Here is a 144,179-nt window from a genome sequence, read left to right on the forward strand (position 1 = left end):
CAGTCCCCGCTGTTCCATAAGGTGTATTTTTATCTGTTTTTTAAAATCTGATTCTACTGCTTGCATCAGTTACCTGATGTGGAATAGAGTTCCATGTAGTCATGGCTCTATGTAGTACTGTGCGCCTCCCATAGTCTGTTCTGGACTTGGGGACTGTGAAGAGACCTCTGGTGGCATGTGGGGTATACATGGGTGTCTGAGCTGTGTGCCAGTCGTTCAAACAGACAGCTCGGTGCTTTCAACATGTCAACACCTCTCACATGGATGCAAGGATTGACAGTCCATGATATCAAAATGATAGTTTTAACCATGTTGAGGCTATATAGTTTGTTTACATTCTCTTTGTTTACAAACATTGGAGTAAAACAAGCTTCTATTTTGGGTTCTGATGGGGTATGACAGTTGAACTATGCACAAGGCATTTATGTATAAGTTATATTCTTAAAGAATCAATGGGTACATATAATTAATTTAGTCCACAAATTGATATAGCAACTGCTGATTGCCCCTTTAATTGTATTTATTTTGTAATTGATCTACACAAAATACTCCATAATGTCAAAGTGAAAATAACATTTTTACAAATTTTTACATATTAATACAAATTGTATAACTAAAATGTAGTCATTGCATAAGTATTCACCCCCATTGTTTAGGCAAGCCTACATTTTGTTCAGACATGACCCCCCCCTTTCTGAAATTGAATTTTTGTCCCCCACAGTTTTATCATTGTACTGTGATACAAAAAGCGGCATCAGTGTGCTTTAGGACCATTACATTTACATTTTAGTCATTTAGCAGACGCTCTTATCCAGAGCGACTTACAGTTAGTGAGTGCATACATTTTTTTCATACTGGCCCCCCGTGGGAATCGAACCCACAACCCTGGCGTTGCAAACGCCATGCTCTATCAACTGAGCTACCTTTGGTTGGGTAGGCTGTTTGGCGGTATCAGCCGGCTGGATTTAGGACCACACGGACGCCACAGAGCGCGCAAACAGAGGCAGCTGTTGTTTGTATGTGTTGTGCTTTTTCTCCAAGTTGTAAAAGCAAGCAGAGCAGAAACTGGCTACTCTTTATTTGACTGATACAAGCTGGCAAGGTAACTGCTGTTTGACTTAACAACAACAAAAAAGTATTTATTCCCAGTGCTGAGTTAGTGTAATGTAATGTAAGCTAATGCATTACATGTTTCATCCCCTCTGTCTGAAGTGAATGAACTAGCTAGCAAGCTAGTAGCTACCACAGCCAGTTCAGCTCTAGATATCTGTCAGTAGCAGTCTTTAACAGCTGTTGTGTGTGTGGAAATGTTTTGTAGTCTTAGTTTTTTGTCTAGTTTCAACAGAAGTAAATTAACTTGGCTATTTTTCGCCAGTTGATGTACCATTTGGATCTAGCCAAAAGTTGGCTAATGTTAGCTAGCTCACTGACTTTAGCTATTATTTTTGCCTCAATCACACTAAACCTGAATCAAATGATGAAACCAGCAGCCAAATGATTGAAGACTGATATTCTGACGTTTTTTGACAGCACAATGTGAATTTTTATTAGTCAGTATAGCAATGTAACATTATTGATCTATCGGTTTCCCTAGCTAATTCCCTACTTCTTTAATACTGACACGGTATAAACAGCTGTACAGGCTTCACTGTCATGGTGCACAGTCAGTACACAACACTATGCTCATCATATCTTCGCAGGATCAGATGGTGACAGGTGTCCCAGCAGGGTAAGACAGCCACGGAAGACCAGTCTATGGAGCTCAGGTGAATTGTTATATTATATCAACCTGTGAATGGATACAAAGTTCCATCTTAAGTTGATGGTCATTTCAATTATTGAACTATTGATTCTATTCTTGGATAATATAATGTATAAATGTACACCAAGGTAACTTTGTCATGCCTCATCTGAGCAGGATCAGATGGTGACAGGGGTCTCAGCAGTTAGGGAAGACCAGTCTGTGACGGTGCTGAGGTGATCTTTTGCAGATTCAACACTTTATTCTCTCAGTGCAGCAAACACTGGACAAGCCAGAAGCTTATAAGATTTAAACTATTTTAAGGCAGTCTGACAAACCTCTAAAGTTGATTTCCAAACTGTATCAAGGGTTGATAGAGGCTTTTCCCGATGACACAAAACATGTAAAACAAAGATGTGAGGAAGAACTGGGAGACACTATTATGTTAGAATGCCCAGTCGTGTTCATATAATCTCAGTCTTACATTACTGCAGTTTAAGACCATCCATATAATGTACTACATGCCAGTGAAACTGAATATCATGCACTCAGAAATGGATGGCAGAAATGTCAAGTTATGTATCACTAGATTTGATTTATTACAAGATTAAGGGTATACTGTGCAACTTTCATAAGGTCTGGATTCCTTATATGGAATACTGTACGACAAAAGGAGTCTGTATTGAAAACATGACCACGTCAGCGAAGATACCTATACTGCACAAAAATATAAACGCAACATGTAAAGTGTTGGTCCCATGTTTCATGAGCTGAAATAAAAGATCCCAGAAATTTTCCATATGCACAAAAAGCTTATTTCTCTCAAATGTTGTGCACAAATTTGTTTACATCCCTGTTAGTGAGCATTTATCCTTTGCCAAAATAATCCATCCACCTGACAGGTGTGGCATATCAAGAAGCTGATTAAACAGGTGCATCTTGTGCTGGAAACAAAAGGCAGCTCTAAAATGTGCAGTTTTGTCACAACACAATGCCACAGATGTCTGAGGTTTTGAGGGAGCGTGAAATTGGCATGCTGACTGCAGGAATGTCCACCAGAGCGGTTGCCAGAGATTTCAATGTTTATTTCTCTACCATAAGCCACTTCCAACATTGTTTTAGAGAATTTGGCAGGACGTCCAACCAGCCTCACAACTGCAGACCACGTGTAATCACGCCAGCCCAGGACCTCCACATCTGGCTTCTTCACCTGCAGGATCGTCTAAGACCAGCCACCTGGACAGCTGATGAAACTGAGGAGTATTTATATCTGTAATAAAACCCTTTTGTGGGCCTATGCCCTCCCAGGCCACCCATGGCTGTGAAATCCATAGATTAGGGCCTCATTTATTTATTTCAATTAACTGATTTCCTTATAGGAACTGTAACTCCGGTAAAATCGTTGGAATTGTTGCATCTATTTTTGTTCAGTGTGTGTGTGTGTATATATATATATATATATATATATATATGAGTGAGATGATGAAACATTGAATTTGGCCTTACTGCTATTAGCCCATAGAAACGCATTAAGGAACAGATTCATACATGGAAAAACAGGTAGTCACAAAATAAATCAAAAGGAAATTTGTTTTAAAGTTTCTGTCCTATATCTGAGATATAATAAAGATCAGGAATTTAAAAAAAACATTTGGGACCCATATTTAACACATTTTCCATAGAGGGGTAAACCCAGTGCTTGACTTTGGCCGGAGCTGTTTTGAAGGAATTGCGTTCCAGCTCTATAAAAACAAAGTAGCCTGTCACTGGCCCAGATTCACTCACCAAGGCAAAAAAGGTTGATCAAAGCTGAATGAAGGCGGGATATTCATTGAATAGCAATGGGGAGTGGGCATTCATTTTCTGATTCCGCTTTGTTCAAATGTATTTGCCGCTAGTCTGTGAATCTGTGCGTGAAAGTTGGATGTTCGAGATTGCGCAGATTTAAAATGCGCCAACCTGAATGGCATGATGCGCTGTTCCAAGTTGTTAAATTAGGGTTTGTTAGGGCATGAAAATTATTTTCATAATTGTTAATGTAATTCATGTGTAGTATCTGAAGATTCTATGACTTTGGCTGAGGTTTGCATATTCTGCTTTGCGGAAACATCTGGAAAACATTACTATAGGGGCCCCCTAAGACAGAGGACATTCGGATGTGTAAAGGCCAGGGATTGGTCTATAAAAAACCACCCATATTATGTTACATATTATAAATACCATGGTTGGAACAAAGGAGGGGGAGGAATAACATATTAGAGATTGGGTCAGTTGTTCTCCAGATGTCTGCAGGAGTCTGTAAATTGATACTGTAATCTTTGACGTAATAAACCATTATAATCAAGGACAGTGTCGGCGGATTTCTTGTCATCACAGCATGTCAGCATCGTTGTCTCGACACTACACATGAAAGCACACTTTTAAATATGATCAATCAATAAAAAAAAGTACATATCAGCCATTATCGGAATGACCCTTCAGTGCATGTCTGTGTGTGTGTGCCAGTGCAAGTGGGCCATTGCCCGAGGAGAGGCGGCAGGTTTAAAATAATCACAGACAAACTAGATCACCAATTCAGTTAGCTATAGTTAACCAGGGAGATAACTAAGGATTAATTTCGCTGTCGCCTTTCCACCGGAACTGTAGAGCCTAGATAAATCTGCACCGTTGGAAAACTGGGATTCCCCTCTATTAAACAGTAGCCATGTAATTGCGACAACGTAAAACATATTCTAATAGCCTAATTGACAAATAACTTGCTGTGCATATCTCACCCCTGAAACATGAACATTTGAGTCTAATAAACACGCCTAGTTGTACCTTGCTTTGAAGTAGCCTACCTTATCAATTTGATCCCTGATTTATTGAATGAGGTAATCATTTTATAAAGAGAAAAGTATTTGGTTGGAATATTTTATATCAAGGGTGGCAACCATCCTCCAGGATAGCTACTGGGTGTGCAGGCTTTTGTTCAAGCCCTGGTCTAACCACATTGTAGCCTAAACATCAGCTGCTCAACAGGACCTTGATAAGCAGACTTGGGTGTTTCAGGGCTGGATCAAAAGCCAAGCCTGCACACCCAGAAGCGCTCCAGATGGAGGGTTGACCACGTGAGTAACAGTGCAGTTCTATGTGGGGGGCTAAGTGCCTTGATCAAGGGCACAATGGCAGAAGGTGGTAAGTCTACATGGGATCAGACACAGCAGCTTTCCAGTGTCAATAACGCTTTACTTTTTCATGTAGGCAATAATAATAGTCATGAACATTTGGTTAAAAGTAATGGAGAAGTCATGGAAAATGTGTATCAACCAGTAAGTCTCTAGCATAATGTCATTTATGAATTTCGGTGAACATAGTCTAATGGACCGACTTGAAAAAAGACAGCTCCTGCACTTATCCATCAATCACTGGGTAAACCGTTTGGATGCTACAGACTTTTGTGAGAAGACCGATTTTTGGGATGTCTCATGGTCTGCCAAACACCGCTGTAGCTCTGCCACCTTCCACCGCAGACGTGGAAGGCCGGCATTGGTGAATGCGGTGGATTGAGACGCAGCCCATGCAAAAAAACAGATCTTTATCTTAAACAGATGGATTTTGATGGGGACTTTTGTATTATGCTAATTCGATTCAGTGGGTGCGCAGACATCAACTCTAGGGTGTTAAAAAAAGTTTGCATGTTTCTTCCACTTTGACATTAAGAGTAATTATTTTTGTAGATTATTGACCAAAAAAAAGAGACAATTTAATCAATTTTAATCCCATTTAACACAAAATGTGAAGAAATAGACTTTTCCTCACCCCAAACACAAACAATTTACACACACAAACGACTACATCTCCTCTGCTCAGACCAGCACGTCCCCATCCCTAGTGCCTGCATTGTTTGCCACCATTTTGTTTCTCTCTGTTGAACACTCCCTTTCAATATTTAAATAATAAATCATTAGTATGTATCATTATCATGTTGCTCAGTTGGTAGAGCATGGCGCTTGCAACGCCAGGGTTGTGGGTTCAATTACCACGGGGGCCAGTATGAAAAATGTATGCACTCACTAACTGTAAGTCGCTCTGGATAAGAGCGTCTGCTAAATGACTAAAATGTAAATTAGTCCCCCTCATTGTGTTAATGACATAGCAAAACAATCACAAAATTAGTGCACTGGGTCTTTACTCCTCCTGTATTTAGTGGACCGATATAGCAGTAGGCAGCTCAATCTCATCCCAAAGATGCTCTATTAGGTTGAGGTCTGGGGACTGTGCAGGCAACTCATGTAAACTGAACTCGCTGTCATGTTCCAGGCAATGTTTTTCCACTCAGTTGTCCAGTGTTGGTGATCGAGTGTCCACTGGAGCCGAGTTGTGCGTTCCGAGATGCCGTTCTGCACACCACTGTTGTACTGCGCCGTTATGTCAGTTTGTGGCCCGCCTGTTAGCTGGCATGATTCTTGCCATTCTCCTTTGACCTCTCATCAACGAGCTGTTTTCGCCCACAGCACTGCCGCTGACTGGAAGTTGTTTGTTTGTCGCACCATTCTCGGTAAACCCTAAACACTATCGTGTGTGAAAAGCCCAGGAGGGCAGCAGTTTGAGATTCTGGATCCGGCGCGCCTGGCACCGATGACCATACCACGCTCAGGTCACTCGTTTAGCCCATTCTAACATTATATAGAACAGTTACTAAATGCCTCAATGCCTGCTTTATATAGCAAGCCACGCGACTCACTGGAGTGATCCATTTTTCATGAACTGGCCAGTGAGTGTACGTACTAGTTTAGTGTTAAGACTGATCTGACTCACGGTCCTGGTTTCTGAGAGCCTTGATGATCCCACTCAGGCATGCAGATAAGTTGTGTATGAGATATGGATTGTTGTGTGAAGAGAATGAAGGAGTCGTCACACCGCAGTGTCGAGCGTTCAGGCAGGGTGTGGCTCCCAAAGCCATATAGGCCCCTGCAGGGACAGGGCTTCATCTTGGCTCAAACCCAGCCAGTTTCACTCAGTCATTGAACCTCAGCTGAGCCCTGAACACTGGTGATATCTGCAGTGCATTGCATTGCCTCAGTTGTAACTTGCCGTGTACTCCCGGTCTGGGCACTGGGCCAAAGACTAGAAGGACAGGAAGCAGTGGAATACGTGTACTTCACTGGGTATCAGGGCCCAGTTTTTCAAACATTATCTGGATAGGATGCATAGAACTTAATTAATAGAACGGCAGTCCCCATTCAAGTCAATGATTTGTCCGTTCTATTCATTCCATTTCTATGCATGTAATCCTATAAAACAACTTGTGAAAAACAGGTATCAAACCCAGGCTGTACAAGTGCTTCAAGACTGCTGTAGCAAACTGCCCTTAAGGCTAGGAGTCAAGCACTGATTGAGTGCAGCGGCTTCCTCTCCTTTTCAGACTTCCACCATTCTGCTTTCATCTGACCCATTTTCAGACCATTGCAGAAGGAGCTGAAGCCATGTTACAGATGTGCCAGTTGCCATCGATCAAACTGATATACTATGCAAGTATGAATGTACAGAGTAGCATACCCTATGGTCCCAGGCAACTTGGACAGTGTAGAGTTCACAACCAAAGCTGAAACCCATCCATTCCTGTCATTATTTTACGTCAAAAGAATCAGGCATTGATTGGACAGTGAAACATTCTAGTGTGAAGACAAACACAGAACCACCACCACAACCAAGAAAGCTATTTTCTATTTGTTTTAACTTTATTATTTTTTGCCATCTCCAGTCAGGTGACAAAGGCCTCGAGTGAACAAAATAAGTTTGCAACTCCACCCGCCCCCCCCTCCCCCCGCCCCAGCCCCTCACACACACACACACCTCACTGCAAAATGCCTTCCAGAACATTCCACGCTGCCACACCAACGCCTCACTCTTTCCGACTATTATGAGATGCCCAAGGCGGGGCCAGGTTGCCATGGTGACCGAGGCAAGCGCGCAGGGCCCTCCGGCTTTCTAAACAGACAGAGCGGCATTGACAAGAGAAATCACTGAAGTTTGGTTCCATATTTAGCATCTTTTCTCTAATGTTCTCTTTTTCTTCATATCGAAGTGTTTTGAAATGCTGGGGTGGGACTGTTAAGACTGCTTGTTAAGTGCTAGCCACCGGCATTCCCACGGTTTGGGAGAAAAGCGTCAGAGTTGTCTGATCAGCCAGAGCAGAGAGGCCATGCTGGGAAGCAGCAATATGGCAGCCAGAGAGGGACAACCCTAATGGAGTTCAATGTCAGTAAAAGGGGCCACAAGCCCCCTCCTCCCACCATTCAAACAGCTCCCCCCTCCCTCTAAAAAGGCGTCAGACGAGCTCAATTATAAGGAATATAAAAAAATGATCATACAAAAAGCTGGATCCCATCATTATTTTAAACATTCAGGAATGTATGTGGCAAGACCAAAACATCTCGAAGGCAAAAATAAACAGGAATGAGGAAGAAGTCAAAAAAAGAATCTATATTTCACCAATAAGTACTTTTCTTTATATAGTAGATTATGTATAACTAAACAAAACCTCAGTGATCCGGCAGAATGCCACCCAACACAGCGAGCGTGCCGTGGTAACGGTGGGACAGCCCGACAGCGTCAGGAGAGAGAAACCAAAAAACGAGAGGGGAAAAAACAAAGGAGTAATCACAACAGAATGATTGAGGTGGTCTGAAGGCCGTCGCTTTGGTGACAGAAGAACCAATAAGAATGTTAGAGACTGGTTGTGGGTGGAGTTTGTTGCCTGGGCAGGCCAGTCCTGTCTTTCTATTTGCCACCGGTCATCTGCTTAATGGCCACAGCACACTCCTCCCCCATAGCAGACAGCACAGAGACCTGCAGACAGAGATATGATTGGTTAAGGCTAAGACCAACAAACCCGTCAAGCTTCACACACCACCCAAAACGCGCACACACCCAGTTCCAGACTCACCAGGATATCCTCCGAGGCGGCAAACTTCTGCTCTATCTCCTTGCCCAGGTCTGAATCAGGCACACGCAGGTCCTCCCTCACGTCTCCATTGTCACCCATGAGGGACATGAACCCATCAGTGATGTTCAACAGCTGGAAACACAAAACATGTTACATCCACAGTCGGACACATGAAGGCACATTCCAGGTAGTCTTTATTTTAGACACCCTGTGCAGATCAGAAAGCAATATGCAAAAAAATAAATCAGGCGATGATGTGAGAGATGAGCATGTTAGAAAGTGTGTGTGTTCATTTGTTTTGTTAGCCATCACATCAGGTGTGTGATCTGGTCACTGTGGTGTAACGGCCATCTCCAAGGAGATCTCTGTAGCAAGAACCATTCACACTCACACCACGGGTATTGGGCGCAGTGCTGGGTGATCGTCTTGCATTAGAAAGAGTGCATTAACACAGGGGAAGGCTCCAATGCCAACCAGTGTGAGCAAATATACAATTTACAGTTACATTTAAAGTGGAACTGACAGCGTTTTAACTACTTTGCAGATATGAGACAAACAGACAATCATAAATCAGTCAAATATTACATTCCCAGTTTATGCTACAAAACCAACTTTGAGGTTTTAAAAATAGATTATATTTCACTCAACATTCCATGATGTACACTAAGGCATTGTTGGCAGAATAGATGGATGCAGTTCAATGCATGATTAATATAATTCACCAACACATTTCTTGGTAGTCCAAAAAAATATTGCTATCAGGTTGTAAATCACAGCTGGCCTGGTACATTGTTTGCTGCCGCCATTCAGGATGCACTGTCAGTTTCCATGACTCAATAATTTGGACAAAAACGGATGAATGTAACTAAGGCTGGGAATGTCAATACAATAAAACTAGCAAGTGCAATGATCACAATTCAGTCATAACGTGGCTAATAGGCTAGCATATCTATTTATGTAGCAAGCTAAAAACACAGAGCCTAACGTTAGCTAGCTGGTAGGAGGATATCATTGGAGTGGGTGAGTAACTGACTTTTCCCTCTCATTGTTTTTCGGTGGCTATACACAGCTAGATATACAGGTATCATTTGATTAGCTAGCAAGAACTTGAACAACTGTTATCCAGTTAGCATACAGTACCAGTCAAAAGTTCAGACACCTACTCATTCAAGAGTTTGTCTTAATTTTATTTACATTGTAGAATAATAGTGAAGACATCAAAACTATGAAATAACACATATGGAATAATGTAGTAACCAAAAAAGTGTTAAAACAAATCTTGTCAGATTAAGTGTCATTCTTCCTGGGGGTTTACGTGAACCAATTTTTTAAAAATATTTAATTTAGCTAAAATGCTGTCAGTTTCACTTTAATATGTGATCAAATGTGTTTAAATGAAGTACAGAGAATGAGTGAGAAGCACTATGAGGCACCCAATTGACCACGCCTTAAAGGCGCTGCATGGTCAATCCGACATCTGCATTACGTAGCATTTACGGTGATACGGCCTCTGCAGAAGTCAGGGCATTCATACTTCTTGCGCTTCGTGGAGCAGCGCAGAGCTGTTGAGCAGAGCGTGTTTGTGTTTATACAGGACCTCCCCCCCCCCCTACCGTCAACCAATCATGTCAATGCAGAGCTCTACGATGCCCTCCGCATTGTTAAAACATGTGGGAGGCGCACGGCGATGAGGTACGGTGCTCGATTTGGTCTATGCATGCCTCCGGAGGACCGGAATTGCACCACACCCGCCATACTGAGCCTCTGACCACATTATTGGACCAAGCATAAATTGGCTCGAAGTCCTACCAAACACGTCAACGTATTTGATCCTGCTTTGTGACAGGTCTACCCCCCAGGTAATGTAACCAACCGGTAAACAAAGGGTTGTGGACAGTAACTTCCCAATGCCTCAGCAGCTACTTCCTCAGAGCAGTACAGCTCCCTGAATGCATCTCTGGACAAGGATGACAGCAGTTCTCACTAGTCCCCATACACACCAACTGACAGGCTAAAAACCATGTGACCTGCACAACTACAGAACTACACAGGCAGTCTTCTGGGAGTTTCTAGCCTTATTATCCCAGACTGTGGTTGGATTGACACCAGACAGTGACTGCAGTGTTAAGTGGATTTGCTAGTCTCTTGGAAAGTAGTGTCCTGATAGAATTAGTCAAGTCATTATTGAATTAGTACACAAGAGGTTAACTGGTATTATAAATCTGTGGGACATGTTGGATAAGAGAACCCTTGTGGCATAGGAAAATCTTCACTGGGCAGGAAGGGAGCTCAGACTGACCTGGAACTCATTCCTCTTGATGTGGGGCACGTCCATGTTGTGGGTGGAGGGGCACATGTCCTCATACTTCTTGTTGGTGAAGATGTCAATGCCCACCATGTTAACCTAAAGAGAGGAAGGAGAGTTTTACTACACCACTAATAGCATTGTCATAACAAGTTAAGTAAAACCTAATTTGATGAGTCAAAAGTTATGATTAGTGAATTCAGAAAAAGCATTTATTGGTCAATTACTACAGATGTGGACAATGCATGTACACCCAATGCCTGTTCACCAGAATTCCCCAATACTGCTGTAAATGTCCACCCTCTAGCAGGGGCATCCCTAGAGTGTAGTATTTGTATGCATGTCCAGTCAATCCCCTACCTTGGCGTGTCCGTGCTTTCCTGTCTTGGAGGTGGACATTTCCACGATCTTGCAAGGGCGTCCCTTCAGAACCACGTAACCATTCTTTCGCAGGGCAGAGCACTGCATAGGAATGGTGGCGGAGGCGCCAGACTCTCCGGTGGTGAAGTCAAGATCGGTGTCTGCCATGGTGCGATGGATTTGGGGCACTGCATGGGAAGAGGGAAAGATGCATAGGTTAGAACAGGCAATTACAGCTACAGCAGTGCCAGTTGAATTCAATGATGTATGAATACTGATCAGAAAAGTCCAGAAACCCTGATTTAAAAATCAGGAAAAACGTCCCCGATTGAGCTACCGCACTGGCAATACAGCCACTGGTCTGTACTGAATACATTTTTACTTTCGACTATATAGTCCCAAAACTCAGTCCACTCTTAACATTCTGAGAGACATCACAACACTTAAAATACCAGAGAAATGACTCACACATTGCTCAGATCAAGAACAGCAAGTTCTAAAAGGTGTAAAGAGCCAATGAGTGTCTACACTAATAATTTGATATTAAAACTGATTATGGCAGTAGGCCGAATATGGCAATAGTGATGTAAACATCTTACTCTGCTCATCTTAAATCGGCATACGGTCAGAATCTAAGTAAGCATACGCCGATTAAAACACCTGGTTTTCTGAGCAATCTCCCAAATTATTAGGACATGTAAACAGCTTAATCAAGAGTTCCAGCAGTGTATTTGATCTGCGCATGTGCCAGCATCGATCAGACTGACAGCGTCATTACATTTTGTTACACCAGAAGTATACTGTTACAGTTCATGAGGAAATCAGTCAATTGAAATAAATGCATTAGGTCCTAATCTATGCTTTTCACGTGACTGGAAATACAGATATGAATCTCTTGGTCAAAGATAGCTATAAAAATAATGGGCCTCAGGATCTCATCACGGTATTTCTGCGCATTAAAATTGCCATCGACAAAATGCAATCGTGTTTGTTGCCTGCAGCTTATGCCTGCCCATACCATAACCCCACCGCCACCATGGGGCACTCTGTTCACAACGTTGACATCAGCAAACCGCTCCCACGTGGTCTGTGGTTGTGAGGCCAGTTGGATGTACTGCCAAATTCTTCTCTAAAAACGACGTTGGAGGCATTTTACGGTAGAGAAATGAACATTCAATTATCTGGCAATAGCTCTGGTGGACATTCCTGCAGTCAGCATGCCAACTGCACGCTCCCTCAAAACTTGAGACATCTGTGGCCACCTTTAATGATCATGCTGTTTAATCAGCTTCTTGCTTGATATGCCACACGTCAGGTGGATGGATTATCTTGGCAAAGGAGAAATGCTCACTAACGGGGATTTAAACAAATTTGTGGAGTGTGTTCTGTGTGGTGCATACATTGGATTTATCCAAAACGTAGGCAATCAAATTGTATGCGTAGACTAAACAGAAATAGTAGCAAAAGGTGAATGTTGTACTTTTGTTGCACACATATCCACTAAAAATGTTGGGTTACATAATGAGAAAAGTTGGACAAGTTATTACAAAGCATTGATGCAATGACACTTTCGGTCTACTCAACGTGTTATGCGCAAGTGAAGTGAGTTCGGAAAAACTGGAAGCATGCATCTTAGAAATAGTTCACATACAAACTTTATATGGCCGAACTCCGAATCAAATAGGGTTCCCATAAATAACATGGCCGCTGTGGTAGAACATTTATTTTGATTGCCGATTTTCTGCATTTATCAAAGTTGATTGATTTCAGACATGTCCATGTAAACAGGATTATTAGTTATTGCAACGCATGTTAAAGTTGAAATGAAACTATTATATTAATCTGAGAATGTAACCATACTCAAATCAGGAAATTACTGAGCATTTGGCTTCTGACCATTTGAAATCGCATCCTCCTAAGTATCATAGACTTCCTGATTAAACTTTACAAAACCATCCTTCCATGCTCGTGGGGAATACGTCATAGCCAACATGTGGAGCTGGCGTGTCAAACTCATCCCATGGAGGGCCTAGTGTCTGCTGGATTTCCATTAAATTAAGACCTCGACAACCAGGTGAGGGGAGTTCCTTACTAATCAGTGACCTTAATCAATCAATCAAGTACAAGGGAGGAGCGAAAACCCGCAAACACTCGACCCTCCGTGGAATTAATTTGACACACGTGATGTGGAGGATGATAACGTGGGCATGCTGGACGTCCCAGCACGCGTGGAAAGATTGCAAACAACCTTAACGGCGACTGCTAACAAATTTATTTCACAGATCAGACGAAAAGAGTGGACCAGGGCCCGACCTCGTCTGGTTAACCATTCCCACGCCCTGTCCACGTGTCCCAGTTTGGCCTGCGCCTTCGCTCGGGAGGCAGAACCGGAGTTCGCCGCGCAATAAACCTGCCGCATCATGGTGCCCCGGTAAATAACGGGTAGGCCTGGCCCGGGACGTTCGGAACTGACCCGACAACATTTATAGCCAATGTTGGCTAGACAGCTTCCTCTGCGCTAACGTCAACTAACTACTGATATAAACACAAGTACCAGCGATACCGTTCAGCCAATAAGTTTGGCTAGTTAGTAAAAAAAAAGGCTAACAATAAGATTCTGCCAGGCCCGGCTACAACACGTAACTAGCTAACCTTAACTATGCCTATGGATGAACAAATTGGGACAATACATACACTAACACCGATTACGGATTATAAAGACATACATACCAAATAGTTGTTAAATTAATAAACGACTCGTTGGTTTATAAATAGAAGCGATAACGTGTTAGCCAGATGGCTAGATTGAAAGCAGTGTTCGCTTGCTACTGTTACTTAGCTAGCTAGAATGACAATTCCATGCTGTTGGTGGAAAACTAATTATTAATTTTAGAGGTTTGGCATTTAATCCATGCCAATGGAGATAACGTTCCCGTATTTGTACAAAGATAACATTCATTAAATGTAGCTACGACATGCTAGCAAGTGTTAGTTATTTACAAACACATTGTATTACCTAGCCAATTAGCTAATGTTATCTAGCGATTACCTAAAATGTCTCAACAAATGGTCATTTTCAGAAAGTTAATTGTATGTATGGTTTGTTAACAAATAGTCTCATGTCAAAGTACATTACAACATGGTTAGCTTTCCTAGCGGAGTTGTCAACATTCGGCTAGGCTAGTATGTCTAGCAAGACATGACTAACAACTTCCAACAAGCGCGCGGAAGGCCTCATGCCTCTTTTTCAGTAGAGCCGTGGCTACAGAAACGTGAAACATGGGACCCACACCCTATCGCTGAGAGCACCTACACTCAGCAAACAAACTTCATTTCGACCTTTTCACTTCTCTTTCGACTACCAAAACCTAAAATGAATCTGACCAGTCAAAAATAAACTGACATTAAACTACTAAAAGTTGTATGTTTCCCCCCGTGAACAGAAGCACGCGCCATGCAACGCTTACCTTCCAGGAAAAAGAGGAACGGGACTGCGCAAGCGCGACCAATTTTACTGCGGCATCCGTAGGGTCGTCACTAGTTACCACAGCCACAAGTTCATAAACCCCGCCTATTTCTACAATTTATCTTAAAATGTTATTTTAAACCTAACACTAACCTTCCAATTGGCTCATTCCTTCCCCCTCCTCTGCCCTGGAACTATTCCCTACGTCGTTGCTGTAAATGAGTGTGTTCTCAGTCATATTATCTGGTAAAATAACCACACTGCTAACGTTATGCCTAACCTCAAGACCGAAAAGCAAATATTTGTTTTCATGAATTTTTACGATAGTCAGTTGACTGTGCTATCAAGTGGAAACGCATCCCTATAGGTTTCCATTAAAGTGGACCTTACATGTTCTGTTTAGAGAAGAATTGTCTCTGACAGCCAAATACTCTATCTATACGTTAATCGATTTTCAATTGCGGTACAATTGTAAAAACATAAAGCCCTCTACTTTCATATCACATCCAAATAATTTCACAAAAGCTAAATATACACTTACTGTACACTTTTTTTAACGCAGTTGCAGCCGACAGTATTTTTCAGTGACAACCCGTTTGTGGCGTCCTTCCGTTCACACACAGGTGTTCGGAGACCCAGATAGCTAATTAGCACAGTTATGCCTTTAGTCCATGAGCCAAGGGGGTCGGTCGGGCTCACTTGGGCCGACGATGTCTCATAGTGATTTTTTTGAAGGTATATGTCCCTAGAGTTGGAAAATGTCTGATAGCAGTGCAGCAATTGTAGCTTTCTGTATGTTATCACTCTTTATTTCATTTCTCCCATAGGAATTTTAGCCTATGACAAACGTCAGTACATAACATGTTATTGCTCACTTATACCCTTTAATCATATATAATTGGAAAGCTTAGATTCACAGCTATCCATCAGACACGTTTTCAGGTCAACAGGACTTTGACCTCTAGGATACATATAAATATTACCTGTATAAATGGCTTTAAAAAATGAACCTGATACATTTTAAACTTTGTTTGATAAGTGGTTCTGAAAGTCGTGAAATTACCTTTCAAATTATATATAATATAACCAACTTTGAAAGCATCAGCTACAACTACTATTTACAAAATCACCTATATTGTACCATTGATATTGTCTGATGATTGAGGCACCACATTGCACACACACAGCTAGAACAGGGGTTTAAAAAGAGTAGTAGATACTGGGCCCTCACAGAATTCACGCATTAACCCCATTGAAGTATTTTTCCAATTTGGCTATAATTCTGTATTCCTTTGTGATTGGTTGAGTTCGTCTTGCAAGGCCTGGTGCCCCTGGTGGGCAGAGTTTGTTCATTTTAGTCCATTCCATTGGTCCTTAAGTGAAATCTCCACCCACCCGGGGCACCAAGCCATAACTCGTATACAGGTAGACCAGAGAAGCCACATCCCTGACCCTGATTAGAAGCACCTGCTGCTCACTTGTTCCCTATCAATGCTGTTTTGAATGAAAAAGATGTGTACCTACACACTGAAGAAGGCTGCAAAGCTGTGTATGCTATCCTTGATGCAGTGAAAGTAAAAAATTAGGTAAGCTTTATGCAACATCCTTTTGCTTAGGGTACCTACACGGCCGTATATCCATGTTACAGCGCTTGTTTACGGAAACAGACGGAAGACCGAGGCGCACCTAATTGGCTATTTGTGTCTCCGAACACCTGTTTGTAAACGGAAGACTGACGCCACCAACGTGGTTTAAAACAGTGTACAGCAGTGGAGGCTGGTGGGAGGAGCTATAGGAGGACAGGCTCATTGGAATGGTATCAAAGGAACGCAGTCAAACATGATTTCTATATGTTTGATACCGTTCCATTTATTCCATTCCAGCCATTACAATGAGCCCATCCTCCTATAGCTCCTCCCACCAGCCTCCACTGGTGTACAGTAAGTGTATATTTTGCATTTGTGAAATTGTTTTGATGTGATATGATAGTAGAGGGTGTTGTGTTTCTTGAACTGCAACGCAATTGAGAATCGATTCACATTTAGATGGAGTATTTGGCTGTTTTGGCTGCCAGAGCCAATTCACCTCTAAACAGAACATGTAAAGTCCTTGGACTACAAGGAGTAACGATAGGCTCTTTTAGTCCAATATTGGGCTATGTTTGCTGAAGATAGTACACTGGATGAGAGGGAATATAGGCTCATAACCCAATAATTTAATGAGAGAGGAGAAATGAGTCATTCACACACAACACATCTTTAATGCATGTTGACATTTGGAAACATGAAGTGTGTGAGTAGGTTACATGGAAGTGTAAAACAAAAAGCATCCAGAATCACATGTATCCATGTTCATCAGCCATACACCCTACCTCCCTCTGTGTGTCGTGTTGACACAGGGAAGCAGAACACTAAATAAGTCAGTATTAACTTCTTTATTGCTAAACTGGAAGGAAGCTAGGATCCAGTGTACAAATACCATCCCAACATTGTGTTCCCTCATCATCAATGTTTAATAAAATTATCCTCACTAATTAAAAACAAATATTTGTGACGTGAGCTTGGAGGCCAAAAAAGTATGAAGAAGCTGTGAGTAGGCCTACTGCAGTCAGTCCTGATCTGCTCTCCCCACACCTCTACATGCAGACAACCAGAACAGAACACCGGAGAACTGCTCTCAGACCAGTGGTTGAAGTGGGCTGGTGATGACCGGTACTGGTACAGAGATCAGGCTCTTCTGATTTGCTACAGCTTGAGTACCGGCACCTCTGATAGAATAATGGCTGTAAAATATGGACCCCTTTTACTATAGTCTTTTGTGACAGCCTTAACAGCTGAGATTACATGTAGTGTAACATTTTAAATGAATACTGGCAACTTTTTCATTCCACTTCAAGCACTGTCACACAAGACACAGATCATGGAGGTGAAGCACCTTGGGTAATCTGCCATACACACACATGACACAGATCATGGAGGTGAAGCACCTTGGGTAATCTGCCATACACACACATGACACAGATCATGGAGGTGAAGCACCTTGGGTAATCTGCCATACACACACATGACACAGATCATGGAGGTGAAGCACCTTGGGTAATCTGCCATACACACACATGACACAGATCATGGAGGTGAAGCACCTTGGGTAATCTGCCATACACACACATGACACAGATCATGGAGGTGAAGCACCTTGGGTAATCTGCCATACACACATGACACAGATCATGGAGGTGAAGCACCTTGGGTAATCTGCCATACACACACATGACACAGATAAACCCATGGAGCCAGAGCCCTCTGTGGCTTCAGATCTACATACAGCAGTATTGACATTGGTTTTAATCACAAAAAGAACATGAAAATCACAACTGAGATTAGCACTCAAACAAGGAAATCATAGGGACCCTCTGCAGAGCAGGACTTCATTTTATGTCTAGTGTTACGTGTGTGTGTGTTAAGGAGCTCAACATGGTGGACAAAGCTGGCGGGAAGGGAATTACGTGGCCAACAGTGTGTGATGGTGCTGCTGTGCATTTTAGATTTTAGAAGAAGACATCCAGACAGAGAGAAGTAAAGCAGTAGAGGATGTCTCCGTGATCACGTCTGTACAAGGAAGGACAGTTACGTTTCAACATCATAGTGGAGTACCAGTCTGGGGGCGGGTTATTGATCCCAGTGATTCAGACGAGTTGAAAGCACACACACACACACGCTCAGTCACACAATGCACAGACGATCTTAACAGTGGCAGAGTTTAATCCTCATATGCACACACACTCTGATACTTACAAAAAATGTAAATACAAATTATACCACGATAAAAACACATTTTAGAAATCCCTTAAACCATTTTCTCTATTCTGTAGAAAGCCTTCTAGTATGAACATGATGACTGTCTTTTTCTAAATGATCAGTCAGATATCATAATGAAATGCTTAAATCACATTTCCCCTACGGTTTCTTGGAATCAACCCCCTTCTCTCTAACCTATACCCCTGCAGTGTTCACAGATCTGACAGGACTAGATATGAGAAAGCAAGATGGCTGCCAACCCAGGTTCATACACCAGTCGGTCACACTTATATTTATCCATACAACCCCACATCAGTAGTCTATCAACATTGGTTCAGTACACACAGACACCCTCCTCCACTTTCACCAACTACCTTGGCAGATCTTATGTTACAGAGTCAGACACAGTATCCTAAAAAACGATATGTGATTCAAGTGAATATAGTGGAGATTCATAGTGTGGTCATTCTACCTGGCCGTCTAAAACTAGTTTAAGTACATTTAAACCACAGCAGTCTAAGGTCCTGACTGACGCTAACATGGTGAATCTCATTTTGGAAAGTTAATAGTCCCAACCACGCATCTCTCCAGTTAGACCTGTGTATTGCCTTAGTTTAGAAGTCAGAATTGATGACAAGTAGAATAGGTGTCACTATGCACATGTACAGAAGCAGGTGAACCAACGGAGGCAGGGGAAGAGATGGAGAGAAGAGGTGGAGTGTAGGAAGAAGTCTGACCATTAACCAACCCATACGTTTGTCCAACGCAGCCATTTTTATCTCCATATCAAATCATTTCTGGTAACAATTAAGTACCTTACCGTGATTATTTACAATTAAAATGGTAAAAAAGAAACAGCTTCTTAGCAAAGAGCAATTTCTTAAGCAATAATTTTGCTAGTACTATCTGGGAGTGGTTTGAGTGGGGAGGGGAAAACAGAAAATTAGCTGCTATTGGCAGAGAGGATTGGAACTCTTTCTTATTGGTCTAACTCATTTACAAAAATAGTGATGTCACCATGGAAGCCCAAAACCCCCACCAAAACAGGAGGAAGATAAAGGAAACAAACTCAGACTGCTCTCGTTCTCTCATCATCCTGTCTTCCTTTTCTCTGTTGTTCCGTCTCAGTGTAAGAGTGTCCAATAGGAAAGCAGGTCTGTTTCAGATCATAGAATGTGGCATTTACAGATGTGTAACGATAGAAATATGGCAAATAGATCGACTGTCAAATAGAACATTCGCAGAGAAAGTGGGGAGCACAGGTGAACTAGAACAAGAATGGCATCTATGCCAAGAATATCATATTTTTGGTGACAATATTGGTATTTTTTCAACTGCTCCAGCAGTCAGGAATCTACACTCACCCCCACCATATATACACACAAAGGTCAGGGGTCATGACAATACGCTTGGTCCCTGACCCCATTAGGGAGACTACACTAGCACATCCTGTCACCACCTCTCAAAAACAACAACACCTGGGATAAACACGGAGGCTACGTCCAAAATGGCTACTCTGACCAAAAGTATTGCACTATATAGGAAATTGGGGGCCATCTCGGACGAAGCCTGAGAGAAACTAACACAACAGAGAGAAAGAGTTGTCTGAGTGTGATCTGCAGAGTTGCTGTTCCTCTCTGGTTCCTCTTGTGGAGGTAGGTTGGTACTGCAAACGTCTGCCTGGCTGGGAGACTCTCTCCTCCTCCCGTCTCTGTGTTCACTCGTCTGTCTCAGTTCTCCCTCTTCATCCCTCCATCCTGTCCTCTGGTTAGGGATGTACAGTATGGAGGGAGGATGTAAGGAGGAGGGGTTACCAGGGTTACCAGTTCATCATAGAGCTCCGGTTCAGGGTCATGAAGAAGACTTGGCTGCTGCCGCCGGAACGCACAGAGGCGAAAAACACCTGCACAAAGCATCATGAGGAGGGTTAGCATGTGTGTTGGCTTATATTTTTAGGCTTTCTTACAGCTGGTGTGCTCTTAGCTTGTATACGTGTGTTTGTGCTTACACACACCTTGTCGTTCTTCTCCGACAGGAACTTCAGTCGCTGAGCTCGCTTGTGCATGAAAACTCCATCGAGGTGTCCCGTCTCCACGGAGCGGATCTCAATGGCCTTCTCTCCCCAGCCCATGATCTGGTTGGAGTGGATGTAGGCTGGGGGAGGGACAGGGACACACAGACAGGGGATTGGACAGGAGAGCACTCACTCAAACCAGTCACCCAATCACAGATCACACCCCTAGGCCACGCCTCCGGGAGGAAATCATTGCAGCAGTTTCTGTTTCTAAATCTGAACGGCGGATAAAAACTCAAAACACCTGAGCTATCCACCCGGAGGGGGATGGGGCAGCTTCATACGGACCCAGGGGGCAACGCTAATAGGAGAGATTCCCAGTGGTATGGGGGGATAGTCAAAGTCAACCGTAGAGAGCTACTAGGAGAAACGGCCATCTGAGGGTCTACTCACTGGGATGACTCTTGTATGGTGGTTTGACAGGATGGTAACCCTGCCCTGGGTTGTTATACTGTAGCAGGGATTGTGCAGGTGACTGATGACTGAGGATGGTTACAGCAGTAGCAGCATAAGGATAGTCGGGCGATTTTACCTCCCAGTTCTGTCATCCAGCTCCTGTGTACTCAGGAAGTGGGCTGGCCAACGGACTGGAGTGTGAGTGTCGGTGTGGGTCTGTCTCTGTGTGTGTACTGGTTTGAATTGGTCATGGTGGCTTGGGGCTGTATGTGTTTCTATAGTGTGTGTGTGTGTTGGGGCCGGGGTTGAGAGGCCTTTAAAAGGAAGGAGATATAAACTCAGGGGTGGAAGCTCCAAGGACTGAGTACAGTCTCAAAACACAACAACACAAACCCACAGTGTTTCAGACAGAGACAGAATGAGCCAAATGAAAACAGAACCAGTCAATCAGACAGACAAGATAAACCGATGTTTGGTATTAGTGGAGAAACAGAAGAAAAGCATAGAAGGGCAGAGCAGATCTATAGTCATCATAGAAGGGCAGAGCAGATCTATAGTCATCATAGAAGGGCAGAGCAGATCTATAGTCATCATAGAAGGGCAGAGCAGATCTATAGTCATCATAGAAGGGCAGAGCAGATCTATAGTCATCATAGAAGGGCAGAGCAGATCTATAGTCATCATAGAAGGGCAGAGCAGATCGATAGTCATCTATCAAGACCCATTTTAGATCTACTGAGATTAAAGCAATAGGATACTTGTTTCCCCATCACTAATTAAACCTAACCCTGAGCTTTGTAATTAGTTAAAGATGTGATGGGCATCGTTGGGTCAAATACTTGAGGTGCGCTTGATTTAGCTTGGACCGTACACTTTTGGTACTATTCCATGGCATAGAGGTAACTTAATCAAGCACAGCTAAAGTACTTGAAAGTATTTGACGTACGTAAAGACAATGTATTTGACATGTACATAAAGACAAACAGAAAGTGTCACCATCCTGAAGAGAGACAGGTATATATATCCTAGACCTATAGAGACATGTAAACATACACTACATGACCAAAAGTATGTGGACACCTGCTCGTCGAACATCTCATTCCAAAATCATGGGCATGAGTTGGTCCCCCCTTCGCTGCTATAACAGCCTCCACTCTTCTGGGAAGGCTTTCCACTAGATGTTGGAACATTGCTTCCATTCAGCCACAAGCGCATTAGTGAGGTCAGGCACTGATATTGGGCGATTAGGCCTGGCTCGCAGTCGGCGTTCCAATTCATCCCAAAGGTGTTCGATGGGGTTGAGGTCAGGGCTCTGTGCAGGCCAGTCAAGTTCTTCCACATCGATCGCAACAAACCATTTCTATATGGACCTCGCTTTGTGCACGGGGGCATTATCATGCTGAAACAGGAAAGGGCCGTCTCCAAACTATTGCCACAAAGTTGGAAGCACAGAATTGTCTAGAATGTCATTGTCTGCTGTAGCGTTAAGATTTCCCTTCACTGGAACTAAGGGGCCTAGCCCGAACCATGAAAAACAGCCCCAGATCATTATTCCTCCTCCACCAAACTGTACAGTTGGCCCTATGCATTGGGACAGGTAGCGTTCTCCTGGCTTCCGCCAAACCCAGATTTGTCCGTCGGACCGCCAGATGGTGAAGAGTGATTTATCACTCCTGAGAACACGTTTCCACTGCTCCAGAGTCCAATGGTGGCAAGCTTTACACCACTCCAGCCGGCGCTTGGCATTGCGCATGGTGATCTTAGGCTTGTGCTCGGCCATGGAAACCCATTTCATGAAGCTCTCGACGAACAGTTCTTGTGCTGACGTTGCTTCCAGAGGCAGTTTGGAACTCGGTAGTAAGCGCTGCAACCGAGGACAGACGATGTTTACGCGCTACAGCACTCGGCGGTCCCGTTCTGTGAGCTTGTGTGGTCTACCACTTCGTGGCTGAGCTGTTGTTGCTCCTAGATGTTTCCACTTCACAATAACAGCATTTACAGTTGGCCGGGGCAGCTCTAGCAGGGCAGACATTTGACGAACTGACTTGTTGGAAAGGTGGCATCCTATAACGGTGCCACGTTGAAAGTCACTGAGCTCTTCAGTAAGGCCATTCTACTGCCAACGTTTGTCTATGGAGATTGCATGGCTGTGTGCTCGATTTTATACACCTGTCAGTAACGGGTGTGGCTGAAATAGCCGAATCCACTAATTTGAAGGGGTGTCCACACACGTTTGTATATATAGTGTATCTTAGACCTAGAGAGACAGGTAGATAGATATATCATAGACCTAGAGAGAGGTAGATAGATACAAGTGCATTCGGAAAGTATTCAGACCCCTTGACTTTTTCCACATTTTGTTACGTCACAGCCTTATTCTAAAATGGATTGAATTGTTTTTCCCCCAATCAATCAATCTACACACAATACCCAAATAATAAATACTTTTTATAGGGAGCGTCGCTGCACAGCTGTTTTCAGGTCTCACCAGAGATGTTTGATTGGGTTCAAGTCCGGGCTCTGGCTGGGCCACTCAAGGACATTCAGAGACTTGTCCCAAAGCCACTCCTGCGTTGCCTTGGCTGTGTGCTTAGAGTCGTTGTCCTGTTGGAAGGTGAACCTTCGCCCCAGTCTGAGGTTCTGAGCGCTCTGGAGCAGATTTTCATCAAGGATCTCTCTGTACTTTGCTCTGTTCACCTTTCCCCTCTATCCTGACTAGTCTCCCTGTCCCTGCCGCTGAAAAACATCCCCACAGCATGATGCTGCCACCAACATGCTTCACCGTAGGGATGGTGCCAGGTTTCCTCCAGACGTGACACTTGGCATTCAGGCCAAAGAGTTCAATCTTTGTTTCGTCAGACCAAAGAATCTTGTTTCTCATGGTCTGAGAGTCCTTTAGGTGCTTTTTGGCAAACTCCAAGCGGGCTGTCATGTGCCTTTTACTGAGGAGTGGCTTCTGTATGGCCACTCTACCATAAAGGCCTGATTGGTGGAGTGCTGCAGAGATATATGTCCTTCTGGAAGGTTCTCCCATCTCCACAGACGAACTCTGAAGCTCTGTCAGAGTGACCATCGGGTTCTTGGTCACCTCCCTGACCAAGGCCCTTCTCCCCATATTGCTCAGTTTGACAGGGCGGCCAGCTCTAGGAAGAGTCTTGGTGGTTCCAAACTTCTTCCATTTAAGAATGGAGGCCACTGTGTTCTTGGGGACGTTCAATGCTGCCGACATTTTTTGGTACCCTTCCCCAGAACTGTGCCTCGACACAATCCTGTCTCTGAGCTCTACGGACAATTCCTTTGACCTCATGGCTTGGTTTTTCATGGCTTGGTTTTTGCTCTGACATGCACTGTCAACTGTGGGACCATGTATAGACAGGTGTGTGCCTTTCCAAATCATGTCCAATCAATTGAGTTTACCACAGGTGGATTCCAAGTTGTAGAAACATCTCAAGGATGATCAATGGAAACAGAATGCACCTGAGCTCAATTTCGAGTATCATAGCAAAAGGTCTGAATACCTATGTAAATAAGGTATTTTTAAAAATATTTTTTTATACAGTTGCAAAAAAAACAAAAAACTTTTCACTTTGTCAATATGAGGTATTGTGTGTAAATGTATGCCGAAAAAAATGCATTTAATCCATTTTAGAATAAGGCTGTAACATAACAAAATGTGGAAAAAGGGAAGGGGTCTGAATACTTTCTGAATGCACCGTATATCCTAGACCTAGAGAGACAGGTAGATAGATATATCCTAGACCTAGAGAGACAGGTAGATAGATATATCATAGACCTAGAGAGACAGGTATATAGATATATCCTAGACCTGGAGAGACAGGTAGATATATATTTTTTACATTTACATTTTAGTCATTTAGCAGACGCTCTTATCCAGAGCGACTTACATTATATATTTCAACCCACAACCCTGGCGTTGCAAACGCCATGCTCTACCAACTGAGCTACATCCCTGCCGGCCATTCCCTCCCCTACCCTAGACGACGCTGGGCCAATTGTGCGCCGCCCCATGGGTCTCCCGGTCACGGCCGGCTACGACAGAGCCTGGATTCGAACCAGGATTCGAACCAGGATCTCTAGTGGCACAGCTAGCACTGCGATGCAGTGCCTTAGACCACTGCGCCACTCGGGAGGTATATATCCTAGACCTAGAGAGACAGGTAGATAGATATATCCTAGACCTAGAGAGACAGGTAGATAGATATATCCTAGACCTGGAGAGACAGGTAGATAGATATATCCTAGACCTGGAGAGACAGGTAGATAGATATATCCTAGACCTAGAGAGACAGGTAGATAGATATATCCTAGACCTGGAGAGACAGGTAGATATATATATCCTAGACCTGGGGAGAAAGGTAGATAGATATATCCTAGACCTGGAGAGACAGGTAGATAGATATATCCTAGACCTACAGAGACAGGTAGATAGATATCCTAGACCTGGAGAGACAGGTATATAGATATATCCTAGACCTGGAGAGACAGGTAGATATATATATCCTAGACCTAGAGAGACAGGTAGATAGATATATCCTAGACCTAGAGAGACAGGTAGATAGATATATATATATCCTAGACCTAGAGAGACAGGTAGATAGCTATATCCTAGACCTAGAGAGACAGGTAGATAGATATATCCTAGACCTAGAGAGACAGGTAGATATATATATCCTAGACCTAGAGAGACAGGTAGATAGATATATCATAGACCTAGAGAGACAGGTAGATAGATATCCTAGACCTGGAGAGACAGGTAGATAGATACAGTGGGGGAAAAAAGTATTTAGTCAGCCACCAATTGTGCAAGTTCTCCCACTGAAAAAGATGAGAGAGGCCTGTAATTTTCATCATAGGTACACGTCAACTATGACAGACAAATTGAGATTTTCTTTCTCCAGAAAATCACATTGTAGGATTTTTAATGAATTTATTTGCAAATTATGGTGGAAAATAAGTATTTGGTGACCTACAAACAAGCAAGATTTCTGGCTCTCACAGACCTGTAACTCCACTATGGCCAAGACCAAAGAGCTGTCAAAGGACACCAGAAACAACATTGTAGACCTGCACCAGGCTGGGAAGACTGAATCTGCAATAGGTAAGCAGCTTGGTTTGAAGAAATCAACTGTGGGAGCAATTATTAGGAAATGGAAGACATACAAGACCACTGATAATCTCCCTCGATCTGGGGCTCCACGCAAGATCTCACCCCGTGGGGTCAAAATGATCACAAGAACGGTGAGCAAAATCCCAGAACCACACGGGGGGACCTAGTGAATGACCTGCAGAGAGCTGGGACCAAAGTAACAAAGCCTACCATCAGTAACATACTACGCCGCCAGGGACTCAAATCCTGCAGTGCCAGACGTGTCCCCCTGCTTAAGCCAGTACATGTCCAGGCCCGTCTGAAGTTTGCTAGAGTGCATTTGGATGATCCAGAAGAGAATTGGGAGAATGTCATATGGTCAGATGAAACCAAAATAGAACTTTTTGGTAAAAACTCAACTCGTCGTGTTTGGAGGACAAAGAATGCTGAGTTGCATCCAAAGAACACCATACCTACTGTGAAGCATGGGGGTGGAAACATCATGCTTTGGGGCTGTTTTTCTGCAAAGGGACCAGGGACGACTGATCCGTGTAAAGGAAAGAATGAATGGGGCCATGTATCGTGAGATTTGAGTGAAAACCTCCTTCCATCAGCAAGGGCATTGAAGATGAAACGTGGCTGGGTCTTTCAGCATGACAATGATCCCAAACAACCGCCCGGGCACCGAAGGAGTGGCTTCGTAAGAAGCATTTCAAGGTCCTGGAGTGGCCTAGCCAGTCTCCAGATCTCAACCCCATAGAAAATCTTTGGAGGGAGTTGAAAGTCCGTGTTGCCCAGTGACAGCCCCAAAACATCACTGCTCTAGAGGAGATCTGCATGGAGGAATGGGCAAAAATACCAGCAACAGTGTGTGAAAACCTTGTGAAGACTTACAGAAAACGTTTGACCTGTGTCATTGCCAACAAAGGGTATATAACAAAGTATTGAGAAACTTTTGTTATTGACCAAATACTTATTTTCCACCATAATTTGCAAATACATTCATTAAAAATCCTACAATGTGATTTTCTAGAAAAAAAAATCTCATTTTGTCTGTCATAGTTGACGTGTACCTATGATGAAAATTACAGGCTTCTCATCTTTTTAAGTGGGAGAACTTGCACAATTGGTGGCTGACTAAATACTTTTTTCCCCCACTGTATATCCCAGACCTAGAGAGACAGTTAGATAGATATATCCTAGACCTGGGGAGACAGGTAGATAGATATATCCTAGACCTAGAGAGACAGGTAGATAGATACAGTGGGGGAAAAAAGTATTTCGTCAGCCACCAATTGTGCAAGTTCTCCTACTTAAAAAGATGAGAGAGGCCTGTAATTTTCATCATAGGTACACGTCAACTATGACAGACGAAATGAGAAAAAAAAATCCAGAAAATCACATTGTAGGATTTTTTATGAATTTATTTGCAAATTATGGTGGAAAATAAGTATTTGGTCAATAACAAAAGTTTCTCAATACTTTGTTATATACCCTTTGTTGGCAATGACACAGGTCAAACGTTTTCTGTAAGTGTTCACAAGGTTTTCACACACTGTTGCTGGTATTTTGGCCCATTCCTCCATGCAGATCTCCCTCTAGAGCAGTGATGTTTTGGGGCTGTCGCTGGGCAACACGGACTTTCAACTCCCTCCAAAGATTTTCTATGGGGTTGAGATCTGGAGACTGGCTAGGCCACTCCAGGACCTTGAAATGCTTCTTACGAAGCCACTCCTTCGTTGCCCGGCGGTGTGTTTGGGATCATTGTCATGCTGAAAGACCCAGCCACGTTTCATCTTCAATGCCCTTGCTGATGGAAGGAGGTTTTCACTCAAAATCTCACGATACATGGCCCCATTCATTCTTTCCTTTACATGGATCAGTCGTCCCTGGTCCCTTTGCAGAAAAACAGCCCCAAAGCATGATGTTTCCACCCCCATGCTTCACAGTAGGTATGGTGTTCTTTGGATGCAACTCAGCATTCTTTGTCCTCCAAACACGACGAGTTGATTTTTTACCAAAAAGTTCTATTTTGGTTTCATCTGACCATATGACATTCTCCCAATCCTCTTCTGGATCATCCAAATGCACTCTAGCAAACTTCAGACGGGCCTGGCTTAAGCAGGGGGACACGTCTGGCACTGCAGGATTTGAGTCCCTGGCGGTGTAGTGTTACTGATGGTAGGCTTTGTTACTTTGGTCCCAGCTCTCTGCAGGTCATTCACTAGGTCCCCCGTGTGGTTCTGGGATTTTTGCTCACCGTTCTTGTGATCATTTTGACCCCACGGGGTGAGATCTTGCGTGGAGCCCCAGATCGAGGGAGATTATCAGTGGTCTTGTATGTCTTCCATTTCCTAATAATTGCTCCCACAGTTGATTTCTTCAAACCAAGCTGCTTACCTATTGCAGATTCAGTCTTCCCAGCCTGGTGTAGGTCTACAATTTTGTTTCTGGTGTCCTTTGACAGCTCTTTGGTCTTGGCCATAGTGGAGTTTGGAGTGTGACTGTTTGAGGTTGTGGACAGGTGTCTTTTATACTGATAACAAGTTCAAACAGGTACCATTAATACAGGTAACGAGTGGAGGACAGAGGAGCCTCTTAAAGAAGAAGTTACAGGTCTGTGAGAGCCAGAAATCTTGCTTGTTTGTAGGTGACCAAATACTTATTTCCCACCATAATTTGCAAATAAATTCATTAAAAATCCTACAATGTGATTTTCTGGATTTTATTTTCTCAATTTGTCTGTCATAGTTGACGTGTACCTATGATGAAAATTACAGGCCTCTCTCATCTTTTTAAGTGGGAGAACTTGAACAATTGGTGGCTGACTAAATACTTTTTTCCCCCACTGTATATCCTAGACCTAGAGAGACAGGTAGATAGATATATCCTAGACCTGGAGAGACAGGTAGATAGATATATCCTAGACCTGGAGAGACAGGTAGATAGATATATCCTAGACCTGGAGAGACAGGTAGATAGATATATCCTAGACCTGGAGAGACAGGTAGATAGATATATCCTAGACCTAGAGAGACAGGTAGATAGATATATCCTAGACCTAGAGAGACAGGTAGATAGATATATCCTAGACCTAGAGAGACAGGTAGATAGATATATCCTAGACCTAGAGAGACAGGTAGATAGATCATGTACAGGTAGATATCCACAATATTTCAGTGTCATCGGGTAGCCAATCAAACAGCAACACAAAAAGAACAATAACAAAGTAGCAGACAAACATTTCTCCCTGGGCTGGGGTGGGGCTGGGGGCGGGACTCTAGGGGTAGGGAGTGTGTAGGAGCTTGCAGAGTGGTGTAAGTGTCTAGGAGTTGTAAGTGTGTGTGATATATATATATATATATATATATATCTCATGTAGCTCAGTTGGTAGAGCATGGCGCTTGTAACGCCAGGGTTGTGGGTTAGATTCCCACGGGGGGCCAGTATGAAAAATGTATGCACTCACTAAGTCGCTCTGGATAAGAGCGTCTGCTAAATGACTAAAACGTAAATGTGGAAAGGGAGTGCTACATGTCAAACTACTATGAGGTATTTGATGGGGGTTGGAGAGCAGGGGTTGGAATTGGAGAGCAGAGGTTGGAATTGGAGAGCAGGGGTTGGAATTGGAGAGCAGGGGTTGGAATTGGAGAGCAGGGGTTGGAATTGGAGAGCAGGGGTTGGAATTGGAGAGCAGAGGTTGGAATTGGAGAGCAGGGGTTGGAATTGGAGAGCAGGGGTTGGAATTGGAGAGCAGGGGTTGGAATTGGAGAGCAGGGGTTGGAATTGGAGAGCAGGGGTTGGAATTGGAGAGCAGGGGTTGGAATTGGAGAGCAGGGGTTGGAATTGGAGAGCAGGGGTTGGAATTGGAGAGCAGGGGTTGGAATTGGAGAGCAGGGGTTGGAATTGGGAGAGCAGGGGTTGGAATTGGAGAGCAGGGTCTAGAAATGGAGAGCAGGGTTTAGAGTTGGGGTGTGAGAGCAGCGGTTGGAGTTGGTGGGAGAGCAGAAGTTGGAGTGGGAGAGCAGGGGTTGAAGAGCAGGGGTGGGAGAGCATGGGTTGAGTTGTGGTGGGAGAGCAGGGGTCGGAGTTGGGGAGCAGAGGTCAAAGTTGGAGATTAGGGGTTGAGTTGAGGTGGGAGAGCAGGGGCTGGGGGGGCAGGACTCTAGGGGTAGGGAGTGTGAGAAGTGCAGGTCGAGGGGAATCACGAGTAGGAGCATGCAGAGTGGTGTAAGTGTCTAGGAGTTGCAAGTGTGTGTTATATATATATATATACACATGAATGCCAAGAGTGTGCAAAGCGGTCATCAAGGCAAAGTGTGGCTATTTGAAAAATCTAAAATCTAAAATGTATGTTGATTTGTTTAACACTTTTGTGGTCACTACATGATTCCGTGTGTTATTTCATAGTTTAGATGTCTTCACTATTATTCTACAATGTAGAAAATATAAAAAATAAAGAAAAGCCCTTGAATGAGTAGGTGTGTCCAAACTTTTGACTGGTACTGTATACAGTGAGGGAAAAAAGTATTTGATCCCCTGCTGATTTTGTACGTTTGCCCACTGACAAAGAAATTATCAGTCTATAATTTTAACGGTAGGTTTATTTGAACAGTGAGAGACAGAATAACAACAACAAAATCCAGAAAAACGCATGTCAAAAATGTTATAAATTGATTTTCATTTTAATGAGGGGAATAAGTATTTGACCACCTCTCAATCAGAAAGATTTCTGGCTCCCAGGTGTCTTTTATACAGGTAACGAGCTGAGATTAGGAGCACACTCTTAAAGGGAGTGCTCCTAATCTCAGTTTGTTACCTGTATAAAAGACCTGTCCACAGAAGCAATCAATCAATCAGATTCCAAACTCTCCACTATGGCCAAGACCAAAGAGTTCTCCAAGGATGTCAGGGACAAGATTGTAGACCTACACAAGGCTGGAATGGACTACAAGACCATCGCCAAGCAGCTTGGTGAGAAGGTGACAACAATTGGTGCGATTATTCGCAAATGGAAGAAACACAAAATAACTGTCAATCTCCCTCGGCCTGGGGCTCCATGCAAGATCTCACCTCGTGGAGTTGCAATGATCATGAGAACGGTGAGGAATCAGCCCAGTACTACACGGGAGGATCTTGTCAATGATCTCAAGGCAGCTGGGACCATAGTCACCAAGAAAACAATTGGCAACACACTACGCCGTGAAGGACTGAAATCCTGCAGTGCCCACAAGGTCCCCCTGCTCAAGAAAGCACATATACAGGGCCGTCTGAAGTTTGCCAATGAACATCTGAATGATTCAGAGGAGAACTGGGTGAAAGTGTTGTGGTCAGATGAGACCAAAATCGAGCTCTTTGGCATCAACTCAACTCGCCGTGTTTGGAGGAGGAGGAATGCTGCCTATGACCCCAAGAACACCATCCCCACCGTCAAACATGAAGGTGGAAACATTATGCTTTGGTGGTGTTTTTCTGCTAAGGGGACAGGACAACTTCCCCGCATCAAAGGGACGATGGATGGGGCCATGTACCGTCAAATCTAGGGTGAGAACCTCCTTCCCTCAGCCAGGGCATTGAAAATGGGTCGTGGATGGGTATTCCAGCATGACAATGACCCAAAACACACGTCCAAGGCAACAAAGGAGTGGCTCAAGAAGAAGCACATTAAGGTCCTGGAGTGGCCTAGCCAGTCTCCAGACCTTAATCCCATAGAAAATCTGTGGAGGGAGCTGAAGGTTAGAGTTGCCAAACGTCAGCCTCAACCTTAATGACTTGGAGAAGATCTGCAAAGAGGAGTGGAACAAAATCCCTCCTGAGATGTGTGCAAACCTGGTGGCCAACTACAAGAAACGTCTGACCTCTGTGATTGCCAACAAGGGTTTTGCCAGCAAGTACTAAGTCATGTTTTGCAGAGGGGTCAAATACTTATTTCCCTCATTAAAATGCAAATCAATTTATAACATTTTTGAAATTTTTTTGTTGTTGTTATTCTGTCTCTCACTGTTCAAATAAACCTACCATTAAAATTATAGACTGATAATTTCTTTGCAGTGGGCAAACGTACAAAATCAGCAGGGGATCAAATAATGTTTTCCCTCACTGTATGTGGAAAGGGAGCACTACATGTCAAACTACTAGGAGGTATTTGGTGGAGGTTGGAATTGGATAGCAGGGGTTGGAGAGCAGGGGTTGGAGTTGGGGTGGGAGAGCAGGGGTTGGAGTTGGGGTTGGAGAGCAGGGGTTGGAGTTGGGGTGGGAGAGCAGGGGTTGGAGTTGGGGTTGGAGAGCAGGGGTTGGAGTTATTTATTATAAGGAATGGGCAATGGGGTGGGAGAGCAGGGGTTCGAGTTGGGGTGGGAGAGCAGGGTCCGAGTTGGGGTGGGAGAGCAGGGTCCGAGTTGGGGTGGGAGAGCAGGGTCCGAGTTGGGGTGGGAGAGCAGGGTCCGAGTTGGGGTGGGAGAGCAGGGTTCGAGTTGGGGTGGGAGAGCAGGGTTCGAGTTGGGGTGGGAGAGCAGGGTTCGAGTTGGGGTGGGAGAGCAGGGTTCGAGTTGGGGTGGGAGCGCAGGGTTCGAGTTGGGGTGGGAGAGCAGGGTTCGAGTTGGGGTGGGAGAGCAGGGGTCGGAGTTGGAGTGGGAGAGCAGGGGTTGGAGTTAATGCTCAGTTTGTCGCGCGCTGTATCGCTAGCAGCATTTTAGCCACCGACTGTCATGTGCTAGCTGTCTAGTCTTTGTTTTATAAATGTGCAATGAGCATTAAAAATACGCATTTATATAAGGAATGGGCAACATGTTCTCATTCTGAGAAATAATAATCTTCTTATCCAGGTAGGCTACTTGATCTTAAAGTGAACAGGCTATGTTGTTCGAACAGTTGGAGATGGACAGGAGGGTGTATTTATAACAGTTAAACTGTTCTACGTTGTTAGCGTATAAAGGTTAGCTGGCTACTCACTAGCACGTGGGTTTGTGCTTGAGAGATTGTTTATGGGACCTGTGTCCATTTTCTATAAGGCCTGCTAGAAAAAGTTGCTAATTAGTAGTGGATGTGCATGATTTGTGGTTAAGGGGGGGGGGGAGTAATGAGGGGTAGTGAGGGATAGTGAGGGGTAGTGAGGAATAGTGAGGGGTAGTGAGGAATAGTGAGGGGTAGTGAGGAATAGTGAGGGGTAGTGAGGAATAGTGAGGGGTAGTGAGGAATAGTGAGGGGTAGTGAGGAATAGTGAGGAATAGTGAGGGATAGTGAGGGGTAGTGAGGAATAGTGAGGGGTAGTGAGGAATAGTGAGGGGTAGTGAGGAATAGTGAGGAATAGTGAGGGATAGTGAGGGGTAGTGAGGAATAGTGAGGGATAGTGAGGAATAGTGAGGAATAGTGAGGGATAGTGAGGGGTAGTGAGGGGTAGTGAGGAATAGTGAGGGATAGTGAGGGGTAGTGAGGAATAGTGAGGGATAGTGAGGAATAGTGAGGGGTAGTGAGGAATAGTGAGGGGTAGTGAGGAATAGTGAGGGGTAGTGAGGAATAGTGAGGGATAGTGAGGGGTAGTGAGGAATAGTGAGGGGTAGTGAGGAATAGTGAGGGATAGTGAGGGGTAGTGAGGAATAGTGAGGGATAGTGAGTAATAGTGAGGGGTAGCGTGTGTGAGAGTGTGGGTGGTGGAGGAGAGGAGTAGTTGTGTGAACCAGTGAGAGGCATAGAAGTGTGTGAGGGGGGAAGTGAGAGTTGTGTATATCGTGTGTGTGTGTGACCTACCAACAGATGTAGGCATCTCTCCCCACTGCAACACCACGTCTTTAGTGATGCGTCCGTAGGTGTTGACGTAGACGCCCTCGTCCTCGTAACACAGCAGCATCTCCATCCCGTCGGTCCGCGGCAGCACCACGATGGCATGGGGCGTCACCTGACTCTGAATCTGCCGGGGGCGATAGATACCACACAGTGGAGGGGTGGGGCTGGCGTCAGCCTGGCGGACACAGAGCACGACCCCCGCAACTCCTCTAACCCTTTCTTTCATGTATTTCTCTAAATCTCTCCCTCTTCTTTCCCTCCCTCCCTCCCTCCCTGTCTCGTGGCCAGCTCCCCACTCCCCTGTGCGAAGAGAAACTGCTGCAACAATGGAATCTCCCACTCCATCATCCACACAATAACCATGGTAACACACAATGTAAACAAAATAGCATTGTCATGGTTTGAACAACATAAATGGTAAACGTCATGGTATTCGAGCCCTGAAACCAGGGTAGGTACGGTTCCCATTTAAGAGGTCGTAGTTCAAAGGGGAACCAACGGCTCACCACCAGAGTGGAGAAATCAGATGTTACCTGGTTCAGGTGTCCTTCTCTGAGCGTGCGCACACATACACACACACACACACACACAGTCTTACGTGGGAGGGAATGTAGATGTCATAAGGGTTGCCAGAGTCGACATCGATGACATGGAACCCGATGCTGGAGCCATAGATAACCTTTAACCTCTGACCCTCCTCCACTGTCAGGTCAACCAGCTGGGGGCGGTGCTGCAGGTCAGTGAACGACTGACAGACAGAACGAGAGACATCAGGGAATAGAGAGAGAGAGATACTGTGATCACTGATGTGTGGAGAGCATTCTGCTTGAAAATGGCTGCTGGGCATCACCCAGGTGGTAGTGGAGGAAATGAGATCATATTGGTGTGTGTGTGTTACCTTGAAGGCCATGAACTTGTGGTAGGGTTTGGGCGCCCAGGCAAAGATCTCCACTGAGTTCTTCAGAGCGATCACCAGAAACTTGATCCTCTCATACTTCACTGGAAACAGCACACACACACACACACACACACACACACACACACACACACACACACACACACACACACACACACGAGAGTCAATCACTCACTGAGACTGGTGTTAGTAACCCGTGATAATGCCTTGGCTTTAGCTCAATGGGCTAATGCAACACACAGACCACCCAGGTTTAAACTTCACCCAGCCAACACACACACACACGTACCGACTTTGTAGTGCACGCAGCCCTCCATCTCTCCTACAGTGACCCAGCCCTGCTTCTTCTCCACCTCGGGGTCGTTGTGTAATATCCTGTTCCTCAGCCAGGACAGGTAGTACACACGCAACTTATTCTTCTTCCCTGGAGGAGGAGCGAGAGGGGAAAGGAGAGGGAGGGGAAGAGAGGGAAAAGTCTTAAGCCTGTTAGCTCTTCCAGAGTGATCTTACAATCTTTACAAAGCATTTCTACAGGCCTCGAGTTCTTTAGAAAACACAAGTCTGCCTTTTGAGACTGGACAGTCAAAACCACAAAGTAACAAACAGAAACAAACCATAACACTCCACTCCGATGGAGCTCCAGAACCGTTTGTTAAGGTCTGATCGTGTTTTAAGTAGCGGTTGGGTTGCAGTCAGTCCTACCTGATATGGTGACTAGGACATTGAGTCCCTCCAGAACGTCCATCTGTTGGAAGCGTCGGCGGTTGATCAGGTTATAGACCTTCCCTTGACCACTACGGTCCAGCAACATCAGACCGTTCTCTGTCCCCACCAGCAGGTTCACACCTATACACACACAAATGATAAACACACACAATAGCACAATGTGTGTGTGTGTATACATATAGTTTACGTGTCTTACCCCAGAGAGCAGCACACAGTATCTCAGAGTTGAAGCGTTTCTTGTATTTGCGTATCTCAGGCGTGTCGCTGTGAGGTCGTATGTTGGTTGGGTTCACGTTGACCACGCTGATCTTTCTGGCCTCGTTCAGTCTGGCCTGCTCCTGAAGCAGCAGCTCGTTCGCAAAGTGGGCTGTAACCGCAGGATAACTTTACACTAACGTTCACATAACCTTTCAAAACTTACAACAACCACAGGACAACCTTAAAACATAAAGAAACATTCACACAACCTGCTGATTCCTAAGCAATTCACTGGCAAAAAGAGCTTTAAAAAAAGATGAGATTGAACAGATATTGCGGATAGCTACTTCTATAGAGGAAAAATGTACTTACTATGACTGTGATATGTGGTTGTCTCACCTAGCTATCTTAAAGCTAGAGTCCTTCATTGAAACAATAACAAAGTGGCACTCAGCCTGTGTTTTGGTAAAAAGCTCAGGGATAGGCCTGGAGAAATGTAACCACCCTCAAATTCATAGACAGAGCTATGGATGCAAGGACTGACCCTCCGTGACATCAAAATTATAGTTCTAACCATGTTGAGGCTGTACATTGTTTACTAACATTGGAGTAAAACAAGCTTCTATTTTGGGTTCTGACGGGGTACGACAGTTGAACTAAGCTCATGGGGCATTTATAAGTTATATTCTTTAAGAATCTATGGTATATACTGTATCATTGATTTATAAGTCCAACAATAGATGTAACAACTAAGGTTTCTAGCTTTAAGATGAATGCACTAACTAACTGTAAGTCGCTCTGGATAAGAGCGTCTGCTAAATGACAAAAATGTTAAATGTAAAGATAACTGACTCACCGGACGCAGAGTTATCATCATCATCATCGGTGGGGGAGGTTCCGTAGACTTGTGGATCAACGAATGGCGTGAAGGAGGAGGACTTGGAGCCACTGCCACTGCCCACACCGTACTGCCAATCAGAGAGAGGGGTAGGATCAGGGCCTCAGAGCATCAGGGCTCAGCGGTATCCCAGACCATGTGATCTGACCAGGAAAAACTACAGGCCCCAATTTCTGTCCTTTGAGGTAACAGATAGCCAGGCGGGAGGGTTTTCAGCATAATCTAACAGGTAGCCAGGTGGGAGGGTTTTCAGCATAATCTAACAGGTAGCCAGGTGGGAGGGTTTTCAGCATAATCTAACAGGTAGCCAGGTGGGAGGGTTTTCAGCATAATCTAACAGGTAGCCAGGTGGGAGGGTTTTCAGCATAATCTAACGCAGTGGTCACCAACCAGTCGATCATCAAACGTTTTTGTAGAATAGCCAATGATAAAGGCCTGCGCTCCTTTAAAAATAAATCTTATTGCGCTGTTGGAGGTAGATACACTTGATTCTGAAGCCATGCGTACCTGGTAGGAAAAGTGTTCCCAATCTGAACCATTTCATTCTCCGCCTACCAGGAGATCTGTGGCTAAATCGAGTGTGACTATTGCGCTGGACAATCGGATAGCTCAAATCACTGTGCCTACGGCTTCCACGACCCCGGCCACAGCAAAGTTTGATAATAGCCTATGTGAGATGTAATAATGTTTAAAACCATGACCAGAGAGACTGTCAAAGAGCTGCTGTTTTTATTCAGTACTGTCAACACTGTTTTTATTCAGCACTGTCAACACTGTTTTTATTCAGCACTGTCAACACTGTTTTTATTCAGCACTGTCAACACTGTTTTTATTCAGCACTGTCAACACTGTTTTTATTCAGCACTGTCAACACTGTTTTTATTCAGCACTGTCAACACTGTTTTTATTCAGCACTGTCAACACTGTTTTTATTCATCACTGTCAACACTGTTTTTATTCAGCACTGTCAACACTGTTTTTATTCAGTACTGTCAACACTGTTTTTATTCAGCACTGTCAACACTGTTTTTATTCAACACTACTACAAAACAAGAAAACACATTTTCTTCCACTCGCGCTGCAATGAATGAGTAGCCAAATGTATCGATAGCCCTGCGTTTTTATTATTATTATTATTAACAGCTCGTTGTCTATTTTAATATCAAGGAATATTTCACTTTTTCTGGTCATAGGATCAACATGAATTTGTGCAAGAGGCAGATGCAGTTTGACTGGAGTTTCGCCATCAGGTGGAAGACGGTGTTCCGTCTCTCTGGAGTCTCACTGGACGAAAGGAAGCTGTAAGTAAGGACCGTGAGAGGCGGACCCTTTGCTGCTCTTCCCCTCCCTCCACTGAGACTAACGGCGTGTTCAAAACAACTGGGAACTTGAAACTCTGAAATCTCAGACTTCCGACTTCAGTGTGTTCAAGACAACTGGGAACGGTCATCCAATTTCTAGAGCTTTGCCTTTCCGACCTGAAGATCGCTAACGTCATGATTTGACCTCGTTTCTTTTCCGAGTTCCCAGTTGTCTTGAAAGCAGCATGACCATGAGATGCAGGCGCCATCAGTCCAGTAACATAAAAAAGCAAATGATTACCAAATTATTTAAATTTATGCTCAGCTGTGCCTCGCAAGTGCTACACCAACTTATCTATTTTGTTATCAACACTCGAGGTTTGAAATATAATATGGTCTGAGAAGAACAATTTTGGCAATCCAGGCATATAGCCAATATGCTGTGATAATGTACAAACCTCATTCCTACAGAACTGTTTTTATTAGGTTAATGTTAATTTTTTTAAGTAATGCTTAAATAAAAATCTGAACAGTAGATCTCGGCTTGATTTTTGACTGTGAAAGTGATCTTGACTAGGGCTGTTAATGTGACCATATTACCGCCACACCGGCGGTCACGAGTCATAACCTCAGTCAAATTCCACATGACCATTTAGTCACGGTAACTAGGCTTCTCCAAGCTCTGATGCTGCTGATGGTCATTAGTAGCCTACCAAACTTGCTAACTGCCTGGTACTCAGCACTCTATTGTCCCTCTAATCACTCTGACATCAATGCAAATGTTATCGAAAACCTAATCAAACACGTAATGAGAGCCCATGAGCTCATGTTGCGCAACATTTCTATAGGCTATGCAATTGCATGAGAAAATAGTTTTGATGGCCTCTATTAAAAAGAGGATCTCATCAGCTTTCTATAGGCTAGACCTACTATATTTATTTCTCAACTTTCCTAATATTAAGCACATTGCTTATGTTTACAACAGGAGTATAGCCTACCTGGCTAGCATGAAAATGAACCACGGGAAAAGCATCCTCGATTCGCTATTTAAGTGCATAGATGACATTTCCCCTGCCCTGATTCGAGACGTGCATGATAAATGGTCCATTCTAAATCAAGACAAATTTCACACATATATTATTTAGTATATGTCAAGACAAGATTGAATCAACAATAGTCTGATGGGTGACATAACTATCTTATCACTTGTGAATTATATATTATCACTAGTGAATGATGCCCAGCTTGTGTGCAGTAAGGGCAAGAAACAGCGCACGCCTTTTTTTTGCGACTTTTTCAAATCATAGTCGCACACCTCATGTAGCCTAGCCTATAGACCTACAGTGCATTTGGAAAGTATTCAGACCCCTTCCCTGTTTCCACATTGTTACGTAACAACCTTATTCTAAAATGGATAAAATAAAAAATAATTATTATCAATCTTCACACAATACCCCATAATGACAAAGCAAAAACAGATTAGAAATGTTTGCAAAATTATTACAAATAAAAAACAGAACAGTATTCAGACCACTTTCTATGAGACTCGAAATTGAGCTCAGGTGCATCCTGTTTCCATTGATCATCCTTGAGATGTTTCTACAACTTGATTGGAGTCCACCTGTGGTCAATTCAATTGATTTGACATGATTTGGAAAGACACACACCTGTCCATATAAGGTCCCACAGTTGACAGTGCATGTCGAGGCGCAGATCTGGGAAAGGGTACCAAAATACTTCTGCAGCATTGAAGGTCTCCAAGAACACAGTGGCCTCCATAATTCTTAAATGGAAGAAGTTTGGAACCATCAAGACTCTTCCTAGAGCTGGCCACCCGGCCAAATTGAGCAATTGGGGAGAAGGGCCTTGGTAAAGGAGGTGACCAAGAACCCGATGGTCACTCTGACAAAGCTCCAGAGTTCCTCTGTGGAGATGGGAGAACCTTCCAGAAGGACAACCATCTCTGTAGCACTCCACCAATCAGGCCTTTATGGTAGAGTGGCCAGACAGAAGCCACTCCTCAGTAAAAGGCACATGACAGCCCGCTTGGAGTTAGCCAAAAGGCACCTAAAGGACTCTCAGACCATGAGAAACAAGATTCTCTGGTCTGATGAAACCAAGATTGAACTTTTTGGCCTGAATGCCAAGCGTCATGTCTGGAGGAAACCTGGCACCATCCCTACGGTGAAGCATGTTGGTGGCAGCATCATGCTGTGTGGATGTTTTTCAGCGGGAGTCTAGTCAGGATCGAGGGAAAGATGAACGGAGCAAAGTACAGAGAGGTCCTTGATGAAAATCTGCTCCAGAGCACTCAGGACCTCAGACTGGGGCGAAGGTTCACCTTCCAAAAGGACAACAACCCTAAGAACACGGCCAAGACAACGCAGGAGTGGCTTCGGGACAAGTCTCTGAATGTCCTTGAGTGGCCCTGCCAGAGCCCAGACTTGAACCCGATCAAACATCTCTGGAGAGACCTGAAAATAGCTGTACAGCGACGCTCCCCATCCAACCTGACAGAGCTTGAGAGGATCTGCAGAGAATAATGAGAGAAACTCCCCAAATACAGGTGTGCCAAGCTTGTAGCGTCATACCCAAGAAGACTTGAGGCTGTAATCGCTGCCAAAGGTGATTCAACAAAGTACAGAGTAAAGGGTCTGAATCCTTATGTAAATGTTACATTTCCATTTTTTATGTTTAATACATTTGCAAAAATTTCTAAAAAACTGTTTTTGCTTTGTCATTATGGGGCATTGTGTGTAGATTGATGAAAACAATTTATCCGCTTTACAACCGGTGTAGAGCCTAACTGGCATACATAGGAGGTGCGTGAGTTTCAAGTTTGGGGAAGATAATATTCACCATAAAAATGCTCCTTTATAATAAAGCATTACATGCATAATCGCATTTGCGATCACTGTTTTCCTGCTAAGTGATTGCATTTTGGAACATTTGCGCTTATAGCCTACTACCGTGTGCACCTTGCTGTACTTATAATGTGAAGAAATAGGAAAAAACTTTCTGATCTGTTGCATCAGCCTCATTGAAAATAAATTTGTATTAATTTGGGATCTATCGCATTCCACAACTGTCCCAGACTATGTTTGGAATATTTATTTCTCATTCAGAAGGACAAGTTGACCAATAAAACAGGTAAACGTTTGTGCTATGGGGGGATAGTAGATTGACATAGGCTAGTGCTTTTGCTGTTCATTAGGCCTACTCATCTTGTTGGCTGACGAAAAGTACATGTGGACAGTTCTTCCAACATCTTCAATATGAGCCTCGGAATTCGATAAGGACGCTCGCATTTGCATCCCCGATGTGTCTGTCTTCACTTGTAGCCTGTGAGAAGGACCCGAGATTCTGTGAGAAGGACCCGATCACATGACGGGCATTGGCTAATACGAATTAAGATATCTGAGAGAGCCATGTGAGTGAGAGGTGCCCTCGGATCACGCAGCCAGGAGAAGGGAATTATTATTATTATTTTCAGCCCAAGTATTCTTCATACTTTAAAATAATGCCATGGAATTCTAAACAAATCTTGTCTGCTGAATGAACTACTGTAGCCCACAGCCATTTGGCGTAGCCAGATCAGGGCCTAACATAAGGACAACTCAGAGTATGCTATTCTGTTCTTCTGAAATAGACTACATTTTCTTCATATAATTTCTTTAGACCAGTCTAAAATAAATAATGGATTTATTGTGATGGTGTAGATTATATTAATAACTTTTTTAAATGTAGATGTTCCAAAGGTATGCGTGGAAGCCAGGAGATGCTAAATATGTTTATGTTAATTAACGGTCAATTACAGTGAGACCAGCAGTTATTTGCTTGACCAATCACCGGCTGACAACATGTCATGACCGCCACAGCCCTAATCTTGACTCAGAAAAGGTGATCACTGCTCTAACGGGTGGCCAGAGTGGAAAGTGTGTTGAGCAACATTAGACTTGGTTTGCCATGCACACACAACATGCAGGAGAGAGGAGAGCATGTGACCAGCAGCAGCAAAGGAAGAGAATGGAAGGAGAAATGGATATGGATTGGGTTAGAGTGGGTTTAGTCTCAAGAGCCAGACAGACTAGGTCCAAGTCAGACTAGAGGGGAGGGTGAGTTTTTTTCCTATTCACTTTTAGGACGCAGAGAGAGCAAGGGCACGGAGGCAAGAGGCAAGGGTGTAGGGGTCTGTGTGCAGTGAGGTTGTGTGCAGGGGGATAGCATGTAGGGGGGGTTGTGTGTAGATGGCTAGCATGTAAAGGTGTAGGGTGCAAGGATGCAAGCAGTTGGGATGTAGGGGGGCTAGTGAACCTACTTCGGAGTGGCTGCGCCCAGAGCCATTGCCAGGGGAGACCAGGGGGGAGGGGCTTTGCTGCACCAGATCGGGCAGATTGGCGTTGCCGGGGAAACCGTTGCTGTCGGCGAGAGCGGAGCTCCGCCTCCTGTCCCCATAAGTCTGGAACAGAGAGAGAGTGAGGGGCACTCTAGGCACTGATCTAAGGTCAGATTAATGTATTTCCTTGTGATGGGTAGGAGTTGGGAAGGGTAAGCGGATTCTAGATTTGTGGTTAAAGTTAGGTTTAGGGTTTAGGGGATTCATCTGGATCTGTGGTTAAGGGGTACGTTCTGCCCCTGATGTGGAAGGTGGGTGAACCCAGAGGAGTGAAGAAGCAGAGTGACGACTGGTGACAATGCAGAGAAACACACATACACGAGCTGAGTGCATGCCTGGATGCTGGCTGTTGAGTTGTGTATAAAGTGGGCAGAGGGGAGCCCTGGGGTCAGAGGTTGAAGGTGACTGACCTCTCTCATCAGGGAGCTGTCTTGGGAACTGTTGCCGTGGGAATCATCATGTCCTCCCATCACACCGTACGACTCACCGCCACTCTGCCCCGCAGCCGGCCTGACACACACAAGTTTAAAATACATAGCTAAAATGCAGACACACACTCACTTTCTAACACACACTCACATGATGCGTGGGATGTCGCTGACAGACACAGAGCCGTCGTTACTTCTTCCCTCTCCCTCCTCATCACTCTGTGACTCATCACTGGACGAGGAGTAGTCCGTCACCTTGACGGGCGGGCGGTTAGGCTCCTCCCCCTGTCGCAGCTCCCTCAGCTCTTTGGCCAGAGCCGTCAGGTCCTGGAGGTCAAAGGTCAGGAGAGGATATTATAAAAAGGTCAACCCTCACGCGGTGGATGCAGTAACAGTTGCTTTGATTCATGGGCAATATTTTATTGGCACAATGTTTTACACATAGATTTTTCAGCCGTTAACCAATTCCCCAGAGTGTGAGTGAGGAACAATGAGGCTTCAGTCAGGATGCAGTCAGGAAAGGTCACTAATAGAGGGGTTAGGGTTCAGGGAACAGGAGTTAAGGGGTTAGAGGTCATCAGTCTTAGGGGAAACTCAGCTCCAATGCTCCCCAGTCTGCCTGAATGGGTGAATGGGTGAAAGAGCTAGGGAGTAAATGGTTGAGAGAGATATGGCGAAAGGGCGAGCAGAAATGGCACTAACCTCATCTACAGCTCTCTTATAGCTCTAAACGGGATGGAGAGAAACGCAGAGAGGGGAAAGAGGAGAGAGAGAAAAAAAGGAATGTGGGAAAAAGAGGAGAGAAGATGAAAGAGAGATAAGATTGGTTAGTTCAAAGAAGAAAATGAGGTGTGTGCGTGCGTGCGTGCGCGTACACTCACCGCGGGCCTGCTCGGTCGTGTCAGTGTCACATCTCTGTTCTCTTCTTTGGTCTTCTGGGGCGGCGCCACGGACCCCTCCGCCCCTGTCAATCGATCGTGTCACTGCTCATTAAATAGTCAACCAATCACATTTTTTTCTTCTGTCTATAGTCTTAAAAAGCTGAGACCTTTATAGTAACACATGGAATCTGTGGGTGTTTCTCAAAATGCATACTACCGTGCTCCAAGCACGCAAATTGGAACACAGGAGGGTTGGAGTATGAGTCCAAATCAAAGTATGCGAAACGGAACACGGCGGGCACCTTTCGAATGCGTACTCAGTTTGTACATATTTTTAAGCATGCATCGATGCAAGCTTCAATGGAAAGTATGCACAGAAATATGACGCAACCACGTAAAAAAAATTACGCTCAATTTCTTTAAATCAATGGCAGTCATTATTTGAGCTGAGGCGAGAGATCCACACAGACTTCAGAATGAAATGTTGCCTATTCACATCATATGTTGCATGACTATTTTATCTGAATAAATACATGCTGTGATCATTTTGGCATGTTTACCTGCCTACAATACCCACTGTAGTGTGCGTAAATCACAAACCCATAGTAAGTCAATAGGCCTAACAGGCTAGCTACTACTGTTAGCTACTACTGATAGCCACGAAGAATTGTTAGCTAGCTAGCTACCCACGAATAATTGACATCTACCCATTAGTTTTAGGTAATTTTTGCCTGTTAAACTATCTGGTTTGCTATATTATTACCATTCACATATAGCTAGCTGATAGTTATGAAGTAAAACGTTTGCTTTGTGTATATCTTGTTTTGTCTCTATTGCCATTGTCCTGGCTGGGAGAAGGTTCAGTGAATGGGCTAAGTCCATAGTAAGTCAATAGGGCTAACTGGCTAGCTAGCCAGCCACGAAGAATTGGTAACTAGCTACCCACGAAAACTGTACATCTACCTTGCATAACAATAGTTTTAGGTCATTTTTGCCTGTTTAACTAGCTGGCTAGCTAGATTATTACGATTCATATATAGCTAGCTGATAATTATGAAGTAAAAAGTTTGCTTTGTGAATATCTTGTTTCTTCTCTAATGTTGCCATTGTCCTGGCTGGAAGAAGGTTCAGTGAATGGGGAGGTGCAGCGTGAGGTAATACAGTTGGTGGAGTGCGGGTGCTTCTCAAATGTAATGTTTAATGTGTTCTCCACACGCTCGTCCTCACAAGAATGCACTCAAGAGAATGTCCTTGGAGAATGCACATGGAGCATGAGAGTGTGGAGCAGGGTAGTATGCATATTGAGAAACACCCTGTGTGGTGGTGGTATGTGTACCTCTCTCGTTGCTTCCCCCCTGGGAGGAGCTGGAGGAACTGCTGCTGCCCGTCCTCTTCAGGGGTGTTTCCATGGAGACATCAGTCCTCCGCAGGTCTGGGTTACTTTGGCAACACACACAAACACAACATCAACTGCCTGATTCACAAAGGAACATGGAGAGTGTGTGTGTGTGTGTGTGTGTGTGTGTGTGTACCTGGCCCGTATCAGGTGTGATCCAGCTCTAGGAGCAAGGCCCCCAGGTCCATTCCCAGGTGAGTTCTTCCTGACCAGGGCTGGAGAGATAGACGTGGTCCTCTGGGGCACCTGCACACACACACACACACACACATTAAAAACCTGTTAGAACAGGTGTAAATGTGGGATTATATACTGTATTCTCAATCTCAAACTAAATTTGCCAAAATATGTACATAGAGATTTGAGATTAAGAATCGTATGGGGCACCAACAGTTCAGAGACATTGCATTCCAGACCTTGGGAGGTAGGTCTAGGTCCGTTCGTAGCCAGGAGCTGCGCTCCAGTTTGTCGAGTGGGGGAGCGAGGCGGGGGAGAGGAATAGGAGGAGGGGTGTCTGAGGTGGGGTCAGAGTTCTGGCGGGGCATGGGGGGACGGCCGGGGGATGGGGATGGGGAGGGGGACAGGCCTGTGACCCCTGCAGGGTCGTGAAGAGACTGGGACCCAGACAGACCATGGGACTTCACCTGCACCAGGTGGGCCATCTGACAAGACCAGAACCAGAACAGGACCAGAGGATGAGGTTTACATCAGGACCAGGCAGGTAGAGGAGCAGGAACAGGACCAGAGGATGAGGTTTACATCAGGACCAGGCAGGTAGAGGAGCAGGTGTAGAGGAGGAAGAGAGGCAGGTGAGGAAAGGAGAGGAGGAGGAATGGTTGGAGGAGGAAGGGGGTGGGGAAGAAAGGGGAAGGGAGAGTTACTCGGAGTGAAAAACAAATATCAAAAAGGGTAAACATGCACATACACTTTCCCAGTCCCACACACACACACCTGTGGTTCTGCGGAGCGGTGCATGGGTGGTGTTCGGGCCTGCTGAATGCCCCCGCTGCTGAAGGACTCTGAGCGGGGAGGCAGGGACGGGTCGGAGATACGGTTGGACACTTTATGATGCAGCGCTGGAGAACTCTGTCTGTTCAGCTTGGAACGCTCCTCCACCTGACAGACACACACAGTTAGAGCAGACTCATTTATATTGGCAGTCAGTGACAGATTTATCAACGCATGTATGTGTGACGTGTGTCAAACCTCCCGTTTCCCTCAGAGCCGTTACCATGGAGAAGGAGAAGCCATTTTCAGGAGAGAGCACAGAGACAGACCTAGCTACAGTGTGCCTGTTGGTGCCTGTGCATGTACCTGTGTGTGGGTGTCCAGAGGGAAGAGGTAAACCCATGTGGGCTTAAGACAGATATATCTTGACCTTTTAATGGCGTCAGACCGAGGCTCTGCATCTGTCCTCGTGCTACTAGACCTTAGTGCTGCCTTTGACACCATCGATCACCACATTCTTTTGGAGAGACTGGAAACCCAAATTGGTCTACACGGACAAGTTCTGGCCTGGTTTAGATCTTACCTGTCGGAAAGATATCAGTTTGTCTCTGTGAATGGTCTGTCCTCCGACAAATCAACTGTACATTTCGGTGTTCCTCAAGGTTCCGTTTTAGGACCACTATTGTTTTCACTATATATTTTACCTCTTGGGGATGTTATTCGAAAACATAATGTTAACTTTCACTGCTATGCGGATGACACACAGCTGTACATTTCAATGAAACATGGTGAAGCCCCAAAATTGCCCTCGCTAGAAGCCTGTGTTTCAGACATAAGGAAGTGGATGGCTGAAAACTTTTTACTTTTAAACTCGGACAAAACAGAGATGCTTGTTCTAGGTCCCAAGAAACAAAGAGATCTTCTGTTAAATCTGACAATTCATCTTGATGGTTGTAAAGTCGTCTCAAATAAAACTGTGAAGGACCTCGGCGTTACTCTTGACCCTGATCTCTCTTTTGACGAACATATCAAGACTGTTTCAAGGACAGCTTTTTTCCATCTACGTAACATTGCAAAAATCAGAAATTTTCTGTCCAAAAATGATGCAGAAAAAATTAATCCATGCATTTGTTACTTCTAGGTTAGACTACTGCAATGCTCTATTTTCCGGCTACCCGGATAAAGCACTAAATAAACTTCAGTTAGTGCTAAATACGACCGCTAGAATCCTGACTAGAACCAAGAAATTTGATCATATTACTCCAGTGCTAGCTTCCCTACACTGGCTTCCTGTTAAGGCAAGGGCTGATTTCAAGGTTTTACTGTTAACCTATAAAGCGTTACATGGGCTTGCTCCTACTTATCTTTCCGAGTTGGTCCTGCCGTACATACCAATACGTACGCTACGGTCACAAGACGCGGCCTCCTAATTGTCCCTAGAATTTCTAAGCAAACAGCGGGAGGCAGGGCTTTCTCCTATAGATCTCCATTTTTATGGAACAGTCTGCCTACCCATGTGAGAGACGCAGACTCGGTCTCAACCTTTAAGTCTTTACTGAAGACTTATCTCTTCAGTAGGTCATATGATTGAGTGTAGTCTGGCCCAGGAGTGTGAAGGTGAAACGGAAAGGCTCTGGAGCAACGAACAGCCCTTGCTGTCTCTGCCAGGCCGGTTCCCCTCTCCACTGGGGTTCTCTGCCTCTAGCCCTGTTGCAGGGGCTGAGTCACTGGCTTGCTGGTGCTCTTTCATGCCGTCCCTGGGAGGGGTGCGTCACTTGAGTGGGTTGAGTTACTGACGTGATCTTCCTGTCTGGGTTGGCGCCCCCCTTGGTTTGTGCTGTGGTGGAGACCTCTGTGGGCTATACTCGGCCTTGTCTCAGGATTGTAAGTTGGTGGTTGAGGATATCCCTCTAGTGGTGCGGGGCTGTGCTTTGGCAGAGTGGGTGGGGTTATATCCTTCCTGTTTGGCCCTGTCCGGGGTTTCTCCGGATGGGGCCACAGTGTCTCCGGACCGCTCCTGTCTCAGCCTCCAGTATTTATGCTGCAGTAGTTTATGTGTCGGGGGCTGGGGTTAGTTGGTTATACCTGGAGTACTTCTCCTGTCTTATCCAGTGTCCTGTGTGAATTTAAGTATGCTCTCTCTAATTCTCTCGTTCTCTCTTTCTCTCTGAGAACCTGAGCCCTAGGACCATACGTCAGGACTACCGGGCATGATGACACCTTGCTGTCCCCAGTCCGCCTGGCCTTGCTGCTATTCCAGTTTCAACTGTTCTGCCTGCGGTTATGGAACCCCTACCTGTCCCAGACCTGCTGTTTTCAACTCTTAATGATCGGCTATGAAAAGCCAACTGAGATTTATTCCTGATTATTATTTGACCATGCTTGTCACTTATGAACATTTTTGAACATCTTGGCATGGTTCTGTTATAATCTTCACCCGGCACAGCCAGAAGAGGACTGGCCACCCCTCATAGCCTGGTTCCTCTCTAGGTTTCTTCCTAGGTTTTCGCCTTTCTAGGGAGTTTTTCCTAGCCACCGTGCTTCTACACCTGCATTACTAGCTGTTTGGGGTTTTAGGCTGGGTTTCTGTACAGCACTTGAGATATTAGCTGATGTAAGAAGGGCTATATAAAATAAAATTGATTGATTGATTGATCTGCGGCTGGCCTACATCAGCTCACAGTGGCCACTGGGGGGCAAGGCGGATATGTGTGTGTGTGTGGCCTGGATCTAGGCTAAATCAGGAGCTGGAGTGTGTCCCTAAGAACATGGTGTCTATGTATAAAGCAGACTAAAACATTTTGACTGACAGTCTGACCTCTAGAGGAAGAGAGCGATGGGGGGAGGGGTTAATGAAACAGACGATAATCTCGAAATGGCAAATCTGTTAGTCTTTGAGAGTACATGTATAACCATTCTAAAATATTCTAGGCACCATTCTAGAATGTAGAGAGAAAAGAAAGCTGTTCTAGAACTCTCCAGCCACCATTCTAAAAATCACCAGTAACGTAGAACCATCCAGCCACCGTTCTAGAACCATCCAGCCACCATTCTAGAACTCTCCAGCCACCATTCTAAAAATCACCAGTAACGTAGAACCATCCAGCCACCATTCTAGAACTCTCTAGACACTACTCTAGAACATAGAACATAGAACATTCCAGGCAGGGTTCTTTCAGGAGTCTGTCCCCTGGTGTAAGGGAAGAGAAAATTGTTAATAAGTAAAGGAGAGTCCCGTCCAGAAGAAAGGAGGGATGGGAGAGAGAAATAGAGAGAGAGAGCTCCACAGACACACCAGCCAAGGGTTAAAGGTTAGGGTTAGTCCACCTCTGGAGAGAGAGGGAGGAAGTGTCTCAGAGACACCGGAAGTGGGTGTCTCCCTCACTGACCCGTTGACCTGGACACATCCCCCTCAACTCCTGAACTTCTCCCTCAGGGCTCCTCCTTCTGGCTTCAGGGCGACGCATGATTGGATGAGAGGAGTCAGGGGCGGGATCAGGGGCACAGGATACACGTATACACGGAACGTTCACATTTTTGCCTTCAGATTGGAGAAGCCTCTCCCTGGAGGGACTTGATTGGGCAGGGTAGGAAGGGGGACGGGAGCGGGGGGTGTAACCAGGGAGCAGGAGGTGTGATAGGTTGGCATCTCGAGGCTGGTTAAAGGAGTGGTGCTTCTTGGGAGGAATACGAGGTGAGTTACTCTGGGCTTGACGCATTACCTAGAGACATGGGGCGTCATACAGATCACCACACACACACTGAACACATCAAACACATATAGCTATGTGGACACACTGTCACTTTACACATCAAACACATATACAGTGGCTTGCAAAAGCATTGACCCCCCTTGGCATTTTTCCTATTTTGTTGCTTACAACCTGGAATTAAAATAATTTTTTTGGGGTTTGTATCATTTGATTTACACAACATGCCTACCACTTTGAAGATGCAAACATTTTTTTAGTGTGAAACAAACAAGAAATTTGACAAAAAAAACTGAAAACGTAACTATTCACCCCCCCAAAGTCAATACTTTGTAGAGCCACCTTTTGCAGCAATTACAGCTGTAAGTCTCTTGGGGTATGTTTCTATAAGCTTGGCACATCTAGCCACTGGGACTTTTGCCCATTCTTCAAGGCAAAACTGCTCCAGCTCCTTCAAGTTGGATGGGTTCCGATGGTGTACAGAAATCTTTAAGTCATACCATAGATTCTCAATTGGATTGAGGTCTGGGCTTTGACTAGGCCATTCCAAGACATTTAAATGTTTCCCCTTAAACCACTCGAGTGTTGTTTTAGCAGTATGCTTTGGGTCATTGTCCTGCTGTAAGGTGAACCTCCATCCTAGTCTCAAATCTCTGGAAGACTGAAACAGGTTTCCCTCAAGAATTTCCCTGTATTTAGCGCCGTCCATCATTCCTTCAATTCTGACCAGTTTCCCAGTCCCTGCCGATGAAAGACATCCCCACAGCATGACGCTGCCACCACCATCCTTCACTGTGGGGATGGTGTTCTCGGGGTGATGAGAGGTGTTGGGTTTGCGCCAGACATAGCGTTTTCCTTGATGGCCAAAAAGCTCAATTTTAGTCTCATCTGACCAGAGTACCTTCTTCCATATGTTTGGGGAGTCTTTTGGCGAACACCAAACGTGTTTGCTTATTTTTTTCTTTAAGCAATGGCTTTTTTCTGGCCACTCTTCCGTAAAGCCCAGCTCTGTGGAGTGTACGGCTTAAAGTGGTCCTATTGACAGATACTCCTATCTCCGCTGTGGAGCTTTACAGCTCCTTCAGGGTTATCTTTGGTCTCTTTGTTGCCTCTGATTAATGTCCTCCTTGCCTGGTCTGTGAGTTTTGGTGGGCGGCCTTCTCTTGGCATGTTTGTTGTGATGCCATATTCTTTCCATTTTTTTTAAATAATGGATTTAAATGGTGCTCCGTGGGATGTTCAAAGTTTCTAATATTTTTTTATAACCCAACCCTGATCTGTAATTCTCCACAACTTTGTCCCTGACCTGTTTGGAGAGCTCCTTGGTCTTCATGGTGCCACTTGCTTGGTGGTGTCCCTTGCTTAGTGGTGTTGCAGACTCTGGGGCCTTTCAGAACAGGTGTTCATGTGACAGATCATGTGACACTTAGATTGCACACAGGTGGAATTTATTTAACTAATTATGTGACTTCTGAAGGTAATTGGTTGCACCAGATCTTATTTAGGGGCTTCATAGCAAAGGGGGTGAATGCATATGCACGCACCACCTTTCCGTTATTTATTTTTTAGAATTTTCTTAAACAAGTTATTTTTTTCATTTCACTTCACCAATTTGGACTATTTTGTGTATGTTCATTACATGAGATCCAAATAAAAATCCATTTAAATTACAGTTTGTAATGCAACAAAATAGGAAAAACGCCAAGGGGGATGAATACTTTTGCAAGGCACTGTAGCTATGTGGACACACTGTCACTTTACACACACCTGTCTACTAAATCAAGCACACACACACACACACACACACACATTACCGTGGAAGAACCTGAAAAAAACATTAAGAGTAAACGCAAACAGTAAAGGGGCTGTCCATGATGGAGACACTGTATGTGTTGGAGACATTTTGATATGATTTATAATCCAGACATAGCAATGCTACAGGGCTCCCACTCTCCAGAAAACATAAATCCTGAGACGAGAGAGATCATTGTAGGAGACATAAAATACTGTTGGTGTGTAACCAAATAAACTGAACCCATCTATAAGTGCTGTGTGCGTGTGTGTGTGTGTGTGTGTGTGTGTGTGTGCGTACAGTACCTCCTTGGCCCAGGCAGGTTTGTCGTTATTAGGGGCTGTGTCTTTGTAGTGGTACAGCTGTTTGTTGTCTTGCGGCCGTGGCTCCTGCTGCTGCTGCTGTAAGGACACCAGGTAGGCCCTCTCCTGCTGCAACTGTCTCTGGAGCCGCTCAGCCTGGCGCTGCTCCTCAATCTGCTTACGCTTGTACTCCTGTAGTTACACACACACACACACACACACACACACGGTTCACACAGGAACAAATGCACAAACACAAAGTACACTAAATGGCCAATAGTATGTGGACGTGTCAAACATCTCATTCCAAAATCATGGGCATTAATATGGAGTTGGTCCCCCCCTTTGCTACTATAACAGCCTCCACTCTTCTGGGAAGGCTTTCTACTAGATGTTGGAACATTGCTGCGGGGACTTGCTTCCATTCAGCCACAAGAGCATTAGTGAGGTTGGGCACAGATGTTGGGCGATTACGCCTGGCTTGCAGTCGGCGTTCCAATTCATCCCAAAAGTGTTCGATGTTGTTGAGGTCAGGGCTCTGTGCAGATCAGTCAAGTTCTTCCACACCGATCTCGACAAACCGTTTCTGTATGGACCTCGCTTTGTGCACAGGGGCATTGTCATGCTGAGAAGCACAGAATCATCTAGAATGTCATTGTATGCTGTAGCGTTAAGATTTCCCTTAACTGGAACTAAGGGGCCTAGCCCGAACCATGAAAAACAGCCCTAGACCATTATTCCTCTTCCACCAAACTTTACAGTTGGTACTATGCATGGTGATCTTAGGCTTGTGTGCAACTGCTCGGCCATGGAAACCCATTTCATGAACCTCCCGACGAACAATTTATGTGCCGACGTTGCTTTCAGAGGCAGTAATGGAACTCGGTAGTGAGTGTTGCAACCGAGGACAGATGATTTTTACGCACTACGTGCTTCAGTGGTCCCGTTCTGTGAGCTTGTGTGGCCTACCACTTCGCGGCTGAGCCGTTGTTGCTCCTAGACGTTTCTACTTCACAATAACAGCACTTACAGTTGACCGGGGCAGCTCTAGCAGGGCAGAAATTTGACGAACTGACTTGTTGGAAAGGTGTCATCCTATGACGGTGCCATGTTGAAAGTCACTGAGCTCTTCAGTAAGGCCATTCTACTGCAAATGTTTGTCTATTGAGATTGCATGGCGGTGTGCTCAATTTTATACACCTGTCAGCAATGGGTATGGCTGAAATAGCCGAATCCACTAATTTGAAGGGGTGTCCACATACCTTTGTATATATAGTGTATATGCTTGCGCAACAAGAGTGATGAGGGGTTGTTGTGGAGCCTACACAGTGATAGGTGATAGGCTGAGCACTCAGGGGTGATAGGTCAAGGGTGAGAGGTTACCATCAGTAGAGCCTGCTCCTGGAGTAGTTGTTGCTGTAGAATCTCCAGCTGTCTTTGCTCCTCCTCCAGCTGCCTACGGATATACTCCTACCCAATCACAGGCCAGACAGCCAGGTGATCAGCCAATCAGAGCCCAGCGCAGCCAGGTGAGTCATCAGAGCAGTCAACGGAGACAGAAAGGGGGCGATGGAGGAGGTGAAAGGGGGCGATGGAGGAGGTGAAAGGGGGCGATGGAGGAGGTGAAAGGGGGCGATGGAGGTGAAAGGGGGTGATGGAGGTGAAAGGGGGTGATGGAGGTGAAAGGGGTGAGAGGGAGTGAGAGAGAGAGTACAAGGACAGATTAAGGAGAAGATTTTTTGAGAATGAAAGAAACCAAAGTAAGGATTAAAACCAAAATAGAAGCGAGATGGAGTGACATGATAGGAGGTGGAGAGAGGAAGGGATAAGGGAGGAAGGAGAGAGAGCGCAGTGAAACAGATTCAGTTGAAAAAAGAAAAAGAACAAGGTATTACCAAGAAAAGAGACTTGACGCTTCAGTATAGAACCACCCCAAGGTACTTAGTATTGAATCAAGTGTGTAAGAGAGAAAAACACGTTTTATTAGAGACTGAGTGTTAAACATCAGAGTGAAAGAGAAGCATTAACAAAGCAGAGTCATCCCGACCCTAGACCCAGACCCTAACTATACCTGCCCTGAGACATAAAACCTAAATGTCAGTCTGTCTGGTCTGCAACAACAGAGCTGTGGCAGACTGGGGTGATTCCTGGTCAATGTGTGTGTGTGTGTGTGTGAGGTGTGTGGGTGTGTGAGAGGAGTGAGAGTGTGAGGGTGTGTGCGCACCTGAGAGTTACCTGTGTGTGTACCTGTTCTCTCTCTGCATGCCTCCTCTCCTCATCTCTCCGTAGTTGTTCCATCTCTTCATAGTGTCTCCTCTGTTCTCTCTCCTGTTGCTTCCTCATCTCGCGCTCCCTACGCTGTTGCTGTTGGAGAAAGAGAGAGAGAGATGGAGATTGAGAGAGATAGAAAGAGAACGAGCGAGCGAGCGAGAGGGTCATAGCTGGCACCAGACATGTAATCGAGCCGAGCCGTGCTGGAAAATGCAATGTGAACAGAAACTATCTGATGCAGAAAAGTTGTGTTCAGGTGGGCATGATGAGGTCAAGACCATGCGCTCTACCTCCTCCAGTCTCCTCCTCTGTTCTTTCTGCTCCTCTATGCGTTTCTGTCGTTCTGCCAACAGGAGGCGTTTGTGTTCCTCATTCTGCTGTTGCTCCAACTGCTGCCTCCGCAGAGCCTCAGAACGCTCCTTATTGGCCAGCTGCAGCCGCAGGAAGTCCCGCCTTAACGTCGACTCCCCAGGGACGTTGATGATGGAGCTGGACAAGGACCAATCAGAGGAGAGATAGGAGAGGGAGGGTTTATGAGTGTAAATCTCTGTCCCACATTTGGAGGAAAATATACACGCAAACACCAGTGCATGTATGCACAAGCACACACACCCTACCTTGGCTCCCCCATGTCCCGTTCCTCCTCCTCTTCCTCACTGCCACTGTACTCATACTCTGTTTCATCTGCAGCACACACACATCTACCAGTTACACACATCTACCAGTTACACACATCTACCAGTTACACACACCTACCAGTTACACACACATCAACTAGTTACACACATCAACCAGTTACACACACACACATCAACCAGTTACAAACACACACACAACCAGTTACACACACATCAACCAGTTACAAACACACACACACACACAACCAGTTACAAACACACACACAACCAGTTACACTAATACACATCAACCAGTTACAGTGCATTCTGAAAGTATTCAGACCCCTTCCCCACATTGTTACGTTACAGCCTTATTTTAAAACGGATTCAATATTTTTTCCCCCTCATCAATCTACACACAATAGCCCACAATGACAAAGCAAAAACAGGTTTTTAGAAATACCTTATTTACATAAGTATTCAGACCCTTTGCTACGAGACTCAAAATTGAGCTCAGGTGCATCCTGTTTCCATTGATCATCCTTGAGATGTTTCTACAACTTGATTGTCCACCTGTGGTAAATTCAATTGATTGGACATGATTTGGAAAGGCACACACCTGTCTATATAAGGTCCCACAGTTGACAGTGCATGTCAGAGCAAAAACCAAGCCATGAGGTTGAACAATTTGTCCGTAGAGCTCCGAGACAGGATTGTGTTGAGAAACAGATCTGGGGAAGGGTACCAAATAATTTCTGCAGCATTGAAGGTCCCCAAGAACACAGGGCCTCCATCATTCTTAAATTGAAGAAGTTTGGAACCACCAAGACTCTTCCTAGAGCTGGCCGCCCGGCCAAACTAAGCAATCGGGGGAGAAGGGCCTTGGTCAGGGAGGTGACCAAGAACCTGATAATCACTCTGGCAGAGCTCCAGAGTTCCTCTGTGGAGATGAGAGAACCTTCCAGAAGGACAGCCATCTCTGCAGCACTCCAATCAGTAAAAGGCACATGACAGCCCGCTTGAAGTTAGCCAAAAGGAGCCTAAAGGACTCTCAGACCATGAGAAACAAGATTCTCTGGTCTGATGAAACCAAGACTGAACTCTGGCCTGCTGACACTGGCCTGAATGCCAAGTGTCACGTCTGGAGGAAACCTGCCACCATCCCTACGATGAAGCATGGTGGTGGCAGCATCATGCTGTGGGGATGTTTTTCAGCGACAGGGAGACTAGTCAGGATCGAGGGAAAGATGAACGAAGCAAAGTACAGAGCGATCCTTGATAAAAACCTGCTCTAGAGTGCTCAGGACCTCAGACTGGGGTGAAGGTTCACCTTCCAACAGGACAATGACCCTAAGCACACAGCCAAGACAACGCAGGAGTGGCTTCGGGACAAGTCTCTGAATGTCCTTGAGTGGCCCAGCCAGAGCCCGTTCTTGAACCTGATCGAACATCTCTGGAGAGACCTGAAAATAGCTGTGCAGCGACACTCCCCATCCAACCTGACAGAGCTTGAGAGGATCTGCAGAGAAGAATGGGAGAAACTGCCCAAATACAGGTGTGCCAAGCTTGTAGCGTCATACCCAAGAAGACTCGAGGCTGTAATCGCTGCCAAAGGTGCTTCAACAAAGTACTGAGTAAAAGGTCTGAATACTTATGTAAAATCAGTTTTTTATGTTTAATACATTTGCAAAAAAATCTAAAAACCTGTTTTTGCTTTGTCATTATGGGTTATTGTGTGTATATTGATGAGGGGAAAAAAACAATTTAATCAATTTTAGAATAAGGCTGTAACGTAACAAAATGTGGAAAAAGTCAAGGGGTCTGAATACTTTCCGAATGCACTGTACAAACACACACATCAACCAGTTACAAACACACATCAACCAGTTACAAACACACACACATCAACTAGTTACAAACACACACATCAACCAGTTACACTCACATCAACCAGTTGGATCTGAACCCTCTATTGTTTTCTTTTGGCAGACTTTTCTTCAGCTGGATGCAGATGTGTGTGTGTGTGTGTGTGTTTGTGTGCACGGATGTGCTTGTGTGTGTCTGTTGCGGTCAGTCTCACCCCTCTCTCCACGTTTCTTCTTGGTTCTGTCGATGTGGTCCTTCAGTTGGATGCGGACCTGTCGTTCGTTGGGCAGCTCTCTGATGAACGGGTGCTTCAAAAGTTGTTCTGTGCTGGGTCTCTGACCATGACTCTTCACCAAGCAACTCTCTATGAACGACTGGAACTTCTTAGACCTGAACACACATAGAGCCAACACAGTGAGTATGTGTGTGTGTGTGTGTGTGTGTGTGTGTGTGTGTGTGTGTGTGTGTGTGTGTGTGTGTGTGTATGTGTGTGTGTGTATGTGTGTATGTGTGTGTGCATGCGTGTGATAACTTACCACTTCTTGGACTTGAGTCTGGGGGCGGGGTTTCTGGGGATGAGGAAGAGAGCTCTCATTGGGTGCATGTCACACAGTGCTGCAGAGAGGAAGAGAAAGGGTTAACACCAGAGTTAAAGGGTTAACAAACCACGATACTGCCAACCAACGCACACAACGTCTGATAGTGTCTAATGCCACGTTATTCACTGTTGTGCCAGCCTACGTTGCGTTAGGCGCTGGTACTTATAACACGGTATTCACGGTTGTGCCAGCCTACGATGTGTTGTGGTAGGCGCTGGTACTTACGCGGTGCCCCTTCTGCCATCTCTATAGCCGTAATACCCAGAGACCACAGGTCACTCTGAGACAGAGAGAGAGAGAGAGAGAGACAGAGAGACAGAGAGACAGAGAGACAGAGACAGAGAGACAGAGACAGAGAGACAGAGACAGAGACAGAGACAGAGAGACAGAGAGAGAGACAGAGAGAGAGAGAGACAGAGAGAGAGAGAGACAGAGAGACAGAGACAGAGAGACAGAGACAGAGACAGAGAGAGAGACAGAGAGAGAGAGAGACAGAGAGACAGAGACAGAGACAGAGAGAGAGAGAGAGAGAGAGAGAGAGAGAGAGAGAGAGACACGAGTTAAGAGGGATTGAGGAGATGACCAGGGAAAATACACTTACATACACACAGCCTACTGTGGTACCTTGAAGTCGTAGGTGGCCTCAGGGTTTTCGTCGCAGGCGATGACTTCAGGAGCCATCCAATATGGTGTCCCTATAAACGTGTTCCTCCTCCCCACCGTGCGGTCCAACTGGGCACTCACACCAAAGTCCACTGGAACACACACACACACACACACACAGGTGAAACATTTTGCTCTGTCCGTCCATCTGTCTGCATGCCTGTTTGTCTGTGTGTCTCACCCAGTTTGACCTCTGCGTTCTCTGTCAGCAGGACGTTCTGACCCTTGATGTCTCTGTGGATGACCTTGTGTTGGTGGAGATGGGTCAGACCCTAGAGAGGGAGAGAGAGAGAGAGATAAGGGTTGGTTATTATAAGGCATAATTTCAGTAGGTTTCATTCCAAATATCTTGATTGCATTAGTTTTAGATTTGGGGGAGTTAGAGACAGAGGTGAGAGAGGGTGACAAGGCAAGAAGGGCCTTCTATGCCATCAAAAGGAACATCAAATTCGACATCCCAATTAGGATCTGGCTAAAAATACTTGAATCAGTTATAGAACCCATTGCCCTTGATGGTTGTGAGGTCTGGGGTCCACTCACCAACCAAAAATGCACAAAATGGGACAAACACCAAATTGAGACTCTGCATGCAGAAATCTGCAAAAACATCCTCTGTGTACAACGTAAAACACAAAATAATGCATGCAGAGCAGAATTAGGCCGATACCTGCTAATTATCAAAATCCAGAAAAGAGCCGTTAAATTCTACAACCGTCTAAAAGGAAGCGATTCCCAAGCCTTCCATAACAAAGCTTTCCAATGTGTCAGTAATTATATTTTTGTTTTGTCATGATTTGGTTGGGTCTAATTATGTTGCTGTCCTGGGGCTCTGTTCACAAACACAAACAGACCCCACAGAGCCCCAGGACAGCAACACAATTAGACCCAACCAAATCATGACAACTAAAATATAATTACTTGACACATTGGAAAGAATTTACCAAATGTATGACAATAGACACATATTTCCCTCAGATTACACAGACCTAAACTTCCATATCTCAGTGTGCCATCACAGCAGCAAGATTTGTGACCCGTTGCCACAAGAAAACCGGTGAAAAACAAACACCATTGTAAATACAACCCATATTTATGTTGATTTATTTTCCCTTTTGTACTTTAACCATTTGCACATCGTTACAACACTGTATATAGACATAATATTACATTTGAGATGTGTCTATTCCTTTGAAACATGTGAGTGTAATGTTTACTGTTCATTTTTGATTGATTATTTCACTTTTGTTTATTATCTATTTCACTTGCTTTGACAATGTAAACATGTTTTCAATGCCAATAAAGCCCTTTGAATTTAACTGAATTGAAATGATACCCTGAGGATCTCTCTGCAGATGTAGGCAGTCCACTCCTCCTTCAGAGTGTTCCCCTTGGTGTTCTTAATCAGATCTGTTACTGAGCCTGCCCCACAGAACTCCATCACCAACTACATAGACAGAGAAGAGAGAGAAGAGAAGAGAAGAGAAGAGAAGAGAAGAGAAGAGAAAGAAGAGAGAAAGAGAAGAGAAGAGAAGAGAAGAGAAGAGAAGAAAGAAAGAGAAGAAGAGAAGAGAGAAGAAAGAGAAGAGAAGAGAAAGAGAAGAGAAAGAAGAGAAAGAGAAAGAGAGAGAGAGAGAGAGAGAGAGAGAGAGAGAGAGAGAGAGAGAGAGAGAGAGAGAGAGAGAGGATTAACACACACCAAACTGAACAGCACTCACACACAGACACACACAGGCATACATACCCATAGCTGGTCGTCGATGCCAGGAGGGTTCTTCTTGACGAAGGCACCGTAGTAGGTAGCGATGTTTCGATGGTGGCTGTACTTCTTCAACATGTTGATCTCTGCTTTAATCTCCTCTTCCTCATCCTGGAACACAGACAGACAGACACACAACTTAGAGTTTTACACACACACAAACACAGTTGACAGGAATTGGGATTGCTCAAATGAGTCTGTGAAAGGCAGTTTTTTTTATGGTTTTGTGCATCTGTGTGTGTGACTTACGCCAGTGACATCCATAACTTTGATGGCGGCAAGCTGGCCTGTTTTGACATGGCGACCCTGAAAGAGAGAGAGAGAGGGGCAAGAGAGAGAGAGAGAGATGAGTATCTAAAATAAAGCTGAGTTTTGCCAACAGTTCCATCCTGTAACCTGGGTGTGTTTTAGTCCCAAAGCCACAGCCTATGATCCAGCTCTCAGCCTGACCAAGATGGCTGACTGCCAGCAGGCCAGAACACACAGGACTGCTGCTGATGCCCACTGACAAGGCTTAGGAACACCTGCTCTTTCCATGACATAGCTTTCCCCTGGATTCACCTGGTCAGTCTAGGATCCCTTATTGATGTCACTTGTTAAATCCACTTCAAAATCAGTGTAAATGAAAGGGAGGAGATGGGTTAAAGAAGGATTTTTAAGCCTCAAGACAATTGAGACATGGATTGTGTATGTGTGCCATTCAGAAGGTGAATGTGCAAGACAAAATATTTAAGTGCCTTTTGAACGGGGTATGGTAGTAGGTGTCAGGCACCCCGGTTTGAGTGTGTCAAGAACTGCGACGCTGCTGGATTTTTCACGCTCAACAGTTTCCCGTGTGTATCAAGAATGGTCCACCACGCAAAGGACATCCAGCCAACATGACACAACTGTGGGAAGCATTGGAGTCAACATGGGCCAGCATCCTGTGGAACGCTTTCAACACCTTGTAGAGTCCATGGCCCAACGAATTGAGGCTGTTCTGAGGGCAAAAGGAGGTGCAACTCAATATTAGGAAGGTGTTCCTCATGTTTGGTACACTCAGTGTATATCACCTGAGGCAGCTACAGTAGGGAAGTTAAATAATACCCAAAAACAGCAAGATGTAACATAAGATGTGGATTGAGTCAGCATGTGTCTATGTCTTTGTAGAGTGGAAGAATTCACACATCACCGCTATAACACACACAGATAATCCAGTATGTTTCTCAGTATTGCATCAGACACACTGACTGTATTTGACTGGCAGAGAAGCTGAACCAAACTGTGAAAAGTCACTTCTGTTCTATCCTCCCTCCCCCCTCTCTCTCTCTCTCTCTCTCTCATCTCGTTCAGACATGCTGTGAGACAGCTGACAACCCACAACTCCATTCTAATCTACCAGGCCGAGACAGACAGAGAGACAGAGACAGACACAGAAACAGACACAGAGACAGACAGAGAGACAGACAGAGAGAGCGAGAGAGACAAACAGACAGACAGAGACAGAGACAGAGACAGACAGACAGACAGAGACAGACAGGAAGAACGAGAGGGAGGACTGCTTGGTCCAGTTGTGTAGCTGACTGTCCTAAAAGCTCTGGGCATACTGAGTCACTCTCCCTTGCGCAACACCAGTGAAGCTAGGTCACATACACATGCACACACACACTCCAGAAAACACACACTCTTAAACGAAAATGGAATGGCAGATATGCGGAAAGCATATTACAGACAGGAAGTCAACAAGACAAGACCAGGTGGGAAGCTTGTAGCTCATCGTTTTTTAAATGTATTTATTTATTTAACCTTTATTTAACCAGGTAAGCCAGTTGAGAACAAGTTCTCATTTACAACTGTGACCTGGCCAAGATAAAGCAAAGCAGTGCGATAAAAACAACAACAGAGTTACATATGGAATAAACAAAACGTACAGTCAATAACACAATAGAAATCTATATACAGTGTGTGCAAATGTAGTAAGTTATGGAGGTAAGGCAATAAATAGGCCATAGTGCAAAATAATTACAATTTAGTATTAACACTGGAGTGATAGATGTGCAGAAGATGATGTGCAAATAGAGATACTGGGGTGCAAATGAGCAAAATAAATAACAATATGGGGATGAGGTAGTTGGGTGGGCTAATTACAGATGGGCTGTGTACAGGTGCAGTGATCGGTAAGCTGCTCTGAACACTGATGCTTAAAGTTAGTGAGGGAGATAAGTGTCTCCAGCTTCAGAGATTTTTGCAGTTCGTTCTAGTCATTTGCAGCAGAGAACTGGAAGGAATGGCGGCCAAAGGAGGTGTTGGCTTTGGGGATGACCAGTGAGATATACCTGCTGGAACGCATACTACGGGTGGGTGTTGCTATGGTGACCAATGATCTAAGGCGGGGATTTGCCTAGAAGTGATTTATAGATGACCTGGAGCCAGTGGGTTTGGCGACAAATATGTAGTGAGGGCCAGCCAACGAGATCGTACAGGTCACAGTGGTGGGTAGTATATGGGGCTTTGGTGACAAAACGGATGGCACTGTGATAGACTACATCCAACTTGCTGAGTAGAGTGTTGGAAGCTATTTTGTAAATGACATCGCCGAAGTCAAGGATCGGTAGGATAGTCCGTTTTACGAGGGCATGTTTAGCAGCATGAGTGAAGGAGGCTTTGTTGCGAAATAGGAAGCCGATTCTAGATTTAACTTTGGATTGCAGATGCTTAATGTGAGTCTGGAAGAAGAGTTTATGGTCTAACCAGACACCTAGGTATTTGTAGTTGTCCACATATTCTAAGTCAGACCCGCCAAGAGTAGTGATTCTAGTCGGGTGGGTGCAAGCAGCGTTCGATTGAAGAGCATGCATTTAGTTTTACTAGCGTTTAAGAGCAGTTGGAGGCCACGGAAGGAGTGTTGTATGGCATTGAAGCTCGTTTGGAGGTTTGTTAACACAGTGTCCAATGAAGGGCCAGATGTATACAAAATGGTGTCGTCTGCGTAGAGGTGGATCTGAGAGTCACCAGCAGCAAGAGCGACATCATTTATATACACAGAGAATAGTCGGCCCGAGAATTGAACCCTGTGGCACCCCCATAGAGACTGCCAGAGGTCCTGACAACAGGCCCTCCGATTTGACACATTGAACTCTATCTGAGAAGTAGTTGGTGAACCAGGCGAGGCAGTCATTTGAGAAACCAAGGCTATTTAGTCTGCCAATAAGAATGCGGTGATTGACAGAGTCAAAAGCCTTGGCCAGGTCGATGAAGACGGCTGCACAGTACTGTCTTTTATCGATCGCGGTTATTATATCGTTTAGGACCTTGAGGTGCACCCATGAACAGCTCGGAAACCAGATTGCATAGCGGAGAAGGTACGGTGGGATTCGAAATGGTCGGTGATCTGTTTGTTAACTTGGCTTTCAAATACTTTCGAAGGGCAGGATGGATATAGTTCTGTAACAGTTTGGATCTAGAGTGTCACCCCCTTTGAAGAGGGGGATGACCGCGGCAGCTTTCCAATCTCTGGGGATCTCAAACGATACGAAAGAGAGGTTGAACAGGCTAGTAATAGGGGTTGCGACAATTTCGGCGGCTAGTTTTAGAAAGAAAGGGTCCAGATTGTCTAGCCCAGCTGATTTGTAGGGGTCCAGATTTAGCAGCTCTTTCAGGACATCAGCTATCTGAATTTGGGTGAAGGAGAAGCGGGGGGGGGCATGGGCAAGTTGCAGCGGAGGGTGCTGAGCTGGTGGCCGGGGTAGGGGTAGCCAGGTGGAAAGCATGGCCAGCCGTAGCAAAATGCTTATTGAAATTCTCGATTATCGTAGATTTATTTATCGGTGGTGACAGTGTTTCCTAGCCTCAGTGCAGTGGGTAGCTGGGAGGAGGTGCTCTTATTCTCCATGGACTTTACAGTGTCCCAAAACTTTTTGGAGTTAGTGCTACAGGATGCACATTTGTTTGAAAAAGCTAGCCTTTGCTTTCCTAACTGATTGTGTATATTGGTTCCTGACTTCCCTGAAAAGTTGCATATCGCGGGGACTGTTCGATGCTAATGCAGTACGCCACAGGATGTTTTTATGCTGGTCAAGGGCAGTCAAGTCTGGGGTGAACCAGGGGCTATATCTGTTCTTAGTTTTGAATTTTTTTGAATGGGGCGTGCTTATTTAAAAGATAGAGGAAAGCACTTTTGAAGAACATCCAGGCATCCTCTACTGACGGAATGAGGTCAATATCCATCCAGGATACCCGGGCCAGGTCAATTAGAAAGGCCTGCTCACTGAAGTGTTTTAGGGAGCGTTTGACAGTGATGAGGGGTGATCATTTGACCGCGGACCCATTACGGACACAGGCAATGAGGCAGTGATCGCTGAGATCCTGGTTGAAGACAGCGGAGGTGTATTTAGAGGGTAAATTAGTCAGGATGATATCTATAAGGGTGCCCATGTTTACGGATTTAGGGTTGTACCTGGTAGGTTCCTTGATAATTTGTGTGAGATTGAGGTCATCTAGTTTATATTGTAGGACGGCCGGGTGTTAAGCATATCCCAGTTTAGGTCACCAAGCAGTACGAACTCTGAGGATAGATGGGGGGCAAGCAATTCACATATGGTGTCCAGGGCACAACTGGGAGCTGAGGGGGGTCTGTAGCAAGCGGCAACAGTGAGAGACTTATTTCTGGAAAGGTGGATTTTTAGAAGTAGGAGCTCAAACTGTTTGGGCACAGACCTGAATAGTATGATAGACCTCTGCAGGCTCTCTCTACAGTAGATTGCAACTCCGCCCCCTTTGGCAGTTCTATCTTGACAGAAAATGTTGTAGTTCGGAATGGAAATGTCTGAATTTTTGGTGGCCTTCCTAAGCCAAGATTCAAACACTGCTAGAACATCAGGGTTGGCAGAGTGTGCTAACGCAGTGAATAACTCAAACTTGGGGAGGAGACTTCTGATGTTAACATGCAAGAAACCAAGGCTTTTACGGTTACAGAAGTCAACAAATGATAGCGCCTGGGGGGTAGGAGTGATACTGGGGGCTACAGGGCCTGGGTTAACCTCTACATCACCAGAGGAACAGAGGAGGAATAGATTAAGGATATGGCTAAAGGCTTTAAGAACTGGTCTTCTAGTGCGTTGGGTACAGAGAAAAGGGGCAGATTTCCGGGCGTTGTAGAATAGATTCAGGGCATTATATACAGACAAGGATATGGAAGGATATGAGTACAGTGGAGGTACACCTAAGCATTGGGTAACTATGAAAGAGATAGCATCACTGAAGGAACCGATTGAGCCGGTCTCCGCGTGTATGGGGGATGGGACAAAGGAGCTCTCTGAGGCTGGTTGAGCTGAACTTGGGGCTCTACAGTGAAATTGTATAATAAGAACTAACCCAAACAGCAATAGGCTATTGGCATGGGAGAGAGGCATAACGCAATCACAGGTGTTATTCGTTCTGTGGGAACAGATTGGATGACAACTCCACATCCTGAGTAGCCCTTCACACTCGTACCTGTATACGGGTAGAAAAAAATTGCACATTTGGACACTGATAAGTGCCTAATTTGAACGCAGTGGGCTGTACAGTAACAAGCTGTACGTGACGTCAGAGCTCTGGTTCTGCGCTTCACAGTGCTGTATGGGTTTTGACTGACAGCCGTTCTGAACCTGAGCACTGCACGTTGCCCCCATCCCTCCTGCTTATTGGGCAACGTTTGCTGTAAAATAAGAGGACTCAGTGTATTTTGAAAGATGAGACATTGAAGATTAAAATAAACAACGCTTTGATGTCATACAAGCAAGCCAAATGTGCACTTCACATAAAACGAATGTGAAATACAGTGTCAATGTTTATGATCACTATGTTTGATGTAGAACAGTTACAAGATGACATGGCGTTATACCCTGGGTTATCCTGAACAGAATGAGCCTGTTTGTTGTATTGTGAAGAAAATTTGCTGCGGACCACGCATCTGAAAGCACTCATTATGATCTGCTTCTCTAAATTGCCTTGTGAAAGCCTAACACTAAGATCGTATTTTATAATTTAGCTAGTTATGTTGGCAATAAAATGATGCCCACCTGACCCAGATTGTGATTTATAATGGACTGTTTTTGGATTGCGTAAACAACAGTAATTGTGTGATGGCGGGGATGCAGGGCTGTGTTCCAAACAAAACAACTACAAGTGTGCTTGCTCTAGTTCCTCAAAAAAATAAAAAAATAAAAGCACCTTATAGTTGAAGACTCTTCTTTGAGTCATAAAAGTGCATTGAAATTACTTAGGAACTGTGCACACTTTAGAGAGGTGCGTGGCCACTTGGAGAGTTAGACCTCTCGCCAGTTAGACCTCTCACTCAAACCCTTGAACATTTTTGGGGTCTTATGTAATGTATTCAGGGTATTTTCAGATTTCGTTATCAACAAATGTGGCGAAAAGTACAGTAAATGTCAAATATAGGCCAATTCCCACAAGTGTAAGGGGTTAAACAATAGACAGAAATAAACATTGAGTGTACAAAACATTAAGAACACCTTCCTAATATTGAGTTGCACCCCCTTTTGCCCTTAGGACAGCCTCAATTTGTCAGGGCATGGACTCTACAAGGTATCAAATGCTGGCCCATGTTGACTCCTATGCTTCCCACTGTTGTGTCAAGTTGGCTGGATGTCCTTTGGGTGGTGGACCATTCTTGATACACACAGGAAACTGTTGAGCATGAAAAACCCGGCAGTGTTGCAGTTCTTGACACTCAAACCGGTGCGCCTGGCACCTACTACCATACCCTGTTCAAAGGCACATATCTTTTGTCTTGCTCATTCACCCTCAATGGCACACATACACAATCCATGTCTCAAGGCTTAAAAATCCTTCTTTAACCTGTCTCCTCCCCTTCATCTACATTGATTGAAGTGTATTTAACAAGTGACATCAATAAGGGATAATAACGTTCACCTGGTCAGTCTATGTCATGGAAAGAGTTCCTAATGTTTTGTTCACTCAGTGTATAACAGATAAAACAATACTTGAAACAGATATAGAAATAGATAAGATAATTAATCTGATAGAATGACAATGGAGCGGTAAACAGAGCCATGATCCAAATAAACATCCTTCATTCTGTATGTGTGTGACTGCGTGTGTGTGGTGAAAAAGGACAGAATACTCCCTTTTCAGCATTGTGAGGCGTAAAAACACTACTTGGTTCAGACGCCTCGCATTCCTGACCTGCCTGAGTACTGTTACCCGCTACCCTACTGACAAGACCCCACACGCCAGACAGAGAGAAAGAGAGGGGGAGAGAGGGAAAGGGCTATGAGACCTACAAAACAATAGTCTTCTAGTGAAAAGCTAGATAACACGGAAACAAACAGGCCTACAGCTTCACACTAACCACCCATCTCTGACAGACTCCCTGTACAGCCCACCCAGGCTGTAATCCCACAAGCGTGCATCAGGGCGGTTTGATGTGAAAATCAAGTCACTGGCAGAGAAAGCATACAGCGTTTACTGCAACCAAATGCACCGATACCTGAGCCTTATCCAAAAACAACCCCTAGCTCCATACCCTGGTATCTTCAATAGCCCATGTTAGTTGGTAAGCCTAACTTACCAACAGTTGAAGTCGGAAGTTTACATACACCTTAGCCAAATACATTTAAACTCAGTTTATCACAATTTCTGACATTTAATCATAGTAAATATACCCTGTCTTAGGTCAGTTAGGATCACCAATTTATTTTAAGAATGTGAAATGTCAGAATAATAGTAGAGAGAATGATTTATTTCAGCTTTTATTTCTTTCATCACATTCCCAGTGGGTCAGAAGTTTACATACACTCAATTAGTATTTGGTAGCATTGCCTTTAAATTGTTTAACTTAGGTCAAACGATTCAGGCAGCCTTCCACAAGCTTCCCACAATAAGTTGGGTGAATTTTGGCCCATTCCTCCTGACAGAGCTGGTGTAACTGAGTCAGGTTTGTAGGCCTCATTGCTCGCACACGCTTTTTCAGTTCTGCCCACAGATTTTCTATAGGATTGAGGTAAATGCATTGTGATGGCCACTCAAATACCTTGACTTTGTTGTCCTTAAGCCATTTTGCCACAACTTTGGAAGTATGCTTGGGGTCATTGTCCATTTGAAAGACCCATTTGCGACCAAGCTTTAACTTCCTGACTGATGTCTTCAGATGTTGCTTCAATATATCCACATAATTTTCCTTCCTCATGATGCCATCTATTTTGTGAAGTGCACCAGTCCCTCCTGCAGCAAAGCACCCCCACAGCATGATGCTGCCACCCCCGTACTTCACGGTTGGGATGGTGCTCTTCTGCTTGCAAGCCATCCCCTTTTTCCTCCAAACATAACGATGGTCATTATGGCCAAACAGTTCTATTTTTGTTTCATCAGACCAGAGGACATTTCTCCAAAAAGTAAGATCTTTGTCCCCATGTGCAGTTGCAAACCGTAGTCTGGCTTTTTTATGGCAGTGGCTTCTTCCTTGCTGAGCACCCTTTCAGGTTATGTCGATATAGGACTTGTTTTACTGTGGATATAGATACTTCTGTACCTGTTTCCTCCAGCATCTTCACAAGGTCCCTTGCTGTTGTTCTGGGATTGATTTGTAACTTTTTGCACCAAAGTACGTTCATCTCTAGGAGACAGAACGTGTCTCCTTCCTAAGCGGTATGACGGCTGCGTGGTCCCATGGTGTTTATACTTGCGTACTATTGTTTGTACATATGAACGCGGTACCTTCAGGCGTTTGGAAATTGCTCCCAAGGATGAACCAGACTTGTGGAGGTCTACAAATGTTTTTTCTGAGGTCTTGGCTGATTTCTTCTGATTTTCCCATGATGTCAAGCAAAGAGGCACTGAGTTTGAAGGTAGGCCTTGAAATACATCCACAGGTACACCTCCAATTGACTCAACTTATGTCAATTAGCCTATCAGAAGCTTCTAAAGCCATGATGTCATTTTCTGGAATTTTCCAAGCTGTTTAAAGGCACAGTCAACTTAGTGTATGTAAACTTCTTACCCACTGGAAGTGAAATAATCTGTCTGTAAACAATTGTTGGAAAAATTACTTGTGTCATGCACAAAGTAGATGTCCTAACCGACTTGCCAAAACTATAGTTTGTTAACAAGAAATGTGCGGAGTGGTTGAAAAACAAGTTTTAATGACTCCAACCTAAGTGTATGTAAACGTCCAACTTCAACTGTACCTAGCTACACTATACAGTGAGGGAAAAAAGTATTTGATCCCCTGCTGATTTTGTACGTTTGCCCACTGACAAAGAAATGATCAGTCTATAATTTTTATGGTAGGTTTATTTGAACAGTGAGAGACAGAATAACAACAACAAAATCCAGAAAAACGCATGTCAAAAATGTTATAAATTGATTTGCATTTTAATGAGGGAAATAAGTATTTGACCCCTCTGCAAAACACGACTAAGTACTTGGTGGAAAAACCCTTGTTGGCAATCACAGAGGTCAGACGTTTCTTGTAGTTGGCCACCAGGTTTGCACACATCTCAAGAGGGATTTTGTACCACTCCTCTTTGCAGATCTTCTCCAAGTCATTAAGGTTTCGAGGCTGACGTTTGGCAACTCGAACCTTCAGCTCCCTCCACAGATTTGCTATGGGATTAAGGTCTGGAGACTGGCTAGGCCACTCCAGGACCTTAATGTGCTTCTTCTTGAGCCACTCCTTTGTTGCCTTGGCCGTGTGTTTTGGGTCATTGTCATGCTGGAATACCCATCCACGACCCATTTTCAATGCCCTGGCTGAGGGAAGGAGGTTCTCACCCAAGATTTGACGGTACATGGCCCCGTCCATCGTCCCTTTGATGCGGTGAAGTTCTCCTGTCCCCTTAGCAGAAAAACACCCCCAAAGCATAAATGTTTCCACCGCTATGTTTGACGGTGGGGATGGTGTTCTTGGGGTCATTGGCAGCATTCCTCCTCCTCCAAACACGGCGAGTTGAGTTGATGCCAATGAGCTCCATTTTGGTCTCATCTGACCACAACACTTTCACCCAGTTCTCCTCTGAATCATTCAGATGTTCATTGGCAAACTTCAGAAGGGCATGTATATGTGCTTTCTTGAGCAGGGGGACCTTGCGGACGCTGCAGGATTTCAGTCCTTCACGGCGTATTGTTTTACCAATTGTTTTCTTGGTGACTATGGTCCCAGCTGCCTTGAGATTATTGACAAGATCCTCCCGTGTAGTTCTGGGCTGATTTCTCACCGTTCTCATGATCATTGCAACTCCATGAGGTGAGATCTTGCATGGAGCCCCAGGCCGAGGGAGATTGACAGTTATTTTGTGTTTCTTCCATTTGCGAATAGTCGCACCAACTGTTGTCACCTTCTCACCAAGCTGCTTGGCGATGGTCTTGTAGCCCATTCCAGCCTTGTGTAGGTCTACAATCTTGTCCCTGACATCCTTGGAGAGCTCTTTGGTCTCGGCCATGGTGGAGAGTTTGGAATCTGATTGATTGATCGCTTCTGTGGACAGGTGTATTTTATACAGGTAACAAGGTGAGATTAGGAGCACTCCCTTTAAGAGTGTGCTCCTAATCTCAGCTCGTTACCTGTATAAAAGACACCTGGGAGCCAGAAATCCTTCTGATTGAGAGGGGGTCAAATACTTATTTCCCTCATTAAAATTCAAATCAATTTATAACATTTTTGACATAGGTTTTTCTGGATTTTTTTGTTGTTATTCTGTCTCTCACTGTTCAAATAAACCTACCATTAACATTATAGACTGATCATTTTTTTGTCAGTGGGCAAACAAAATCTGCAGGGGATCAAATACTTCTGTATATACAGTGAGGGAAAAAGGTATGTGGACACCCCATCAAATTAGTGGATTTGTCTAGTTCAGCCACCTCTGTTGCTGACAATAGAGCACACAGCCATGCAATCTCCATAGACAAAACATTGGCAGTAGAATGGCCTTACTGAAGAGCTCAGTGACTTTCAAAGTGGCACCGTCATAGGATGACACCTTTCCAACAAGTCAGTTCGTCAAATTTCTGCCCTACTAGATCTGTCCCGGTCAACTGTCAACTGTAAGTGCTGTTATAGTGAAGTGAAAACGTCTAGGAGCAACAACGGCTCAGCCGTGAAGTGGTAGGCCACACAAGCTCACAGAATGGGACCGCCGAGTGCTGAAGTGCGTAAAAATCATCTGTCCTCGGTTGCAACACTCACTACTGAGTTCCAAACTGCCTCTGGAAGCAACGTCAGCGCAAGAACTGTTGGTCGGAAAGCTTCATGAAATGTATGCACTCACTAACTAAATGATTAAAATGTAAATGTTTCCATGGCCGAGCAGCCGCACACAAGCCTAAGATCACCATGCGCAACGCCAAGCGTCGGCTGGAGTGGTGTAAAGCTCAACGCCATTGGACTCTGGAGCAGTGGAAACGCATTCTCTGGAGTGATTAATCACGCTTCACCATCTGGCAGTCCGACGGACGAATCTGAGTTTGGCGGATGCCAGGATACCTCTACCTGCCCCAATGCATAGTGCCAACTGTACAGTTTGGTGGAGGAGGAATAATGGTCTGGGGCTGTTTCATGGTTCGACTAGGCCCCTTAGTTCCAGTGAAGGGAAATCTTAACGCTACAGCATACAATGACATTCTAGACGATTCTGTGCTTCCAACTTTGTGGCAATAGTTTGGAGACGGCCCTTTCTTGTTTTAGCATGACAATGCCCCCGTGCACAAAGCGAGATCCATACAGAAATGGTTTGTCGAGATCGGTGTGGAAGAACGTGACTGGCCTGCACAGAGCCCTGACCTCAACCCCATCGAACACCGACTGCGAGCCAGGCCTAATCGCCCAACATCAGTGCCCGACCTCACTAATGCTCTTGTGGCTGAATGGAAGCAAGTCCCCACAGCAATGTTCCAACATCTTGTGGACAGCCTTCTCAGAAGAGTGGAGGCTGTTATAGCAGCAAAGGGGGGACCAACTCCATATTAATGTCCATGATTTTGAAATGAGATGTTCGACAAGCAGGTGTCCACATGATTTTGGTCATGTAGTGTACATCAAAACTTAATAATGTTGAAGACCCCTGCCAACTAATATCAACATTTATATTGCGTTTTTTCAGAAATGATTTCCCTTCTGTAAGTTTAAGAAATATTGCCTAGTGTCTTGTCATTCTGTTACCAAAAACCCACATACACTACATGACCAAAAGAATGTGGACACCTGCTTGTCGAATATCCCATTCCAAAATCATGGCCATTAATATGGAGTTGGTCCCCCCTTTGCTGCTATAACAGAATGACCAACAAAAATCAGTAAAATGCAATTGAATTGGCGCAAATAGGAAATCATAGTAGTCACAAACGCTCTCTCTCCCTCTCTCTCTCTCACTCCGAACCCATCATAGACGTCTGTTTCACAAGTTTGGACAGTACACTCAGTTTACAGTATAAATGTACTGTATTGTACTGAACTCTACCATGCTGTACTATACTGTGATGCCCACACCTGAACATAGACGTCTATGTTTTGCAGCGGAGCTCATTAGAATAATAACCCGTCTGTGAATAATACCCAAACATGCAAAAGAGGATATTACATTTTCTACCTTTGTGTACCTATTCAGGATACACCACCATAAAGAGAACAACATTCATAATGATACATTTCTGTACAGTACAGATCAGGGACTCATGATGTCATTCTGTTACAGTCATTATTTTACCGAGTGTTAATCCACTTCACTTACTGTAGTTCAATAACCAAGAGATTTTAAATATTAACCAAGATACCTTTTTTTCTTTTCAAACTCAATGTGTCATATAATAGCTGACACCCCATTCTTTCTGCAGAAATCTTTTAATCTTAATTTGGAGTAGATATTTAACAGTTTTTGGAAAACTTGGTCACATTAAAAACACATTACAATAATTCTGTTGCCAAACTTTACATCTGCACTGTTCTTAGAGTCAATTTGTTTTTGTAAATTTTTCTGTGGAAATTGTTAAAAGTAGTCTTTGTTCATAGAATTGTATGATTGGTTTAACTTTGCAATCAATGTTTTTTGTTTGGTATACATTTTAAAGTGAAGAATCGAAGTCTCACCGTCATTCCATTACCGTGGAATTGCCTTACCCCGCATGTATATTGAATAGGTATGAAATACTAGCTCACAATTGCCTGGGTTTATGTCGAGATAAAACTCAGCAACTCTCTCCCCTCATTGGCAACTCGTAACAGTTCACTGGAAGGTGACAGCCAGCCTGCCTGTTATTGGCTGATCAGAGCTCATGTGGGAGGAATCATCAGGCACGCTCCTGTCTGATAGGTTGAGTGTGTGGTGATGGGTGTGTCTTACCTTGTAGACCTGCCCGTAGGTTCCATTTCCCACCAACTCCACTAGTTCAAATATACCAGCTGGGTCCTGGAGAGAAAGAGAGAGAGAAATAGAGAGATTGGAGAAAGAGGGGAGTAAGAGAGTGGTTAGTCAAGCATTGAAAGTATTTTCTCAAGAATTCAGACTCCATGGAATCTGAATTCCCCCCCACACACACACACAGTAGGACTTGCTGAGATCTATAGCGGTACACTGACTCCATAGAGAGAGAGAGAGAGTACAGTGGGGGAAAAAAGTATTTAGTCAGCCACCAATTGTGCAAGTTCTCCCACTTAAAAAGATGAGAGAGGCCTGTAATTTTCATCATAGGTACACGTCAACTAAGACAGACAAAATGAGAATTTTTTTTTCCAGAAAATCACATTGTAGGATTTTTAATGAATTTATTTGCAAATTATGGTGGAAAATAAGTATTTGGTCAATAACAAAAGTTTCTAAATACTTTGTTATATACCCTTTGTTGGCAATGACACAGGTCAAATGTTTTCTGTAAGTCTTCACACACTGTTGCTGGTATTTTGGCCCATTCCTCCATGCAGATCTCCTCTAGAGCAGTGATGTTTTGGGGCTGTCGCTGGGCAACACGGACTTTCAACTCCCTCCAAAGATTTTCTATGGGGTTGAGATCTGGAGACTGGCTAGGCCACTCCAGGACCTTGAAATGCTTCTTACGAAGCCACTCCTTCGTTTCCCGGGCGGTGTGTTTGGGATCATTGTCATGCTGAAAGACCCAGCCACGTTTCATCTTCGATGCCCTTGCTGATGGAAGGAGGTTTTCACTCAAAATCTCACGATACATGGCCCCATTCATTCTTTCCTTTACACGGATCAGTCGTCCTGGTCCCTTTGCAGAAAGAAAAAAAACAGCCCCAAAGCATGATGTTTCCACCCCCATGCTTCACAGTAGGTATGGTGTTCTTTGGATGCAACTCAGCATTCTTTGTCCTCCAAACACGACGAGTTGAGTTTTTACCAAAAAGTTCTATTTTGGTTTCATCTGACCATATGACATTCTCCCAATCCTCTTCTGGATCATCCAAATGCACTCTAGCAAACTTCAGACGGGCCTGGACATGTACTGACTTAAGCAGGGGGACACGTCTGGCACTGCAGGATTTGAGTCCCTGGCGGCGTAGTGTGTTACTGATGGTAGGCTTTGTTAGGCTTTTGTCCCAGCTCTCTGCAGGTCATTCACTAGGTCCCCCCGTGTGGTTCTGGGATTTTTGCTCACCATTCTTGTGATCATTTTGACCCCACGGGGTGAGATCTTGCGAGGGAGATTATCAGTGGTCTTGTATGTCTTCCATTTCCTAATAATTGCTCCCACAGTTGATTTCTTCAAACCAAGCTGCTTACCTATTGCAGATTCAGTCTTCCCAGCCTGGTGCAGGTCTACAATTTTGTTTCTGGTGTCCTTTGACAGCTCTTTGGTCTTGGCCATAGTGGAGTTTGGAGTGTGACTGTTTGAGGTTGTGGACAGGTGTCTTTTATACTGATAACAAGTTCAAACAGGTGCCATTAATACAGGTAACGAGTGGAGGACAGAGGAGCCTCTTAAAGAAGAAGTTACAGGTCTGTGAGAGCCAGAAATCTTGCTTGTTTGTAGGTGACCAAATACTTATTTTCCACCATAATTTGCAAATAAATTCATTAAAAATCCTACAATGTGATTTTCTGGAGAAAAAAATTCTCAATTTGTCTGTCATAGTTGACGTGTACCTATGATGAAAATTACAGGCCTCTCTCATCTTTTTAAGTGAGAGAACTTGCACAATTGGTGGCTGACTAAATACTTTTTTTCCCCACTGTATGTATGTATGTATGTGTGTGTGTGTGTGTGTGTGTGTGTGTGTCTGTGTGAGTGAGTGAATAGGGAATACTGGAGTTGAAATCAGCCACATGCTTCCACAGGGTATATGAAAAACGTCAACGTTATTCTTTATTCAAGGTCCAACAGAAACATTTTTAAACCTAGAACACTGCTCTAGAGACAGGCGGAGACCCACCACACTCTCTCCCCTTCAACCAGCACCACCACACACATCGATATCTTTTAACGTGTGTGTGTGTGAAAGGGGGAAGCATTAGTCATGGGTGTGTGTGTGTGTAAATATCAATATGAATATTGTGCTCATTTTCTTGTTTTATACCAAGTTATGATGGTGTCTCGAAGTTGATGAATGTATTGACCCCCTCATTGATGGATCCCCTCAGCGCGCTGTGTGTGTGTGTATAGTGTGTGTGTGTGTGTGTGTGTGTATAGTGCTCGGGTCTGTGTAGGGCAGGGTAGGGCTGGACGATATGGCCAAAATATAATACCATGGTATTTGTGAAAAATTGGACGGTATGACAGTATTTTATATTTTTGAATAATAAAAGTTCTACATTTGCTTTATGAGTAGTGTGTGACCCTACGGTGGCAACACATACATTCTAAGTAATTTCAATGGATCTTTCTCCATACTGATTGTTTTATACTGTTCAATTCAACCCAAAATATTTTTTCTGCATTTCCTGCACTCATTTGAGATCATTTCCACACTGTCACTCAGGGCTGCACACCATGGGCAAACAATATAGGCCTTATTCTTAACCAAATGTTGCAATTGCGATTTGACTTGCGGTTTAGAGCAAAACACTTGGGTGAACTGTTGGAATCATGGAAATAGAATGACTATTCTAATTCTATAGTTAGAATATAATAGTGGGCACTTTAATTACAGTGTTGTTTGACATGACAAAGAATGAAAATGCCAGGGAGGAGTTATTGTGACAGGGTAGGAACCAAAGTGTTGATAAATGTTTCCTAGGGGACCCTATAATCTTTGGCTACATTTAATGTTCTCTCTTAGCTACACTACATAACCAAAAGTATGTGGACACCTGCTCGTTGGAACATCTCATACCAGAATCACAAGGATTAATATGGAGTTGGTCCCCCCTTTGCTGCTATAACAGCCTCCACTCTTCTGGGAAGGCTTTCCACTAGATGTTGGAACATTGCTGCAGGGATTTGCTTCCATTCAGCCACAAGAGCATTAGTGAGGTCAGGCACTGATGTTGGGCGAGTAGGCCTGGCTTGGTGTCGGCGTTCCATTTCATCCCAAAGGTGTCCGATGGAGTTGAGGTCAGGGCTCTGTGCAGGCCAGTCAAGTTCTTCCACACCGATCTCGACAAATAATTTCTGTATGGACATTGCTTTGTGCATGGGGGCATTGTCATGCCGAAACAGGAAAGGGCCTTCCCCAAACTGTTGCCACAAAGTTGGAAGGACATACAGTGTGGGAAAAAAGTATTTAGTCAGCCACCAATTGTGCAAGTTCTCCCACTTAAAAAGATGAGAGAGGCCTGTAATTTTCATCATAGGTACACGTCAACTATGACAGACAAATTGAGAAGAAAAAAAATCCAGAAAATCACATTGTAGGATTTTTAATGAATTTATTTGCAAATTATGGTGGAAAATAAGTATTTGGTCACCTACAAACAAGCAAGATTTCTGGCTCTCACAGACCTGTAACTTCTTCTTTAAGAGGCTCCTCTGTCCTCCACTCGTTACCTGTATTAATGGCACCTGTTTGAACTTGTTATCAGTATAAAAGACACCTGTCCACAACCTCACAGTCACACTCCAAACTCCACTATGGCCAAGACCAAAGAGCTGTCAAAAGACACCAGAAACAAAATTGTAGACCTGCACCAGGCTGGGAAGACTGAATCTGCAATAGGTAAGCAGCTTGGTTTGAAGAAATCAACTGTGGGAGCAATTATTAGGAAATGGAAGACACACACTGATAATCTCCCTCGATCTGGGGCTCCACGCAAGATCTCACCCCGTGGGGTCAAAATGATCACAAGAACGGTGAGCAAAAATCCCAGAACCACACAGGGGGACCTAGTGAATGACCTGCAGAGAGCTGGGACCAAAGTAACAAAGCCTACCATCAGTAACACACTACGCCGCCAGGGACTCAAATCCTGCAGTGCCAGACGTGTCCCCCTGCTTAAGCCAGTACATGTCCAGGCCCGTCTGAAGTTTGCTAGAGTGCATTTGGATGATCCAGAAGAGGATTTGGAGAATGTCATATGGTCAGATGAAACCAAAATAGAACTTTTTGGTAAAAACTCAACTCGTCGTGTTTGGAGGACAAAGAATGCTGAGTTGCATCCAAAGAACACCATACCTACTGTGAAGCATGGGGGTGGAAACATCATGCTTTGGAGCTGTTTTTCTGCAAAGGGACCAGGACGACTGATCCGTGTAAAGGAAAGAATGAATGGGGCCATGTATCATGAGATTTTGAGTGAAAACCTCCTTCCATCAGCAAGGGCATTGAAGATGAAACGTGGCTGGGTCTTTCAGCATGACAATGATCCCAAATACACCACCCGGGCAACGAAGGAGTGGCTTCGTAAGAAGCATTTCAAGGTCCTGGAGTGGCCTAGCCAGTCTCCAGATCTCAACCCCATAGAAAATCTTTGGAGGGAGTTGAAAGTCTGTGTTGCCCAGCGACAGCCCCAAAACATCACTGCTCTAGAGGAGATCTGCATGGAGGAATGGGCCAAAATACCAGCAACAGTGTGTGAAAACCTTGTGAAGACTTACAGAAAACATTTGACCTGTGTCATTGCCAACAAAGGGTATATAACAAAGTATTGAGAAACTTTTGTTATTGACCAAATACTTATTTTCCACCATAATTTGCAAATAAATTCATTAAAAATCCTACAATGTGATTTTCTGGAGAAAAAAATTCTCATTTTGTTTGTCATAGTTGACGTGTACCTATGATGAAAATTACAGGCCTCATCTTTTTAAGTGGGAGAACTTGCACAATTGGTGGCTGACTAAATACTTTTTTCCCCCACTGTACTCGTCTAGAATGTCATTGTATGCTGTAGCGTTAAGATTTCCCTAAGGGGCCTAGCCCAAACCATGAAAAACAGCCTCAGACCATTATTCCTCCTCCACCAAGTTACAGTTAGCACTATGCATTGGTTCTCCTGGCATCCGCCAAACCTAGATTCGTCCGTCGGACTGCCAGATGGTGAAGCATGATTCATCACTCCATAGAACGCGTTTACTCTGCTCCAGAGTCAAATGGCGTCGAACTTTACACCGCTCGACCATGGAAACCCATTTCATGAAGCTCCCGACCAACAGTTCTTGCACTGACGTTGCTTCCAGAGGCAGTTTGTGTGGCCTGCCACATCGCGGCTGAGCCGTTGTTGCTGCTAGACGTTTCCACTTCACAATTACAGCACTTACAGTTGACCGGGCAGCTCTAGCAGGGCAGAAATTTGACGAACTGACTTGTTGGAAAGGTGTCATCCTATGACGGTGCCACGTTGAAAGTCACTGAGCTCTTCAGTAAGGCCATTCTACTGCCAATGTTTGTCTATGGAAATTGCATGGCTGTGTGCTCGATTTCATACACCTGTCAGCAACGGTTGTGGCTGAAATAGCTGAATCCACTAATTTGAAGGGGTGTCCACATACTTTTGGCCATGTAGCAAACATATTCATGCCTTCTGTATTCCTCCGATTTAGAAGATACTGTTGCACAAACATGCTGATTTAGGTCTACACCATCACTGGTATTATCAGGCCGTATAGGTAATTACATTTGCTCTTACTCAGTACATTTATTAGCTAGCTAGCTCACTAGCCAGCCAGCCAGCTAACTAGCGATTAGCATTAACAGCTAACAGGATTTAGGCCCAACTTGCTAAGAAAAGACAAACTAGCTGTTTGCAGATGTAAGAAACACAAACTAATAGTGTAATTATAGAACACTAGTGGATTTATATTAAGAAGCAAAGTGAAAACAGCATTGTTTTAAGCATGTGCCTAAGAACAGCCCTTAGCCGTGGTTTATTGGTAATATACCACACCTCACTGCTTTAGTATACCGCGCAGCCCTACGGCAGGGTTCCTGAACTGGTCACCCACGGGCTAAATTTAGGCCGTGGGTGACTTTTATTGATTTATTTGGCCCCCAAGTTGTTGTTGTATTTCAATGTTGGACATTAAAGACTAAAAATACATCATGTTATCAGCGTGATTTCTTTTTTATCTGTTCCCAAGTATTCCCACGCATAATAGAGAGACGTGATCGTATACAAATGTAAGGTTTGAAATTATGTTTTAGTCAATTTGCAGTCTACAAATGATTTGTAATTATGTTCCGCCCCCCGAACATCCGCTCAAGAAAAAAATATTTTAAAAATCATCCAGCAGCGGAATCTAGTTGATGATCCCTGGTCTAGGGGAAGTGAGACCAGGGAAGACAGGAAAAGGAAATCCCCCTCCATTGTGGGTAGTGTGCGAGACACTGAAATACTCCCCAGTTCTCTGCATCTAAGTGACCTAATTTCCAGTCGCACCGCAGATCTGGACGAGAGCTCAGAGAGAGGCCAGCAGTGTGGGTGTGTGTAATAACTGTCATACATCTATCAGACGTAGATGGAAAAGGAGAGAGATGGAGAGAATGAGTTCAGGAGACATGCTGGTAGAAAGGGAAAGAGCGAGAAGAGCTGAGAAGCTGCACATTGTTTTATTGCATTTCGAGAGAGAGAGAGGATGAATGAGTCAATGATGTTGAACGTGCAACATTTCTACAATCCAGATGCCGCAAAATGTTATGTGTGTTTGCATTGTACATGCATCATTCACAGCCATATGACAAGAATGCAAGCTAACACACACACGCCCCTGCCTGTCATGTTGGGGCTTGAGCCTGCTGCTGCTGGTAAGATCATGTTGCATAACGACCTACCTGTAATGACTATGTACAGAGGCTGTCAAAAACACACACAGCACAAAGAACAGTGGTATTACATTTCCTTTGCATGGACCTTGCCTGTACCCCTATCTTGTGCATCTCTCCTCCCCTCCAGCTCCTAGAGTAGGGGTTTCCTTCTCCTCTGCCTGCCCCAGACCTTTCAAATATTGTATTTAACCCTAACCTGGCACACCTGATTAAATTAGTCAATTAATCATCATCAAGCCTTTGACTAATTTAAATCAGGTGTGCCAGTTTTGGGTTAAAACAAAAATGTGAAACATTTGGGGGGGTTGGCAACTGTCTTAGAGCCCTCAAACTGAACTCTGGACCTCGAAGCCAGTTCCACTGTTTTTTTTCATTGCTTCCCTCTAATCAGGGACTGATTTAGACCTGGGATACCAGGTGTGTGCAATTAATTATCAGGTAGAAGAGAAAACCAGCAGGCTCTGGACCTCGTTGAGTTGTCCTGTCCTAGAGGATGCAAACGCACACACAGCTAGAGTGCTACGAGGCCACTGTCACTGACTCATCACGAAATGGCAGAACCAGTTTCTGCTGTTCTCTAATATAATTCAACTGTGTGTGTGTGTGTGTCTGTGGGGCAGTGTGATGCCGCGCGACAGACAGCTTAACATCTGCCCCAAATAGACAGAGGGGCCTATTAGACACACACAGGCCCAGGGTTCCATTACATCACGTTCCAATTGTTGAGAAAAAAGTCTAACGCGCGTGGGAGAGAGGTAGTTGCCACCCCAGCAGACATCGATTGATCTAAATCAATGATCTGATCAGCGGATGTTCTCGGGAGCATGGCAGTTAACCGCGGCTCGGAAGACGCCAACCACAAACACACACAGTCGGTGCGAAGAGGCCATTATTAACGGGGGATGGGGCAAGTGTTCGAGAAGACGTGTCTCATTCATACAGTGCCCATTTTATCATACACACACACACACTTTACCCGTAGCGCTGACAGGTCTATCTCATCCAGGCTCCGGGCCGGGGAGTCACTCGCCATGATTCTCTCTCAAAATGGAAGCTTCTTCTCCGCTCATTTACCGAGGAGAAACTCCCTCTCCCCTCCCTTATCCAGCCGTTAAAATCCCCGTTAGATCCCTGTTTGGCGTCCGTTAATAATATTCCATCAACAATGGGTAATATAATCAGTTTTTCCGTTTGATACCGGGGGAACGCGTCTCGAGACACCGAGGTGATCCAGGTCCTACATGCTGTAGACGGTGGCACGGGCCCCCTCCACGGGCGGATAGTGACAACACTCGGCGAGAGAGCACAGCCGCGCACACACATACACACTGTATACACACACAGCGAGAGAAAGCAAAGCGCCCCGGGAACCGTGTAGTCTCGCGCTCCCGGGAGTGGCCTAGCTGCACGAGCAGCGAGCGGTTCTCCTGAAAACAGGGACGCCCACAATGTCACATGCACACGTGTGTGGGACAGATATGAAAAAGCCCATCCCCACCCCCCTCCACACGAAGGTTTAGGTTAATTGTATCTTCAGGCTAAAGTGCCATGAAACTGATCATTTCCTTTGTCTTCTTCTTCTCTTTGTCTCTCCTGCTGCATCTCTTCACATGGCTACAGCTGTGTATGCCTAGCCTTATGTTGCTATCATCACCACCACACCCGCCATCTCCATCACCATTAATATCATCCTCAGCAGTAGCAACAGCATCACCACCTTCACCATCATCATCATCGCTCAACTTTTTTCAACTGTGTGTCTTGTATACTGAAGATTGTATTCTCAATTCCTGACTGCAAAAATAATTATAGTGATGATTTGAGTGTGTGATATGCACATCCCAAACACCCACACTAGTGCTCACTGTGGTGCAGGAATAACGCTGCATTAACCGTGCTAACATATGTAATTGTTTTAAGAAGGTCATACCAAGGATCATTTAGCTATTCGATTTTTATTTTTTTCAATAAAAAAAATAATTTGGCCTTACTGCTATTAGCCATTAGGAACGTATTTTGAATAACATATGTACTACATGGAACAACAGAGTGAAAACCCCAGCAGCGTTGCAGTTCTTGGCACACTCATAACAGTGAGCCTGGCACCTACTACCATACCCCGTTCAAAGACACGTAAATATTTTGTCTTGCCCATTCACCCTCTAAATGCACACATACACAATCCACGTCTCAATTGTCTCAAGGCTTAAAAATCCTTCTTTAACCTGTCTCCTCCCCTTCATCTATACTGATTGAAGTGGATTTAACAGGTGACATCAGTAAGGGATCATAGCTTTCACCTGAATTCACCACGTCAGTCTGTCATGGAAAGAGCAGGTGTTCATAATGTTTTGTCCACACAGTGTATTTGTCTCCAGTCAGGTATGTAATCCAGAGCATTAATTCAGAGACTAATGATTCATCTGTCAAACTGGGCCAGGCAGACCAGAGGCGGAGAGGGGCCGTGACAGAGATTAGGGCTGATTATAGAGGTCTTGAGGGGATACATTTTGAATTGTTAGCACCTGTGAAGAATAGACAGACAGACAGACAGACAGAGCTCTTAATTGCAATGTTTTGCCTCTGGCCAGGTCAACAACTGACTCACTCGGTTCAATAAATAATACATAGATAAATAATAGACAGGAACATCAGATATGTTTAATAGTTAACATCTCATCAACGCACAAATAATGAAGTATATGAAAGTCAATTATTTGGGATTTCTTATAAGGCATGAACAGTCTGTGCAAAGCATGCAATTCATAGAAACAGGCCAATAAAATATATAGTAAAGTGAAAGACAGAAATTGAATGAGAGTTGACAAAGACAGGACAGAGAAAATAAAAGAGAAGGGACAGAGAGAGAGAGAGGGGGACAGAGAGAGAGGGGGGGACAGGGAGAGGGGAACAGAGAGAAAAGGACAGTGAGAGAGAGAGGGGAACATAGAGAGGGGGACCGAGAGAGAGAGGGGGACAGGGAGAGAGAGGGGGACAGAGAGAAGGGGACAGAGAGAGAGAGGGGGACAGAGAGAGGGGGTCAGAGAGAGAGAGAGGTCATACCAAGGATCATTTAGCTATTTGATTTTGAATTTAAAAAATATATACAAAATATAGGACAGAACATCGTTGATACATTCGAGTTTCAAGTTGTATTTGTTACATGCACAAGTACACTGAAAGGGGAACATAACCTCTCACTCAACGTCAACAAAACAAAGGAGATGATCGTGGACTTCAGGAAACAGCAGAGGGTGCACCCCCCTATCCACATCGAAGGGACAGCAGTGGAGAAGGTGGAAAATTTTAAGTTCCTCGGTGTACATATCACTGACAAACTGAAATGGTCCACCCATACAGACAGTGTGGTGAAGAAGGCGCAACAGCGTCTCTTCAACCTCAGGAGGCTGAAGAAATTTGGCCCGTCACCTAAAACCCTCACAAACTTTTACAGACGCACAATTGAGAGCATCCTGTCGGGCTGTATCACCGCCTGGTATGGCAACTCCACCGCCCACAACCGCAGGGCTCTCCAGAGGGTGGTGCGGTCTGCACAACGCATCACCAGGGGCGAACTACCTGCCCTCCAGGACACCTACAGCACCCAATGTCACAGGAAGGCCAAAAAGATCATCAAGGACAACTTACACCCGAGTCACTGCCTGTTCACCCCGCTATCATCCAAAAGGCGAGGTCAGTACAGGTGCATCAAAGCTGGGACCAATAGACTGTTAAACAGCTTCTATCTCAAGGCCATCAGACTGTTAAACAGCTTCTATCTCAAGGCCATCAGACTGTTAAACAGCCTCTATCTCAAGGCCATCAGACTGTTAAACAGCTTCTATCTCAAGGCCATCAGACTGTTAAACAGCCTCTATCTCAAGGCCATCAGACTGTTAAACAGCCTCTATCTCAAGGCCATCAGACTGTTAAACAGCTTCTATCTCAAGGCCATCAGACTGTTAAACAGCCTCTATCTCAAGGCCATCAGACTGTTAAACAGCCTCTATCTCAAGGCCATCAGACTGTTAAACAGCCTCTATCTCAAGGCCATCAGACTGTTAAACAGCTTCTATCTCAAGGCCATCAGACTGTTAAACAGCCTCTATCTCAAGGCCATCAGACTGTTAAACAGCCTCTATCTCAAGGCCATCAGACTGTTAAACAGCCTCTATCTCAAGGCCATCAGACTGTTAAACAGCCTCTATCTCAAGGCCATCAGACTGTTAAACAGCCTCTATCTCAAGTCCATCAGACTGTTAAACAGCTTCTATCTCAAGGCCATCAGACTGTTAAACAGCCTCTATCTCAAGGCCATCAGACTGTTAAACAGCCTCTATCTCAAGGCCATCAGACTGTTAAACAGCCTCTATCTCAAGGCCATCAGACTGTTAAACAGCCTCTATCTCAAGGCCATCAGACTGTTAAACAGCCTCTATCTCAAGGCCATCAGACTGTTAAACATCCTCTATCTCAAGGCCATCAGACTGTTAAACAGCCTCTATCTCAAGGCCATCAGACTGTTAAACAGCCTCTATCTCAAGGCCATCAGACTGTTAAACAGCCTCTATCTCAAGGCCATCAGACTGTTAAACAGCCTCTATCTCAAGGCCATCAGACTGTTAAACAGCCATCACTAGCACAGAGAGGCTGCAACCTACATACAGACTTGAAAATCACTGGCCACTTAAAAAAATGGAACACTAGTCACTTTAATAATGCCACTTTAATAATGTTTACAGCATTTCGCTACACTCGCAATAACATATGCTAACCATGTGTATGTGACCAAGACATTTGATTTGAAATGCTTAACTTGCAAGCCCTACCCAACAGTGCAGTATTCACTATCAAAATAGTATAACTAATCAAAAATAAAACCATGAAAAATAAGAAATAAGAGAGGAAGCTACAGTATATACAGGGTCAGTGCCTTTAATTACATTTTGGATGGTGTATCAATTTTACAATGTGCAGGGATACTGGAGTATAGAGTTAGATATGTATACAGTGGGGAGAACAAGTATTTGATACACTGCCGATTTTGCAGGTTTTCCTACTTACAAAGCATGTAGAGGTCTGTAATTTTTATCATAGGTACACTTCAACTGTGAGAGACGGAATCTAAAAAAATCAAGAAAATCACATTGTATGATTTTTAAGTAATTAATTTGCATTTTATTGCATGACGTAAGTATCAGAAAAGCAGAACTTAATATTTGGTACAGAAACCTTTGTTTGCAATTACAGAGATCATACGTTTCCTGTAGGTCTTGACCAGGTTTGCACACACTGCAGCAGGGATTTTGGCCCACTCCTCCATACAGACCTTCTCCAGATCCTTCAGGTTTCGGGGCTGTCGCTGGGCAATACAGACTTTCAGCTCCCTCCAAAGATTTTCTATTGGGTTCAGGTCTGGAGACTGGCTAGGCCACTCCAGGACCTTGAGATGCTTCTAATGGAGCCACTCCTTAGTTGCCTTGGCTGTGTGTTTCGGGTCATTGTCATGCTGGAAGACCCAGCCACGACCCATCTTCAATGCTCTTACTGAGGGAAGGAGGTTGTTGGCCAAGATCTCGCGATACATCCTCCCCTCAATACGGTGCAGTCGTCCTGTCCCCTTTGCAGAAAAGCATCCCCAAAGAATGATGTTTCCACCTCCATGCTTCACGGTTGGGATGGTGTTCTTGGGGTTGTACTCATCCTTCTTCTTCCTCCAAACACGGTGAGTGGAGTTTAGACCAAAAAGCTATATTTTTGTCTCATCAGACCACATTACCTTCTCCCATTCCTCCTCTGGATCATCCAGATGGTCATTGGCAAACTTCAGACGGGCCTGGACATGCGCTGGCTTGAGCAGGGGGACCTTGCGTGCGCTGCAGGATTTTAATCCATGACGGCGTAGTGTGTTACTAATGGTTTTCTTTGAGACTGTGGTCCCAGCTCTCTTCAGGTCATTGACCAGGTCCTGCCGTGTAGTTCTGGGATGATCCCTCACCTTCCTCATGATCATTGATTCCCCACGAGGTGAGATCTTGCATGGAGACCCAGACCGAGGGTGATTGACCGTCATCTTGAACTTCTTCCATTTTCTAATAATTGCGCAAAACAGTTGTTGCCTTCTCACCAAGCTGCGTGCCTATTGTCCTGTAGCCCATCCCAGCCTTGTGCAGGTCTACAATTGTATCCCTGATGTCCTTACACAGCTCTCTGGTCTTGGCCATTGTGGAGAGGTTGGAGTCTGTTTGATTGAGTGTGTGGACAGGTGTCTTTTATACAGGTAACGAGTTCAAACAGGTGCAGTTAATACAGGTAATGAGTGGAGAACAGGAGGGCTTCTTAAAGAAAAACTAACAGGTCTGTGAGAGCCGGAATTCTTAATGGTTGGTAGGTGATCAAATACTTATGTCATGCAATAAAATTCAAATGAATTACTTAAAAATCATACAATGTGATTTTCTGGATTTTTGTTTTAGATTCCGTCTCTCACAGTTGAAGTGTACCTATGATAAAAATTACAGACCTCTACATGCTTTGTAAGTAGGAAAACCTGCAAAATCGTCAGTGTATCAAATACTTGTTCTCCCCACTGTATGTAGGCAGGGGTTAGGAGAAAGTGACTGGTAGAAGGATTAATAATAATAATAATAATAATAATAATAGTAGTAGTAGTAGTAAACAGTATGGCAGCAGCACAAGTGATGGGTAGGTAAGTGTGTGGGTGTGAGTGTGAGTGTGTGAGTGTGTGAATGGGCTGAAAAGTGACTGACGGCAGGAATATATAAATACTTATGGTAATATACTAATGGTATTATATACAGTCCCTTCAGAAAGTATTCACACCCCTTGACTTTTTTCACATTTTGTTGTGTTGCAGCCTGAATTTTAAATTGATTAAATTGATATTTTTTGTCACTTTGACCCCATAATGTCAAAGTGGAATTATGTTTTTTGAAATTATTACAAATTAATTAAAAATGAAAAGGTGAAATGCCTTGAGTCAATAAGTATTCAACCCCTTTGTTATGGCAAACCTAAATAAGTTCAGGAGTACAAATATGCTTAACAAGTCACATAATAATTTGCATGGACTCACTCTGTGTGCAATAATAGGGTTTAACATGATTTTTGAATGACTACCTCATCTCTGTACCCCACACATACAATTATCTATAAGGTCCCTCAGTCAAGCAGTGAATTTCAAACACAGATTCAACCACAAAGACCAGGGAGGTTTTCCAATGCCTCACTAAGAAGGGCACCTATTGGTAGATGGGTAAAAATATGAATATCCCTTTGAGCATGGTGAAGTTATTAATTACATTTTGGATGGTGTATCAATACACCCAGTCACTACAAAGATATAGGCGCCCTTCCTAACTCAGTTGCTTTCCACCAGACAGCTGCCTTCCACCAGACACTGGGAGAAGAATTCACATTTCAGCAGGACAATAACCTAAAACACAAGGCCAAATCTACACTGGAGTTGCTTACCAAGAAGACAGAGAATGTTCCTGATTGGCCGAGTTACAGTTTTGACTTAAATCTACTTGAAAATGTATGGCAAGACCTGAAAATGGTTGTCTAGCAATGATCGGGCGGCAGGTAGCTTAGTGGTTAAGAGCGTTGTGCCAGTAACTGAAAGGTCGCTGGTTCTAATCCCCGAGCCGACTAGGTGAAAAATCTGTCGATGTGCCCTTGAGCAAGGCACTTAACCCTAATTGCTCCTGTAAGTCGCTCTGGATAAGAGCGTCTTGTAAAAATCAACAACCAATTTGACAGAGCTTGAAGAATTAAAAAAATAATAATGGGCAAATGTTGCACAATCCAAGTGTGGAAAGCTCTTAGAGACTTACCCAGAAAGACTCACAGCTGTAATCGCTACCAGTGGTGTAAAGTACCTAAGTAAAAATACTTTAAATTACTACTTAAGTAGTTTCTGGGGGGTATCTGTACTTTACTTTAGTATTACATTTTTGAGAACTTTTACTTTTACTTCACTACATTCCTAAAGAAAATAATGTACTTTTTACTCCATACATTTTCCCTGACACCCAAAAGCACTCGTTACATTTTGACAGGAAAATGGACAAATTCACGCACTTATCAAGAAAACATCCCTGGTCATCCCTACTGCCTCTGATCTGGCTGACTCACTAAACACAAATGCTTCATTTGTAAATTATGTCTGAGTGTTGGAGTGTGCCCCTGGCTATCCGTAAATAAAAATAAATACAAAATTGTGCCATCTGGTTTGCTTAATATAAGGAATTTGAAATGATTTATACTTTTACTTTTGATGCTTAAGTATATTTGAGCAATTACATTTACTTTTGATACTTAAGTTTATTTAAAACCAAATACTTGAAGACTTTTACTCAAGTAGTATTTTACTGGGTGACTTTCACTTTTACTTGAGTCATTTTCTATTAAGGTATCTTTACTTTTACTCAAGTATGATAATTGGGTACTTTTTCCACCACTGCTAACATGACAAATTACCAGCCACACACAGCAGACTGACTTGTTTCATGCTAGTGGATACATGCCGTGACTAGCTAGCATGCTAACAGCTACATGCAGCATCATACAGAACACACCAACATGGAAGACAATGGCCCTTTGTGTTTGGCTGTTGTACAGGGTGTCTAGGCCTCTAGAGACCTAAAGGCCCGCTAGTAGAAACAGAGGTCATTAAGGTCATAGTCTGGAATCCACAGAATGAGGATGAGGAATGTAAGATAAGGCATACTGCATTAACATGACTGTGTCAATAATGGCACTAATGGTGTTGAGTTCATGTGATTTCATATTGGGGTTAAGGTCAGGGGTTAGAGGTTAGAGGTTAGATAAATGGCAGAGCGTTAGAATCAACTCTACCAAAGTGACTGCAAGGGCACAGACCTCCCTCTCACCCCCCTCCCTTTCCAACAATCTCTCTGATATCAGTCTTCCTCTTTTTCTCCCTCTCTCTTCTTCTGTCCTCAGGCCTTAGTAGGTCTTCATAGAAACCTCCCACAAAGGAGTTCTCCAGCCCTCGCAGTGTTGCATAGTGTTAGTAAACAGTACAGAACAGAGCACAGAGTATGTTACAGAACTACGTGAACCATTAAACTACACAGACAGGTCTGTGTCATGTCCCACCGCTAATCACTCCTTTCTCCTCCTTTTCTTCTCCTCCTCCTTTCTTCTTTCCTTCTTATGTAAATGTGAAAGTGCTGTCTGGTTTTCAGGCACACACTCCAGAGTGGAATGAGCTCATCACTCCGAACGCTGGTAGAGTTCTCTGGTATCGAATTGGGAGTTTGTGTGTGTGGCCTCCATGGAGCCGATGGGAGGAAGTAGATTCTGCTCAGACAGGAAGTAGAACGGAAACTGCACCAGGAAGCCATGGACCTTCTTCAGCTCCTCGTGAGCACGTGCAGAATCCTCCCTCTCCAACCCTGGCTTGCCCAGATAGGCTTCCCATTCTAGAATGTTCCTGACATCACTGGAGGGAAGGCACCGGAAGACCTGAGGGGAAAGAGGAAGAACTTCAACTCTATACTCTCTATGCTAGCAAAGCACAGTTAGCATTAAGGTATAATACTGACTAGGTGTGTGCTAACATTGCATGTTAGCATGTGTGTACTCTACCTTCTGGTAGATTACCTATGTGTGTGTGTGTGTTAGCTACCTTCTGATTGATAGAGGCATTGTGAGCGCAGGTGGTCATCCAAATCTCCTTGTAGAAGTGATCACTGAGCGGGTCAGACACGTCTATGGACAGATCAGTACGGGCTAGGATAGTACCATAACTTATCTTAAATCAATCCCACGGCTGTCTCACCTAGCTATTATAGATCTTTACACTCAGATTTGGGCACTAATAACCACCTAAATTGGAACACAGTATGGGTTTTGACTGACAGACATTCTGAACCTGAGCACCGCACGCCAAGAAGTTGCTCCCATCCTTCCCGCTTATTGGGCAACTTTTTCAAGAACGTTATGTCTGAGTGAGGGAAATGCTGTAAATTAAGATGACTCTATTTTGAAAGATGAGATGTTGAGGATTAAAATAAATATGGCTTTGATGTCATACAAGAAAGCCAAACACCCTTGAGGCCAAATTTGCACATTTCCAAATCATAAAACTCATGTTTTACAGCCCTCTAACCAATTGTACTATTATGTGTGTTTTTCCACGTTATTTGTAATTTATTTTGTACATAATGTTTCTGCCATCGTCTCTTATAACCAAAGAGAGCTTCTGGATATCAGGACAGCGATTACTCACCTCGCATTGGACGAATAATTTTTCTTCAACGAGGCGTTCGCGAAGGATATCCTACAGACACCCAGATCCCCGTCATTCGCGTGAGGAAGAGATGGAGATATCGTGGACGCAGATCCGGGTGCCTTGTAAGGATCCGACGGCGAGCGAGTAAACTGCCTCTCCCATCAATCCTATTAGCCAACGTTCAATCTTTTGAGAATAAAATTGACGATTTAAGATTACGGTTATCCTACCAACGGGACATTAAAAACTGTAATATCTTATGTTTCACGGAGTCGTGGCTGAACGACAACAATGATAACATTCAGCTAGCAGGCTATACGCTACATCGACAGGACAGAACGGCAGACTCCGGTAAGACAAGGGGCGGCGGTCTGTGTATATTTGTAAACAACAGCTGGTGCACAAAATCAAATACTAAGGAAGTCTTGAGGTTTTGCTCGCCTGAGGTAGAGTATCTTATGATAAGCTGTAGACCACACTATTTACCAAGAGAGTTTTCATCTATATTTTTCATAGCTGTCTATTTACCACCACAAACCAATGCTGGCATTAAGATTGCACTGAATGAGTTGTACAAGGCCATTAATCAACAGGAAAACGCTCATCCAGATGCAGCGCTCCTAGTAGCCGGGGACTTTAATGCAGGGAAACTTAAATCCGTTCTACCTAATTTCTACCAGCATGTTAAATGTGCAACCAGAGGGAAAAAAACTCTAGACCACCTTTACTCCACACACAGAGACGCATACAAAGCTCTCCCTCGCCCTCCATTTGGCAAATCTGACCATAACTATATCCTCCTGATTCCTGCTTATAAGCAAAAACTGAAGCAGGAAGCACCAGTGATTCGGTTAATAAAAAAGTGGTCAGATGACGCAGATGCTAAGCTACAGGACTGTTTTGCTAGCACAGACTGGAACATGTTCGGGATTCTTCAGACAGCATTGAGGAGTACACCACATCAGTCACTGGCTTCATCAATAAGTGCATCGATGATGTCGTCCCCACAGTGACCGTACGTACATACCCCAACCAGAAGCCATGGATTACAGGAAACATCCGCACTGAGCTAAAGGGTAGAGCTGCCGCTTTCAAGGAACGGGACTCTAACCCGGACGCTTATAAGAAATCCCGCTATGACCTCCGACGAACCATCAAACAGGCAAAGAGTCAATACAGGTCTAAGATTGAATCATACTACACTGGCTCTGACGCTCGTCGGATGTGGCAGGGCTTGAAAACTATTACAGACTACAAAGGGAAGCACAGCCGCGAGCTGCCCAGTGACACAAGCCTACCAGACGAGCTAAACCACTTCTATGCTCGCTTCGAGGCAAGCAACACTGAAGCATGCATGAGAGCACCAGCTGTTCCGGACGACTATGTGATCACGCTCTCCGTAGCCGATGTGAGTAAGACTTTTAAGCAGGTCAACATTCACAAGGCCGCAGGGCCAGACGGATTACCAGGACGTGTACTCCGAGCATGTGCTGACCAACTGGCAAGTGTCTTCACTGACATTTTCAACATGTCCCTGACTGAGTCTGTAATACCAACATGTTTCAAGCAGACCACCATAGTCCCCGTGCCCAAGAACTCTAAGATAACCTGCCTAAATGACTACCGACCCGTAGCACTGACGTCTGTAGCCATGAAGTGCTTTGAAAGACTGGTCATGGCTCACATCAACAGCATAATCCCAGAAACCCTAGACCCACTCCAATTTGCATACCGCCCCAACAGATCCACAGATGATGCAATCTCTATCGCACTCCACACTGCCCTTTCCCACCTGGACAAGAGGAAAACCTACGTGAGAATGCTATTCATTGACTACAGCTCAGCATTCAACACCATAGTGCCCTCTAAGCTCATCACTAAGCTAAGGATCCTGGGACTAAACACCTCCCTCTGCAACTGGATCCTGGACTTCCTGACGGGCCGCCCCCAGGTGGTAAGGGTAGGTAACAACACATCTGCCACACTGATCCTCAACACGGGGGCCCCTCAGGGGTGCGTGCTCAGTCCCCTCCTGTACTCTCTGTTCACCCATGACTGCATGGCCAGGCACGACTCCAACACCATCATTAAGTTTGCCGACGACACAACAGTGGTAGGCCTGATCACCGACAACGATGAGACAGCCTATAGGGAGGAGGTCAGAGATCTGGCCGTGTGGTGCCAGGACAACAACCTCTCCCTCAACGTGACCAAGACAAAGGAGATGATTGTGGACTACAGGAAAAAAAAGAGGACTGAGCACGCCCCCATTCTCATCGACGGGGCTGTAGTGGAACAGGTTGAGAGCTTCAAGTTCCTTGGTGTCCACATCACCAACAAACTATCATGGTCCAAACACACCAAGACAGTCGTGAAGAGGGCACGACAAAGCCTATTCCCCCTCAGGAGACTAAAAAGATTTGGCATGGGTCCTCAGATCCTCAAAAAATTCTACAGCTGCACCATCGAGAGCATCCTGACTGGTTGCATCACCGCCTGGTATGGCAACTGCTTGGCCTCTGACCGCAAGGCACTACAGAGGGTAGTGCGTACGGCCCAGTACATCACTGGGGCAAAGCTCCCCTGCCATCCAGGACCTCTATACCAGGCGGTGTCAGAGGAAGGCCCTCAAAATTGTCAAAGACTCCAGCCACCCTAGTCATAGACTGTTCTCTCTGCTACCGCACGGCAAGCGGTACCGGAGTGCCAAGTCTAGGTCCAAAAGACTTCTCAACAGCTTCTACCCCCAAGCCATAAGACTCCTGAACAGCTAATCATGGCTACCCGGACTATTTGCACTGCCCCCCCACCCCATCCTTTTTACGCTGCTGCTACTCTGTTAAGGAAGTATTTATGCATAGTCACTTTAACTCTACCCACATGTACATATTACCTCAACTACCTCAACTAGCCGGTGCCCCCGCACATTGACTCTGCAACGGTACCCCCCTGTATATATAGCCTCCCTACTGTCACTTTATTTTACTGTATATATAGCCTCCCTACTGTCACTTTATTTTACTTCTGCTCTTTTTTCTCAACACTTTTTTTGTTGTTGTTTTATTCTTACTTTTTTGTTTAAAATAAATGCACTGTTGGTTAAGGGCTGTAAGTAAGCATTTCACTGTAATGTCTGCACCTGTTGTATTCGGCGCATGTGACCAATAAAATTTGATTTGATTTGATTTGATTTGATATACATATACATGTCAACGTTTGTATGTTTCTATGTTTGTACTGTCCCTGTGGTTCTACGTCCCCGTGTAGCTCAGTTGGTAGAGCATGGCGTTTGCAACGCTAGGGTTGTGGGTTCGATTCCCACAGGGGGCCAGTGTGAAAATGTACGCACCCACTAAAACTGTAAGTTGCTCTGGATAAGAGCATCTGCTAAATGACTTAAATGTATTGTACTCAACATTTCTTTACTGTTACTTCTGTGAACTTTCACTATCCTCCTCATGAGGGAGAGATTTAGAAAATATATACAGTGGGGAGAACAAGTATTTGATACACTGACGATTTTGCAGGTTTTCCTACTTACAAAGCATGTAGAGGTCTGTAATTTTTATCATAGGTACACTTCAACTGTGAGAGACGGAATCTAAAACAAAAATCCAGAAAATCACATTGTATGATTTTTAAGTAATTAATTTGCATTTTATTGCATGACATAAGTATTTGATACATCAGAAAAGCAGAACTTAATATTTGGTACATAAACCTTTGTTTGCAATTACAGAGTTTCCTGTAGGTCTTGACCAGGTTTGCACACACTGCAGCAGGGATTTTGGCCCACTCCTCCATACAGACCTTCTCCAGATCCTTCAGGTTTCGGGGCTGTCGCTGGGCAATACGGACTTTCAGCTCCCTCCAAAGATTTTCTATTGGGTTTAGGTCTGGAGACTGGCTAGGCCACTCCAGGACCTTGAGATGCTTCTAATGGAGCCACTCCTTAGTTGCCTTGGCTGTGTGTTTCGGGTCATTGTCATGCTGGAAGACCCAGCCACGACCCATCTTCAATGCTCTTACTGAGGGAAGGAGGTTGTTGGCCAAGATCTCGCGATACCTGGCCCCATCCATCCTCCCCTCAATACGGTGCAGTCGTCCTGTCCCCTTTGCAGAAAAGCATCCCCAAAGAATGATGTTTCCACCTCCATGCTTCACGGTTGGGATGGTGTTCTTGGGGTTGTACTCATCCTTCTTCTTCCTCCAAACACGGCGAGTGGAGTTTAGACCAAAAAGCTATATTTTTGTCTCATCAGACTACATGACCTTCTCCCATTCCTCCTCTGGATCATCCAGATGGTCATTGGCAAACTTCAGACGGGCCTGGACATGCGCTGGCTTGAGCAGGGGGACCTTGCGTGCGCTGCAGGATTATAATCCATGACGGCGTAGTGTGTTACTAATGGTTTTCTTTGAGACTGTGGTCCCAGCTCTCTTCAGGTCATTGACCAGGTCCTGCCATGTAGTTCTGGGCTGATCCCTCACCTTCCTCATGATCATTGATGCCCCACGAGGTGAGATCTTGCATGGAGCCCCAGACCGAGGGTGATTGACCGTCATCTTGAACTTCTTACATTTTCTAATAATTGCACCAACAGTTGTTGCCTTCTCACCAAGCTGCTTGCCTATTGTCCTGTAGCCCATCCCAGCCTTGTGCAGGTCTACAATTTTATCCCTGATGTCCTTACACAGCTCTCTGGTCTTGGCCATTGTGGAGAGATTGGAGTCTGTTTGATTGAGTGTGTGGACAGGTGTCTTTTATACAGGTAACGAGTTCAAACAGGTGCAGTTAATACAGGTAATGAGTGGAGAACAGGAGGGCTTCTTAAAGAAAAACTAACAGGTCTGTGAGAGCTGGAATTCTTACTGGTTAGTAGGTGATCAAATACTTATGTCATGCAATAAAATGCAAATTAATTACTAAAAAATCATACAATGTGATTTTCTGGATTTTTGTTTTAGATTCCGTCTCTCACAGTTGAAGTGTACCTATGATAAAAAATTACAGACCTCTACATGCTTTGTAAGTAGGACAACCTGCAAAATCGGCAGTGTATCAAATACTTGTTCTCCCCACTGTATATTAAAGATATGTGGGTTTTTGGTAGCAGAATTTCAAGGCACAAGTCAATGTTTCTTAAACTTACAGAAGGTAGAAAACTGTATCCAAAACTAAATATACGTGTTGATGTTAGTTGGCAGGGGTCTTCACTTCAACATTATTGTGTTTTGATTTATTTCTAATGCCTTTTAAGACTTTTTCTGGTAGATTTTTTCTAAGATCCCTTTTCCATCTGTTTGACCAGAAATCAAAGCCTTTGCTTATTCCTAATTTTTAGGATGGAAAATGGTTGAAAAATATATGCCTTATTTCTAAAAAAATATAGACTCTTAGCATTCATTTGACACCCAATTTGACATGCTCCTATGAACGTAACATGTTGGTGCTCATGGGTCCTTTCACATGGAAATGACCACATGCGCTCCTTAACACATTTGTGACTGAGAGTATGTGTGTGTTGACAGAGACTGAGGCAGGCAAACTGCTCAGCAGTGGTGAAACAAGTGAGAGAGAGAAAGAGGGGATTAAAGAAATAGTTCCAAACAGAGAGACTCCGACCCAGAGAAACAGTGTGACAAGATCAGTAACCTGGTGTCCTGCTGACAGAGCTGCAGTGTGTGTGTGTGTGTGTGTGTGTGTGTGTGTGTGTGTGTGTGTGTGTGTGTGTGTGTGTGTGTGTGTGTGTGTGTGTGTGTGTGTGTGTGTGTGTGTGTGTGTGTGTGTGTGTGTGTGAGCGAGCATGTGTGCATGTGCGTTTCCTGGCTTTCTCCCTGTTTTGGGAATGGGGTTTCACCGTGGTATTAGGTGTCCGGTTGTGCTCTGCAATGTCATCCAACGAGCTGGTCTCGCTTTTTCTGGAAAGCTTTCTTCCAACAAACAGACCACTCCCCTCACCACCTCTCTGACACACTTTCTTTCTTCCTCTTATACTTTTCTCTCTCTTTCTTACCTCTCACCCCCTCTCTGTCCCTCTTCTCTCTCTTTCTTACCTCTCACCCCCTCTCTGTCCCTTTTCTCTCTCTTTCTTACCTCTCACCCCCTCTCTGTCCCTCTTCTCTCTCTTTCTTACCTCTCACCCCCTCTCTGTCCCTTTTCTCTCTCTTTCTTACCTCTCACCCCCTCTCTGTCCCTTTTCTCTCTCTTTCTTACCTCTCACCCCCTCTCTGTCCCTCTTCTCTCTCTTTCTTACCTCTCACCCTCTCTGTCCCTCTTCTCTCTCTTTCTTACCTCTCACCCCCTCTCTGTCCCTTTTCTCTCTCTTTCTTACCTCTCACCCCCTCTCTGTCCCTCTTCTCTCTCTTTCTTACCTCTCACCCCCCTGTCCTTATTCTCTCTCTTTCTTACCTCTCCCCTCTATGTTCCTCTTCTCTCTATCAGAGTGTAAAGATCTACACAAAATACCTAAGGGGTAAGGGCTTGAGGCCAGGCAGGGGCTAGGGAGGGGGTACGGGCCCAGGGTTTACTGTATATGGTCTGAGGAGTAGATTTGGAATTAAGAAGCAGCACCCCCTCTTATGGGGAACCAAGGCACCACCACAGAGATAATATTACATTATTAAATATGTAATTCTGTGGACACCACACTCTCCGCACAAAATGAGGTGGAAACAGAGCTGCACTTCCTAACCTCCTGCCAAATGTATGACCATATTAGAGACACATACAGTGAGGGAAAAAAGTATTTGATCCCCTGCTGATTTTGTACGTTTGCCCACTGACAAAGACATGATCAGTCTATAATTTTAATGGTAGGTTTATTTGAACAGTGAGAGACAGAATAACAACAAAAAAACGCATGTCAAAAATGTTATAAATTGATTTGCATTTTAATGAGGGAAATAAGTATTTGATCCCTCTGCAAAACATGACTTAGTACTTGGTGGCAAAACCCTTGTTGGCAATCACAGAGGTCAGACGTTTCTTGTAGTTGGCCACCAGGTTTGCACACATCTCAGGAGGGATTTTGTCCCACTCCCCTTTGCAGATCTTCTTCAAGTCATTAAGGTTTCGAGGCTGACGTTTGGCAACTCGAACCTTCAGCTCCCTCCACAGATTTGCTATGGGATTAAGGTCTGGAGACTGGCTAGGCCACTCCAGGACCTTAATGTGCTTCTTCTTGAGCCACTCCTTTGTTGCCTTGGCCGTGTGTTTTGGGTCATTGTCATGCTGGAATACCCATCCACGACCCATTTTCAATGCCCTGGCTGAGGGAAGGAGGTTCTCACCCAAGATTTGACGGGACATGGCCCCGTCCATCGTCCCTTTGATGCGGTGAAATTGTCCTGTCCCCTTAGCAGAAAAACACCCCCAAAGCATAATGTTTCCACCTCCATGTTTGACGGTGGGGATGGTGTTCTTGGGGTCATAGGCAGCATTCCTCCTCCTCCAAACACGGCGAGTTGAGTTGATGCCAAAGAGCTCGATTTTTGTCTCATCTGACCACAACACTTTCACCAAGTTCTCCTCTGAATCATTCAGATGTTCATTGGCAAACTTCAGACGGGCCTTTTATATGTGCTTTCTTGAGCAGGGGGACCTTGCGGGCGCTGCAGGATTTCAGTCCTTCACGGCATAGTGTGTTACCAATTGTTTCTTGGTGACTATGGTCCCAGCTGCCTTGAGATCATTGACAAGATCCTCCCGTGTAGTTCTGGGCTGATTACTCACCATTCTCATGATCATTGTCCCTTTGATGCAGTGAAGTTGTCCTGTCCCCTTAGCAGAAAAACACCCCCAAAGCATAATGTTTCCACCTCCATGTTTGACGGTGGGGATGGTGTTCTTGGGGTCATAGGCAGCATTCCTCCTCGAGTTGAGTTGATGCCAAAGAGCTCAATTTTGGTCTCATCTGACCACAACACTTTCACCCAGTTCTCCTCTGAATCATTCAGATATTCATTGGCAAACTTCAGACAGGCCTGTATATGTGCTTTCTTGAGCAGGGGGACCTTGCGGGCGCTGCAGGATTTCAGTCCTTCACGGCGTAGTGTGTTACCAATTGTTTTCTTGGTGACTATGGTCCCAGTTGCCTTGAGATCATTGACAAGATCCTCCCGTGTAGTTCTGGGCTGATTCCTCACCGTTCTCATGATCATTGCAATTCCACGAGGTGAGATCTTGCTTGGAGCCCCAGGCCGAGGGAGATTGACAGTTCTTTTGTGTTTCTTCCATTTGCGAATAATCGCACCAACTGTTGTCACCTTCTCACCAAGCTGCTTGGCGATGGTCTTGTAGCCCATTCCAGCCCTGTGTAGGTCCACAATCTTGTCCCTGACATCCTTGGAGAGCTCTTTGGTCTTGGCCATAGTGGAGAGTTTGGAATCTGATTGATTGATTGCTTCTGTGGACAGGTGTCTTTTATACAAGTAACAAACTGAGATTAGGAGCACTCCCTTTAAGAGTGTGCTCCTAATCCCAGCTCATTACCTGTATAAAAGACACCTGGGAGCCAGAAATCTTTCTGATTGAGAGGGGGTCAAATCCTTATTTCCCTCATTAAAATGCAAATCAATTTATAACATTTTTGACATGCGTTTTTCTGGATTTTTTTGTTGTTATTCTGTCTCTCACTGTTCAAATAAACCTACCATTAAAATTATAGACTGATCATTTCTTTATCAGTGGGCAAATGTACAAAATCAGCAGGGGATCAAATACTTTTTTCCCTCACTGTATATTCCTTTGATTACACAGACTCACAAAGAAAAAGAAAACAAATCCAATTTTGATAAACTCATATCTATTGGGTGAAATACCACAGTGTGCAATCACAGCAGCAAGATTTGTTGCCACAAGAAAAGGGCAACCAGTGAAGAACAAACACCATATTAAATACAACCCATATTTATGTTTATTTATTTTCCCTTTTGCACTTTAACTATTTGAACATTGTTATAAGACTGTACATAGCCATAATATGACATTTGAAATGTCTCTATTCTTTTGGAACTTTTGTGAGTGTAATGTTTACTGTTCATTTTTACTTGTTTATTTCACTTTTGTGCATTATCTATTTCACTTGCTTTGGCAATGTAAACATATGTTTCCCATGCCAATAAAGCCCTTTGAATTGAATTGAATTGAGTGCGCAAGAAAGAGCGCACGAGAGAGAGAGAGAGGACCGGTGCTGCAGGGAGTAGCCCCTGAGAACGGAGGAAGAAGAGGAGGAAGAGAGCAAAAGGAGGGTGGCAAATAAAAATGAAAGAGAGAAAAATAAATAAAATGTCCAGTTAATTTCTGACAAAAGGCTTTCCAAACGAGACACAAGGGCTAGTCTACTGTAAATCAATAGAAGTAGACTGATACGGTTTCTTATGAAATAGTGATGCATGCTTTAGTCTAAGGGACAACACTAGATGTACATTGTGCGCTGGAGGTCTGGTCCCTCTGTGCCAGCCCAGCCCAGCCAGCACTCAGCCTAATTGGGGAGGCCAGGGGCAATGACCCCCCAACAACCACCGCTCTGGATCTCTCACCAGCCAGGTGGCAGCGTGCGGAGTTGTCTCTCACACACACACACACAAAGACACATGCACACACTCACACTCACTCACACACACACAGACACGCACACGCACACACACACACTCACTCACTCACTCACTCACTCACTCACTCACTCACTCACTCACTCACTCACACACACACACACACAGACACGCACACACTCACACATACACACACGGACTCACACGCTCACACGCTCACACACACAGACACACACATGCACACACACACACACACACACTCACACGCACACACAGACAAACTCAATCAATCAATCAATCAAATGTATTTATAAAGAACCTTTTAACATCAGCTGATGTCACAAAGTGCTATACAGAAACCCAGCCTAAAACCCCAAACAGCAAGCAATGCAGATGTAGAAGCACGGTGGCTAGGAAAAACTCCCTAGAAAGGCAGAAACCCAGGAAGAAACCTAGAGAGGAACCAGGCTCTGAGGGGTGGCCAGTCCCTTTCTGGCTGTGCCGGGTGGAGATTATAACAGTACATGGCCTTTAAAGCCAGATTTTACTACAAGATGTTCAAACGTTCATAGATGACCAGCAGGGTCAAATAATAATCACAGTGGTTGTAGAGGTTGCAACAGGTCAGTACATCAGGAGTAAATGTCACTTGGCTTTTCATAGCCGGGTATATAGAGGTTGAAATAGCAGGTGCGGTAGAGAGAGAGAGAGAGAGAGCTGAAAACAGCAGGTCTGGGACAAGGTAGCATGTCCGGTGAACAGGTCAGGGTTCCATAGCCGCAGGCAGAAGAGTTTAAACTGGAGCAGCAGCACGACCAGGTGGACTGGGGACAGCCAGGAGTCATCAGGCCAGGTAGTCCTGAGGCATGATCCTAGGGCTCAGGTCCTCCGGGAGGGGAGGGAGAGAGGGAGAGAGAGAGATAATTAGAGGGAGCATACTGCCAACAGTAACAAGAAATACCCTTTCCTGAGCTATGAAAAGACACAGACAGACAGAGACAGAGACAGAGACAGAGACAGAGACAGTGTTTCACTGACCTGTACCCACTCAGTACCCACCCTCTCTCTCTCTATCGGAAGACGGAATATTTAACTGTACTCTAGTTAAGAGTTGGAGTGAGTGTGAGAGAATGATAGAGAGAGGGAGAGAGGGAAGGAGAGACTAGGGTAGGACCATTGGATAAAAACGTGTCAATCACTGGCAGACAGCCAATGGGGAGCTGGGGGTGAGATTCATGGCCAGAATCTCCCATCTCTGGCACCTGTCTGTCTGAATCAAACTCATACACTCCACCCATGTTGTGTAAGCGTGTGTGCATGTGCCCATGCCTGTGTGGTTGTGACAATAGAATCCATCTAAGCCTTAGCTCACAAGGTCATGTGACTCATTGATGACATTCCAATGGCAAGTATACAGTATCAGTTCTCTATGTCTGACCAGTAGTATGGAGCTGTGGCTCAGAGTATTGTTTCTTCATACTATGTAATGTGTTCCCAATGAATTTGGTGATGTTTTTTACCCCCCTGTTCAGAGAAATGTGTCATTGAAGTTGTTAGGTTTATGTCCTATCCTGACATTACCAGGTACTGACCACTAGATGGTGCTGTTCCAGGTGATTAATTTTTTTAAGAATCCCCCCCCACCCCATGTTAAAGGGAAAGTTCACCCAAACTACAAAATGACATATTGATTTCCGTACCCTATAAGCAGTCTATGGACAAGGTATGACAGCAATCCATGCATTGGTTTTGTTGTCCACTGTTTCAAACTTTCAGCATTTGTGGCACAAATCCAATGCAAGTCAATGGTATCTATTTAGCATTTTCACGCTTCATCCTGAAGTATCTAAACATTTATTGCGTAGTTCAATGATGTTACTTATAGATGATTTGGATATGAAGCGCGAAAATGCTAATATAGGTATCACTGACTTGCATTGGATTTGTGCCACAAATGCTAAAAAGTTTGCATTTGAAACAGTGGCCAGGTAAACAAAACCAAAGCATGGGTTGCTGTCATACCTTGTCCATAGACTGGTATGTGAAAGGCCATATAGTGGATGGTGCCTAATGGAAATCTGCTATCTCCTATACAGTCCTTTCATATCAGGTCAGCTGAAGGGGAGGAGGAGAGGAATAGAGGAAGCCACTTCAAATGGTAGAGAAAGCCAACACCTTATAGCTGAGATCAGTGGCTTGGTAATAATCTGTTCCAGCAGGCTGGTTTGTTATTGGTCTCTACAGCACACACGGTCATATGTACACACACACACGCGCGCGCACACACACACACACGCGCACACACACACACACGCACACACACAGGAGCGTAGAGTACAGTAATTAAAGGTATTACAACATCAGATGTGCTCCCTTCCCTTAATCCTCCTACACTCCTAAGTGCTTGAGTAGTTTTTGTTGTCTACTTTCCAAACGATCAATATCACACGTAATCACGTTCATCTGCACAAGTGACCGGGCTGAAGGATTCTTCGGAATATCATAAGACAAGCTGGAATCTTTACTCATCATCAGATGTTCTTCCCTCCCCAAATCCTCCTACACTCGTAAAATACAGTACACACACACACACACACACAACTTCCAAAAGTTCATATACAACTGGAGTAGGTTTGCTACAATACAGAATTTGGTTCCTGTATGTTTTTCCAATGCGGCCCCTTACCACCAAATAACTACAATTATGTTTAACAGTGTTTGGCTGCAATCCAAGAAGAACTGGCCGCAACCCACTATTTTGGAACCACTGCAATGCACACTTCACTGCTACACGAGTGTGTTTACATGTGTGTCTGTGGTACCGCTGCCTTCTTCTGGTAGACTGAGATACATGCACCTGGAATTGAAAACGTATCCTGTCCTGCAACAGAGGGACAACACAAACACACACATACACTATCTGTGCACAGGGTCATGTGTGTGTGTGTGTGTGTGTGTGTATACAGTTTCAGCTGGTGTGTGTGTGTTGAAAATACATGGTTGTTTATGTTTTTACAGCTAGTAGATAAGTTCATATCTGAAAATATATTCCCCATAAGCACTGTTTCCTCAACACACACACACGCGCACACACACACGCATGCACACACAAATCTGATGGTAGAGTGATGCAGAATCACAAGCTCCACTGTACTTCCTGCAACTCTGTTGGAAAGAGATAAAGAGAGAGAAAGAGAGAGAGAGAGGGAAAGGAGATACAGAGACACACACACACACAAACAGTGAACCTTGCACACCAACACACCTCACTTCCTTACTGTGTGTGTGTGTGTTTTATGTGTGTGTGTGTGTGTGTGTGTGTGTTGGAGTGTCAGTGTAGTATGTGTGAGTGTGTGGTTAGAGTCCAGTGAGTGTACATCGAGCCTATGCAAGAGGGTCAGTAAAAAACAATAAATAAGGGGGTCAGTGCAGATAGTCCGGGTGGCCATTTGATGAACTGTTCAGCAGTCTTATGGCTTGGGGGTAGAAGCTGTTAAGGAGCCTTTTGGTCGTGTGTGCAGTAGCAGAGAGAACAGTCTATGACTTGGGTGGCTGGAGTCTTTGACAATTTTTAGGGCCTTCCTCTGACACCACCTGGTATAGAGGTCCTGGATGGCAGGAAGCTTGGCCCCAGTGATATACTGGGCTGTACGCACTACCCTCTGTAGTGCCTTGCAGTTGGATTCAGAGCAGTTGCCATACCAAGCGGTGATGCAACCAGTCAGGATGCTCTCGATGGTGCAGCTGTAGAACAAAGGAGGCTGGTGAGGAGAGGACGGCTCATAATAAATTATGGAATGGAGTGAATGGAATTGTATCAAACACATGGAAAGCATGTGTTTGATGTGTTTAATACCATTCCATTAATTCCTTTCCAGCCATTACTATGAGCACGTCCTCCCCAATTAAGGTGCCACCAGCCGCCTGCGCTGTAGAACTTTTTGAAGATCTGAAGTCCCATGCCAAATCTTTTCAGCCTCCTGAGGGGGACTAGGTGTTGTCATGCCCTCTTCACCTCTGTGTTGGTGTGTTTGGACCACGATAGGTCCTTAGTGATGTGGACACCAAGGAACTTGAAGCTCTCGACCCGCTCCACTACAGCCCCGTCGATGTGAATGGGGGCGTGCTCGGCCCTCCTTTTCCTGTAGTCCACTCAGCAGGTATTTCCTTTCCACACATAAAAAGACACACACACACAGCTAACATGACACAATGTTGACATGATGACAGTCTTTTCTATAAGTTATTGTGATCATCATCATCATCTTTCCCCCCTCTCAAACACAGAACACACACGTAATATGATAACGTTGACATGATAATGTTTTCTAAAGTTATTGTTTATTTTATCTTTATTTAACTAGACAAGTCAGTTAAGAACAAATTCTTATTTACAATACCGGCCTACACCGGCCAAACCCAGACGACGCTGGGCCAATTGTGCGCCGCCCTATGGGACTCCCAATCACGGCTAGTTGTGATACAGCCTGGAATCGAACCAGGGGGTCTGTAGTGACGCCTCAAGCACAGAGATGCAGTGCCTTAGACCGCTGCGCCACTCGGGAGCCCATTGTGATCATCATCTCTCTCTGTCTCTCCCACACACACACACACACACACACACACGTTTATGCTTGTGCACTCAGCTAGAGAAAGACCAACCAACCTGTCAACCACAACAGGTTTATGTCCCCCAGTCAGAGATAGAGAGAGAGATGAGGATGGAGAGAGGAAGAGAAAGATTGAGAGAGAGAAAGAGAGAGTATGTTGTGTGTATTCAGCTGCCCAGATGTGCAGTGAATAAAATATTGATTGCGACGACCTCTCTCTCGCGACGACCTCTCTCTCTCTCTCTCCCCCTCTCTCTCTCTCCATCCCCCTCTCCCTCTCTCTCCCCAATGGTAATCAGAAAGCAGTTGTGTTGAAGCATCACTGATATATGACAGCCATTAACCTTCCACACAGAGGCGGCTTAAGTCTCTCACCAACTGCATCTCTCTCTCATTCAATTCAATTCAATTCAATTCAATTCAAAGGGCTTTATTGACATGGGAAACATATGTTTACATTGCCAAAGCAAGTGAAATAGATAAACAAAAGTGAAATAAACAATCAAAAATGAACAGTAAACATTACACTCACAAAAGTTTCAAAAGAATAAAGACATTTCAAATGTCATAGCCAGGATGTCATACTAATTTCAGCTTTTCATCTAGTAGAATTCGCTGCACACTATTGTGGAAGAGAATCGTCTTTCCAGACTGGCATGTTTGACAACAGCTGATAATCAGATCAGGTGACGCGCTGTACCAAAATGAACCAACGCATTCTAAGTATGGATGAGCATGTTGATATTTGTTGCTTACTGCAGTCGTTTTTACTTAAGAGTACATTCTAAATAGTATGTAGTACGATTAGTACACAGTATGCCACTCAATGAGCGGGGGCAGCACTGGAAAGGGAAAGGGGGATACCTAGTCAGCTGCACAACTGAATGCATTCAACTGAAATGTGTCTTCCGCATAAAACCCAACCTCTCTGAATCAGAGAGGTGCGGGGGGCTGCCTTAATCGACGTCCCCGTCATCAGTGCCCGGGGAGCAGTTGTTGTGGGTTAATTGCCTTGCTCAACTGCCTTTCGGTTACTGGCCCAACAGTCTTAACCGCTAGGCTACCTGCCGCCCCTGAGCTAGCCTGCAAACTGAGCATGTTACAGTGCCTTCAGAAAGTATTCACACCCCTCATCACAATCCACATTTTGTTGTGTTACAGCCTGAATTTAAAATTGATTAAATTGAGATGTTGGGCCCTGAATTCAAAGGCTGGTTGAAGCCGTTTATTGGAGATGATACACGGGCATACTGCCTGTATTGTAAGGCTGATTTCTACGCCAAACTTAGTGATGTAAAAAAACACATGACAACTCAAAAACGTACTCAAAAGGCAAAGCCTTATAACAGTTCCACCCAAAACAAGCTGCCATAAAAATGGACTCCGCAAAAAAGGCTGAGGCCACCATGGCATTAGCTATCGCTGAACACTGTTCCATGCTGGCATGTGATCACATTGGAGAAGCATGTAGAGCTGCTTTCTCAGACTCCACTGCTGCTACCCACTTCAAAATGCACAGGACAAAGTGTACAGAAATTATTAATGGTGTTTTAGCACCATACTTTCTGAAAAAGTTGGTCGCAGATGTGGGTGACCAGCGTTTCAGCCTCCTCCACGATGAGTCCACGGATGTAAAGTGTTTCTAAGTACCTGGGGGTTGTGATAAGGTACTTTAGTGACACCAAGCAGACAATTGTATCAACATTTCTGGGGCTTGTTGAGTTGGAGGGAGGAGATGCCAAATCTATAGCCCGTGCTGTTGTGGCTTTCCTCGAGAAGTGTTGTCTTAAAAAAGAGAAACTCCTGGGGATAGGGACTGACAATGCCTCTGTTATGACGGGGATTAACAATGGGGTCCATAAAGTGCTGAAGGAGGAGTATGGGCTCAAAGATCTGGTTCTTATTCGCTGTGTGTGCCACGCTCTGCAGCTTGACACCATCCCCCGTAGTGTGGAGTACTTGGTACAAGAGACTTATAACTGGTTTTCAGTGTCTCCAAAGCGCAGGGAGGCCTACAAGGCCATATATGAGACCATCAACTGTGGGGAGAAACCTTTACAGATAACCAAGGTGTGTGCCACATGTTGGCTCTCCATTGAACCCTCGGTTTCACGCATTTTGGATCAGTGGGAGGAGCTTAGGCTGCATTTCGCAGTCACCAAGTCCAGTGAACACTGCTACACGGCTGAGGTTTTATACTCCACGTACAGTGATCCTCAAAACATATTGTATTGTGCTGGGTGAGGTACAGTTGGCCATCAAGGCTTTTGAGGGAGAGCAAGTAGATCCTCTTAAGCTACTTGACAGCTTGGTTAGCCTGATCAAGTCTGTGAGCAGCAGGGTGCTGAATCCACTGGCAAATGTTGATGTACTCAAAGGGCTAATAGATGGATACATCAGTCCCAAACCGTACCTTGGTTACCTTTTTGAGTCAAAGGCAGCTGAGCTCCACCTTGCGCCTGAGGATGAAAACAATGTCCGAAAGTGGTGTGTAGCCTTCACCATCTCCCTCACTAATGAGTTGAGGGTGAGACTGCCGGACAACATCGAAGCATTGCAGTACATGTCAGTTTTCAGTGTGGAGGAAACTCTAAAGCACAATAAGAGCCCTGCAGAAATAGAAAAAATAGCTAAGCTCCTTGGCTACTCCCCTGTAGAGATAGACAAGATTGTCCAGCAATGGCGTGCCATCCATCTTAGTAAATGGAATGAGACAAAAAACACACTGGGCTTCTGGAGTGAGATTTGGAAGTTCAGGGATGCAGCTGATATCAACCCGTTTCAAGAACTTGCCATGGCTGCTGTGTCTGTGTTGTCCTTGCCACACTCGAATGCTGAAGTCGAGAGAGTATTCAGCCAGATGAGTGTGGTAAAAAGCTGACTTACTCATTTAAGTCAGCTCCCTCAGTTGCTGAACCTGCCATAGAGAGCCTTGACCAAAAATGACGATGACCCACTCTTTCTGTGAGCCAGCACAGCCTGTGTGTGTGGAGGGGGGTCTGAAAAAAACAAAACAATTAACCTGAATTAGGGCCAGACTAGTTACCATAATTTTCTCACATTGCCATTGACAGTTTTTTCTATTGTCTCTTTTTGGTCCATTTAGATTGTCAACAACTTATACAAAAAAAATTGTATACAAAACAATTATTTTAAATGTTATGGTTAAAAATGTTCATGTTTTACTGTGACTTGTTGTAGGCTCCTAAGTGGACCATCAGGTTAAAAACCAAACCAAACTTAAGAAAACTAAACTAAAAAAAAATAATAATAAGTAACTCCGCCAGAGTGTCTCTTATAAAGGAGGAGGGTTGGAATTGTGACATAAAAAAAATAAGAATCGACAGAAGAAAGCTCATTTGTAGTTCTAAACATATTTAGGGTGTTTTTTACTCACTTTTTGTCTCTCCCATGTGGGGATCTATTCTCTTACAACTAGATGTGATACATAGCTTAGAAAGAATACATTAATGATTAAATATAATAGGTTTGTGCTGTACTGATATAGATTGTTTAACATAACAAGCTGTGATTAATGTGAGGAACCTTTAGGGGGTAGGCTGAGATAAACTTGTGACTCACACACACACACTGCCTCTTTGTTAAACCGCTCAAGGACATGTGTACTGCAACAAAAACAACTAATGCCCGGCAACAGGGATGTGCCAAGGGGATGGGACCAGGTAAGTTTAAACCACACCCAGCCTCTACTCTGACAGGCCCAGCCTGGAGCAGGAACTATCTCTGTCAGAGTATTAAAGAAGAACCTTGGGTTGAAAAAGTTAGTTCTCTGACTGCCCTGCGTGGTGTTTCAGTGAGCCCGTATATACGAACATCATATTTACCATTCAAGTGTTTGCATTAATTAAAATACTAGTCTATCTTAGAAGAAGTGTATTGACCTCTTTTTGTTCCTATACCAGATTCGAATTGACGCAACTTGACACCCACGACGATATTCCTCTCTCCTACAGCGTCCATCACAATTACATGCACATGGCCAATTATGCAAATTTGGTGATGACATCATTTAGCGACTTCTAGCGACTTTTAGGACAGCCAATAGGTACTTTCCTTACTGAGGAGTTGGCAACACTGCCTCCACTTCAAGTTCAACCCCATTAGCTTTAGTCAAAAAAGCCATGGCGGCTACATTACATGTGACATTTCTACCCGCACTCGAGCAATAGCCGATAAAAAAGCCCTCAAGAAACAGCTAGCTTCAGAAAAAGCTAGCACCATTAGCCAGGAGCAAGAGGACCCGATCCGGCCCTTCCCGAGGCCCAACCTTTCTGAGCTGAGATCCCAACGTGCAGAACTCAACACCAAACTAGATGGCATTAACTCTCAGCTCAGTGTGATAGCGGGCAAGGTGACCCTGGAAAATGCCTTGCCTAACATCAACAACAAGATAACCATCAACGCGGGGCGCCTGGATGAGGCAGAGGAGCGAATCCTATCCATGGAAATCTCACTGGCAGACGCCATGGAAACAATAGCATCTGCTAAAAAGAAAATAGAGCAAGAGAAAACAGAGGACCTGGAAAATAGGGGGCGAAGGAATAACTGTGTTCTATTATACCTGGCCCAAAAAGAAGAGGGAAACATGCCACTGATCCGCTACCTGTAAGACAAACTCCTCGAGTGGCTCCACCGACAGGCCCACAGAACTCGAGAGAGCTCACCGAGCACTGAGGCCCCCACCAGCAGCCTGACAACCACCGCGCCCAATCACCATACGTTTCCTGATATTCACCGAAAAGGAACGAGGCCTATAGGCGGCGAAAATCAACACCATTACAGTGGGAAATGGAAAATTCACCTTAAACCAGGACCTGTCAGCTGGAAAACGCTGAGTGTTTGACGAGGTAATTGACTGAGGCATCTTCAGGGGATTCAAATACCCAAACGAGCTCATGATTCTTCACCAAGGCGCCCTGCGACACTTCAAAACTCCCGAAGAGACAAACACTTTTTAGAAGGACAATCCTGGCCACTGAGAAATGGACCAATGACTAAAAGCGAGGACTCTTATTACTAATGGACGTAAGACAACATATAGCCGCCATCCAATGACCCACTAAATAATTTTAGTCATTTAGCAGACACTCTTATCTATGTGAGTGCATACATATTTTTTTCTCCCATACTGGCCCACCGTGGGAATCGAACCCACAACCCTGGCATTGCAAACACCATGCTCTACCAACTGAGCTACATCCCTGCCAGCCATTCCCTCCCCTACCCTGGACCAATTGTGCACTGCCCCATGGGTCTCCCGGGCACGGCCGACTACGACAGAGCCTGGATTCGAACCAGGATCTCTAGTGGCACAGCTAGCACTGCGATGCAGTGCCTTAGACCACTGCGCCACTCGGGAGTACAATGTCATCATAGCCTTCAATTTGTTTATTTATTTATTTTATTTTAGCTGAGAGAGGGATAGGCCCTATAGCCTAACCTAGGTCTACTAACGTTTTAGCCTACTTTTATTTCCCCTTTTATGTCATGTGAGAATGAACCATTTACAGCCTGTTATCTTGTCTGTAGAACATATAGGCTAATTGGCAGACAAAGTGATCAGTGTGTCAATTTATATTAGGCCTATAGCCTACTTTTTTATTTGTATTTATAATTTTCACAGGCCTTCACCATTGATAGACTGTCGATCACGACACATCTACAGACCTAACGAGAGGCTCAGTGTGTCAATTTTATGCCCATAGTTATGACCGCCTTATCCTGTTGATATTTGGTTTTAATAATAACAAACAACTTATCCTATAGATCCCTCTTAGGGATTTGCTCCCTCATTTCTGTTTTATTTAGTCCAAATGATTAGGCCTATGTCCTTTGGGGGATATATTTGTAGGCTGGGTTATTGCTTTTATTTACTTAATTTCTCCCTCTCTTTTTCACTGTGGTCTGGACGGGGGCTACGTTGTCACTTACTTAATGCGGGGCGGAGAGGATGAGGCATTTTTTTCTCTCTCTCCGGAGACGTTGTGCGTTGCGAACTGTTCCCGTTTTTCGGAACACAGAATTGTGACTGAGCGTGGGGTTAACAGATCCAACAGGAAATGTCGAGTTATTTGGGAACTCGGCTGGGGTGTTCAGAGATTGTTATTGTATGTATACAGTTTCTTTTTTATTTTATGTGATCGCAGCTTTAACTATTATCCACCTATAACCACAGATAACTTGCACTAGAGTTCGATTCCTGTTCGATGACGTTGACTAGTACCTTAAATCTACTGACATGGAACTGCCATGGGCTAGGTTATGCAATAAAACGCAAAAAGATACTATGTGCTCTCAAAAAGGAAAAAGCAGACATTGCGCTATTACAAAAGACACATCTCTGTGATGCCGAACATGCAAAACTCTGCAGAGCTTTGGTGGGACAGGTGTATTTCTCATCTTTCAAATCAAACAGTAGAGGCACAGCCATACCTATCCATAAGCATGTTCCATTCATAATTGACTAAAACATTTCTGATATGGAGGGGAGATTTATTCTGACCTCCATGTGATCAAACGAGCGCATTCCATACATTGGTTCCTACATGAATAGACAACTACACACAAGACAACAAAGACCCTCCTGTTTCTCCGGCCACAATGTGGGACGCTGCCAAAGCCACACTAAGAGATCATCTAATTGCATATGCTTCCTCTAAGAAAAAAAGCAATGGAAGCGCACAGGTTAGATCTTGAGAGGGAGCTGGAACACTGTGAAAAAGTACAGAAACAATCCCCAGACAGCGCCTCCTAGAGTGAACTTAAAGCAGCCAAAGCCAAACTAAACTTGGACTATACTCGGGAGATAAAAAATAATAATTTTTATTCACTAAACAGAAACACCATGAGTATAGCAATAGGCCTAGCAGAATGCTTGCTTACAATTTAAAAAAGAGCAGTCAGAGTGTACAATCATGGCCAACAGCAGATTACAAGGTCACATGATCCAAATAAGAAACATTTAACTTTTCATGATTTTTACTGCAAATTCTATACTTCTGAGAGAACATACAGATGCAGAACTCCATTCCTTCCTAGAGGGAATCTCGCTACCAAAACTATCAGAGACCGACCAAGAAGATCTCAATTCCCCCTTCACTCCTGAGGAGGTCCTAGAGGCAATTATCTCCATGCTACCTAACAAGTCCCCAGGCCCAGACGGATTCCCCAGCTTAGCCCTATTTTCATGCCAATGCTGGATAATCTTTTGCAAAAACTGAGCTCTCCCAGACTCTATGTACACAGCCCGCATTACAGTGTTGCTCAAAAAAGAAAAGGACCCTCTCTCCTGCTCGTCCTACCGGCCCTTAAGCTTGTTGGATTTCCACTATAAAATAATTACCAAATTGCTCGCCAAAAGACTAAACACTCTTCTTCCCAAAATAATAAAAGCGGACCAAACTGGATTTATTAGAGACAGGTACTCTTCTGATAACATTCACCGTCTTTTGGATATTATAGATCAAGTAAACACACAGAAGACCCCTGTCCTGTTGGCTTCACTGGATGCTGAGAAGGTGTTCCACAGGATGGAGTGGCGCTTTCTGTTCTCAGTCTTAGAAAAGTTCAGTATGGGCCCAAACTTTATTAAATGGATTAAGTCCCTATATTCTCATCCAAATGCCATGGTGACTACTAACAGTCTGAATTCTGACAGATTCCCTTTGGGATGTGGCACAAGACAAGGATGCTCGCTGTACCCCCTGCTCTACTTGTTGGGTGCGGAGCCTTTGGCGGAGTTGATAAGGAGCAATCATTTTACATTTTACATTTTAGTCATTTAGCAGACGCTCTTATCCAGAGCGACTTACAGTTAGTGAGTGCATACATTTTCATACTGGCCCCCCGTGGGAAACGAGCCAAGTATTATGGGTGTTTCTGCAGGCGGCTTTCAGCACAAGATTTCGCTGTACACGGATGATGTCATGCTCTACATATCCAACCCTGAGGAATCCCTCCCTCCTATTTTAGACACAATTGCTCAGTACAGCAAGTTTTCAGGATATAAGATACATTTTAACAAAGCCATTGTTTGCCCTCTGTCTTACACTCACCAGCTCTATGAAGACACTGTCCAGTCAAATGGAAGACACAGGGGTTTCAATACCTTGGGATCTTTGTAACACCATATCTGAATGGCCTTTTCAAGGAAAATGATCTCCCACTCCTGGATTCGAATCAAGAATGACCTCCGAACCTGGATCTCCCTCCCAATTAGCTTAGTCGGAAGAATCAATGTTACCCGTATGAACATCCTCCCTAGATTGAACTATTTATTTCAGATGCTCCCATGCTATCTCCCAGTTTCTTTTTTTCAAAACAACCAACCAAAGCATCAACACATTTTATATGGGGCAATAAAAAACCTAGGATCAAGTTCTCCACTCTATGGAAACCTGAATCTAAGGGTGGTCTTGCCATTCCCTGCCTACTGTACTACTGGTCTGCCCAAATCCGCAACATGCTAACATGGATCACAAACAGACAAGACTCAATGTGGATTCAGATAGAGGCCCGATCCTGTGGTTCATTGGCCCTAAGCTCAATTATATTCATTAATAACTTTGGCGAAGTGGCCAAAACCTTTGTGATTTACAGCACCCTACTAGCATGGAAGGACTGAAAGAAATACCTTGGCATTTCCTCCCAGATATGCTCTCACTCGCCTATAGTATGCAACCCAGACTTGGCAAAAGCCCTGAGTGATGCCAACTTTAATCTTTGGCATACTCTAGGGATCAGGACCTTTTCAGACCTGTTTCATCAGAACACAACTACACGTAAAAAATCCTTTCAAGAGCTCTGCAGTGAATTCAATGTGCCAAGATCCATAAAAAAAAAGAAGGAAATCTTCAAATTAGACATGGAATTTCCAAAAAGCCATTGCTTAAAGAAAAAAATAGGCAAACACGTTTGGTGTTCGCCAAAAGCCATGTGGGAGACTCCTCAAACATATGGAAGAAGGTACTCTGGTCAGATGAGACTAAAATTGAGCTTTTTGGCCATCAAGGAAAACGCTATGTCTGGCACAAACCCAACACCTCACTTCATTCACTTCCAAGGGGAGGTTTAGAGCTCAGCTGAATGAAGTTGAGACCCTTCTTGCTACAGCACAATATATCAAAGGCAAAATCTCCTATATCTATAGACTCCTTTCTGAGAATGTGGGCTCCTCCTTTACTCCGTTGAAAATAATCTGGGAAAAGGACCTTTGTCTCTCAGTGATGAGTTATGGGCTGATGTTTGCGACAGGGTATAATGCTCCTCTACTAATGTAAAAATGAAAGAATATAATTACACATTTTGTTACAAATTTTATTACACCCCAGTGAGACTCCATAGAATGAATACAGACATTTCTCCTGATAGTAAAAGATGTACCTCTGAAAGTGGAACCTACAGTCCTTTCGAAAAGTATTCAGACCGCTTGACTTTTCCAAAATGTGTTAGGTTACAGCCTTATTCTAAAATGGCTTTAAAAAAAAACATGTCCTCAGCAATCTACACACAATACCCCATAATGACAAAGTGAAAACAGGTTGTTAGAAATGTTTGCAAATGTATTAAAAATAAAAAACATACTTTATTTACATACACTGCCTTGCAAAAGTATTCATCCCCCTTGGCATTTTTCCTATTTTGTTGCATTACAACCTGTAATTTAAAAAGATTTTAATTTGGATTTCATGTAATGGACATACACAAAATAGTCCAAATTGGTGAAGTGAAATGAAAAAAATGACTTGTTTCAAAAAATTCAAAAAAATAAATAACGGAAAAGTGGTGTGTGCATATGTATTCACCCCTTTGCTATGAAGCCCCTAAATAAGATCTGGTGCAACCAATTACCTTCAGAAGTCAATCTAAGTGTCACATGATCTCAGTATATATATATACACCTGTTCTGAAAGGCCCCAGAGTCTGCAACACCACTAAGCAAGGGGCACCACCAAGCAAGCGGCACCATGAAGACCAAGGAGCTCTCAAAACAGGTCAGGGACAAAGTTGTGGAGAAGTACAGATCAGGGTTGGGTTATAAAAAAAAATCAGAAACTTGGAACATCCCACAGAGCACCATTTAAATCCATTATTAAAAAATTGAAAGAATATGGCACCACAACAAACCTGCCAAGAGAGAGCCGCCCACCAAAACCCACGGACCAGGCAAGGAGGGCATTAATCAGAGAGGCAACAAATAGACCAAAGATAACCCTGAAGGAGCTGCAAAGCTCCACGGTGGAATTTGGAGTATCTGTCCATTGGACCACTTTAAGCCGTAAACTCCACAGACCTGGGCTTTATGGAAGAGTGGCCAGAAAAAAGCCATTGCTTAAAGAAAAAAATAGGCAAACATGTTTGGTGTTCGCCAAAAGTCATGTGGGAGACTCCCCAAACATATGGAAGAAGTTACTCCGGTCAGATGAGACTAAAATTGAGCTTTTTGGCCATCAAGGAAAACGCTATGTCTGGCACAAACCCAACACCTCTCATCACCCGAGAACACCATCCCCACAGTGAAGCATGGTGGTGGCAGCGTCATGCTGTGGGGACGTTTTACATCGGCAGGGACTGGGAAACTGGTCAGAATTGAAGGAATGATGGATGGCACTAAATACAGGGAAATTCTTGAGGGAAACCTGTTTCAGTCTTCCAGAGATTTGAGACTGGGACGGAGGTTCACCTTCCAGCAGGACAATGACCCTAAGCATACTGCTAAAGCAACACTTGAGTGGTTTAAGGGGAAACATTTAAATGTCTTGGAATGGCCTAGTCAAAGCCCAGACCTCAATCCAATTGAGAATCTGTGGTATAACTTCAAGATTGCTGTACACCAGCGGAACCCATCCAACTTGAAGGAGCTGGAGCAGTTTTGCCTTGAAGAATGGTTAGAAATCCCAGTGGCTAGATGTGCCAAGCTTATAGAGACATACCCCAAGAGACTTGCAGCTGTAATTGCAGCTTTACAAAGTATTGACTTTTTGTTTCACACAACAACAAAAAAATTGCATCTTCAAAGTGGTAGCATGTTGTGTAAATCAAATGATACAAACCCCCAAAAAATCAATTTTAATTCCAGGTTGTAAGGCAACAAAATAGGAAAAATGCCAAGGGGGGTGAATACTTTCGCAAGCCACTAAGTATTCAGACCCTTTGCTATGAGACTCGAAATTGAGCTCAGGTGCATCCTGTTTCCTTTAATCATCCTTGAGATGTTTCTACAACTTGATTGGAGTCCACCTGTGGTAAATGCAATTGATTGGACATGATAGAGGAAAGGCACACACCTGTCTACATAAGGTCCCACAGTTGACAGTGCATGTCAGAGCAAAAACCAAGTCATGAGGTTGAACAATTTGTCCGTAGAGCTCCGAGACAGGATTGTGTCGAGGCACAGATCTGGGAAGGTTACCAAAACATTTCTGCAGCATTGAAGATCCCCAAGAACACAGTGGCCTCCATCATTCTTAAATGGAAGAAGTTTGGAACCACCAAGACTCTTCCTAGAGCTGGCCGCCCGGCCAAACTGAGCAATCAGGGCAGAAGGGCCTTGGTCAGGGAGGTGACCAAGAACCCAATGGTCACTCTGACAGCTCTAGAGTTCCTCTGTGGAGATGGGAGTACCTTCCAGAAGGACAACCATATCTGCAGCACTCCACCAATCAGGCCTTTATGGTAAAGTGGCCAGACAGAAGCCACTTCTCAGTAAAAGGCACATGACAGCCCGCTTGGAGTTTGCGAAAAGGCACCTAAAGACTCTCAGACCATGAGAAACAAGATTCTCTGGTCTGATGAAACCAAGATTGAACTCTTTGGCCTGAATGCAAAGCTTCACATCTGGAGGAAACCTGGCACCATCCCCACGGTGAAGCATGGTGGTGGCAGCATCATGCTGTGGGGATGTTTTTCAGCGGCAGGGACTGGGAGACTAGTCAGGATCGAGGCAAAGATGAACGGAGCAAAGTACAGAGAGATCCTTGAGCGCTCAGGACCTCAGACTGGGGCGAAGGTTCACCTTCCAACAGGACAACGACCCTAAGCATATAGCCAAGACAATGCAGGAATGGCTTCGGGACAAGTCTCTGAATGTCCTTGAGTAGCCCAGCCAGAGCCCGGACTTGAACCCGATCGAACATCTCTGGAGAGACCTGAAAATGCTCCCCATCAAACCGGATCTGCAGAGAAGAATGGGAGAAACTCCCCAAATACAGGTGTTCCAAGCTTGTAGCGTCATACCCAAGAAGACTCGAGACTGGAATTACTGCTAAAGGTGCTTCAACAAAGTACAGAGTAAAGGGTTTGAGTACTTATGTAATTGTGATAGTTCAGTTTTTTATTTGCAATACATTTGCAAACATTTATAAAAACCTGTTTTTGCTTTGTCGTTATGGGGTATTGTGTGTAGATTGATGAGAAAAAACAAACAATTTAATCAATTTTAGAATATGGCTGTAACGCAAAAAAATGTGGAAACGGTCAAGGGGTCTGAATACTTTACGAATGCACTGTATATGCATGTATTTTGGAGTTGTAGAGAGATTACCAGATTTTGGCAATCTATACTGCTGCACAGAAAATATTAAATGTACTGTTTGATATGAACCCGTGTCTCTATCTTCTTAATGACCAGCAGGACTTTGTTCTTGATCCAGACAGAGAACATTTGTTTATTACTATCACATACTTTGCTAAGAAATCTATTCTCTTACTGTGGGCTTCAAATTATTCTCCTACATTTAAAATGTGGATTGACCAGATTGTTGACTTTCTTCCTCTTGAAAATCTCACTGACCTCCGCAAGAGACGGTTTGATATACTCTGGTGTCCACTACTCAACTATATTTCAAATTGGACAGAGTGAATGGGGCGATTAGGTAAATGAGTCTATATACATGTTGTGTAAAAACGAACTCTTTGCTCATTGTCTCAGCTAAAGCTGGAAATAGCTAACATGATCACAGATAGTGCTGCTGCAAATTTGTTGTTTTGTTTTATATTTTATTTTATTATATTATTTATGTCTGCCGCATCTGTGAACGAGGAATGTGTTTTGTTTGTTGATTGAAAAACAAGAAAACTTAAAAGTTTAAATTGAAAAAAAAAAGAAATTAATAAAACATTAAAAGCATGAAAATGATCGGAGAGGTTGAGGGTAGAGGAAGTTCAGGAGTAAAAACAAACAAAATAGAACATATAAAATGTATATAGTATGTATAAGCTGGAAGTAGAGGCCTAAGCGTTGTTGTTCACTAGTTTACTCCAATTAGGGGAGGGGTGGTGGGGTTGGAAGGTAATAACGGAAAATATATATTTTTAAAGGATATGTATATATGTATGTATATGTATTTGTATGTATGTACAGTGAGGGAAAAAAGTATTTGATCCCCTGCTGATTGTGTACGTTTGCCCACTGACAAAGAAATGATCAGTCTATAATTTTAATGGTAAGTTTATTTGAATAGTGAGAGACAGAATAACAACAAAAATCCAGAAAAACTCATGTCAAAAATGTTATAAATTGATTTGCATTTTAATGGGGGAAATAAGTATTTGACACCCTCTCAATCAGAAAGATTTCTGGCTCCCAGGTGTCTTTTATACAGGTAACGAGCTGAGATTAGGAGCACACTCTTAAATGGAGTGCTCCTAATCTCGGCTTGTTACCTGTTGTGATGTCACGAGAGGCTACACAGCTTTCAGCGGGATTGCTCAAGTAGTGCAAGGAGACCAGGTTCAACCAAAACAAGGATTTTATTAAAGGTCTTGGGAAACTAACGAAAGTATAACACAATTCTGTTCTCTGGTGGCTCTTTAAGGGTTAACAGTTCAGGGATGTCTCTTCCACATCCAAAATCATAACTCTCCTCGCTCAAATAACTTTTTCCCCAGTCTTACTGTATTCCACGTTGCAGCTAGTGGCCAACCCAGCAAAACGTCCCTTCCAAATGTCCCACACGTATTTCCACAGGTGCATATATCCAAAGGTGAGTATTTCCCAAAGGTAAGTATCTCCAAATCCTTATATTCCTCATGGAAGTGGACGTGCAGCACTCTTGTCCTCCAGAGAGCCCAGGTTTGAGACCGTGTCTCTTCCCTTCAACAAACCTTCCGCTCATCAGCTCCTCATTTGTTTCAGCTGCGTGGGAAGATTGGCCATAGAGGGGTGGAGTTCCCGACCATACCAGCAGATGGAGCCATAGCTGTCTGGGTTTGCAGCCACCTCAGGGGATGTAACGTCCCTCCAGGACACAGCCTCTCGTGACATCACACATCCCCCCTCCTCGGGACCGACGTCCTCGTCGGGGTAAAGGCAGCGAAGAAGGCATCACGCCGGGAGAGGGCGTCCGCATTGCCGTGGTGCTTGCCAGCCTGCTCTCTCTTCAACTCCTCCACCTCTAGGACCAGGGACTCAGCCTCCTGTTGTCTCTCCTTGAGTTTCTTACTGAACGCATCAGCCTTGGTTTTAGCAGAGTTTAGCTTCTGTTGAGCAGCTTTCAGTTCCTTCTCTCTCTCTGCCTCCGCATTCTTCATCTTGTTCTCCAACACCTTGTACTTCTCCTCTGCCTTCTTCTGGACCTCCTTACTACTGCGCAGGGTCTCCTCACACTCCTCGATGGTCCTGCGCAGCCTCTCCAGCTCCTCCTGTTGCTTAGGGAAGGAGCTCTGTTGGAGTTTAGCCTGGAGGATATCTAACTCTTCTGTCTTCATGTCTAACTGTTGCTTTAACAAACGATACCTCTCAGCGGTCCCCTTCAGACCAGACAGTTCTTTGTCCAGATTCTGTAGCTCCGTCTCTGTGTCGGTCTGGGCACCTGCCATCCCTATCAGAGCCCGGGGCGGGAGTGAGTAATTCGGAGGATTGCACCGGAGCCTTCCCAGGATGAGTTTTGCCTCTCCGTTTCCGAGGTACTCGGGTTATCCTCTCCTGAGACTCTCTCCAGAGTGGGTAAAAGGCTGGGCAGTCTCGTCCAATTAGGACAGGGACGGGGAGGGAATCAACCACCCCCGCCGTCGTGTGTATGGTTCCCCGTGTGCTGGTCATTGTAAGTTCAGTAATGGGGTATTCTCTGGTGTCCCCATGGACACAGGAAACTGGGAGGACTTTCCCCGGGGTCAGACACGTTGGGCCCACCAAATCCTTACGCACCAGGGTGGCCCGGCTACCAGAATCCAGTAAGGCTTCCACATCATGGTGATTCACAGTTACCGGGCAGGTGGGGGGTCGATCTGGGCCGCCATCTACGACTCCCAAGAGCGAGGCAAAACGGTGTGTGGGTGCTGAGCTGGAGGACTCCGCAGTGGGCATAGGTTCATCGGCTGGTTTCCCACACTGCCAGGAGATATGTCCCATCTCCCCACACCGGTAACACTGTCGAGTTTCCCCCTCCTGGTGTACTCTTCTTGGACCCGCCTGGTTTCTGGCTCCCCCTGGAGCCGGGATAAGTCCTGACGTGGCTGGGTTCGAGACCTTGGGGTCCTTTGGACGGGTTCTTCCCATTTGTGGTGGGGCCGCCCTCCTGGGGTCTTTTCGGGAAGCATTCAGCATCTCCGCTGTGGCCTGGTACTTTTCCACAGCTTCCACGGTCAGATCAGCCGTGGTCAAGGCCTGTTGACTGATGAACCGTTTTGCCTCATAAGGCAGGGCGCGTAGGTAACGATCCACCACAACGGCCTCCACCACCGCCGCTGCTGTATTCCTCTGCGGATCAAGCCATTTCCTTGCGATTCGGACAAGTTCATGCATCTGCGCCCGAGGAGGTTGGTCTGGTTGGAAGGTCCAGCTGTGAAAGCGCTGGGCCATACCAAACCTTGTGAGTCCATATCTGCTGAGGATCTCAGACTTCAGGGCATCATAGTCAGTAACCTGGTCAGGGCCCAGGTCCCGGACAGCATTCAGCGCTTCCCCGGTTAGGAAGGGGGCTAACAGACCAACCCACTGTTGCTTGGGCCAGGCTTCCCTAGTGGCCGTGGCCTCAAATGCATGCAGGTATGCCTCAATGTCATCGGTAGCTCCCATCTTAGATATAAAGTCACTTGCCTTTATTGGGCGGGTATTTTGGACCACCCTCTGTCTCTGCAACTGCAATTCCTCTGCCTTCAGAAGGTTGGCTTTCTTTTGCTCCTCCAAGAGAGCCACGTTTGCTTGCATCTGGGCTTGCTGGCCAGCAACAAGGGCTTTCAATATGTCCTCCATTTCAGTCGGGCGGGGAGCCTACGGCCAACTTGGAAAACTGGGTGATCAAACCTTCGGTATCCTCCTCTGACATGCACTATTAACGCTTGAGCGTGCCCGTATTCTCCACCATCTGTGATGTCACGAGAGGCTACACAGCTTTCAGCGGGATTGCTCAAGTAGTGCAAGGAGACCAGGTTCAACCAAAACAAGGATTTTATTAAAGGTCTTGGGAAACTAACGAAAGTATAACACAATTCTGTTCTCTGGTGGCTCTTTAAGGGTTAACAGTTCAGGGATGTCTCTTCCACATCCAAAATCATAACTCTCCCTCGCTCAAATAACTTTTCCCCAGTCTTACTGTATTCCACGTTGCAGCTAGTGGCCAACCCAGCAAAACGTCCTTCCAAATGTCCCACACGTATTTCCACAGGTGCATATATCCAAAGGTGAGTATTTCCCAAAGGTAAGTATCTCCAAATCCTTATATTCCTCATGGAAGTGGACGTGCAGCACTCTTGTCCTCCAGAGAGCCCAGGTTTGAGACCGTGTCTCTTCCCTTCAACAAACCTTCCGCTCATCAGCTCCTCATTTGTTTCAGCTGCGTGGGAAGATTGGCCATAGAGGGGTGGAGTTCCCGACCATACCAGCAGATGGAGCCATAGCTGTCTGGGTTTGCAGCCACCTCAGGGGGATGTAACGTCCCTCCAGGACACAGCCTCTCGTGACATCACACAGTATAAAAGACACCTGTCCACAGAAGCAATCAATCAATCAGATTCCAAACTCTCCACCATGGCCAAGACCAAAGAGCTCTCCAAGGATGTCAGGGACAAGATTGTAGACCTACACAAGGCTGGAATGGGCTACAAGACCATCGCCAAGCAGTTTGGTGAGAAGGTGACAACAGTTTGTGCGATTATTCGCAAATGGAAGAAACACAAAATAACTGTCAATCTCCCTCGGCCTGGGGCTCCATGCAAGATCTCACCTCGTGGAGTTGCAATGATAATGAGAACGGTGAGGAATCAGCCCAGAACTACACAGGAGGATCTTGTCAATGATCTCAAGGCAGCTGGGACCATAGTCACCAAGAAAACAATTGGTAACACACTACGCCGTGAAGGACTGAAATCCTGCAGCAACCGCAAGGTCCCCCTGCTCAAGAAAGCACATATACAGGCCCGTCTGAAGTTTGCCAATGAACATCTGAATGATTCAGAGGAGAACTGGGTGAAAGTGTTGTGGTCAGATGAGACCAAAATCGAGCTCTTTGGCATCAACTCAACTCGCCGTGTTTGGAGGAGGAGGAATGCTGCCAATGACCCCAAGAACACCATCCCCACCGTCAAACATTGAGGTGGAAACATTATGCTTTGGGTGTGTTTTTCTGCTAAGGGAACAGGACAACTTCACCGCATCAAAGGGACGATGGACGGGGCCATGTACCGTCAAATCTTGGGTGAGAACCTCCTTCCCTCAGCCAGGGCATTGAAAATGGGTCGTGGATGGGTATTCCAGCATGACAATGACCCAAAACACACGGCCAAGGCAACAAAGGAGTGGCTCAAGAAGAAGCACAGTAAGGTCCTGGAGTGGCCTAGCCAGTCTCCAGACCTTAATCCCATAGAAAATCTGTGGAGGGAGCTGAAGGTTCGAGTTGCCAAACGTCAGCCTCGAAACCTTAATGACTTGGAGAAGATCTGCAAAGAGGAGTGGAACAAAATCCCTCCTGAGATGTGTGCAAACCTGGTGGCCAACTACAAGAAACGTCTGACCTCTGTGATTGCCAACAAATGTTTTGCCACCAAGTACTAAGTCATGTTTTGCAGAGGGGTCAAATACTTATTTCCCTCATTAAAATGCAAATCAATTCATAAAATTTTTGACATGCATTTTTCTGGATTTTGTTGTTGTTATTCTGTCTCTCACTGTTCAAATAAACCTACCATTAAAATTATAAACTGATCATGTCTTTGTCACTGGGCAAACATACAAAATCAGCAGGGGATCAAATACTTTTTTCCCTCACTGTATGTATGTATGTATGTATGTATGTATGTATGTATGTATGTATGTATGTATGTATGTGTATATGTATGTATTTATATGTACAGTGGCTTGCGAAAGTATTCACCCCCGCCCCTTGGCATTTTTCCAATTTTGTTGCCTTACAACCTGGAATTAAAATGGATTTTTTGGGGGTTTGTATCATTTGATTTACACAACATGCTACCACTTTGAAGATGCAAAATACTTTTTTGTGTGAAACAAACAAGAAATAAGACAAAAAAACGGAAAACTTAACTATTCACCCCCCCAAAGTCAATACTTTGTAGAGCCAAGTCTCTTGGGGTATATAATAAATAAATAAATTGGTCATTTAGCAGACGCTCTTATCAAGAGCGACTTACAGGAGCAATTAGGGTTAAGTGCCTTGCTCAAGGGCACATCGACAGTGTCTCGATAAGCTTGGCACATCTAGCCACTGGGGTTTTGCCCATTCTTCAAGGCAAAACTGCTCCAGCTCCTTCAAGTTGGATGGGTTCTGCTGGTGTACAGCAATCTTGAAGTCATACCACAGATTCTCAATTGGATTGAGGTCTGGGCTTTGACTAGGCCATTCCAAGACATTTATATGTTTCCCCTTAAACCACTCGAGTGTTGTTTTAGCAGTATGCTTAGGGTCATTGTCCTGCTGGAAGGTGAACCTCCGTCCCAGTCTCAAATCTCTGGAAGACTGAAACAGGTTTCCCTCAAGAATTTCCCTGTATTTAGCGCCATCCATCATTCCTTCAATTCTGACCAGTTTCCCAGTCCCTGCCGATGTAAAACATCTCCACAGCATGACGCTGCCACCACCATGCTTCACTGTGGGGATGGTGTTCTCGGGGTGATGAGAGGTGTTGGGTTTGCGCCAGACATAGCGTTTTCCTTGATGGCCAAAAAGCTCAATTGTAGTCTCATCTGACCAGAGTACCTTCTTTCATATGTTTGTGGAGTCTCCCACATGCCTTTTGGTGAAACCCAAACGTGTTTGCTTATTTTTTTTCTTTAAGCAATGGCTTTTTTCTGGCCACTCTTCCGTAAAGCCCAGCTCTGTGGAGTGTACTGCTTAAAGTGGTCCTATGGACAGATACTCCAATCTCCGCTATGGAGCTTTGCAGCTCCTTCAGGGTTATCTTTGGTCTCTTTGTTGCCTCTGATTAATGCCCTCCTTGCCTGGTCCGTGAGTTTTGGTGGGCAGCCCTCTCTTGGCAGGTTTGTTGTGGTGCCATATTCTTTCCATTTTTTAATAATGGATTTAATGGTGCTCTGTGGGATGTTCAATGTTTCAGATATTTTTTTATAACCCAACCCTGATCTGTACTTCTCCACCACTTTGTCCCTGACCCTGTTTGGAGAGCTCCTTGGTCTTCATGGTGCCGCTTGCTTGGTGGTGCCCCTTGCTTACTGGTGTTGCAGACTCTGGGGCCTTTCAGAACAGGTGTGTATATATACTGAGATCATGTGACAGATCATGTGATAAGTAGATTGCACACAGTTGGACTTTATTTTACTAATTATGTGACTTCTGAAGGTAATTGGTTGCACAAGATCTTATTCAGGGGCTTCATAGCAAAGGGGCTGAATACATATGCACGCACCACTTTTCCGTTATTTATTTTTTTTGAATTTTTTGAAACAAGTCATTTTTTTCATTTCACTTCACCAATTTGGACTATTTTGTGTATGTCCATTACATGAAATCCAAATAAAAATCAATTTAAATTACAGGTTGTAATGCAACAAAATAGGAAAAACGCCAAGGGGGATGAATACTTTTGCAAGGCAGTATATGTATGAATGTATGTGCATGGATATACAGTACCAGTCAAAAGTTTGGACACACCTACTCATTCAAGGGTTTTTCTTTATTTTTTATATTTTCTACATTGTAGAATAATAGTGAAGACATCAAAACTATGAAATAACACATATGGAATCATGTAGTAACCAAAAGAAAGTGTTAAACAAATCAAAATATATTTTATATTTGAGATTCTTCAAATAGCCACCCTTTGCCTTGATGACAGCTTTGCACACTCTTGGCATTCTCTCAACCAGCTTCACCTGGAATGCTTTTCCAACAGTCTTGAAGGAGTTCCCACATATGCTGAGCACTTGTTGGCTGCTTTTCCTTCAGTCTGCGGTCCGACTCATCCCAAACCATCTCAATTGGGTTGAGGTCGGGGGATTGTGGAGGCTAGGTCATGTGATGCAGCACTCCATCACTCTCCTTTTTGGCAAATAGCCCTTACACAGCCTGGAGGTGAGTTTTGGGTCATTGTCCTGTTGAAAGACAAATTATAAATCCCACTAAGCCCAAACCAGATGGGATGGTGTATCGCTGCAGAATGCTGTGGTAGCCATGCTGGTTAAGTGTGCCTTGAATTCTAAATAAATCACAGACAGTGTCACCAGCAAAGCACCTCCACACCATAACACCTCCTCCTCCATGCTTTACGGTGGGAACTACACATGCAGAGATCATCCATTCACCCACACCGCGTCTCACAAAGACTTGGCAAATTCCACAAATTAACTTTTAACAAGGCACACCTGTTAATTGAAATGCATTCCAGGTGACTACCAGAGCCACAGAAGGGCACCGATTGGTAGATATGTAAAAAAAAAAAAAAAGCAGACATTGAATATCCCGTTGAGCATGGTGAAGTTATTAATTAGGCTTTGGATGGTGTATCAATACACCCAGTTACTACAAAGCTACAGGCATCCTGTCACGATTTAACTGGATATGAACCCAAATGCAGACAACTACACCGAGCCAGAGAAGGTTTAACAGGTTTATTTACAAAGTTCAATTGTCCAGGTTTCCAAAAATAGGGGAAGAGCAAGTCCAGGTCTACAGGGAGGGTAACAGATCCAGGTTCTGAGCAGGAGTGGTACCGTAACGTCCTAGTGTCCGTGGTGAGTCCAAAAGGGAGGTCCGGTAGTGGAAAGCAGGATGGTGGTGGCAGGAGTGAAGCGGAGGCAGGAGTCAGGTTCCAATAATCTGTGGCACAGGAGAAAAGTAAATAGAACAGGCCAAAAACACAAAGAGCGAAAACAAGCAGGTTGAGTCAGCAGCGAGACTAACATGGTCATCTTGACTATGATCTGACGATGAGTGGCAAGTTTGACCGGGTCTTTAAGGCTGAGGTGATTATGGTGAATGAGCTGCAGCTGGAACCCTGACTCCCGCACACCAGACTTCACTCCTGCAATCAAGAACAGACAGAGGGGAGGGGGAGAGCAGAGAGAGAGCTACCTAGCAGCAGTAGGCCTAACAGTTCCCCCCCCCTCTACGGACGCCACCCGGCGGCCGACAGGGTTTATCAGGATGTAACGTATGAAAATCACGGACCAGAGCAGGATCCACAATGAAGCTCCTGGGAACCCAGGAACGTTCCTCAGGACCATGACCCTCCCAATCCACCTGGTACTGGAAACCACGACCCCGGCGGCGAACATCCAGAAGTCGCCGGACAGTGTAGACAGGACCCCCACCCACGATCCTGGGTGGAGGAGGGGGACGAAAGGGCGGCCACAGAGGGCTAACCGACACAGGCTTAATCTGGGAAACATGAAAAGTGGAATGAACCCGTAGGGAGGCAGGAAGCTGTAGTTTAACCGCGCAGGGGTTAACAATAGACAGTATCTTGAACGGTCCTATAAAACGCGGCGCCATCTTCTTAGATTCCACTTTCAATGGAAGATCACGTGACTTAAGCCATACCTCTTGACCAGGAGAGTAACCGGGAGCCTGGGACCGGTGACGGTTGGCTTGCCTCTGCATGTACGACGAAGCTCGGGACAGAGCTACCCTGGTCTTCCTCCAGACCTTGAAGCAGCGGCGCATGTGGGACTGCACCGAGGGTACCGCCAGTTCCCTCTCTTGAGAAGGGAACAGGGGAGGTTGATAACCCAGAGCACACAGAAAGGGAGACAAACCAGAGGAAGCGTTAGTCAAGGTGTTATGAGCATATTCCACCCAGGGGAGCATGGAGCTCCATGACCCAGGGTTAGACCCTGTGACACAGCGGAGAGCGGTCTCCATCTCCTGGTTCGCTCTCTCGGCTTGACCGTTGGTCTGGGGGTGATATCCAGAGGACAGGCTGGATGTGATGCCCAAAGCTTTACAGAAAGCTTTCCATACCTGGGAGACAAACTGGGGACCCCTGTCAGAGACAATATCAGTGGGTAGACCATGAGAGCGGAACACATGTTCAACCAAAATATCAGCCGTTTCTCTGGCAGTGGGCAGTTTAGGTAGGGCCAAAAAATGAGCAAACTTAGAAAAACGATCAATCACAGTCAGAATGACAGTCTTTCCAGACGAGGGGGGAAGTCCAGTGACAAAATCCAATGCAATGTGGGACCAGGGCCGGCTGGGTATTGGCAGAGGTCGTAGATGACCAGCGCTGGCCTGGGTGGAGTTCTTACTTCGTGCACATACCGTACAAGCAGCAATGAAGGCTCGAGTGTCCGCCTCCATCCTGGGCCACCAGAACTTCCGTCGCACAAAGTCAAGGGTCCGAGTAACTCCAGGGTGACAGGTAAGGGGAGACGAGTGAGCCCACTGAAGTACCTGGGAGCGAACAGACTCAGGGACAAACAACCGGTTAGGAGGACCGCTCCCAGGGTCAGCTTGTAGATGTTGAGCCTGTCTAACAATCCCTTCGATGTCACATGTAATGGCCGCAATACTGCAGGTAGGAGGCAAGATGGGTTCAGGGTTACTACCAGTATCAACAGCAGAATGAACACGAGACAGGGCGTCAGGCTTGACGTTGCGTGACCCAGGACGGTAAGACAGAGAAAAATTGAATCTATCAAAAAATAGTGCCGACCTGGCTTGACGGGGATTGAGCTGCTTCGCTGACTGGATGTATGCCAGATTTTTATGATCCGTCCAAACGATGAAGGGTTGTTCCGCCCCCTCCAACCAATGCCGCCACTCCTCGAGAGCCAGCTTAACGGCGAGCAGTTCACGATTGCCAACATCATAATTCCTCTCTGCCTGAGAAAGTTTCCGTGAAAGAAAAGCACAGGGATGCAGTTTGTTATCTTCAGGTGAACGTTGTGACAACACCGCACCTACCCCAGTGTCGGATGCATCCACCTCCACGACAAACTGGCGGTCGGGGTCCGGCTGCATCAGAATGGGAGCCGAGGCGAAACGATGTTTCAGCTCTTCGAACGCTGATTCGGCCCCTTCATTCCAAGCGAACGGTAGTAAGATGGAGGTGAGAGCGGTGAGTGGCGCCGCAATGCGGCTGTAGTCCTTGATGAACCTCCTGTAGAAGTTCGCAAACCCCAGGAATCGTTTAAGTTGTTTGCGGGTGGAGGGGGCTGGCCAGTCCGTGACAGCAGAGATCTTAGCTGGGTCCATCCGCAACTCCCCCTGAGCTATTATGTAACCCAAAAAAGAGGTCTCAGACACATGAAATTCACATTTCTCCATCTTCACAAATAGCTTGTTCTCCAACAACCTTTGCAACACCTGGCGCACATGCAGTTCATGTTCCTGGGAGGACTCAGAGAAAATCAGGATATCATCCAGATAGACAAAAACAAAATGATTCAACATGTCCCGAAGGACATCATTCACTAGTGCCTGAAAAACAGCAGGGGCATAAGACAACCCAAAAGGCATAACCAGATACTCAAAATGTCCCAAGGGTGTGTTGAAGGCAGTCTTCCATTCATCACCTTTACGAATGCGCACCAGGTGATACGCATTTCATAGATCCAGTTTGGTAAAGATAGTTGCACCATGAAGGAGGGGAAAAGCAGAATTAATTAAAGGCAGAGAATATTTGTTCTTAATGGTGATGTTGTTAAGTCCACGGAAATCAATACAGGGTCTGAGGGTCTTATCCTTCTTTCCAACAAAAAAGAATCCCGCTCCTACAGGTGACGAGGAAGGACGAATAATACCTGCCGCCAAGGAGTCCCGAATGTAGTTCTCCATAGCCTCCGTCTCCGGGCGGGAGAGATTGTACAGGCGACTATTAGGGAGAGGGGCTCCTGGCTGGAGGTCAATGGCGCAGTCGTAAGGCCGGTGAGGAGGAAGAGAAGTAGCTCTGTGTTTGCAGAAAACGGATGCCAGGTCATGATACACGTCAGGGACAGCAGAGAGATCCATGGACTCCAGTGGAGGTTGAGGCACAGTGCTGGCAGGGGTCTGAGCAGAACACAGACAGTTCACATGACAAAATGTGCTCCATGAAACAATTCTACCTGTCACCCAATCAATGTGTGGATTGTGTCTTATGAGCCAGGGGATACCAAGGACCAGGGGGGTCTGTGGGCAGTCAATTATGTGAAATTGAATGTTCTCCTGATGATTACCCGACACTCTGAGACAAACAGGCACAGTCTGATGAGTAATACGGGTCAACAATTGTCCATTTAGACCCTTAGCCTGAAGCGGACGGTCCATAGGTACAGTCTCTAAATCCATTTGTTGAGCCAACTCTCGATCCAAAAAGCTTTCATCGGCACCAGAGTCAACCAGCGCACTAACAGGGAAATTCTGGGACTGCCACTGGAGGGATGCCTGGAGCAGAATGCGGGGAGAAGAGGAAGAATCCGCTGCTCGGCTCACCAAAACTTCTCCCATTAATGAGGAGCTGGCCCTTTTCCCGGACGAACTGGGCAGGAAGGAACGAAATGACCAGCTTCTCCACAATACAGGCAGACCCGAGCCTGAATACGACGTGCACGCTCCTCTGAGGACAACCGTACGCACCCACCTCCATGGCTTCGGGTTCAGTGCTCCTAGTATCGACTCGGGAAGACTCGGCCTTCTCCGTAGGGAAGAGGCGGGGAGGAGTTGGTTGACGACAGACAGGTTGCTTGGAACTACCACTCCTCTCCCGGCTGCGCTCCCGAATCCGATTATCCAACCTGATGGTGAGTGAAATAAGATTATCCAGCGTAGGCGATTCATCATATGACACCAATTCATCTTTCAAAGTCTCAGACAAAGCATTAATGAACACTCCTTGTAATGCCTCGTCATTCCAACCACTCACTGCCGCTAAAGTCCGAAACTCCACTGCCATCTCCGACACACTGCGAGACCCCTGCCGAAGAGAAAACAAACGTTTAGCAGCCTCCTTGCCCCGTACGGGGTGGTCGAAAACCTTCCTCATCTCAGTGGTGAAGGCAACGTAAGCGTTGCAAATGTCCGACTGACTCTCCCAGACCGCGGATCCCCAGGAACGAGCGGAACTGCTAGTAGAGTTGATAAGGTAGGCAATACGGGCTCTTTCTGAGGCGTAGGTGAGGGGCTGTTGTTCAAACAACAACGAGCATTGAGTCAAAAAATCACCACAGGTTCCCATGTTCCCGTCATAGCGGAGCAGGAGAAGGAGCAGTTTGTATGCCATGAACGAGGGGTGCATTATTAACTTGGGTAGTAAGGGCAGACACTTGATTGGTGAGTAATTGAACCTGATTAAGCAGCACCTGACTGTTCTCAGAAATAGTCTTAAACAAAGTATCATGTTGGCCAAGTAAAATGCCCTGATTGGCTATGGCAGTCCGAATTTGAGTGCACTCTGGGGTGGTATCCGAGCTACTGTCTGCTGGGTTCATGTTGGTCAGATCATACTGTCACGATTTAACTGGATATGAACCCAAATGCAGACAACTACACCGAGCCAGAGAAGGTTTAACAGGTTTATTTACAAAGTTCAATTGTCCAGGTTTCCAAAAATAGGGGAAGAGCAAGTCCAGGTCTACAGGGAGGGTAACAGATCCAGGTTCTGAGCAGGAGTGGTACCGTAACGTCCTAGTGTCCGTGGTGAGTCCAAAAGGGAGGTCCAGTAGTGGAAAGCAGGATGGTGGTGGCAGGAGTGAAGCGGAGGCAGGAGTCAGGTTCCAATAATCTGTGGCACAGGAGAAAAGTAAATAGAACAGGCCAAAAACACAAAGAGCGAAAACAAGCAGGTTGAGTCAGCAGCGAGACTAACATGGTCGTCTTGACTATGATCTGACGATGAGTGGCAAGTTTGACCGGGTCTTTAAGGCTGAGGTGATTATGGTGAATGAGCTGCAGCTGGAACCCTGACTCCCGCACACCAGACTTCACTCCTGCAATCAAGAACAGACAGAGGGGAGGGGGAGAGCAGAGAGAGAGCTACCTAGCAGCAGTAGGCCTAACACATCCTTCCTAACTCAGTTGCCGGAGAGCAAAGAAACTGCTTAGGGATTTCACCATGAGGCCAATGTTGAAAACAGTTACATAGTTGAATGGTTGTGATATGAGAAAACTGAGGATGGATCAACAACATTGTAGTTACTCCACAATACTAACCTAAATTACAGAGTGAAAAGAAGGAAGCCTGTACAGAATAAAAATATTCAAAAACTCGCATCCTGTTTTTAACAAGACACTTAAGTAATACTGCAAATAATGTGGCAAAGAAAATAAGCTTTTGTCCTGAATACAAAGCGTTTTGTTTGGGGCAAATCCAACACAACACCTCACTGAATACCACTCTTCATATTTTCAAGCATGGTATTGGCTGCATCATGTTATGGGTATGCTTGTCATCGGCAAGGGAGATTTTTTAAATAAAAATAAACAAAATAAAAATAAACTGAATACAGCTATAAGCACAGGCAAAATCCTAGAGGAAAACCTGGTTCAGTCTGCTTTCCAACAGACCCTGGGAGATTAATTAACCTTTCAGCAGGACAATAAAACACAAGGCCAGGTCTACACTGGAGTTGGCTGCCAAGATGACATTGAATGTTCCTGAGTGGCCTAGTTAAATTTCGGCTTAAATCTGCTTGAAAATCTATGGCAAGACTTGAAAATGGTTGTTGGAAGAATTAAAAAAAAAATAATGGGCAAATATTGTACAATCTAGGTGTACAAAGCTCTTAGAGACTTACCCAAAAAGACTCACAACTGTAATCACCACCAAAGGTGCTTCTACAAGGTATTGACTCAGGGGTGTGAATACTTATGTAAATGAGAGATTTCTGTATTTCATTTTCAAGAAATTTGCAAAAATTTCTTTAATCCATTTTGAATTCAGGCTGTAACACAACAAAATGTGGAATAAGTCAAGGGGTATGAATACTTTCTGAAGGCACTGTATGTCTCCATTAGACACAATCTTAACCGACTTTTAGACAGAGGGTAGCACTGTTGCGCTCTGCAACGGATTATAAAACCCTTCCAAAAAATCGACAGACTAAACTTGTAGGGAACAAAGGCCTCAGTTTGATTTTCACCTCACAAAAGTCATAATATCACTGAGGAGAAGGTCAACTTATGAATATATGTACATCAAATATATATGTATCTGTTATTGAGCCTGACTATACAATATATATTTATCTGTTGAGCCTGACTATAAAATATATATTTATCTGTTATTGAGCCTGACTGTGTCTGTACTTGTTTCACATTTTTCTCTTTCAGTAGTCTGTGTTGGTTCAGATAGGCCTTCGTCTTAGTATTAGTTCTGTATTTCCAGGTGAAAAGTGTTCTTCCTGTTTAAAGGAAAAATGTGTGTGTGTGTGTGTGTGCGCACGTAAGTGCATGTGGGGTGTTCAGTTTTAAAGAACGCAGTTTGAACCTCCAGGGTGTTTGTAGCTGAACTGAGAGTGACGCACCTCTTTATTGCTAGAGGGTAAAATCACACACACACACACACACACACTCAGACATGTCAGCTATGTGAGTGTGTGTGTTGAATCGTAGCGGAAGCCTTTAGGCAGGAGATGGTCTCTCAGGTTGAGACTTGGGGAACCTGTTCTCATTTTCTCTCTCTCACACTCTCTCTTCCTCTTTCTACCTCTCTTTTCTTTCTCAGGACCTGAAGAGGAACAGAGTAACCAGACCCATCACATGACAGTAGAGGATGAGGAGGTACATGCTCTCTCAACACATCTGAGTGTGTAGTGTGTGTGCGTGCATGTGTGTGTGTGTGTGTCCCTGACCTCATGTCGGGAGTCAGTCTCTGTGCCCCGGGGAGTAACCCGTTAATCACTTGCTGCTGGACGAATTATTTAAAAAGAAAAGAAAAACCTACAGAATGAAAAAGAAAACGGAGAGAATGTGAAAAGAGAAGTGTGGGAGAGCATGGTAGGAGAATGTTATCACTGAGTAAAGGTTACATTGTTCACTGCTTCCTGACAGACCGAGGGAGGGAGATTGAGGGAGAGGGAGAGAATGGGAGGAAGAGAGGTAGAGAGAGCGAGGGCTTCGGTTGAGTAAAAGGTCTGGATCAACATAAAGACAGTCTGTATCTGAGGTCTCAGACACTGAGTCAGACCCAAACACACACACGCTCTGACATCCCCCACATATTGTATGTAATTGTATCTCACAGAGCTCGCCCCTCTCTACCCCTCTCTCCCAGAGCTCTCCTTGATTCCTGAAGTGAAATGAGGCATTGAGTTAGCAGCTCCCACTACAATGGTGCTAGTTAAATAATAATATTAATATAATATAATATGCCATTTAGCAGATGCTTTTATCCAAAGCGACTTACAGCCATGTGTGCATACATTTTCACGTATGGGTCGTCCCGGGGATCGAACCCACTACCCTGGCGTTACAAGCGCCATGCTCTACCAATTGAGCTACAGAGGACCACGTACAATGAGTAACATACAGAGTAACATAAATCTAGTTGTATTATTAATTATTGTTTTGTTTACTCAACTTTTCGGTCCAAACGTTACCTGAACTAAAAATAAATGTTGGCCCAAAACTTGAGAAAAATTAAGTCAATTTCAAATGATGTGTTTGCTCAACTTTTCTCATATGCTCATTCAACACTTGGACCGAAAAGTTGAGTAAACAAACAAAAAAAGGCTGTGGAACCAGTTACTTTATAATAATGTAGCAGGTGATTTGGACGGAGTCAGGCGCAGGAGGTGTAAATCACAGAATAAATGGTTTATTCTGCCAATACAGCGGTTCGCAGCAATGCGTAAAACAACTACAGTGCGGTATAACGGCGCACTGGAGAAAAACAAAACACACGGGTGAATATCCCGGCGATACAGTACATAAAGCTCCACCGAGCTATCGACACCTCCACATGAAACAATCACACACTAAGACATGGGGGGCAGAGGGAATACTTATGAGGGGACATGAACCAGTTGTGTATAAAAAACAAGACAAAACAAATGGAATGATGAGATGAGTCCTCTGTAGCTCAATTGGTAGAGCATGGCGCTTGTAACGCCAGGGTAGTGGGTTCGATCCCCGGGACCACCCATACATAAAAATGTATGCACACATGACTGTAAGTCGCTTTGGATAAAAGTGTCTGCGAAATGGCATATTATGAGGAGCGGCAGTGGCTAGAAGGCCGGTGACGACGAACGCTGAAGCCTGCCCGAACAAGGAGAGGAGGCAGCTTCAGAGGAAGTCGTGACAGTACCCCCCCCCTTGACGCGCAGCGCGCTGACACCGGCCTCAGGGATGGCCAGGAGGACGCGGAACAGGTCGAGCCGGATGGTGACGGTGGAAATCCTGCAACAGTGAGGGATCGAGGAAATCCTTCACCGGGACCCAGCACCGCTATGTCCTCTGGCACCCAGTAGTGCCGGCAGACGTGAGTAAACAGGGCTTCCGCAGTTTGCAGGGCCGTGGGGAGACCGGGCAGGGGAAGGAGGCGGCAGGCTTTACAAAAGCGGTCCACAACGACCAGGATGGTGGTGTTACCCTGAGAGAGGGGAAGATCAGTGAGAAAGTTAATCGATAATAACCTGGGTGCACACCGAGCAGGAGAAGACATACACTCTCACGTCCTTAGCCAAGGTAGGCCACCAGTACTTCCCGGTCAGACAGCGCACTGTATGGCCGACGCGTGGGTGACCAGAGGAGGGGGACGTGTGTGCCCAATAGATAAGACGATCACGGACACTAGGCGGCACGTACCGCAGCCCAGCTGGGCACTGAGGTGGAGATGGCTCTATGCGTAACGCCCGCTCTATGTTCACGTCCACCGTCCACACTACCGGCAGGAGGCCGGGAGAATGGGGGTGTTGTCTATGGGCCTCTCCTCTGTGTCGTACAGCCGTGACAGTGTGTCTGCCTTCACGTTCTTTGTGCCTGGTATATATGACAGCGTGAAATCAAACCGGGTGAAGAACAAGGCCCACCTGGCCTGGCGAGGGTTCAGCCTCCTCGCTGCCCGGATGTACTCCAAGTTACGGTGGTCAGTCCAGACGAGGAAAGGGTGTTTCGCCCCCTAGAGCCAGTGCCTCCATGCAGTCAGGGCTCTGACAACAGCCAACAGCTTCCGATCACCAACGTCATAGGGGCGGAGCTTGGGTGGCGTGCCTGAGCGTTGGGATAGGACAGCGCCTAACCCTACCTCGGACGCATCCACCTCCACTACGAACGGCAATGATGGATCGGGATGGGCCAGTACCGGGGCTGAGGTGAACAGAGCCCTCAGGTTACTGAAAGCCCTGTCAGCCTCAGCAGACTAGCGGAGCTGGGACGGCCCACCCTTCAACAGAGAGGTGATGGGAGCTGTGACCTTGCCAAAGCCCCGGATAAACCTCCGATAGTAATTGGCAAAGCCAATGAAGCGCTGCACCTCCCGTGATGGGAGTTGGCCAATTACGCACGGTTGAAATGCGGTCTCCCTCTATCTCCACACCTGAGGTGGTGATGTGGTATCCGAGGAAGGAGATGGATTGTTGGAAGAACAGACACTTTTCTACCTTGGCATACAGGTCATGCTCCAACAGTCGGCCCAGCACTCTGCGAACCAGGGACACATGCTTGGCGCGTGAAGCGGAATACATCAGGATGTCATCGATGTAGACCACCACACCACGACCAAGCATGTCCCGAAACACCTCGTTCACAAAGGACTGGAAGACTGATGGAGCATTCATCAACCCGTACGGCATCACCAGTTATTCATAATGCCCCGTGGTTGTGCTAAAGGCTGTCTTCCACTCGTCCCCTTCCCGGACATGCACCAGGTTGTACGCACTCCTGAGATCTATTTTCGTGAAGAAGCGCGCCCCATGCATTGATTCGATGACAGAGGAGATGAGGGGTAGAGGGTAACTACAGCGAATGATAGTTTGATTAAGTGCACGGTAATCAATGCAAGGGCGCAGACCCCCGTCTTTCTTCTTCACGAAAAATAAACTTGAGGAGATGGGTGAAGTGGAGGGACGTATGAACCTCTGGTGCAGGGACTCGGAGACGTATGTCTCCATAGCCTCCGTTTCAGCCTGCGACAGGGGATATACATGACTCCTGGGAGGCACAGCGTCTAACCTGAGGTTTATCGCGTAATCCCCCGCACGACGGTGCTTTGATGGGCATAAACTATTTACTGAAGACCTGTCCATAAAGTTCCCAGCTGCGCCTGAATCGACCAGCGCCTTACACTGGGGAACTACCGTGTAATCAGGGAAGTTGACGTGGATGGTGAAATGCGTAGCAGAGGGCTCTGAAGGAGTGTGGGTTTGCGCTACCTGGGGTGACGTGAGAGTGCCCTGCCTGCCACCTCCAGACCCAGAAGAACTCTGACGACATCATGCAGCAGAATGTCCCCTCTTGCCATAAGAGGGACATTGGATCTGTCGTCCTCCGGTCTCCCGGATCGCTGCACCACCCAGCTCCATCGAAACTTGATCCGGGTTGAAACGGGCAGGTCCCTTCCAGGACGTCCTCTCGAAGCCAGCAGGTTATCCAACCGGATGGCCATGTCCACCAGTTGATTGAAGGTCAATGTGGTATCCCGACAGGCTAGCTCCCTTCGGACGTCCTCACGCAGGCTGCATTGGAAGTGGTCGATGAGGGCCCGCTCGTTCCACCCGGACCCAGCCACTAGAGTTCTAAACTCCAGGGCAAAGTCTTGTGCGGTCCTTGTCCCCTGCCTCAGAAGGACCAGACACTCGCCCGCCTCTCTACCTTCGGGGAGATGATCGAAGACTGCCCGGAAGAGGAGAGCGAACTCTCCGTAGTTGTCCAGTTGTCGGGGAAAGCCCTGGAGTGGGCCAACGCGGTCTGGAATGAAGGAGGAGACGCGTTGGCCCACTCCAGGGCTTTCCCCGAGAGGCAGGAGACGAGGGCGGACACCTTCTCCCGATCTGATGGAGCCGGGCTGGTGGTGGTAAAATAGAGGTCCAGCTGCAGGAGGAAACCCTGACAGCGGGCCGCTGTCCCGTTGTATTCCCTTGGTCAAGACAGGTGAATACCTCTGGGGTGTGGGTGGCTGGATCCGGTTGCTCAGCTGGTTCCGCAGGGTCAGGTCCTCTCCTCTCCAGGCGCTGGACGACCTGGAGTGTCACGAATTCAGCCAAGGCTGCCCCTCCTCCTTGCTCGGGCAGGTTTCGGCGTTTGTCGTCACCGGCTTATTAGCCACTACCGCTCCATTTATCATCACTCCATTTGTCTTGTCTTGTCAATCACACACACTCATTCCCTCATTAGTCTGTGTATAAGTGTTCCCTCTGCCCCCTTGTCCTTTGTGAGTGATTGTTCATTGTGAGAGTGAGTTGCTCGGTTGAGCTACTCTTTCCTTGTATGTAGCCAAGGTGGACCTTTATGCTAAGGCAGAAAAGTGTATGTTTTTCCAGCAGTCCGTCTCCTTCCTCGGATACCGCATTTCTACCACAGGTGTGGAGATGGAGGGCGACCGCATTGCAGCTGTGCGTAATTGGCCGACTCCAACCACAGTAAAGGAGGTGCAGCGCTTCCTTGGCTTCGCCAACTATTATCAGAGGTTTATCCGGGGCTTTGGCAAGGTCGCAGCTTCCATTACATCTCTGTTGAAGGGTGGGCCGTCCCGGCTCCGCTGGTGCGTTCCTCGTCTGGACGGACCACCGTAACCTGGAGTACATCCGGGCAGCGAGGAGGCTGAACCCTCGCCAGGCCAGGTGGGCCCTATTCTTCACCCGGTTTGATTTCACACTGTCATACATTCCGGGTACGAAGAACGTGAAGGCAGACGCACTGTCCCGGCTGTATGATACAGAGGAGAGGCCCAGAGACAATACCCCCATACTGCCAGACATTACGCACAGATCCATCTCCACCGCAGTGTCCAGCTGGGCTGCAGTACATGCCTGCGCTTATCCGTGATCGTCTGATCTACTGGGCACACACGTCACCCTCCTCTGGTCACCCAGGTATCGGTCGTACAGTGCGCTGCCTGAACGAAAAGTACTGGTGGCCTACCTTGGCTAAGGACGTGAGGGTGTATGTTTCCTCCTGCTCAGTGTGTGCCCAGAGTAAGGCACCTAGGCACCTCCCAGCGAGTAAGTTAAAACCTTTACCAGTTCCACAACGACCATGGTCTCATTTGAGTGTTGATTTTTTAACTGATCTGCCTCTCTCTCAAGGGAACACCACCATCCTGGTCGTTGTGGACCGCTTTTCGAAAGCCTGCCGCCTCCTTCCTCTGCCCGGTCTCCCCACGGCTCTGCAAACTGCGGAGGCTCTGTTTACACACGTCTTCCGGAACTACGGGGTACCAGAAGATATAGTGTCTGACCGAGGTCCCCAGTTCACGTCAAAAGTCTGGAAGGCGTTCATGGAACGTCTGGGAGTCTCGGTCAGCCTGACCTCTGGGTTCCACCCTGAGAGTAATGGGCAGGTGGAACGGGTTAATCAGGATGTGGGTAGATTCCTGAGGTCCTATTGCCAGGACCGGCCGGGGGAGTGGTCGGTGTTCCTGCCATGGGCAGAATATGCCCAGAACTCTCTCCGCCACTCCTCTACGAACCTAACGCCATTTCAGTGTGTTTTAGGTTACCAACCGGTTCTGGCACCGTGGCTCCAGAGCCAGACCGAAGCTCCTGCGGTAGATGACTGGTTTCAGCGCGCGGAGGAGACGTGGAACGCTGCCCATGTTCACCTCCAACGCCCCGGCCGTCGTCAGAAGGAAAACGCTGACCGTCACCGCAGTGAGGCCCCCGTCTTTGTACCGGGGGATCGGGTCTGGCTCTCGACCCGGAATCTGCCCCTCCACCTGCCCTGCTGGAAGCTGAGCCCGCGGTTTGTAGGGCCGTTCAAAGTCCTGAGGAGAATCAACGAGGTCACATATAGATTATTACTCCCCCCTGATTACCGTATTAACCCCTCGTTTCATGTGTCTCTCCTCAGGCCGGTGGTGGCTGGTCCGCTCCAGGAGTCTGAGGTGCGGGAGATCCCTCCACCTCCTTTGGACATCGAGGGGGCGCCGGCGTACTCTGTCCGTTCCATACTGGATTCGAGGCGCCGGGTGGGGGGCCTTCAGTACCTCGTGGAGTGGGAAGGGTACGGTCCGGAGGAACAGTGCTGGGTCCCGGTGAGGGATATCCTCGATCCCTCTCTGTTGAGGGACTTCCATCGTGGCCATCCGACTCGCCCTGCTCCGCGTCCTCCTGGCCGTCCTCGAGGCCGGTGTCGGCGCGCTGCTGGAGCTGCACGTCAAGGGGGTGGGATACTGTCACGAATTCAGCCAGGGCTGCCCCTCCTCCTTGCTCGGGCAGGTTTCGACGTTCGTTGTCACCGGCTTACTAGCCACTACCTCTCCATTTATCATCACTCCATTTGTCTTGTCTTGTCAATCACACACACCTGGTACTCATTCCCTCATTAGTCTGTGTTTAAGTGTTCCCTCTGCCCCCTTGTCCATTGTGAGTGATTGTTCATTGTGAGAGTGAGTAGCTCGATTGATGTAGCCAAGGTGGATTTTTCCCTTGTGCTAGTTTCGTTTTGACGCTTGCTGCGCTTTATTCATGTACACTGAATAAACTCTGGATTTCGGTGTTTTCACCTCCTGCGCCTGACTCTGTCATTCACACCTCATCACATGGAGAACCCGATCCATTGCTTCGCCCAAGCTGGCTAACATGTTGGAATGCTCCCGGACCCGCTCAACGACTCCAGGCATATTCTCTGCTCCTGCTGACTCCCATGCTGATGGGTGTGTGATTCTGTAGCAGGTGATTTGGACAGAGTCAGGCGCAGGAGGGTTAATGCAGGAGGGTAAATCACAGAATAAATGGTTTATTCGGCAAATACAGCGGTTCGCAGCAATGCGTAAAACAACTACAGTGCGGTATAACGGCGCACTGGAGAAAAACAAAACACACAGGTGAATATCCCGCCGATACAGTACATAAAGCTCCACCGAGCTATCGACACCTCCACATGAAACAATCACACACAAAGACATGGGGGGCAGAGGGAATAGTTATAAAGGGACTGACGAGGGGACATGAACCAGGTGTGTATAAAAAAACAAGACAAAACAAATGGAATGATGAGATGAGAAGCAGCAGTGGCTAGAAGGTCGTGACGACGAACGCCGAAGCCTGCCCGAACAAGGAGAGGAGGCAGCTTCGGAGGAACTCGTGACAAATAATGAGATGAAACAACTACACTGAGAAAAAATACAAACACAACATGTAAAGTGTTGGTCCCATGTTTCATGAGCTGAAATAAAAATATTCTCAGAACTGGTCCATACACACAAAAAGCTTATTTCTCTCAAATGTTGTGCACACATTTGTTTACATCTCTATTACTGAGCATTTCTCCTTTGCCAAAATAATCCATCCACCTGAAAGGTGTGGCATATCAAGAAGCTGATTAAACAGCATGATCATTACACAGGTGCACCTTGTGCTGGGGACAATAAAAGGCCACTTTAAAATGTGCAGTTTTGTCACACAACACAATGCCACAGATGTCTCAAGTTTTGAGGGAGCGTGCAATTGACATGCTGACTGGAGGAATGTCCACCAGAGCTGTTGCCAGAGAATTGAATGTTCATTTCACTACGATAAGCTGCCTCCAATGTCGTTTTAGAGAATTTGGCAGTACGTCCAACTGGCCTCACAACCGCAGACCACTTGTAACCACGCCAGCCCAGGACCTCCACATCCGGCTTCTTCACCTGCGGGATCATCTGAGGCGGGGGTGGGTTGCTGAGGAGTGTTTCTGTCTGTAATAAAGCCCTTTTGTGGGGAAAAACTCATTCTGATTGGCTGGGCCTGGCTCCCCAGTGGGTGGGCCTGACTGCCAAGTGGGTGGGCCTATGCCCTCCTAGGCCCACCCATGGCTGCGCCCCTGCCCAGTCATGTGAAATCCATAAATTAGGGCCTAATAAATCAATTTCAATTGACTGATTTTCTTAAATGAACTGTAACCCAGTAAAATCTTAGAAATTGTTGTATGTTGCGTTTATATTTTTGTTCAGTATAGATTTTTTTTTTTTTACAGTGCACACACACACACACACACACACACACACAGTCACATAGTCAGTAGATCATCTTTAGGAGCAGATTCGTGTCTCAGTTGGGGCTTTTCCTGGCGTCAGCTAAAATAAACGATGCCAAAAACAGAACTCTGGAAAAACCCCGATTTCCTCTTTGGCCATTGGTCAGTTCTCTGCTACCCAATCGTTCAATTGGCCCATTATATTGTCTCCCGCCTCCCACCCCCCTGTGGTGTGCATGTGCCAGATAAACTGCCATGGTCATGATGGTATTGTTTAGCTGTGTGTGTGTGTGTGTGTGTGTGTGTGTGGGTGTGTGTGTGTGTGTGTGTTATAGAGCCGTGTGGTTGGCTGAATTGTTTAGCTGGGAGAGAGTTCTGAGGAGGTCATATCAACACCAAGGTCTAGAGAGAGAGAGGGGGGAGGGGAGAGAGAGAGAGAGGGGATGGATGGATGGATGGATGGATGGATGGAGAGAGGTAGGATAGATGGAATGAGAGAAGAAAAAAGTTAGTAAAGAGACAGAGAAAGAGAGAGAGAGTGGGGGAGTAGAGTATTTGTGGGAGAAAGAGTTGGAAAGTTGGAAAAAGTTGGAGAGCGAAAGAAAGTGGAGTAGGAGAGGGGTAAAATAGGGAAGGGTGGAGAGGGAGGGGGAAGAGAGGGAGGGGGAAGAGAGGGAGGGGGAAAATAGGGAGGGGGGAGAGAGGGAGGGGAAGAGAGGGAGGGGAAAAGAGGGAGGGGAAGAGAGGGAGGGGAAGAGAGGGAGGGGAAAAGAGGGAGGGGAAGAGAGGGAGGGGAAGAGAGGGAGGGGGAAGAGGGAGGGGGAAGAGAGGGAGGGGAAGAGAGGGATAGGAAGAGGGGGAGGGGGAAGAGGGAGGGGAAGAGAGGGAGGGGAAAAGAGGGAGGGGGAAGAGAGGGAGGGGAAGAGGGAGGGGAAGAGAGGGAGGGGGGAAGAGAGGGAGAGGAAGAGAGGGAGAGGAAGAGAGGGAGGGGGAAGAGGGAAGAGGGAGGGGGAAGAGGGAGGGGAAGAGAGGGAGGGGAAGAGAGGGAGGGGGAAGAGGGAGGGGAAGAGAGGGAGGGGGGAAGAGGGAGGGGAAGAGAGGGAGGGGGAAGAGAGGGAGAGGAAGAGAGGGAGGGGGGAAGAGGGAAGAGGGGGGAAGAGGGAGGGGAAGAGAGGGAGGGGAAGAGAGGGAGGGGGAAGAGGGAGGGGAAGAGAGGGAGGGGGGAAGAGGGAGGGGAAGAGAGGGAGGGGGGAAGAGAGGGAGAGGAAGAGGGAAGAGGGAGGGGGAAGAGAGGGAGGGGAAGAGGGAGGGGAAGAGAGGGAGGGGGAAGAGAGGGAGGGGAAGAGAGGGAGGGGGAAGAGGGAGGGGAAGAGAGGGAGGGGAAGAGAGGGAGGGGGGAAGAGAGGGAGAGGAAGAGAGGGAGGGGGAAGAGGGAAGAGGGAGGGGGAAGAGGGAGGGGAAGAGAGGGAGAGGAAGAGAGGGAGGGGGAAGAGAGGGAGGGGAAGAGAGGGAGGGGGAAGAGGGAAGAGGGAGGGGGAAGAGAGGGAGGGGAAGAGAGGGAGGGGAAGAGGGGAGGGGGAAGAGGGAGGGGGAAGAGAGGGAGAGGAAGAGAGGGAGGGGGGAAGAGAGAGGGGAAGAGAGGGAGGGGAAAAGGGAGGGGAAGAGAGGGAGGGGGAAGAGAGGGAGAGGAAGAGAGGGAGGGGAAGAGAGGGAGGGGAAGAGAGGGAGAGGAAGAGAGGGAGAGGAAGAGAGGGAGGGGGAAGAGGGAGGGGGAAGAGAGGGAGAGGAAGAGAGGGAGGGGAAGAGAGGGAGAGGAAGAGAGGGAGAGGAAGAGAGGGAGGGGAAGAGGGAGGGGGGAAGAGAGGGAGAGGGAAGAGAGGGAGAGGAAGAGAGGGAGGGGAAGAGAGGGAGAGGAAGAGAGGGAGAGGAAGAGAGGGAGGGGGAAGAGAGGGAGGGGAAGAGAGGGAGGGGAAGAGAGGAAGGGGAAGAGAGGGAGGGGAAGAGAGGGAGGGGAAGAGAGAGAGGCGGAAGAGGGAGGGGAAGAGAGGGAGGGAGGGGGAAGAGGGAGGGGAAGAGGGGGAGGGGAAGATAGGGAGGGGAAGAGGGAGGGGAAGAGGGGGAGGGGAAGAGAGGGAGGGGAAGAGGGAGGGGGAAGAGAGGGAGGGGGAAGAGGGAGGGGGAAGAGAGGGAGAGGAAGAGAGGGAGGGGGAAGAGAGAGGGGAAGAGAGGGAGGGGAAAAGGGAGGGGAAGAGAGGGAGGGGAAGAGAGGGAGGGGAAGAGGGAGGGGGAAGAGAGGGAGAGGAAGAGAGGGAGGGGAAGAGAGGGAGAGGAAGAGAGGGAGAGGAAGAGAGGGAGGGGGAAGAGGGAGGGGGGAAGAGAGGGAGAGGGTAGAGGGAGGGGAAGAGAGGGAGGGGAAGAGAGGAAGGGGAAGAGGGGGAGGGGAAGAGAGGGAGGGGAAGAGAGGGAGGGGAAGAGGGAGGGGAAGAGAGGGAGGGAGGGGGAAGAGGGAGGGGAAGAGGGGGAGGGGAAGATAGGGAGGGGAAGAGGGAGGGGAAGAGGGGGAGGGGAAGAGAGCAAGAAGTTACGTTTTTTCTTCATTGTGTTTCTTTATAAAAGTGATTTTGGGGTGGACATTGTGTGTGGTATGTATGTGTGTGTGTGTGTGTGTGTGTGTGTGTGTGGGTGTGTGTGTGTGTTTGTGTGTGTAAGTGTGTATGTGTGTGTATGCAACATCATAGATAAACTGAGTTCTGTCCAGCCACTCTCAGCAGGGATAATGATGATGACTCTATGACTCAGACCCAGACCTCCCCATGTCCCCCTAGACAGGGCTGGACAGGATAAGACAGACTCAGACACACACCAGTGCCTCTAGCTTTCTTGGGGCCCTAAGCGAGATTTGGGCCCCAGACTCAGACACCCCCCTCCCCCACACACCTTTTAAAACGAATTTAATGCAATTCTACTCATTTTGCCATGGGGTCGGAGAGAGAATGTAGCAGTTTTAAAGATAATTTCCTGCAATTCACATTTTGACATGACTTATGCCAAGTTCATATGATATCTGTGTGAGAGTGACTAACAAAATCAATGGGGGCCCCCTGGAGGTCAGGGCCCCTGGGCACATCCCTGCATGCCCGGTTGGTAAATTGGTGCTGAGTAGGTTTATAGTTAGACTACCTTATCTAGCAATCTAAAATAGAAATCTGACATGGGCTAACTGAGTGACTGACATAACAATAGAAAAACTGCTGATGCACTACCAAATGTTGAAATTGCACATTGTGTATTCTACTATTTTAACTCTCAACAGTAAGTTGAGACCTAAAAATGGGGGCCCCGACTACACAAAAAATGCGCGCACCGAGCACACGTTGAGGCCAGATGTTTAAGATACAGAACTGAGAAACAAGATCAATTTATTACCCAGAGAGAAAAGTCCTGTTTTTCTTTTAGAATAGAACAATGGAATATTAAAAACGTAACTTATTGACAC

At 45.4% G+C, this 144,179-nt stretch overlaps 1 protein-coding gene across 17 annotated transcripts; it reads right to left on the reverse strand.

Annotated features, from left to right (window-relative positions):
- Nucleotides 1-8,194: 8,194 nt before the first annotated feature.
- On the reverse strand, nt 8,195-81,162 carry LOC121569307 (eukaryotic translation initiation factor 5A-1). 17 transcript variants are annotated; one of them, XM_041880141.2, is made up of 36 exons: nt 80,749-81,085; nt 72,961-73,026; nt 59,873-59,929; nt 59,609-59,734; nt 59,201-59,311; nt 58,049-58,139; nt 57,829-57,959; nt 57,430-57,484; nt 57,142-57,220; nt 56,820-56,995; nt 54,740-54,806; nt 54,413-54,611; nt 54,099-54,215; nt 53,235-53,321; nt 51,855-52,043; nt 49,437-49,769; nt 46,051-46,215; nt 45,516-45,761; nt 45,236-45,345; nt 45,040-45,143; nt 43,704-43,786; nt 43,525-43,548; nt 42,974-43,149; nt 42,805-42,904; nt 42,317-42,457; nt 36,656-36,767; nt 35,798-35,968; nt 35,578-35,721; nt 35,165-35,299; nt 34,858-34,958; nt 34,558-34,707; nt 33,924-34,083; nt 11,338-11,525; nt 10,972-11,076; nt 8,673-8,804; nt 8,195-8,575 (listed from the first exon to the last, which is right to left on the reverse strand). In XM_041880141.2, exons 1-36 carry the CDS (start codon nt 80,803-80,805, stop codon nt 8,507-8,509), a joined length of 4,557 nt encoding a protein of 1,518 aa, XP_041736075.2. In that variant the 5' UTR covers nt 80,806-81,085; the 3' UTR covers nt 8,195-8,506. The 17 variants fall into 17 exon arrangements, with proteins under 17 accessions (XP_041736075.2, XP_041736074.2, XP_041736081.2 ...); XM_041880140.2 differs by having other exon boundaries at nt 54,087-54,215; XM_041880147.2 differs by having other exon boundaries at nt 45,744-45,761; nt 54,087-54,215; nt 80,749-81,083.
- Between the last annotated feature and the right edge of the window lie 63,017 nt (nt 81,163-144,179).

This window comes from Coregonus clupeaformis, chromosome 7 (genome assembly GCF_020615455.1).
Source record: "Coregonus clupeaformis isolate EN_2021a chromosome 7, ASM2061545v1, whole genome shotgun sequence".
Classification (NCBI taxonomy): Eukaryota; Metazoa; Chordata; class Actinopteri; order Salmoniformes; family Salmonidae; genus Coregonus; species Coregonus clupeaformis.

What these genes read in the sequence shown, in the direction of transcription:
- LOC121569307 (XM_041880140.2), bottom strand. Translation starts at nt 80,805, where the DNA reads ATGGCGAGTGACTCCCCGGCCCGGAGCCTGGATGAGATAGACCTGTCA. An exon ending in AGGCCACCTACGACTTCAAG is followed by an intron (nt 57,485 to 57,828) that starts GTACCACAGTAG and finishes TCTCTGTCTCAG; the next exon opens with AGTGACCTGTGGTCTCTGGG. An exon ending in CACGACCGAGCAGGCCCGCG is followed by an intron (nt 43,549 to 43,703) that starts GTGAGTGTACGC and finishes CATCCCGTTTAG; the next exon opens with AGCTATAAGAGAGCTGTAGA.